We start from the raw sequence: 102,698 nt of genomic DNA, 5'->3' as shown, positions 1-102,698 counted from the left end.
AGATGGCTTAGTCACCACCACCACCACCATCATCATCATCATCATCTGTAGTACCTTATGTAAGGGTGTAGGTGGAAAAGAGCACACAGGGAGAAGTAAGGCAAGTAGAGGAGAGTTTATTGGAATATACTCCTGGGTGAACTCCCTGGTTAGGATCAGAGAGGTTGCACCGAGTCTGGTTGCAGCAGGGCTTTCGTGATCCGGGTAAAAGCGGTGTTAGTCAGTAGAAATTCTTAATTGGGCAGTTCTCAGTCAACACGCATACAAAACCACAGCTCCATTTCTGGCTTTTTTTCTTTTTGGTAGTTAGAGATAAGAGGACTTTCCTGCCTAGGCTGACTTTAATCTCAATCCTCAGACCGCAGCCTTCTGAGTAACTAAAATTACTGGTGTGAGCCACCCCCTGCCCAGCAAGATGGATTTTATTTTTGCCAGTCCTGAGACTTGAACTCAGGGCCAGCCTGAGCACTGTCCCTGAGCCTCTCGGTGCTCAAGGCTAGCATTCTACCACTTGAGCCACAGCCACTTCTGGCCTTTTCTGTTTATGTCGTACTGAGGAATCAATCCTAGGGCTTCATGCATGCTAGGCAAGCGCTCTACCATTGAGTCACACTCACAGCACCAAGAGGGATTTCTTTTTTTTGTTTTGGGTTGATCGTGGGGCTTGGATGCTGTCCCTGAGCTCTTCAACTTAAGACTACTGCCCTACCTCTGAGCCTGGATGTTGTCCCTGAACTCTACAGCTCCAGGCTACCACCCTACCCCTTGAGCCATAGCCCCACTTCCCATTTTCTAGCCATTAATTGAAGATAAGAGTCTCATGTTCTTTAGTGCCCAGGCTGGCATTGAACCACAATCCTCAGATTTCAGCTTCTTGAGTAACTAGGATTACAGGTGTGAGACACCACGCCTGGCCCCAAGAGGGATTTTTTTATTGTCTCCATTTTGCATATGCAGAAGCTGATCCTCAAGAAACAAAAAGCACCTGATATAAAATCATACAACCAGGGGCCAGGAGTTTGGCCTAGTGGTAGAGTGCTTGCCTAGCATGCACGAAGACCCGGGTTCGATTCCTTGATACCACATTCATAGCAAAAAGCCGGAAGTGGTGCTGAGGCTCAAGTGGTAGAGCTCTAGCCTTGAGAAAGTCCAAGGACAGTGCTCAGGCCCTGAGCTCAAGCCCAGGACTGGCAAAAAAAAAAAAAAAAAAAAAAAAATCATACAACCAGATCAGAGCCATTCTGTCCAGATTTACCATCAATAATTGCCGATGTCACTCAAGATGTCTGTCCAGCCCCCAGGAGAAGCATCTTTCAAAGCTGATCAGACAGGTACCTCCCTACCTGATGATGTGAGGAAATACTGGAATGAACTAGTTTCACCGTGTGAAAGCAGGAATTGGGATAGGAGAAAGGTCATGGCCAAGGGAGAGATCAGACCATGGAGCTTTTTGCCAGGTGGTGGGCCCAGCTGGCCTGGGGCTCCCCAAGCTGGGCTCAAAAGTGCTGTCCAGGGTTTGGCTTGGAACCCCTGTCTATCTTTCAATGCCCCAATCCAGGATCTTCTCAGAAGTGAGTGTGGGTACCAGGAAGTAGCATGGCAGGTGGAGCAGGCAATACAATATGGCCTGAGGAGCGAGGAGTTGTTCCTGGGACCAGAAGCAGCAAATATAAGTCTAGTCATTACTTAGATGTTTCCTCATACCACACAGGTTCCCATATAAGCCCAGGTGCATTCGTGTGTGTGTAGGGTGAATAAGCTAGAATTTGCATTTTTAACAGCATACCCTAAATGATTATGATTTGGTGGGCAGTGCAGCACACTCTGAAAAGGCTAATTCTATGTTTTGTTTTTCTAAGTTCAGAGTTTTCTAGTGGGATCTCTCACTTCCCTGGGATCCCTTGTCTACAGGGAACTGGCTTTCAGAAGTGGGCGGGGAAATGAGGGTGATCTTGGCATAGACGTGTGCCCCCTGGTGGTCAGAGATGAGAAATCAGGAGTGCAGCCATTGGTTTCTGGTCAACAACACAAATGAGTTTTTCTAGAATTCCACCCAGATAAAATTTTTTTTTTTGGGGGGGGGTCAGTTGTGGGGCTTGAATCCAGGGTGTGCGTGCTATCCCTGAACATTTTCACTCAAGGCTAGCTCTCTACCACTTTGAACCACAGCACCACTTCCGCTTCTCTGGTGCTTAATTGGAGATGAGTCTCCAGGATTTTCCTGCGTGGGCTGGCTTTGAGCCTTGATCCTCATATCTCAGCCTCCTGAGTAGCTAGCATTACAGGCATGAGTCACCAGCGCTCAACAAGCCAATCTCATTGAGATGCCACTATGAGCCAGCATTGAGCCAGCATCACTCATACCACACTTGACAGAAACCAGACTTTATGGGGTCAGAACTTTTTAAGGTGTTTTCTTTTCTTTTCTTTCTTTCTTTCTTTCTTTTTTGTGGGTCATGGAGCTTCAACTCTGGGCCTGGGTGCTGCCTCTGAGCTCTTCAGTTCAAGGCTACCACCCTACCCCTGGAGCCACAGCCCCGCTTCGTGTTTTCTAGTGATTAATTGGAAGTAAGAGTCTCAGGTTCTTTAGCACCCAGGTTAGCTTTGAATCTCAGTCCTCAACTCTCAGCCTCCTGAATAGCTACAGTTACAGGCATGAGCCACAGATCCTGGCTTAAGGTGTTTTCATCCATAGATACAAAGATTCATGCCAAGCTGAAGTTGGGCAAACCTCATATATGGTTCCTATATATGGACATAATGAAGATGTAATGACCCCTTAGAATGATACCTGGCATGTGATAGAAGCTCAAAAAAATATAGAGATACTTTGTGATTATATATGGTAAACTATACAAGGCTCCTGCCAAACTAGTTATGTGATAGAATACATCTGTAATTCCAAGTACTAAGGAGATGAGGTAGGAGGATCTCAGTCCAAAGTTAGCCAAGACAAAGCAAAAAAACAAAAACAAAAACCAAAGTCAGAGGCTTTGAGTTCAAATCTTCAGTATTATCAAAAGAAAAGAGAGACATTAGAGAATATTCAATCCATTTAGATTAATTCATCTTGAAAAGGAATAGGGGCAGTCACCCAGTGTAACTGAAGGACAATATCTGTTCTGGTTCTGAATCCTCTGATACATTACCCACAGACATCAAAAGAACTCCTCACTGTGAGTAGAAATGTGAATTTGTAAAGGTTGAAAATTCATTTGACAATGTCTGCTAAAAACTGAGCACATTTAAAACTCAAAATTCCATTCTTGGGTATATACTCTAAATAAAAGAGCATACAGGCTACGAGTTTGGCCTAGTGGTAGAGTGCTTGCTTAGCATGCACGAAGACCCGGATTCAATTCCTCATTACCATATGCATAGAAAAAAGCCAGAAGTGGTGCTGAGGCTCAAGTGGTACAACTCTAGCCTTGAGAAAGTCCAAGGACAGTGCTCAGGCCCTGAGTTCAAGTGCAAGACTGGCAAAAAAAAAAAATACACACACACACACACACACACACACACACACACACACACACACACACACTATAAGGTCTCCACGCAGTTCAGGAGAAGAGGGTTTATTGTGTGAGGAAAGAGCAGATTCCTCCCACCCAAGGTGGAGTCGGGCGAGCAAGAGAGCTTACGGTGGGAAGTGAGAGATTATATAGGGGGAGGGTATAGCCACAGCGGAAGTGGATGTGATCTCAGAGGATGGGGAAATACCTCAGACTGGGGGACCTCCCATGCCCCCAGACATGCCAGTTGCCAGGGTTACAGGTGCTGGGCAGGGATTTCCAGGGTGCAGAAGGAGAGAGCCAAGGGAAGAAGTCATTTCTTCCAGGTAGACCTAACACATACATGTCAACCAAAATCTGTACAAGACTGTTCATAATAATTCCATTTATAATAGCCCCCAAATAAAATAAGAAAAATACCAGTAATTAACAACACTAGAATGGATTGTCCTAGACAGAATATTATACAATGATGAGAATAAACAATTGAATGTTATTGATCATAGAATATTTACTATACAAGGATGAGAATAACCAGCTATATGTCAATGACATAGATAAAGCTCACCAACATAATAGGAGAAAGAAGGCAGACACTGAAGAGCATACACAGTTCAATTCTATGTATATAAAATACAGAATGAGTTTGACTCCAGGTCTCAAGCCCGTAATCCTCATTACTCAGGAGTCTGAGATCTGAGGATCTTGATTCAAAGCAAGTCCAGGCAGGAAAATCCATAAGACGCTTTTTTGTTGGTGGTGGTGATTGTGAGACTTGAACTCTAGGCCTGGGTGCTGTCCTGAGCTATTCAGCTCAAGGCTACCGCCCTACCCTTTTAGCCACAGGGCTATTTCCCACTTTCTGGTGGTTAATTGGAGATAAGAGTCTCCAGGACTTTCCTGCATGCCTGGGCTGGCTTTGAACAGCAATCCTCAGATCTCAGCCTCCTTGAGTAGCTAGGATATAGGCATGAGCCACCCCAGCTCATGAGACTCTTATCTCCAATTAGACACCAGAAAACTGGAAATGGCACTATGGTTCAAAGTGGTAGAGCAGTAGCCTTGAGCAAAAAAATTCCCAAGAGCCAGGCGAGGTGGCTCATGCCTGTAATCCTAGCTACTCAGGAGGCTAAGATCTGAGGATGAGGTTCAAAGCCAGTCCGGGCACTAAAGAACGTGATACTCTTTTCTCCAATTAATCACTAGAAAACAGGAAGTGGGGCTGTAGTTCAAGGGGTAGGGTGGTAGCAGAAGAGCACAAGGACAGGGCTCAGGCCCAAAGTTTAAGTGTCATGACCCCCAAAACAAAAACAAAAACAAAACAATTCAAGAGCAGCACCCAGACCCCAAGTTCAAGCCCTACTCCCAACAATGAAAATAAAACAAATACAGAATGGTTAAAAGGAGTTTATGCTGTTTAAATAGCAGTTACCTTTAAGGCAGAGGTTTGAGGAGGTTTCAGGGATGGGGCGAGGTTTCCAATGGTGACAAGTTGTACAAGTGTGTCGGCTTTATAAAAACTCTTGAGATGAGTGGCTCCAATCTGTAGCGTGTACGAGTATGTCTTGGGACTTGGAAAAATGTCACAGACTTTCCTGCCAGCTGGATCCAAAGCACGGTCTTACCTTCTTGAGTAACTAGGATTGTAGCTGTGAGCCACTGGTATAGTATATTATTGTTTTTTGTTTTCACCAGTGTTTAGAGCTTTTTTTTTTTTTCTTGTTCAGCTGGCTGCTCATGGCTGGCATTCTGCCCTCCCCACCTTACCCCTCCAGCCTGGCTTTCACCTGATTATTTAGAGATGGAGCCTTGAGGACCTTTCAGCCCTCGATAACCTGGAACCTTGATTCTATGATCTCAACATCCTGAGAAGCTAAGATTAGAGGCATAAGCCATTGACACTCAACTTACTTTTGTATTGTTTTTGTTGTTACATAATACAAAACACTACACAATGTATTTTTGTAAGGAGGCAGTAAAAATATACAGGGCCAAACTTGTAGTTCAGTGGTAAAGCTCACTGGTTAAATTCATGGGTCCAATCCCAGCAATGCAAATATGCAAATATATGTATAGATATGTAAATATGGTAAATATACATATGCATGTTCATATACACAAACACAGAGGGAAGAATATGTACCAACTTCTATAGAGGAAAAAAGGAGAAGCCAGACACAGCGGCTCACGCCTGTAATCCTAGCTACTCAGGAGGCTGAGATCTGAGGATCAAGCTTCAAGACCAGCTTGGGCACAAAAGGACCTGAGACTCTTATCTCCAATTAACCTCTAGAAAACAGGAAGTGGGGCTTGGCTCAAGGGTTAATGTGGTAGCCTTGAGCTGAAGAACTCAGGGTCAGTATCCAGGACTACTTCAAGCCCCATGACCCACCAAAAAAAAAAAAAAAAAAAAAATGGAGAATAAGATTGCTATTGAGGGGCCGGGAGTTTGGCCTAGTGGTAGAGTGTTTGCCTTGCATGCATGAAGAATTCCTTGGTATCACATACACAGAAAAAGCTAGAAGTAGAGTTGTGACTCAAGTATTAGTGTCTTGAGAGAAAAAGCTGAGGGAGAGAGTGCAGGTCTTGAGGCTGGCACTGAACACTGGAGTAAAAAGAAGGTCCCCAGGGGAGAAAAACAGAGCTGAAAGATCTGAACACACAGAACATTGTACTAAAGACTGCTATCTATAAGTTAAAGACAAGGCTTCAAATGAAACCACCCCCGTGGATACCTGGATCTTGGATTTTTGGCTTTGAACTTCAGCAGAAATGAAAAACAAGTCAGAATACAATGTATTTTAAAGCTGGATGAAATCTACTCTCAAAAGTGACTGACATAAGAAGGTGACATTGTTCAATAAGTCATATATCCATTTCCTCACTTATGTAAGTGTACATCACCGCTGTACATCACCTTTACAATACAATAAAATAAAATATGGCTGACAGTCGGGCACCAGTGCCTCCTGTCTGTAATTCTAGCTACTCTGAGGATCATGTTTCAAAGCCAGCCCGGGCAGGGAAGTCCATGAAACTCTAATCTCCAAATAACTACCAAAAAAGCCTAAAATGGAGCTGTGGCTCCAAGTGGTAGCGCACTCTCCTTGAGCACAAAAGCTCAGGGATAGTACCCAGGCTGTGAGTTCAAGGCTCAGAACCAGCACAGCCACAGCCCCAACACCACCCCCACATACCCCAGAGCAGAAACAAAAAACAACTGCAAAAACCTAAATACCTATGAAGTCTACAATAGCCTTGAACTCACTCTTCCTGCCTCCTCCACCTCCTGAGTGCCAGGATTACAAATGGATGCCTCCAGTCACTTACTCTATAGAAATTTCAAAAGAAGAATTAGAAAAATCATTTGATGATCTGTAACTCTCCTTTTCTACAAGATTGTGACAGAATTGGAGAGATGGGAAATAGGTAGAAGGGGAGTCTTGGAAAAATCTGTGTTATGAACCCTGTTGCCCTTCAAAGGAAGTGAAGACAAAGGAAAAGACTGAAGATGGGAGAACTTCAGCTCAAAACCCACCAGGCAAAAAGTTAGGGATACCATATCTCAAAGAACAATCAGATAGTGGTGTATACCTGTAATACCAGCTATGTGGGAATTGTGGGTAGGAGGATCACAATCCAGGCAGGCATGGGCAAAATATCAAAGACCTTATCTAAAACATAACTAAAGCAAAAAAGGGGTGGAGTCAAGGCTTCCAGGGTTAAGCACTTGGCTAGCAAGTGCCAGAGCACTTCCCTGAGGGAGGCTAGTCTAGCAACTAAAGGCCTTGAATTCCACCTCAGGACCACCAAAATGAGAGACAGACAAATAGACACAGAGAGACAGACAGAAATAGAGAGAAAAAAGAAAAGAGAGAAGAGGAGGAAATAAAGGAGAAGGAAGGAAGGAAGGAAAGAAGGAAGGAAGGAAGGAAGGAATGAAGGAAGGAAGGAAGGAAAGAAGGGCAGCAGTTGCCTGTGGTTGAGTCAAGCACAGGAGAGTAAGAACAAGCCTGCATACTAGAACTGGCCATGACAAGGTATCTGAGCGTTTCCATGGACCAGAGAGGTTCATGTCTGAGAGGGTCGTGAACGGGCTGCATAGATTTAGATTAGTAGAGTCCCTAGAGGATTGATGGGTCTTCTGCAGATAGAAATAATTCTCCTAGGGCAGGGAGTTTGGCCTAGTGGTTGAGTGCTTGCCTAGCATGCACAAAGACACAGGTTCGATTCCTCAGTACCACATATATAGAAAAAAGCCAGAAGTGGTGCTGAGGCTCAAGTGGAAGAGCTCTAGCCTTGAGAAAGTCCAAGGACAGTGCTCAGGCCCTGAGCTTAAGCCTAGGACTAGAAGAAAAGAAAAGAAATAATTATCCTAAAAAGCACTCAATTTTTTGGGGTTAGGGACCATGGGGCTTGAACTCAGCCTGGGCACTATCCCTGAGCTCTTCAGCTCAAAGCTACCACTCTACTCTTGAGCCAAACTCCACTTCCCTGTTTTCTAGAGGTTAATTGAAGATAAGGGTCTCAAGTTCTTTTGTGCTCGGGCTGGCTTTGAACCTTGAGCCTCAGATCTCAGCCTCCTGAGTAGCTAGGATTATGGGCATGAGCCATTCCCCCCAGCTAAAAAGTGCTCAATTTTTATCTGAAATCCAAATCGGAGCCAAGTTGTCTTATATCTTTCTTTTCTCTACTTAGTGGCCCTCCAAGGGACAAAGTTAGACTGGTCCAGTCTTGTGGTCTGAGCAGAGTCCAACAGGACAAGTTTTATGTAAGGACCTAGTTTTCTAACTATTTCAAGAGGAAATGAAGCCAGGCACTGGTGGTTCATGTTTGTAATGCTACCTACTAGGAAGCTGAGATCTGGGGATCACAGTTGAAAGCTAGCCCATGTAAGAAAGCCTTGAGACTTTTATCCAAATAACCACTAGAAAACTGGAAGTGGAGCTGTGGCTCCAACTGGTAGAATGCTAGTCTTGAGCAAAAGAGCCAAGATTCAAAGCCCATGACTGGATCTCCCCTCTCTTCCCCCCACAAAAAAAGAGTTGCAGAAACAGAAAACTGAATTGAACTGAAATGCTTATGATCCAGCCATGTGTGTAGGAAGCAGATATCAGACTCTGAGCCCTTAGGTCAACACCATCCCACGTCAGGCCCTTTTCAGGCGGGCCTCTATTTATGCCTGCAAGCAGAGGAGTGGATGGCTCAGAAAGGGCTCGAGAGAACTGGAGGCTCAAAATGCCTCCCAAGTGCTTGCCTTTTTAAGACTAGCCAGGCCCCAGCTCTCCTGACTATTTAAGAAGTAGAAAGGGACAGAGCATAAAAGGCTCCCTGCCCACCCCCCAGGCAGGCCCTTGTGGGGGAGAGAGGCTGGCTGACCGCTGACTGGGTCCTTTGCTTTGTACTATCCTGCTTATTCCCAAACAACAAAAGTGCTGCTCAGCCTCCTGGCTGGCCCCATTGTGTGCTCACCACAAAGTGCTGAGTCCCAGGCTGGCCCCATGACCTCACCCCCTACCCACCTGGGCCCAAAGGCAAAGCCAAAGGGTCCACACCACCTGTACATTTCTCTTGAGACCCAGCCATCCTTGGCATGTGCCCTCCTGTCAGGAAGTGTGCAATTCCAACCACCCAAGTTACATTCGGCAAGGAGTCATGTTCACCTCATGTCAGCTATCTGAATCTAACAGCTCAGCCAACTGGACAGACAGCTATTCCATAGTTTGGATAATAACTATGTGGTTCACAATCCATGCCCGCACTAGACCTGCAGAAAACTAGACTGACAAGGGCTAGGGATTAGCCTGGTAGTGGAGCACATGCGCACCACAATTCCAGAGCTGCAAAAATGAAAGGAAGATCCAGGTGCTAAGACTCACACTTGTTAGCTACGCAGGAGGCTTGCATATGAGGATTGATGTTCAAAGCCAGCCTAGGCAAGAAAGTGCAAGGGGCTCTTATCTCTAATTAACCTCCCAAAAGCTGAAAGGAGAGGTGTGGATCAAGTGATAGAGAGCCACCCTTGAGTGAAAAAGCTCAGGGACAGCATTCAGGACCTGAGTTCATGCCCAGTACCAACACCCCGCCCCCACACACAGCAGAAAGGAAGAAAGGAAGCTAGGCTAATGTGATATACTGCCAAAGTTCAATAATGAAAAATACTGGAAAGAAAAAAAATAAATGAATGTGGTCTTTCCCAAGTTCAAAGACAAGTTTTCCTAAACTCAGTGGTGCTTGCCCCTACTTGTTCTTCTGAGAATCTCGCACAAGATGGTATCTGATTTGGCACAATCAATAAAGCAGTTCATTTACTGAGCTCTCCCCTTTATCTTTTTTCTTCTGACAGCAGTGGGTGAGGTAGGAATTATCACCCTACTTCTCGCGTGAGAATCAGATAAATAAACGCACATTGAAATGGGCACTGGGTTCCCTGGCATGGCTTTCTCCTTCCAGACCCTAAGAGTACTCATCTGTAGAATGGGTATTGCAATGTTCTGCTTCATAGGGTAGTTGTGAGAATTGAAAAGAAGACACTATTTGGCTCAGTTAATGCTCTGTAAGGGGTAGATATGGTGAAAGATGAACAGGAGAGACCCAAACCCAGTTTGGGCAAAGAGATAACTGGTGATTGTTTTCATAGCCTCTTCTTCAGCAAGCTCCATCCTGACTTGCATGAAAAGAGATGGGGGCCTGGAGATCAGTGTGGGAAGATGAAACAGCAGTCCAGTGTCATACAGGAAATCCTCCAGCACTTGGTTAAAACCATACTGAGAGAGCGAGAGCAAGAGAGCAAGAGAGAGAGAGAGAGAGAGAGAGAGAGAGAGAGAGAGAGAGAGAGAGAGAGAGAGAGAGAGAGAGAGAGAGAGAGGGAGGGAGGGAGGGTGAGAGAGAGAGAGAGAGAGAGAGAGAGAGAGAGAGAGAGAGAGAGAGAGAGAGAGAGAGAGAGAGAGAGAGAGGGAGGGAGGGAGGGAGGGAGGGAAGGGGAGAAAGAGAGTGGTGGGAGAGACAGCAGACAGCACTGGGCTTGAACTCTGGGGTGTGAGTGCTGTCCAGTTCTGAGCTTTTTCACTCTAGGTTCATGTTCTACCACTTTGAGCCACTTCCAGTTTTCTGGTGGTTAATTGAAGATAAGAGTTTCACGGACTTTCCTGCCTAAGCTTTGGAACTGCAATTGTCAGATTTCAGCTTCCTGAGTACCTAGGATTACAAGTGTGAGCGACCATTGCCATGCTGTCCCTGAGGGTGTGTGTGTGTGTGTGTGTGTGTGTGTGTGTGTGTGTGTGTGTGTGCACGCCAGACCTGGGACTTGAACTTAGGGCCTGAGTACTACTGTCCTTGGGCTTTTGCAAGGCTAGAGCTCTACCACTTGAATCACAGCATCACTTTGGGCTTTTTTTTTTTTTTGGTGGGTCATGGGGCTTGAACTTGGCCTTGGCACTGTCCTTGAGCTCTTCAGCTCAAGGCTACCGTCCTACCCCTGGGCCTGGGTATTGTACCTGAGCTCTTCAACTCAAGGCTACCACGCTACACTTGAGCCAAGCCCTACTTCCATTTTCTAGAGGTTAATTGGAGATAAGAGTCTCATGTTCTCTAGTGCCCATGTTGGCTTTGAACCTTGATCCTCAGATCTGAGCCTCCTGAGTAGCTAGGATTACAGGCGTGATCCACCGCGCTATTTTATTTTATTTTATTTGTCTCAAGGAGCTTGAACTCTGGGCCTGGGCAGTGTCCCTGAGCTCTTCAGCTCAAGGCTACCAACCTACCCCTGGAACCTCAGTCCCACTTCCGATTTCCTAGTGGTTAACTGGAGATAAGAATCTTTCGGTCTTTAGTGCCTTTAGTGCCAGGGCTGGCTTTGAACCATGATCCTCAGATCTCAACCTCCTGAGTAGCTAGGATTACAGGCATGCGCCACTGTGCCCAGCTGTCCCTGAGTTGGTTTTTTTTTGGGGGGGTGAGAGGGGCTTGAACTCTGGGCCTGGTTGTCCCTGAGCTCTTCAGTTCAAGGCTACCACCCTACCCTTGAGCCACAGCCCCACTTCCCATTTTCTAGTGATTATCTGGAGATAAGAGTCTCGGGCTGGTTTTGAACTGCAATTCTCTGATGTCAGCCTCCTGAGTAGCTAGGAATACAGGCATGAGCCACCATGCCCAGATTCCCTGAGTTTTTTTTTTTTAAGAATGTATTTTCTAGGGCTGGAATGTAGCTAGTGACAAAGAAGCCCTTGCCAAGCAAGTGCAACATCCTGGGTTCAATCCCCAGTACCTCCCCCAATTTGTACAATTTGTATGTGTTAGTAAAATTCTTCATCCTCTTTTTATTTTTTGTCAGTCCTGGGGCTAGAATTCAGGGTCTGGGCTCAGTCCTTGAGCTTTCTCAAGGCTAGCATGCCACCACTTGAGCCATAACTCCACTTCCAACTTTTTGCTGGTTAATTATGAGATAGAGTTTCATGGACTTTGCTGCCCAGTCTGGCTTTGAACCTCAGCTTTCGGTTCTATGAGTATTTAAGATTATAGGCATGAGCCACTGGTATGGGGTAAAAGCCTCATTTGAATTGCTTAAATAAGACTACGTCATACCAATAATTCAGTAGAGCATAAAGCTCCCAAATAAAATGTTGCTTCAGGGCCGGGAGTTTGGCCTAGTGGTTAAAGTGCTTGCCTAGCATGCATGAAGACCCGGGTTCGATTCCTCAGTACCACATATAGAAAAAAGCCAGAAGTGGTGCTGAGGCTCAAGTGGTAGAGCTCTAGCCTTGAGAAAGTCCAAAGACAGTGCTCAGGCCCTGAGCTCAAGCCCAGGACTGGCAAAAAATAAAAAAATAAAAAATAAAAAAAATAAAAAAATAAAATAAAATGTTGCTTCAAAGCTTATGAAAAACAAGCAGGCCAATTGTAGCTGAAGTGAGAAACCATGCTCAGCAGGGGAGTTGGAGCAGGAAGAACTATACCACAATTTCCTCTGTGCTCCCAGAGTCACAAAACCCATTCATTTATTGTTCACTCGCACAAAATCTATTTATCAAGCTAGGAGCTATGCTCAGGGTTGACATTAGAGCAATAAAGAAGAATGAGGATGGGGCCGGGAGTTTGGCCCAGTGGTTAAAGTGCTTGCCTAGCATGCACGAGGACCCGGGTTCGATTCCACAGTACCACATACATAGAAAAAAAAAAGCCAGAAGTGGTGCTAAGGCTCAAGTGGTAGAGCTCTAGCCTTGAGAAAGTCCAAGGACAATGCTCAGGCCCTGAGTTCAAGCCCAGGACTGGCAAAGAAAAAAAAAAAAAAGAATGAGGAGGCCTTGCCCTCAGAAAGAATGGGAACTAGTTGAAGTCATTAAGTAATTAAGTTTATTTTCAAAAATTATTTTGATAGAAAAATATGTTCTTAAAAAAAAAGAATTATGGCCGGGAGTTTGGCCTAGTGGTAGAGTGCTTGCCTAGCATTCACGAGGACCTGGGTTCGAGTCCTCGGTACCATATACATAGAAAAAAGCCAGAAATGGTGCTGAGGCTCAAGTGGTAGAGCTCTAGCCTTGAGAAAGTCCAAGGACAGTGCTCAGGCCCTGAGTTCAAGCCCACGACTGGCAAAAAAAAAAAAAAAGAGTTACCAAGACATGAGAAAGGGTATCAATGTTTGTGAAGTAATGCACCCTCTATCTGGTGAATATAATGTAACCCTTCTATTAATTACAAAAAAAATATATGAAAAAAGAGTTTTGTTAACATATATAAGTTGTACAACAGAGGGATTAGAAAATATGTCCTTTTTTTTTTTTCTGCCAGTCCTGGCATGAACTCAGGGCCTGAGGCTCTACCACTTGAGCCACAGCACCACTTTCAGCTTCTATGTATATGATACCAAGGAATTGAACCTGTGTCTTTGTGCATTCTAGGCAAGCACTCTACCACTAAGCTAAACTCCTGGTCCCTGGAAAGATTCTTTTAAAAGTAAAAGAAGGGGCCGGGAGTTTGGCCTAGTGGTTAAAATGCTTGCCTAGCATGCATGAAGACCCGGGTTCGATTCCTCGGTACCACATACATAGAAAAAAGCCGGAAGTGGTGCTGAGGCTCAAGTGGTAGAGCTCTAGCCTTGAGAAAGTCCAAGGACAGTGCTCAGGCCCTGAGCTCAAGCCCAGGACTGGCAAAAATAAATAAATAAATAAATAAAAGTAAAAGAAGCAATTGGGAGGGGCCGGGTTTTGCCTAGCATTCAGGAAGACTGGGGTTCGATTCCTCGGTACCACATACATTAAAAAAAAAAGCCAGTAATGGTGCTGTAGCTCAAGTGGTAGAGCTCTAACCTTGAAAAAGCCCAAGGACAGTACTCAGGCCTTGAGTTCAAGGCCCAGGACTGGCAAAAAAAAGGGGGGGGGCTGGGAATGTGGCTTAGTAGTAGAGTGTTTGCCTAGCATTCTTGAAGCCTTGGGTTCAATTCCTCAGTACCATATTAACAGAAAAAATTAAGTAGTAAAGTACTATCCTTAAGCAACAGAACCTCAGTGATAGTGCCCAGGCTCTGAGTTCAAGCCCCAGGACTGAAAAAGAAAGGAAAAAAGAAAGAAAGAAAGAATACCTGACTTATATAACTGTAATTCCTTTGTACATCACCTTTATTTATATATTTATTTATTTATTGTGGGTCATGAGGCTTGATCTCAGGGCTTGGTGGCTCATGCCTGTAATCCTAGCTACTCAGGAGACTGAGATTGGAGAATCATGGTTCAAAGCCAGCCAGCCTAGACAGACAAATACAAGAAATTTTTATCTCCAATTAACCAGCAAAAAGCTGCAGATGTTGGCTGAGAGTGTGGCCTAGTGGTAGAGTGCTTGCCTAGCATGCACATGCACAAAGACCGGGGTTCAATTCCTTGGTACCACATACATAGAAAAAGCCAGAAATGATGCTGAGGCTCAAGTCGTAGAGCTCTAGCCTTGAGAAAGTCCATGGACAGTGCTCAGATCCTGAGCTCAAGACTATAGCTGGCAAAAAAAAAAAAGTTGGAGATGTGGTTCAAGTAGTAGCTTGCCAGCCTTGAGCAAGCAAGCAAGCAAACAAACAGCAACAACAACAAAAAGAAACGCCTAAAGCAAAAACACAAGGCTCTGAGTTTAAATGCCAGAATTGGAGGAAGGAGAAAGAAAAAAAGGAATTTAAAAATGTATATGTGGAAATAAGGTGTATTTTAATGTATTTGATAGGACCTCTTAAGATGTCATGACAGTCCTGGGGTGACTTCAGGACCTGGGAAAAGGACAGGGAAAAAATATTCATCGCAAAGACTCCCGGCCCTCACCAACCATCTCAGCTGAATACCACAGAGCCACCAGAGCCACGGCCTGCAACAGCCAGCCTAACCCAAGCAGTGGGCCTCTCTGTACGTCTGTAACCCTAGTTTAAACAAAGGCCTGAGGGATGCCTGCCTAGTAGGCTGTGCCACCAAAGCTCTTGGGATCAAGTGCAACAAAGGGACAGGGAAAGCAAAGTGCTGACCAGGCCATCAGCCATTAGTCATAGGACTATAAAGAGAGGGTCCACAGAGGAAGTGGCACCAGATGGAGACCAAGACTGTGCAACGGGAGCTGGGTGAGTAAGGCCTGCAGGTATCTCTACCTTTGCCATTCTTCTCCTTCCCCTGAAGAAATACATGCAGGAGAAGGCCTAGTTTTCCTGCCTAACTGGAGGAGAGTGGAGGACTCCAGGGGTGGGGGAAGGTAGCTTCCTCTTGACATGGTAAGAAGAGTCACCTATAAGGCAATAACTACTGCCCTGAAAACTATGACTGTGGCCAGGGCCAGCAAGAAAGCAGCAGACACAGGACACAGGCACAGGGACAGGAGAAAAAAATCAGCAGCTCAGAATGGAAAGAAATAAGAAGCTGGCACTGGTGGCTTACACTTGTAAGTCTTGGCTACTCAGGAGGCTAAAGTGTGAGGATTGTACTTCAGAGACAGCCTCGGTAAGAAAATCCGTGAGATTCTTACCTCCAATTAACTACAAAATAACAAACTAACTAAAACAAACAAACAAATACAAAAATCCTAGAAATGGAGCTGTGGCTCCAAGTGGTAGAATGCAAAAATAAAGGAAAAAAGGAAGGACAGAGAGCCAGGCACTTGGCTCATGCCTGTAATCCTAGCTACTCAGGAGGCTAAGATCTGAGGATCTCTATTCAAAGCCATCCTGGGTACTAAAGACCAAGAGATTCTTATCTCCAATTAATCACTAGAAAACTGGAAGTGGCGCTGTGACTCAAGGGGTAGGGCAGTACCCTTGAGCTGAAGAGCTCAGGGACAATGTCCAGGCCCAGGGGTAGGGTGGTAGCCTTGAGCTGAATTGCTCTGAGACAGTGCCCAGGCCCAGAGTCCAAGTCCCACAACCACCACCAACAACAAAAGGAAGGACAGAAAACTGGAAGTAGGAAGGAGGGAAGGAAAGAAAGATAGGGAGAGAGAAAGAGAAAAAAAAAGAAATATGAGTTCACATGCATTAATTCCTAGGCCTGATACCAGCTAGGAGAAAGGGCCATGAATATCTTTCCTGAATCAAGAAATCTGTGCACACGTGCCTGTTATTCTTCTTCCCTTTCGCTTTCTTCCCTCTTTCCTTTCTTCTATGCTTCCTTGCTTTACTCATCCTTCCATCTTTAGGTCTACCTAAGATGGTAGAGTTTCCAAAACCTTCATGTCCATCAGTAGCCACATCTGTAAAATGGGAATAAAGATGGTGTTTATCTCAAAGGCTTTTTGTGCATGTAAAACATTTGGAACAGGGCCTGAAACAGAGTGAGTTATTGTTATATGTTAGTTGTTATTATCATACTCTTTTTTTCTTCATTTTCCTTCAATAAGTCTGTTTCAATATCCCCATCCTCACATAGGCATGTCATGGTGATCTGTCAATCACCTCCAAATCCTGGGCCCAACCACAGAGGGTCTTCAGTTGGCACCTAGTCGGCAGGAACACAGATCAGTATTGTGATGAATACTAAGCAATCAAGGGAGAAGGCAAGCGGGTGGCTTCAAGCTAGCAAGGATGGAAGAGTCTCAGCAGCAGCAATCAAGGCTTCTGGCATTGCTGCCCATGTGACCAGTGGCACCAGAGGTACAGAACAGGTGGCTGCTAAGGATTTAGATCACGGCATGTACTTCAGTCAGTGCCATTACAGGCAAACTAGAAGGCGGAAGGTACATTTTCTTTTTGCCAGTCCTGGGCTTGAACTCAGGGCCTGAGCACTGTCCTTGGACTTTCTCAAGGCTAGGGCTCTACCACTTGAGCCACAGCACCACTTTCGGCTTTCTCTGTGTATGGTACCGAGGAATTGTACCCTGGTCTTCATGTGTGCTAGGTAGGTACACTACCACTAGGCCAAACTTGTGGCCCAGGAAGGTACATTTTTGTCAAGAGGTCACCATGCTTGTGCAGTGCTTTACCTGCATTATTGCTCCCAATTATTAGAATGACTGCATGCAGAAGCTTTACCAATGAAAAACTTGCAGCTTAGGAGTAAACCATAAGGTTAGGATCCCACCAAAGTCTATAGGAGTCGAAGCCTCATTTCCTTTCCTTGTTCTCTCTTGTCTCTCCTCCAACCCTACTAAGCACATCCCAGGTATGTGTTCTGTCTTTCAGAAACTCTTCCAACCACCAAGATGGCTCAGACCAACCCTATGCCAGGGTCCTTGGGACCATGGAAGGTAAGCCTGTTCTGATCACATGGAAAATGGGAGACTAGGACAAAGCAGGGGAAAGATGCTGTCATAGAGCAGACACCAGGTTTGTGCCTGCCATGAGATGAGACCTGAGCAGTAAACACTAGTGTGGAGAGTTTATTTACCCTACAAACATTATTGAAGCATCTGTCAGGATGGAAGGATGATCTGGGACCCTGTCATACATGGGAAAGTAACAGAAATTGCCTTGGTAGATTCCCCTCCACTCTGGAAAAATCATTTTTAAAATGGAAAAAAAATCAAGAGGGAAATATGCCCATGGAGAAATTAAGGGTCCCAAAATGAAGAGATTTAGGTCCAAGTCATAGGCCTCAAGTGTTGTGACTCTCACTGAAGTTGGTTACCTGGACAGAAGTGGCTGCTGTCCACACCTTCCTTGCTTCTCCACACTTCACCTTCTGCATTGGTCTCCTCTGAGGCACATTCCCAGCTTTTCAAACTGTCCTCTTGCCAGATTGAAGAGTCAAATTCTAAGGAAGTGCCAGAGGGTTGTCATAATTCTGAATACGACTGAAGCTGCAAAGAAAAAAACTCTAGGGAGTTTCTGGGACATATATGCAGGAATCTTGTTGTAATTATAGCCCACAAACACTTTGTCCACTGACCTGGCAGCATCTCTGGTACCTATTTCTATGATAAACCAAGTCCCCTCGATCTTACCCCTTAGCTGAGCATTCAGACAGTGGCATTCATTTTGGACCCTTTGGATACTGTTTATATTGATTGGATGTCTATATGAAGATTTGGGGGGCCAAGAGCATAACCTAGTAGTAGAGTGCTCACCTGGCATGCACAAAGCCCTGGGTTTGATTCCCTGGAACCATATACACAGGAAAAGCTGGAAGTGGTGCTGTGGCTCAAGTGGTAGAGTGCTAACCTAGAGCAAAAAAGGCCCAAGAACAGTGCCCAGGCCTTGAGTTCAAGCCCCAGGCCTGGCAAAAAAAAAAAGAAAGAAAGAAAAAAAGAAAGAAAAGAAAAAAAAAGTCTTCTCTCCAATTCATCACAGAGAAAGCTGGAAGGGACACTGTGGCTCAAGTAGTAGAGTGCTAGCCTTGAGTACAAAGAGGCTCAGGGACAGCACTCACGCCCAAGACTGGCGGGGAGGGGGGAAGGGGGCAGGTTGTGGACCAGCTGGTGATGGGACACACAAGGTCGATATAAATTAAGCTGTTAGCCTAGTCTCTGCTTTTCTTGCTGTAGCAGGTTCTACCTTTTTTTTTTTTTGCCAGTCCTGGGCTTGAGCTCAGGGCCTGAGCACTGTCCTTGGACTTTCTCAAGGTTAGCACTCTACCACTTCAGCCTCAGCACTACTTCCGACTTTTTTTGCTATGTATATGGGGCACTGAGGAATTGAACCCGGGTCTTTGTGCATGCTAGGCAAGCACTCTACCACTAGGCCAAACTCCCAGCCCCAGGTTCTACCTTTTTTGCCCTATCTAATCCCATTCCAGATAACCATCTATGACCAGGAGAACTTCCAGGGCAAGAGGATGGAGTTCACCAGCTCCTGCTCAAATGTTGCTGAGCGCAGTTTTGATAATGTACGATCTCTCAAGGTGGAATGTGGAGCGTGAGTATGGACCTCAGCTAAACCCCAGCCCATTTAATTCCCGGTCCCTCCAGATATATGGTTAGGGATGGAGAAAAGTTGATGTTTCCCAAACTTTAGAGAGGCCTCTGGACTGGAATAATCTCAAAATGAAATTATTTTTTTCATATGTTTATTATTGTAATTAATAGAAGGGTTACATGATATTTGCCAGATAGATGGTGCATTAATTCCCATTCAAAATGAAATTATTATATACATTAGTTAGCAACTCAAAGCTAGAAAGGGCATGAGGTTCTTGGTATGAAACCTGCGAGTTAAAAAAATGTAAATTCGGGCTGGGAGTTTGGCCTAGTGATAGAGTGCTTGCCTAGCATGCACGAAGACCCAGGTTCGAATCTCGGTACTACATACATAGAAAAAAGCCAGAAATGGTGCTTGGCTCAAGTGGTAGAGATCTAGCCTTGAGAAAGTCCAAGGACAGTGCTCAGGCCCTGAGCTAAAGCCCAAAACTGGCAAAAAAAAAAAATGCCAATTCAAGCAGGGTGCTGGTGGCTCACACCTATAATCCCGACTACTCAGGAGGCTAACATCTGGGATCTCAGTTCAAAGCCAGTACAAGCAGGAAAGTCCCTGAGACTATTTTTTTTTTCGTGTGAGGCTTGAACTCTGGGTCTGGACACTGTTCCTGAGCTCTTCAGCTCAAGGCTACCACCCTATCCCTGGAGCCACAGCTCCACTTCCCAATTTCTAGTGATTATTTGGAGATAAAATCTCTCAGTCTTTAGTGCCAGGCTGTCTTTGAGCCTTGATCTCAGCCTCCTGAGTAGCTAGGATTACACGCAGGAGCCACAATGCCTGGCTAAGTCATTGTGAGACTTTTTTTTTTTTTTTTTTTTTTTTTTTTGCCAGTCCTGGGGCTTGAACTCAGGGGCCTGGGCACTGTCCATGGGCTTTCTCAAGGGTAGAACTCTACCACTTGAGCCTCAGCACCATTTCTGGCTTTTTTCTATGTGTGTGGTACCGAGGAATTGAACCTGGGTTTTCATACATGCTAGGCAAGCACTCTACCACTAGGCCAAACTCCCGGCCCCCTGTGAGACTTTTTTTAATTTATTTTTTATTTTTTTGCCAGTCCTGGGCTTGAGCTCAGGGTCTGAGCACTGTTCTTGGACTTTCTCAAGGCTAGAGCTCTACCACTTGAGCCTCAGCACCATTTCCGGCTTTTTTCTATGTATGTGGTGCCCAGGAATCAAACCTGGGTTTTCGTGCATGCTAGGCAAGCACTCTACCACTAGGCCAAACTCCCACCCCGCCCCCCTGTGAGACTTTTATCTCCAATTAACCACCAGAAAACTAGAAGTGGCTGGGCGCAGTGGCTCACGCCTGTAATCCTAGCTACTCAGGAGGCTGAGATCTGAGGATCAAGGTTCAAAGCCAACCTAGGCACTAGAGAACATGAGACTGTTATCTCCAATTAACCTCTAGAAAACGGGAAGTGGGCCTTGGCTCAAGGGTAGGGCAGTAGCCTTGAGCTGAAAAGCTCAAGGATAGCACCCAGGACCAGGGATAGGATGGTAGCCTTGAGCTGAAGAGCTCAGGGATTGCTCTCAGGCCAAGTTCAAGCCCTATGACCCACAAAACGAAAAACAAACAAAGAAACCTTAGAAGTGGTGCTGAGGTTCAAAATGGTAGAGTTCTAGCCTTGAGAAAAAAGGCTGAGGGACAGTGCCCAGGCCCTGAGGTCAAGCCCCAAGACTGACAAACAAGCCAGGCTCGAGTGGCTCACACCTGTAATCCTAGCTACTCAGGAGTCTGTGATCTGAGGATCACAGTTTAAAATCAGCCTGGGCACTAAAGTCTGTGAGACTCTTCTCGCCAATTAATCACCAGAAAATCAGAAATGGGACTGTGGCTCAAGTGGTAGTGCTCGAGCCTTGAGCTGAAGAGCGCAAGGACAGGGCTGAGGCCGAGATTTCAAGCTCCATGACTGACAAAAATAAACAAAGAAACAAACAAAATAATTTTAATAATGACTAACTTTAATTCATAATAAATTTAGTTTGTAATTTTTAACTTACAATAAATAAGATCATTCAACTTATAAATTAATACATATAAATATAAATAAATATATTGATATATATAAAAATTCAGTGGAGGTATGTGTAATGACTATAATTGATCTGTGCATTTGGAACCCTGAGTTCAAGCCCCAAGGCTGACATATATATATATTTTGTTTTTTCCAGTGGGGTGGGGCAATGGCAATAATCAGATTTGTGCATTTGGAGCCTTCAGTCTATGTAGGATTTTTTTTTTTGCCAGTCCTGGGGCTTGAACTCAGGGCCTAAGCACTGTCCTTGGGCTTTTTCCTCAAGACTAGAGCTCTACCACTTGAGCCTCAGCACCACTTCCAGCTTTTTTCTATGTACGTGGTACCGAGGAATCAAACCTAGGTCCTCGTGCATGCTAGGTAAGCACTGTACCACTAGGCCAAACTCCCGACCCCTAAGATTCTTTCAGAATATCCACAGAACCCTCCTGTTTTTCTTGCTCATAACAAGCAGGCAGAGAGAAAACTGTAACACAGCAGGCTCTCCCTCAGGTCATATAGGCTTAATGAATGAACACAACTGTCTTTGGCAGCTGGATTGGTTATGAACATACCAGCTTCTGTGGGCAACAGTTTATTCTGGAGAGAGGAGAATACCCTCGCTGGGATGCCTGGAGTGGGAGCAACGCCTACCACATTGAGCGACTTATGTCCTTCCGCCCCATCTGCTCGGCTGTGAGTTTGAAACTTCCACTTCTGTGCATGGGGATGGGGCAAAAGGAAGTGCAAACTCTTTGGCAAGGAGGATGAAAGTACAACAGAGAAAAGTATAATGTTCTTTCTCTTGAAGTCTGTTATTAGGCAGTAGTTTTCCTAAGCTGAAAATATGGATTTTCCTATAGGTGGCAGGATGTGTGTACTGAAGAGAACAGTCAGAAGTGCTATAGGATAACTCGACTTACCATGCAGTACAAAGTAAATCTTTGGTAGTTAAATTTCAATCTGTGTAAACATTTTACTACAGAAACAGAAATGTGAAATGTACCAGACATGAAGGTGAGGAGGTGATGCAAGAAGATGGCAGTCTAGGCTGGCAGTGACAAAAGCCGGTGCAGGGGGGGAAGAAGGGAGGAAGGGAAGGAGGGAGGAGAGAGACAGAAAGAGAGACAGGGAGAGAGAGAGAGAGAAAGAGAGAGAGAGGGGGAGGGAGGGAGGGAGGGAGGGAGGGAGAGAGACAGAGAGAGGGAGGGAGGGACAGGGAGAGAGAGCACCTAACTGAAAAATAACCTCAAATCAAAAAGTGCTGGAGGCATGGCTCAAGTGGTAGAGCACTTGAGTGCTGAGAACTGCCCTGAATACTGTCCCCCACAGAGAACAACCAAAATAAGTGGGAGCAGCCAACAAACAAAACTAGACAAGTCTTCCAGTATCTTTTCACCTGCACTGCTTCACGACTGTCTTCTTGTTTGTAACACAATGCGTTATTCAACAAGGCATCATGAGGTTGCAAAGCCCTGTATTAACAAATGTAAGCTACTACAAGGAAAAAAGAACTGGGTACATAAGCATACACCAGAAATTCCAGCATTCAAGAGGCTGAGGCTTAACAATCTCAAGTTCAAGGCTAGCCTGAACTACATAGCAGAACCCTGTCTCAAAAAAAAAAAATTTTTTTTTTCCTGAGGCCAGGGCTTAAACTGAAGATGTTACACTCATTTGGCACTCTACCATTTGCACATACTCTCCAGCAGTATTTTTGGCTGGTTCAGCCATGGAGTTCAGACTTTTCTGCCCAGATGGATCTCAAAACACAACTCTCTATATCTCAGCATTCTGAATAGCTGGAAATACAGATGTGAGGCAGTGGCACCCAGCCTCAACACTTAAAAAAAAATTTTTTTTTTAAAGACAACTTCCAGAGATGTGTTGGGAATGATTCCTATTACTGGGAATGAGGACTAGGCCAAGACATTTGCCAAATACTTTCCACAATTTGTGATTGTCTCATTTTAGTTATTAATTACTTCACCTTAAAGTCACACTAAAATTCATCTGGTAGAGAAGATAACATAAGCCTGAAAGTAATTTCCTGTGACTTCATGGCAATTTTTTTTTCCAATGGCAATTTTTTTTTCCTTAAAGTATAAATGCAAAGTGTATACTTTCAACAGTTTTGAAAAATACACTCATTTAACCACATGCAGAACAATGGTATCACTATAAAATTCTGAAACTGTTTTCAAGTCAATTGCTCTTTCACTACTTTCTATTCATATACCAAGATTCTATACATCAAAAATTATATATATGTATATATATATATATATGAAGCCATAGGTAAATGTGTGTGTGTGTGTGTGTTGGAAATAATATCCAGTAAGAATTTGATAAGTATTTTTTGATTGGTCATGGGGTTGAACTCTGGGCCTGAGCACTGTCCCTGAGCTCTTCAGCTCAAGAGTGGTAGCTACTGCTCTACCCCTTGAGCCAAAGCTCTACTTCTCATTTTCTAGTGATTAACTGGAGATAAGAGTCACATGTTCTTTAGTGCCCAGGTTGGCTTTGAATAGAGATCCTCAGATCTCAGCCTCCTGAGAAGCTAGGGTTACAGGTGTAAGTCACTGCAGCTGGCATTCTTCTTATATTATTTTGTGATATATTTTTCCACATTAGTAGACCTTGTCTCAAAATATTTAATCAGGATTTTAATATTTAAACATTATTTTTTTTTTTTTTGGCCCCTTTCTCTTTCTGGCCCCGCTCGCTCCGGCCCCGCTCGCTCCGGCCCGGCTAGGCCCTCTTTCTAGCTTAGGCCCCGCTCGCTCCGGCCCCGCTTGCTTCCACCCGGCTCGCTCCAGCTTGCTCTTGGCCCCGCTCGCTCCGGCCCGGCCCTGCTCCTGGCTTGCTCCTGGCCCCGCTCGCTCCGGCCCCTTCTCGCTCTGGCCCCGCTCGCTCCCGCACGCTCCGGTCCCGCTCGCTCCGGCCACCACTCGGTTGGGCTCTGTTCACTTCAGCTCAGCTCGCTTCTTTCGCTCTCTGTCGCCGTCGCAGTCTCGTCTCTGCCACTTTTCCGGTTTTGGTTGTGTCTCGTCTCTGCCACTTCCGGCTTGGTTGTGTATGTGGGATACCGAGGAATCGAACCCGGGTCTTTGTGCATGCTAGTCAAGCACTTTAACCGCTAGGCCAAACTCCCGGGCCCTATTTAAACATTATTGAACATATTTAATATTGTTTTTCTTTTAAAATCCCAGTATTACCTGAATCTAACAGACATTACTTGCACAAAGGTGTCTTTTTATGACATTTCCACAATGGATGCAATGGATCCTGAATTACCTGAATTTTTAAAATGGCTATGTACTTCCTTGTAGACCAGAAAGTGGGTTTTGTTTGTTTTGTTTTTGCCAGTGCTAGGGCTTGAACTCAAGGCCCAAGCACTATTTTTGGACACATTTTGCTCAAAGCTAGCACTGTGCCACTTGAGCCACAGCACCACTTCCGGCTTTTTTCTATGTATGTGGTACCGAGGAATCGAACCCGGGTCTTCATGCATGCTAGGCAAGCATTTTAACCACTAGGCCAAACTCCTGGCCCCTATTTCTGGCTTTTTCTGTGTATGCAGTAATTCAACTCAGGGCTTCGTGCATGCTAGGCAAGCACTCTACCACTAGCTCAGGCTCCTGACTCAGAAAGTTTTCATCTTGAAAAATGTGCCAAGAATCAAAAGATAACCCCTACAAAACTTTCTGTATTACAGAATCATAAGGAATCTAAGATTACCCTCTTTGAGAAAGAGAATTTCATTGGACGCCAGTGGGAGATCTGTGACGACTACCCTTCTTTGCAAGCCATGGGTTGGTTCAACAATGAAGTTGGTTCTATGAAGATACAATGTGGAGCGTAAGTGAAAAAACAGAGTTCAAGTACATTTCAAATTCCTATAGGTGTAAGCTCTGTGGATATTAAAACATTAATGGTCATAGTATACCAGATGACAAATATTGAAATTGTACTGGTATGCTTATCACATTGTAGTTATTATTTGAATGTCAAGTTGTGTCAACACACGCTTTTTCTCCCTATGAAAGTTTTTATGTAGAACAGCTTGCAATGTGTTTTTCATTTTTCTTTTTTAGTGGAACTGAGGGTTGAGTTCATGACCTTGCATTTCTTAAGCATGAGCTTTACCACCTACACCTTTTTTTTTTTTTTTCTTTTTTGCCAGTCCTGGGGCCTGAACTAAGGGCCTGAGCACTATCCTTGGGCTTTCTCAAGGTTAGAGCTCTACCACTTGAGTCAAGGCACTTTTTCTGGCTTTTTCTTTTTTTTTTTTTTGCCAGTCTTGGGCTTGAGCTCAGGGCCTGAGCACTGTCCTTGGGTTTCTCAAGGCTAGAGCTCTACCACTTGAGCCTCAGTACCACTTGCGGCTTTTTTCTATGTATGTGGTATCGAGGAATTGAACCCGGGTCTTCGTGCATGCTAGGCAAGCACTCTACCACTAGACTAACCTCTTGGTCCTTGTTCCTAGATCTTTTTGATCTGCTGTTTGAGTAGTGTCTTAACATTTCTGACCAAGCCCACCTAGCTGTGTTCCTTTTTATCTGTGCGACTAACAGGTGTGCTACACCATGCTCATCTTATTGAGCCATGCTTCCAGTCTGGTACTTGCTAGTTGGAGATGGAATGTTGCACTTTTCCTGCCCATCTAGGCATCAAACTAGGGTCCTTAGATCTCAACCTCCTGCAAAGTTAGGATTACAGGTATGAACCACTAGGGACTTTTCTGCTCAGGCTGACTTCCAACAGCCATCCTCAGATCTCAGCCTTCTGAGCAGGGGATTATAGGCATGAGCTACCCATGAAACCTTCCCTTGCCTCAAATCTCACTAATTCAATCTCAAGTACCAGATAGGTGAGAGCCATCATATCCAGCCACAAGGTTAACTAGGTGTAGCCTTATTACATATATATATATATATATATATATATATACATATATATATATAATTTACGGCTGTTTTCTAGTCACAAAAACATGTTTAATGAGGCTCAGGTTTGGGGGTATTTTCACCTATTATTAGACTTTTATTTTTTTGTTTTGCCAGTCCTGTGCCTTGAACTCAGGGCCTGAACACTATCCTTGGGCTTTTTCAGGGCTAGAGCTTTACCACTCGAGCCATAGCACCACTTCTGGCTTTTTTTCTATTTATGTGGTAAAGAGGAATCGAACCTGGGTCTTCGTGCATGGTAGGCAAGCACTCAATCACTAGGCCAAACTCCCGGCCCCTATTTTAAATAATGAAATGTTTTCAATTTCCTAGCTGGGTTTGCTACCAGTACCCTGGATATCGTGGATATCAGTATATCTTGGAATGTGACCACCATGGAGGAGATTATAAACATTGGAGAGAATGGGGTTTTCATGCCCAGACTTCCCAGATCCAATCAATGCGCCGTATCCAACAGTAGTGGATTAAAAAATGCTCCAAGAGAATTCCTCCAGCATGAGACCTTGCTAAGCACTCTAGAGTTTCCTGTTCTGCTCAGACATTTCTTCCAATGTTAGTTGCTGATACCCATAATAAATGTCATTTAAAAAATAAAACCTTTGTGGACTGAATTCTCATGCTCTAGATAAAGCACTTGTATGGTAAAGATAAAACTTCGTAATTCTTCAATTCCACCTTTTATTGGATACCATGTCTCCCGATATGGTTTAGCTGGCCTCTGGAGGATGCACCACCCAGACAAATTCAATTGTTACCAGGACAATTATTTCCCATCTTAAAAGAATAAAGGGGCTGGGTGCGTGGTGGCTCACGCCTGTAATCCTAGCTACTCAGGAGGCTAAGATATGAGGATCAAAGTTCAAAGCCAGCCCAGGTACAAAAGGACCAGAGACTCCAATTAACCTCTAGAAAACAGGAAGTGAGACTTGGCTCAAGGGTAGGGTGGCAGCCTCGAGCTAAAGGACAGTGCCCAGCTCAGAATTCAAGCTCCATGAGCCACCAAAAAAAAAAAAAAAAAAAAAAAAAAAGCTACAAGTGTTGTATGTAGATCAAGGCACTAGCCTTGAGAAAGCTCAAGGACAGTGCCCAGGCCCCGAGTTGAAGCTCCAAGCAGGACTGGCCAAGAAAAAAAAACTCAATCTAAATATGGTTACCATTTACGTACCTTTTCTGTAAATTCCTTTCCATAACCATAGCAGTTATTGCTAATATTAGCAATTACATTTCTCAACATGCTTATTGCCATACTATTTCTACAAACTTAGAGATCCAGAATCTTGGCAGCTTAACATTCTAGTTGTTTAAAAGGCTAGCCTCATTTTGATTTTATATTTTAATTGGAAGAGCATAGGCTTAAAAAAAAAAAAGCCACACAGCTGCTTTCACAGCTGGTTTTTCAATGAACATAATTCTAAGCACTGTAATAGCCTGTACGAAAATCGTAATAGAACTTAAGGCTTCTAAGTGCTTCGCATAATCTGATCCTTTGGGGAAAAATCATTATTTATGTCACTATGTTACAATAAAGTTTTCAGTGAAGATTTAAATGACAACACAAGCACTTTAAAAGCTTTTAAATTTTTTTATTCAACAATGTACACTTATTGTCTTTTAATTTGATCTACAAATCTCAAGATTTTTTTTCCTGATAAAATAAGGAAATCTGAGTATGGTTGTAGACTGTAATTTATATTTTTAAAACACTGAACATTAAGACATCAATAAAGGAAGATCATGTGGCTGACACTTCCTCATAATCCATGACATCAGAACAGCTATAGCAAATATCTAAGCAGTTAGCAAAAGGGCAAATTTCTGGTCACTGTTCTTACACCTAAAAAAGAGCTATCTTTTATTCTTTTTTTTTACTGGGCAAAACAACATTGAAAAAAGTATGAGGGGGCAAAAGGGGGGGAAGTCTAACTGTGATCCACTAATTATCTTTTCCCACAAATTAAGTAGTTAGCCCAGCTCCCAAGTGCCTATGCACACAAGACAGATTATTTTGCTCCTCCAGTATAATACTAAACATAAAGTGAACTACTGGCAGATGCTTGAGTAGCCAAAGCCATTTAAGATAATGCCTTGCTACACTTTCCATCTGCCTTTTTAAGGCCTTGAATTCATTATGGGCCACCATTTGAGGCTTGACTAGTACACTTAGATACAGGAGGGTTCTGCAAAATTTCCAACATCAACATACATCAAGAGCACACTTGATGAGAGTCAACATCTTCTATACATAGGAAAAGCTATAAAATGGAAATGTTTCTTTTGTATCTAGGAGCAAGGGTAAAATACCATTAGGAAATCTACTTAAAACTTATGAGGCTCTCTTACAAAGGTCCTATAAAAAGATATACTAAGTATCTTTTAAAACATGATTTGACAAGACCTGGCCAATACATCTATACAACCTCGTAAGTATACACACATGTGAAGTAAAGCTATTTAGTACATGCAAACTGCAGCAACTGAATCAAATATGCCCAATTACTCAACCTTTTCTAATCAGTTTGGGCAACTTTTTAAATAGAATACACATTATCTTGAAAATAATCTGTGCTTTGACTTTAATCAACTGAATGATACTAATAAACATTCAGTAATTAAATTCATGCTAAAATAAAATCTAAAAGGTTGGACTACCTTTAAACTGGCTTAGACAAAAAATACCACAAAGCTCCATGTGGCATAAGTCCTTCATTTCAGTTTGAATTACTAATTCTTTTTGATAAAGGGGGGAAATTTTTCACTCAGGAAGAACATCCAATGGTTGGTAAAGCTGATAAAACTGCCCTGTTTCAAGAAAAGCCCTTAAAGAGATACAAGTCAAGCTCATTTAAACTGAACTTTTATTAAAATAGGTGCCAGTTTCCCTCTCTTCTAGTTCCACTGATGAGCTAGCCCAGAATTATAACTTTGAGCCATGTTTCTGAAGATGGTAAAGCTAAAACAGTAAAATAATAAGTCACTTTTGGTAATGATACACAAATTAAACTTCCAAAATATGTGCATAGCTTTATTCATCTACTTAGATCTAACCTCTTCACGGAGCTTCAGCAAAAGTGTGCAAAATGCATTTCTAAAACGTAATGCAAGCAAAGCTTTTCACATTTACACTGGCAGGTAATACAGAAAAACTAACAAGTCACATTAGGGAGAATTCAGATTTCTTTCTTTAATGACAAAATTGCACAGTTTATTATTTTGAGACAATTGTTGCAGACATAAATATTTAAAAATTTCTAAGCAAGGTGCTTTAACAATAAAATTTTAAGTTAGAAAGAGCCAATAATTTGGATCAAAGCTCACAAAGAATCCCAAATTAAGGTGGACTCCATCTCCCTATATTTTGCCAACAACGCCTTTAATAACACTTTATAACACTAAAGGAGACAGCAAGCTGAAACTTTTTCAAAGCACACAGAAATGGTGTTATCACATTATTTGAAGGTGCTGGGGTGGGGGAGTGAGAGTTTTTTTTACTACTGCTTACTACAGAACAGCCACTAACAGACTAAAAACAAAACAAAAAACCCCCGAAAGTCAGTCACTTCCCTAGTCTTGTAAAATATTTCCAGTTTGAGAAGATCTGTAACTTTTGGACAAAGCACCAGTTGCACAACAGAATGAGCTTTCCATACTGCATAAAAATCCGTGAGGTGGTAAGAACCATCAACTATTACAGGCATTACTACATGGCCTTTTCATTTTTTTTAAATATACATGCAAGGCACATTGATATAAAAATAGATCTCTGGCCAACAAATATACTAATGAGCAAATTAAAATTTTGGCTCTGAAATATTGGCAACATCAAAATATAACCAGGTAACTTTGGACCACAATCTTTCATATTCTTCCACCTCTTGGTGCTCTCACATTTCCGGTTCCACCTCCTTCACGTTTGGGTATGTGCTTGGGAAATGACTTTTCCTTTTGTCAAGAAACATTTCTTAATATTAATATACTTGTTTGTTACATTTTAAGTAAAAAAAAAATTCTAGAGAAGCAAAAGTTTGAAACTTTGAGGATAACTGACTGGTACAGAACAGCATTACTTCTTCCTGCACACAAAGCCTCCAGCTAAGTTGTCAACTGTTTTCTTTCTAAAAGATCAATAACCAATGTACTATTTCCTTTAGGTAAGCTTCCCAATTCTTTTTGAGGCAGAGAGGGAGTAAGAGAAACAAAGCTAAGATTTAAAATATTTTCAGTAGTAGAAGACATTTTAAGGCCAAAAAGTGTGAACAGAATTTTTATTTTCCTAAGTTATTGTCCTTCATAGACCAATACCAACTATGATTAGTTATTTGTACTAATTTCCTCCCAAAGGGCATTATAAACTTCATTCACTTTTGTTAGTGGCTGTGCTACAGAAAATGTATCAAAGCAAACTATGGTATATGTACTGTATACAGTAATGTAAAAAGTGCATCACATTCTTGATTTTCAGTTCTCATAGCAGCAGCAGGCTTAATCTAAGACAGAAAACAGTTGTTTTCATTCTAAAAATGCAACAATACCTAATGAAATGTATTCAAGATCTTGAAGGATAGTCTTCTATAAAGGACAAATGACAACAGAATAAACAAGGGCAAACTAAAGGCATTCAATCATATTTACATATTAAAACCACTTGTTAACACCAGATCATTACACCTAGCAAAAGAAATGTATTTTAATAAAGCAGACTCTATTAAAGCAGCTATCCCTTTTATGAGCCTTTGTTTAGCACCTGAGGAAAAAAGGGCTTACGGTAAGCTATGTAATTTACCTCAAATTGGTTTGTTTATCTGCAGAGTACAATTCTGATATACAGTAAAAGCAAAAACTGAGCTAGGAAAAAGAAACTGTAGCTATTAAGGCTGTAGAAAAGGGATACTGCAGAATTATAAAGTGGCTTTAAGACCAACATAACAAAATTTTATGAGTAGGGAAATCTGAATCAGCAATCCCATCATGTATACATAGCTAGTCATTTCCAACTTGTAACTGCTATTGGACATCCCAATGTAAAAGATACAAACCCTTTTTGACTCACTAGATGTTGACTACAGATGCTGGCATCCTTTAACTACTTTAAGATCTTTCTTGAGCAGCAAAATGGTGTGAAATTTAGCGAAGCAGTGTTTTTGATCGGAGTCGACAAATTTACCATTCTTTAAACCAAGTCAGGATAGTCCTGGTTTTCATACATCTTAGCTATTTTTTGTTGTTGCTTGGTTAGATACATTTTAAGATTCCCAGAAGTCCAACAATTTTTCACCATGAAACAATCCTGATGCTTTCTCAATAAAAATAACATTGATTTTATGAAGTTAATCTATGTGCCTCTGACAAACTATTTATGCTTCAAACCTCATACCCTACCCTTTCAAAACATGGACTATTTTGAGATAAGCAAATCCTTCCCTCTTTCCTTCAAAAATCTTTTATTATGGTACGGTTAATAGACACTATCTTGTCAATCGACCTTGGCGTGAATGGCATCAACATGCCTTATCATAGGAAATAATTGTGCACCATGTATGTTTTCATCCCAATAACAGTGTTATCAGTTCAGTTCTCCATGGTTATTAAGAAGGATCATGTATTATGTACACATGTCCAGGGGCACAACTATACCTGTAACCCTTGGGAATTTTATTTTTTAACCAATTTCTCTGAAGAAAGAGCTTTGCAAGAATAACTCTCATTTGATGAAAATTTTAGTTTCCTTGCCTTGTATATAACATAAAATTTCACACTAAAGAAAAATTAGAAGCAGAGTGTGGTCACAACTACCTAAATCCCAGCTTTTAAGCATTTGAGGCCAGCCTGACCCTGTCTCAAAAAAAAAAAAAAAAAAAAGCCATTAGATTCTCTGATGTGGATTAGCAAACAAGTTAAAACAGCCAAGTGTAACAATTGCTGCTATGTCATACCTTGTGAAGCATATTTTTGAATTATGGACAACTCCCATGGTTACTTTCCTAAAATTATTTTGGGAAAAAAATGCAGCACTTTTCCTTTTACAAGGTTTTTGGGAGACTGAGTGATGACTAGGTAACCAGATGTATAAGGACAGCAAAATTCTAAAATAGAAATTCTCTAAAGCTCTATTTAAAAGTAAAAGAAAGCTATGATTTCTTGGCTATCCCTTCTTAGAAAGAGAAGGGCTATTAGAGATGTAAATACACTGTGAAGAGGAAAGACTGTAAATAACTTCAGCAAGGGGGAGAATAGTGAAAAGATAAATACACCCTGTCTTTTGTGGGGAAAGGAGATTCAAGACATCTACACAAAAGTGAGTGGTATGTGACACAAAAACCCACAATCTTAGGACAAATTTAAAAAGAAATCTTCACCCATAATTAGTATCTTCATAGCTATTAAAAAAATAGGTCACAATTTCTTAGTGCCATTTTTCAAATACTACCCCCTTGTACGTATTTAAACGAACTGACTTTATTCTTGTAATGAAAACAAATGGCACAAAATAAATACAAGTTTCATTCTCTGAATACTAATGTCTTACACATTCATTTACTAATTCTGTATCTCCATCTGTCACACACACACACACACACACACACACACACACACACACACACACACACAACCTGTTTCAGTCTTTTTAACAGAGGGATGTTAAAAACCCCCTCTAGACTGTATTTGGTTTATGCTACAGTACTAATACTCTGAGTTGAAGGAAAAATTCTTTATACCAACAATTACATATTGTTATTTAAATGTGCTAAATTAATCACAGCTGAAGTTTTAAAAGCTTACACAAAAATAATCAGAAAACAGATCAACTCTTAAGATTTTTTTTTTTAATAAGTGCTCTGTAAGGAATTGTGTGAGGACCTAAGGAGAAAGATTGCAACAAGTAGAGTTAAGTATAACCAAACAGCACAAAGGAGATTTTTCCCAACGTCCTGCTTGTACCTAGGCAATAAGTCCCATTAAATCCAATGCCCCCAAAATACTGACAGTTAATATGATGGGGCACAAGGATTCCCAGAAAGTTAAGAAGCATTTCTAACTACTGTACACTTCTAACCATAGCAAGAAAAATTCAGTGGAAAAATCAAAGTGAATTGTTGCATTGTTTCATGTAGAAGTGAGACTCAAATATCCTTTGGACAGAGAAGGAATACATTCTTGTTTAGGCTTCTCTGAACATAAGAGTCCTGAGGGATATGGAAAGGTAATTAAGAGAGTGAAAGCTTTCTAAAGGTATGTAATTAACTGTTGCTTCCAAGTTAAAAAGCCCAATTAAGGGGAGAGGGGGGAAGGAAAGGTTTAGTTTCTCCTTTTTTTTTATATGTATATGCGTTCATTCAACCTCCATTATGTCACAAACCCAGAAAGTTTCTTGTAAGTTTTGAGACAGAAGAACTTTGAAGTTTCAGGCAAGCAATATGGACACTGAAAAAAGGGGAAAGGGTAGGGATCTGGCCCTAAGGCGACAAGTGGTTACACAAGGCAATTGAACACACAACAGAACTTTAAAACCTGTAAAACAAACTGGAGCATTTTTTTTCTCCTTTAATCAACGTTATTATCTTTTTAAAATTTTTTTGAAAATTTTTATTTAAAAAAAAAAACACAAAACACAGACTTATTCCACTTCAATATGTGGTATGTTGCATTTTCCAGTTTGTTCAATGCTTTAAAGCTCGAGGATGCCTCTGCTTTCAATTGTACATGGGCCTGAAGCATCCTAGCTTTTGGCAAGCAGGCAGGAGACTCAACAAAAATCAAAATAGGAACAAGGCAGACTAAATGCAGGGCACATCTGTAAACATATTATACATTTAAAAATTACAATATCAGTAAAAGTGATACAGTTTACAGGTGAAATGAAACTATCTGAAACTGGCCTACCACAAGTTTCTGAACCTGGACTGATACAATAAGTTATATATATATATATATATTATGTATAAAAAGTTTTGTTTACATCAAGTGGAATTGGCAATCCATGCTTATACTTTTTTTTTTTAAATCTAAGCAGGGCAGAAATCCAGACTAAAAAGGTATTTCTCTATGTTCAGTCCAACAACTTCTTTCATGAATTACTTGTTAAAAGTCTCAATCAACAAAACAAGAAAACTCATCCATACTACAATCGCTCAAAAACTAGACATTTCTTAAGCATAACAATAGAGCAAAAAGTAGTTACTTTCTCTCCAAATACCAAGGACCCACCTAATCAACTTATTAGAAGACTACAATTCTCTTTATATAAATGCCCTGCTATTTTAACCTGTATTTGACATACATGGATATACTAATTTCTCTGCATGTATGTGTGTGATGTGATGCTATGTCAGGCCAGAAAACTTGTTACGCTACCAACATCACCCAATCTTAAAATTGGACCCTTAGTTTCTGCATACACGCGCGCACGCACATGCACACACACACACACACAACATTTTTAGCATGCTATACACAAGCTGCAGTGCAACAGGATGGCAATGTGATGGTAAGACAGGGCTAATGCTCTTTTCTGCCCAAAAGAAAATTTCCAGAATTTCACATTATTTTCCTTTAAAATCCATTTTGCTCTAATAAAATATATTTATTAAGATATAATTAGAAGCTAATAAGCTTAGGAGTATAATTTGCATGAAAACAGCTTCTATAAGCAGGGTTGATTACACCTCCTTACTGGCTAAAAGCACAAAAAATTTTCCTGGGCTTTTTTTCTCTCATTTTAGATTTTGCTCAGAAATTAAAGAAAATTTAAAGACATGTACACAAATTTCTTAGATATTTGATGAAAAACAAGAAACTGAACATTTAGTGTTAGTGACAGAGAGCAAGTCTGGAGCACCTACAGTTGAAAAGCAGAATATATTTTTTGCTCCCAGTTATACAATTACATTAAAATATGGGCACAGGAGTACTTTTTTTCCATATCTAAGCCAATTGCTTGTTCTGCAACTTTTCTTTAAATGACACTCATGTATTGTTCAGTTGTTACCAAAGTTCAACATGTAATCAAAGCTAATGAACTATGTACCCAACCAACTATGCCAGAATTGTAGAACTTGAATGCCCTCCCCTCTCCCCGCACCCCCCAAAAAATAAAAGGAAAGAAAACATTTCCCCAACACCCCACAAGGCTGTTTAACTTCTGGCAAGACATGCAAATTATATTCACTTAAAAAAAAAAACCCCAAAAAACAAAAAAACACCCCTGCAAACTTCAAGGCATTTATCCAGCATTCTAGCAGGGCTTAAAGGAAAACCAAAAGATCAGGGAGGGTAGGGGGAAGTGTTGAATCATTCTGGGTTCCCCGTGATTAGTGTATCACTTTAGTCACAGAACAAAGACACAGAGATATTTTAAGTGGATTTGCCTTTCCAGTGGGTCACTTGTTGCCCAAAGTGATGACAGCAGGAACTTTTAGAACCACGCTTGTTAAGTCTGTATTCATTAATCACTTGCATTCACACTTAAAAAACAAAAACTAACAAAAGGAATAAAAACAAAAAACTATTCAGTACCGGAGATTAAATAACCATGTGTAGTCTCTTGAAATAAATTTGATTCCTTAAGAAGTCTAATTACTTTCAGTTGCCTTTTTTAAATAACTATATATATATATATGTATATATATATATTTGTATATATTATCCTGTGATTCTACTTATGGTTCCTCTGCTGCATTGAAGATCTAGGAGCATAAAAGCCTTGTGTCCCCCATGAACGGTGGCTCTAATGCTGCAGAAAGGTTACAAATAGGCAGTCTGGTCCTTCATTGATCTGGACTATCCATGGCTTCATTGTAAGTGATTATCCTTTTGGGATCTGGTGGGAAAATTTAAAAAAAAAAAAAAATTAAGAATGAGGTCTGGAATTCCAAAATGCCATTAATGTAAAAGCAACTAATTAACATTTAAAGTGTGTTCCCCCCCCTCTTTTTTTTTTTTTTTGCCAGTCCTGGGTTTGGGATCAGGGCCTGAGCACTGTCCTTGGACTTTCTCAAGGCTAGAGCTCTACCACGTGAGCCACAGCACCACTTCTGGCTTTTTTCTATGTATGTGGTACCGAGGAATCAAAGCCGTCTTTGTGCACGGTAGGTAAGCACTTTACCACTAGGCCAAACTCCCGGCCCTAAACTGTCTTTAATAAAACAACTTAAAGGCCATTCTTAAAAACACACAATAGAATGTCCCAATTCAATATTAATTTCTTGGCCTTACATCCATCAGCCCCAGCAATCCTCTAAACAATGAGGGCCTCTCCTGTAGATAAGAAATGACTGGGTTCATTTAATAAAAGTTTTCCTTATGTTTCTCCTGGTTGTGATAGTAAAGTTAAAAGTGAAACAAGAAAAATGTCATAAATAATCTAATACTAAAAGAAACACTTGGATTTACATTTTATTCTCTTTACAGAATGAAGACAGTTTTCCTTTTTGGGAAACAGGATACCGGCAGGAATGAAGTTGAGACAAGAGTTTCACTATGCTGCCTAGGCTGGCTCAAACTCACCATTTTCTTGCTTCAGCTTTCATGTGAGCTGAGATTCCATATCTCCAGGCTCAATTTGAATTAAAATGTTTTTTTAACTAACACAGACTGCTCAGCAGTACCAATCATTTCAAGTTAAACCAGTTTGGCACAGCTGGTTTCTCACCACAGTACCAAGTCTTCATTCTCAGCAAAAGTGAAAGTAGGAGCTGGATATGTAGTTTAGAGGTAGAGAATATGCTTAAATGTGAGAGGCACTAATTCAATTCCTTCCACCAACAAAAAGAAAACACACATGGTTCTGGGTTCAAAATATAAAGAGTATATTTGGATAAAGAACATGGAACTACCATAAATTAACTATTATTTACCTATATACTTCTTCTAGAAAGACAATATTTTATTAGATATTATTTCTACTAATCCTAAAAACTTTTACAAGCATATACACTCAACCTGACATGTGGAGTTAAAAAAAAGTTTGTACAACTATGTAATAATAATAAAGATGTATACATGCTTCAGCAAGAAATGGACCAGTAAAATTCAACAGACAATTGTAAAGGTCTGAAAGTAACAGTCATCTTAGCTTAAGAATCTAGTGCAGTTTTGATGCCCATGGCTAGGGCCTACAATCCTAACTACTCAGGAGACTTAGATCTGAAAACAGTGGTCAGAAGCCAATCCAGGCAGGAAAGTGAGACTTTTGTTTCCAATTAACCACCAAAAAACCCAGCAGTGAGCCAGGAGCTAGTGGCTCACACCTAATCTAACTACACAGGAGGGCTAAGATATGATTCTGGTTCAAAGTAAAGTCCCCAAGAGACCTTGTCTCCAATTAGGCACTACAAAACCCCAAGTGGCAGCCAGGCTCAGTAGCTCATGCTTGTTATCCTAGCTACTTGAGAAGCTAAGATCTGAAGACTGTTGTTCAAAACCAGCCCAGGCTTGCGCTCAGAGCCTGAGCACTCTCCTTGGGTTTTCTCAAGGCTAGAGCTCTACCACGTGAGCCTCAGCATCACTTCAGACTTTTTTTTTTACGTATGTGGTACTGAGGAATCGAACCCAGGTCTTCGTGCATGCTAGGCAAGTACTCTACTACTAGGCCAAACTCCCAGCCCTATGAGACTCTTATCTCCAATTAACCACTAGAAAACCAGAAGTGTTGCTGTGGCTCAAGTGGTAGAGAGGTAAGTCTTGAGCTGAAGAGCTCAGGGATACTGAGGCACTGGTTCAAGCCTCCAGACTGACACAAAAAAGTGGAAAAAAAAAAAGTTGGGCACAGGTGGCTCACACTTCTAATGTTAACTGCTCAGGAGATTGAGACCCAGAGGATCAATATTTTATGTCAGGCTTGGGAAGAAAAATCCTCCAGACTGTACCTCCAATTAACCAGCAAAAAGACTGGCTAGAGGCATGACTCCAGCTGGCAGAGTACCACCAGCTGTAAGACCAGTAAGGGCTAGGAATGTGGCTTAGTGGTAGAGTGCTTGTCTAACATGCATGAAGCCCTGGGTTTGATTCCTTAGTACCACATACACAGAAAAAACTTGAAGTAAGCTGGGGGTGGTGGCTCATACCTAGCTACTCAGGAGGCTGAGATGGGAGATCATGGTTCAAAGCCAGCCCAGGCACTAAAGTCCATGACTCTTATCTCCAATTAACCACCAAAAAACTGGAAGTGGCACCATGGCTCAAGGAACAGTTGCTCAGGTCAAGTTCAAGTCCCACTTTCAAGGGAGGGGGGAAGCTTGAAGGAGAACTGTGGCTCAAGTGGTAAAGTGTTAGCTTTGAGCAAAAGAAGCTCAGGGACAGTGCCCAGATCCTAAGTTCAAGTCCCAGGACTGCCACCAGCCCCCACCACTGCCACCCCACAAAAAGATCAATAAGCTCAAGACCGCTTCAGTTTAAGGCCCAGAACAAAGCAAAAATAGAAAGCAATGTTAAGCAATCAGATTTTAGTCCTAGATCTAATTTTATTATATAGTAAGCTCTGTGGCTTCAATATTCTAACACATAATCTCTTATACTAAAATTCTAAAACTCTAGAAATTTCATACTTGAAATCTACTTACAGATGGGTGTAGGATTCATTTTATTACAGGTTTCTGAAAGTTGGAACTCATTAGCCAGTAACTAGTTACCCAATCAAAATCTGAATTCCATTCATGTGTTCTAATATACCATCATATTTTAATATAAAGGCAACTGATTAGTAAGTACATTACCTTGTGCTTTCTTAAGGCTAGCATTCTAGCACTTGAGCCACAGCACCATTTCCAGCTTTTTTTTCTATGTATGTGGTTCCGAAGAATCGAACCCTGGTCTTTGTGCATGCTAGGCAAACACTTCTACCACTAGGTCAAACTCCCAGTCCCTGATTTTTAATTTCTTAGAAATTCCAAATGGGAGGGTCAAAAGAGGGAAAATATGTCATTCTTTATATTCCTGCGCACCTTTTCAGAGAACATATACTCTTGCTATCACTTGTATGACTGGTCAAAGTAGAAAAACTTTATTTACCCCATCATATTTAGTAGTCCTGGTATGGCAAAGCTAGTGCCTTTTAAGTAGTTACCAAATTAACACAAAATACAAAGTATATTTGTATTAAACTAAAAAATAATGAGTTTTGATTAGTATTAGCATTTCAAGTAATCTATTCTTACCTTGCTTTTGCAAATTCCAAATAGATTCCATTTCTGCAAAGAAAAAAAAAACTTTTACACACCAAGTTTCAAAGGACAAGTCTATGAGGCTATATATTTTCATTTTAAATCTAAAAAGTCTAGACTGATTACTGTTTGGCTTGAGATAGGGTTGGAAAATAGCATAATTCCATGAAGCACAAATAAAGCACTGAAAATTTTAAGTAATTACTAAGTGTCATCAAATGTGTCAAGTATTGACTGCAAAGTGGATTATCTAAAACTAGCACAATTACCAAATGCTATTTAATTTTTTTTTTGGACGGTTATGGGACTTGAACTCTGGGCCTAGGCATTGTCCCTGAGCTCTCAAGGGTACCACTCTACCCCTTGAGCCACAGCATCACTTCCAGTTTTCTAGTGGTTAATTGGAGGTAAGAATCTCATGGACTTTAGTGCCTGGGCTGGTTTGAACAGTGACCCTCATATCTCAGCTTCCTGAGTAGCTAGGATTACAAGTGTGAGCCACTGTACCAGGCAACAAATGCTATTTCTTAAAACAGCCCAATGATATCTGATTAAATTTGCTACTTAGTTCAAGCATCTAAACGCAAGTTGCACTGACCTCTAAATTATATCTATGCTTTATTATTATTATTTTTTTTTTTGCCAGTCCTGGGCTTGAGCTCAGGGCCTGAGCACTGTCCTTGGACTTTCTCAAGGCTAGAGCTCTACCACTTGAGCCTCAGCACCACTTCCGGCTTTTTTCTATGTATGTGGTACCAAGGAATCGAACCCGGGTCTTTGTGCATGCTAGGCAAGCACTTTAACCACTAGGCCAAACTCCCGGCCCTATATCTATGCTTTATTTTAACCCCTAAGGCTATAATGTTCATCCACAGCCACTTGTTAATGCTACTTCTGGCACCACTTCTGGCTTATTCTACGTATGTGGTACCAAGGAATCAAATCCAGTGTTCATGCATGCTAGGCAAGCACTCTACCACTAGGCCAAACTCCCAGTCCTATACCCTGATTTATCAGCAATCAAAAAAACAAATAAGTAAAATTGGAGTTCATTAAAATGGAATGAATACAGCTGGATATAGACTACAATATAGATTGAGAACAACAACCAAAATCTATAAGCAAAAATCATAATGTTCTTATAAGGGTACCTATCTGTAATCTCATTTACACAAAGATAAGGATCAGATCCCAGGCCAATTTAAGGTAATTTGGCTTGGATCCATTGGGCACCAATGCCTCATGCCTATAATCCCAGCTACTCAGGAGGCTGAGATCTGAGGATCATGGTTCAAAGTCACCCTGAGCCCCAAGTCTGTGCCTGAGACTCCAATTAAACATCAAAAAACCTGAAGTAATGCTGTGGCTCAATTGGTAGCCTTGAGCTAAAGAGCTCAGGGGCAGCACTCCATGATCAAACCCCCCCAAAAAAGAAAAGATTTCTTGCCTAGCCAAGTGAGAAGTGAGAGACCCTGAGTTCAGATATCAGTAGTAACAAAAAAATTTCTTCTCCTGAAGCCTAAAAAGGGAAGAGAACTATGATAATCTGTATCAAAAAAAAAAGGGGGGGAGGCGAGCAGGCAGTGGCTCACACCTGTAATCTTAGCTACTCAGGAGGCTGAGATCTGAGGATCAAGGTTCAAAGCCACCCCAGGCACAAAAGGACCTGAGACTCTTATCTCTTAATTATCCTCTAGAAATGGGGAACTGGGGAGTGGCTCAAGGGTAGAGTGGTAGCCTTGAGCTGAAGAGCTCAGGGACAATATTCAAGGGCTGAGTTCAAGTCCCAGGACCCACCCAAAAAAAAAAAAAAAAAAAAAAAAAGGAGGATGGATGGGCCAGAAGCATGTCCTAGTCGTGTAGTGCTTGCCTAGTATGCACAAAGCCCTGGGTAAATTCATCGGTACCACATACACAGAAAAAGCCCAAGGACCGTGGCCAGGCCTTGAGTTCAGTCCCCAGGACTGGCGCACACACACATTAAAAAAAAATTATAGTCAAGAAGAATATACTCTAAATATTGTTTCTAGGGGCTGGGAATAGAAGGGGGGAATAAAAGTTAAACCAGGGAGGAGGAGGCAGGGAGGGAAGGAAAGAAAGAGGGAAAGAAGTAGGGAAGGTATATTTTCTAAGAATAGCTATTAGCTTTTGGTTATCAAAAATAAACAAATATTTCATTTGTTTCGGATAGCATTCTAAAGATAAACCTTGTCTTATTTAACCTAACGGGAAAAAAACTAGTATAATCAATATCTGAAGTTTTTCATGAATTAAACATTCATATTTAGGTTTGCTTACAAGGATCAATCTATATTTAATTAAATCTTCAATTTCAACTCATCTGTATGGTAACATTCCCTTTCCCTGTCTTTGTCCTGTTTCTGGAGGGGAAGTCATCTGTTATTGCACAAATCAAACCAAATGAGCTGGGCCTTGATGGCTCACGCCTGTAGTCCTAGTTATTCAGGAAGCTGAGATCTGAGGATAGTGGTTCAAAGCCAGCTTGATCAAGAAAACCTGTGAAACGCTAGTATCTCTAAACATCAAAAAAGCTGGAAATGGGAGTTGCGCCTCAAGTAATAGAATGCTAGCCCTGAGTAAAAAATGCTTAGGACAGCACATAGGTGTACACAGACGGCATTTAGAATAAAAATTTGTTGCTGCACAGTGGCTCATGCCTGCAGTCCTACTCAGGAGGCTGAAATCTAAGGATCTTGGTTCAAAGCCAGCCCATGTACTAAAAATCTGTGAGACTCTCCAATTAATTAATCTCCAATTAACCACCAGAAAATCAGAAGTGGAGCTGTTCCTCAAGGGGGTAGGGCGGTACCCTTGAGCTGAAAAACTCGGGGACAGTGCTCAAGTCCCATAAACAAAAAGAACAAAAACTGCACTGGGGAAAAGAAAAAACAACTGCTTTGGCAGGAGCTGGGAGTTTGGCCTAGTGTTAAGATCCAGGTTCAACTCCTTGATACCACATACACAGAAAAAGCTAGAAGTGGTGCTGTGGCTCAAGTGGTAGAGTGCTAGGCTTGAGAAAGCTCGAGGACAGTGCCCTGGTCCTAAGTTCAAGGTTCAGGACTACCCCCCCCCCCCAGAAAAAAAAGTTCTGTTAAGAAAATTTTATTGTCTTCAAATATGGGCCTTACAGTAAGAATTTGACAATCACTACTGAGGGGGAAAAAAAGGATGTAATATGCAGTTAATAAACTTTAAATGGCTCATACTTGTAATCCGATTCATGCCAGCCTGGGCAGGAAAAGTCCATGAGACTGATCTCCAATTAGACACTAAAAAGCTGCTACTAGAGACTGAGGCTCTAGCAGCAGAATCTAGACTTGAGCAAAACAAAGCTCAAGGATAGTGCCCAGGCCCTGAGTTCAATCAAGCCCCAGGACCAACACTAAACCAAGCAATCAACCAATAAACAATTCCTATGAAACATACTCAAGATTAAGATCCAAAAGGGAAATAATGTCAGTTTAAATAACCCTACTAAGACTAATAAGTATCGGCAATGATAGGACAAGTATTTGTCACTTCTTAGTTTTTAACTATCCCAAAGAACCTGTGGAAGGTGCTTTCAACTATATGAAGAACGTAAGAGTATAAAACTTGTCTTTTTGCTTAACCATGCTCTACTATTAACAGACATTTACGTTAATACTGCCTTCTCAATCAAAACTTTAACCTGTCTCAAAAGAACCAAATCTTTGGTAATTTACATCCAGGTTTCACTCTTTCAATATATGCAAGTAGATGATTTTGCTAAAAACCTGTAATCCAGATCATTGCCATGCAACTTGAAATTTTAGCACATTAAAACCCTAGGGTGCCAGATGTTGGTGGTTCATATTTGTAATCTTAGCTACTCAAGAGGCTGAAGCCTGAGGCTCAAGGTTCAAAGTCAGACTGGACAGAAAATCTGTGAGACTCTTATCTCCAATTAACCAGCATAAAGCCAGAAAAGTGAGCCGGGTGCCAGCTGCTCATACCTGTAAATCCTACTCTGGAGAATTGAGGTTAACAGGGATCTCAACTTAAAATCTGCCTGGAGAAAAAAGCCAAAAAAGTAGAGCTGTGACTCAAATGGTAGACTACTAGCTTTGAGACAAAAAAAACTCAGGGACTCTGCCCAGGCCTTGAGTTCAAACCCTAGTACTAACACACATTAGCATGTACATATATACACATATCAAGTGGGGGTATAAGCTCAAGTGGTAGAGCTCCAGACTTGGAGGGAAAAAAGCCATGGATGAACGTACTGGCAGAGTTCAAGCCCCAGTAAGGATATACAGCAACAGCAGCTACAAAAATAAGCTCTAGGGCTAAGTTACCAAGTACACATGAGGCACTGGGTTCAACAATAAAAGAAACAAAACAAAACAAAACTTATTTGCACCTTTTTTTTGGGTGCTAAAAGGTTTCAACTCAGGACCTCACACCAGGCAATCTATTTTTGAGGAAAAAGTAAACTCCTGGATTAAGATGCTGCTTTTGGCTTACCACTTCACTGTATGTAGCTAGGATGACAGGGGTGCTCCATGCCTAGGCTCTTTGGTTGAGTTTGTTCTTAAGTCACAAGGATAGACACTGAATAACAGATCTTCATGTATTTTCTGGTCAGTCAGTAGGCTGGTCAGTCGTAGGGCTTTAATTCTGGGCATAGGCACTGTTCTGAGCTCTTCAGCTCAAAGCTACCGCCCTACCCCTTGAGCCACAGCGCCATTTCCAGTTTTCTAGTGACTAATTGGAGATAAGTCTCACATTTGGTGCCTGGGCTGGCTTAGAACCTTGATCCTCAGATCTCAAGTTTGTACTCAGGGCCTGTACACTGTCCTTGGGCTTTCTCAAGGCTAGAATTCTACCACTTGAGCCACAACACCACTTCTGCTTTTTTCTACGTATGTGTACTGAGGAATCGAACCTGGGTCTTCATGCATGCCAGGCAAGCACTCTACCACTAGGCCAAACTCTCGGTCTCTCAGATCTTTATTTTTGAACAAAGTGTGAGCCATCAGTATCTGGCTTTTTTGGTAGTCCCAAGGACTTCATTTAAACTTAGGTCTGGCTGGGAGTTGGTGGTACATACCTGTAATCCTACCTACTCAGAAGGCTGAGATTTGAGGACCATATCAACAAGGCACAAAAACTTCACGAGAGTTCTCTCCAATTAGCCAGTAAAAAGCCAGAAGTGGAAGTGTAGTTTGAGCCCCAAGACTGGCCAAAAAAAACAGCAAAAGGGTCTCATGTGTTAATTCTAAGCTGAAGTGTCAAATCTCAAGTTTCTGAAATAGCTAGGATTATAGGGGTGGATCATTGGCACTTAGCCTGACTTTAAAAAGCACTATGGGATTCCTCAGTACCACATATACAGAAAAAAGCCAGAAGTGGTGCTGTGGCTCAAGTGGTAGAGCTCTAGCCTTGAGAAAGCCAAGGACAGTGCTCAGGCCCTAAGTACAAGCCCAGGACTGGCAAAAGAAAAAAAAAAAAGCACTATGTAAGCCCGGCGTGGTGGCTCACACCTGTAATCCTAGCTACTCAGGAGGCTGAAATCTGAGGATCAAGGTTCAAAGCCAACCCGGGCACTAAAGAACGTGAAACTCATCTCTAATTAACCACTGGAAAACAAGAAGTAGGGCTGTGGGCCGGGAGTTTGGCCTAGTGGTAGAGTGCTTGCCTAGCATGCACGAAGATCCAGGTTCAGTTCCTCCGTACCACATACATAGAAAAAAAGCCGGAAGTGGGAAGTGGTGCTGAGGCTCAAGTGGTAGAGCTCTAGCCTTGAGAAAGTCCAAGGACAGGGCTCAGGCCCTGAGCTCAAGCCCAGGACTGGCAAAAAAAAAAAAAAAAAGTAGGGCTGTGGCTCAAGGGGTAGGGTGGGACAGCACCCAGGCAGAGTTCAAGCCCCACGACCTTTAAAAGAAAAAGGACCATGTAAATGTCATATGATGTGATTCCAGTGGTAGTAGAGCAGTTACCAAAATGGCAGGGGGGGAGGGGCGGAGGGATATCCTTCTGGGAACCAGTGTTAAAAGGGTATACTATTGACCCTTAAACAATGAGATCAGGGTCAGTACCTGCCATCAACAACTCAGAGGGTACATTTGTTTTCTTTTCCTCACTTTGGGTGCTGTGGATTAAACCCAAGATCTCTATACTATACTGCCCAACTGTACTCACAGCCTTTGTAATTTTTGACTCCCAAAAACAATACAAAGTCACAAAATGATTATATAGGGGCTGGGAGTTTGGCCTCAGGACAGAGTGTTTGACAAGCATACACAAAGACCAGGGTTTGATTCCTCAGTACCACATACATAGAAAAAGCCGAAAGTGGTGATGTAGGGCTCAAGTGGTAGCCTTGAGAAAGCCCAAAGACAGTGCTCAAGCCCTAGTACTGGCAAAAAAAAAAAAAAAAATGTACTATAATATACACTACAGTTTATTTTATAGTTATGATTAAGTCATCTTTATACTTAAATTTCTCTTGACAGTGATATGGTATACTTTTTTTTGTCAGCTCTGGGGCTTCACTCAGGGCCTGCATATTGTCCTGAAACTTTTTCAGGGCTAGTGTTCTACCCCTTGAGCCGTATCACCACTTTCAGATTTTTCTGTGTATGTGGTACGCAGGAATAGAACTCAGCAGGGCTTTGTGTATGTTAGGCAAATACACTACCACTAAGTCACACCCCTGGCCTTTTTTACATTTGCCTATTTTGTTAAGTGCTAACTTAGACAAACATTTTCATATTTTGGTAATCCTAGGCTGTATATAGCTTCCAAGTTTGTTGTTTTGTTTTGCCAGTCCTGGCTCATGAACTCAGGACCTGAACACTGTCCTTGGGTTTTCTCAAGGCTAGAGATCTACCACTTGAGCCACAGCACCACTTCCAGCTTTTGTCTTATGTATGTAGTACCAAGGAATTGAACTTGGGTCTTCATGCATGCTAGGCAAGCACTCTACTACTAGGCCAAACTCCTAGGCCTAGTTTGCAAGTTTTATTATTAAGTCTACACACACACACACATACACACACCTCTTACATAAGTGGATTCCTACACTTTACTTTCCTAAATAAACATTTTTCAGTATTTTTGTAGTTATCTGATTGTAAATACAAATTCCATATCTGTCTGCATAGATTATTCCAAGAGTATAACTGAGTTTCTACTTAGATACCAAGAAATGGCTTCTTGTCTTCTACCATAATCTATCTGAACACTGATCTGTTCAGGTGCCTGTTTATTACTAACCAACTGATCATCTAATTTCAACTTGATATGGGAGGGGAAAGGCTTTAGCCTGTTAGTAAACCAGGCTCAAGTCATAAATGACTGGGTGCCAGTGACTCATACCTATAAACTAGCTACTCCAGAGGCTGAGATCTGGGAACTGTGGTTTGAACCCAGCAAGCACACAAGTCTTTTGAAACTCTTATTTCCACAAAAGTGAAGCCATGGCTCAAATAGCAGAGTGTTATCCTTGAGCAATAAAGATCAAGGACAGTGATCAGGCCGAGTTCAAGTCCTAGGAATAATGCGCGCACACATACATACATACATACATACATACATACATACATACACACACACACACACACACACACACACACACACACATAACAGGGTGCTGGTGGCTCATGTCTCTAAGCCTAGCTTCTTTGGGAGCTGAGATCTGAAAATCCTAGTTCAAAGGCAGTCTAGCCAGGGGGAAAGTCTGACACTCCCTTATCTCCAATTAAGCAGAAAAATGCCAGAAGTGGAGCTGTGGCTCAAGTGGTAGTGTTAGCCTTGGACAAAAAGGCTCAGGGTCAGAGTCCAGGACCCTGAGCTGGAGCTCAGATTTTGAAGGGTATCAGAACTGTTCCTTGGTTGTTTACTTAGAGCTCTTAAAGACTTGACAGGATTAATAGCCCTACTTATCCCAATCATGAAATGTAAGTCTTATTCCTCTTTTGCCTCTGTGTACTAAGTCAAATTTAACAATGTATGATTTCAATTAATACCATAAAATATTAGCATTTCAAATACTTGGCATGCTTTGGTGCAAATACTAACTAGCCAAGCTACATCTACTAAATTTAAATTAACATTTTTTTTCTTTTTTTTTTTTTGCCAGTCTTGGGCTTGGGCTCAGGGCCTGAGCACTATCCTTAGACTTTCTCAAGGCTAGATAGAGCTCTACCACTTGAGCCTCAGCACCACTTCCAGCTTTTTTCTATGTATGTGGTACCGAGGAATCGAACCCGGGTCTTCGTGCATACTAGGCAAGCACTCTACCACTAGGCCAAACTCCCAGCCCCTAAATCAACATTTCATTAACCCTACTTCTATAAACTTGGATTTAAATGACTTTAGACCATTTTAACCAAAAGTTCATCTCAAAAAGATCTAGCTTTCAGGTGGGGGGAGGGAAATGGGGACCAAGACATGAGAAAGGGTATTAGTGTTTGTGAAGTAATGCACCTTCTATCTGGTGAATATAATGTAACCCTTTTATTATAATAAAAATATATATGAAAGAAAGAAAAATTTCTAGCATTCAGTCTTAAGAAAGGTTTCCCTAAACCAGGTGCGGTGGCTCAGGCCTGTAATCCTAGCTACTCAGAAGCTGAGATCTAAGGATCACTATTCATAGCCAGCCCGGGAATTAAAGTCTGAGACTCTTATCTGCAATTAATACAAAGCCAAAAGTATGCTTCCAGGGGTAGAGCGGTAGCCTTGAGCTGAAGAGCTCAGTGACAGTGCCCAGGCCCAGAGTTCAAGCCCCATGATCAAAAAACAAACAAACAAAAAAGATATACAGGGCTGAAAATGTGGCTTAGTGGTACAGTGCTTGCCTAGCATGCACGAAGTCCAGCATTCAATTTCCTTTGTACTATATACACAGAATAAGCCGGAAGCCGGAAGTGGTACTGTGGCTCAAGTGGTAGAGTGCTAGCTTTGAGAAAGCTGAAGGGCAGTGTCCAGATCTCAAGAATTAGCCTCAGGATTAGCAAAAAAAAAGTCTCCCAGACTTTCCTACCAGGGCTGGCTAAAACCTTGGATCTCAACCTGCTGAGTAGCTAGGATTACAGGTGTGAGCCACCAGGGCCCTGCAAAGTTATTACTCTTGTTGTTGTTTGCCAGTCCTGGGCTTGAGCTCAGGGCCTGAGGACTGTCCTTGGATTTTTCTCAAGGTTAGAAGTCTACCACTTGAGCCTCAGCACCACTTCTGGCTTTTTTCTAAGTATGTGGTACCAAGGAATCGAACCCAGGTCTTCATGCATGCTAGGCAAGCACTCTACCACTAGGCCAAACTCCCGACTGGCAAAGTTATTACTCTCATCTGAAATAAAGCTATCTTCCAGTGAGGATATAATTACCTTATCCATACAATTTATCTTCCCCCTTTCTTGCAGTTCAAAGTTACTAGTTAAATGAGCATATACACAGTATAAATTCAGAATATATGCACATATGTTAAGGGAGAGGGAACAATAAGTTGAAAAAGAAAATCTCTTATCTGTTAAGAACTTAGTTATGTCGGTCAAACTTTTACATAAGATACAAATAAGTCGGGGCTGGGAGTTTGGCCTAGTGGTAGAGTGCCTGCCTAGCATGCACGAAGACCTGGGTTCAATTCCTCAGTACCACATACATAGAAAAAAGCCAGAAATGGTGCTGAGGCTCAAGTGGTAGAGCTCACTAACCTTGAGAAAGTCCAAGGACAGTGCTCAGGCCCTGAACTCAAGCCCGTGACTGGCAAAAAAAAAAAATAAAAAATAAAAAAAAAAGACATGGTCTAATATTAGCCTCCCAACTTCTAGACTCAAGCAATCCTCTTACCTTAAGATTCCCAAGTAGCTAAGTTTATACACTACCACATCAGCACCAGTTCCTTTTTGACTTTGGGCTATAAAAGCAAATTCAAAGGGCCAGGAGGGTAGCCTAGTAGTAGGGTGCTAGCCTAGCATGCATGAAGTCCTAGGTTCGATTCCTCAATTCCACATACTCAGAAAAAGACAGAAGTGGTATTGTGGCTCAGATGGCAGAGCACTAGCCTTGAGTTTAAAAAAAAAAAAAAATCCAAGAGCCTGATCTCTACTATGCTGTCTAAATTACTTCCTAGTTACCATGTTTTGGACTTCTAACACACTGCTCCTACTCATATTACAACTATTAAACACTTTACTAACAAAGCAGCGTATGATCTAAAAAGCAAAATAGATAGCTATTTAAAGAAAAAAAAACAATTTTAAACTATTACAAGAGTTCAAGAGAAATAAGATCATCACTATAGGCAAGTCTCCAGATTTCACATATACAACTCTTTACTCTTTGAACCACAAGGTCAATTATACTCATCTATATATAAAAATAAGTATCTTCACATTAGAACCTTGCACATTTCTTCTCTAGTTATAAAAGACTCAGCACAAAGTCTTTGAAGCTATGTTTATCTACACTTATTCTCAACCAAGTTCTAAAATACTTAAAAGAATCTCAAAATACTGTTTGCAAACAAGCTTGTATGTATTAAATTGGCCAGTAAGCATCTTTGAATAGAAAATAAATGAGTTACCTTTAGTGTGATATACAATAGCAGCCCTCGGGTCAAAAGAACCCCAGCTATCATTCCTTTCTAGGCCTCTCTGGTATTTCTGTTCTTTGGCAGAGCCTAAGGAAGTGTTCGTAGGAGAGGCCAGCGGATTTTGATTTTCTATCTCGTAGTCCTTTGAGAGAAACACTAAAGCACCTTGACTACTGGTGTCTGCTTTTTGCAGGTCACCTATATGACTGGATTCCAAGGATAAGGCTCCACTCTCACTAGTAGTCCCAGGTTTTAGAATGCTACCCAGAACTTGAGGACTAGTCCGTTTCTCCAGCTCATAGGCTTTGGGAAACACAGGATGCTCAGTTCCTGAGGGGATTATTTCAGCACCCTGTGAAACCAAAGTGGCAGGATAGTCTCCTTGAAATGTCACCTCCATCACTTTATGATCTGATGATTTTCCAATAACAGTCTCAGGGCCAGCACTGGGCTCATTTATAAATGATAAACCCCACTGATTCTGGAAGATATCCCCCAGGTTTTGCTGATCTGTCTGAGAGGGCAGATCCACTTGTGCTGTGCTCAACAGCACAGTTTGCATATTTGAAGGGTAGATAAAAAGGCTAGACTTAATTTGTTCAACAGCTGCTGAAGTTAGACTCATGTCCTGGAGAACTGAATCAGTTCCAGAAGAGATGGGTGTACTAGCAGCAGTTGTTAGCAGTGGCTGAGCCCCTGGATACAAATTTGTATCAGTCCCTGCTAAAACAGGCCCATTAGAAAAGTTGGCAGAAGTAACAGATTTCAATGCTGACATAGGGACTTGGGATAACCGATTTGAGGACTGGGTCTGAGTTTCCCCAGTAGATGATGATGATGATGATGACGACGATGAAGATGGTGACACAGAAGAGTTCTGAATAGTTTTGTTGAGGTTTTCCTTAACTTTGCTTGCATAACTTATTTTAGGAACTATTTTAGCACTACTATTGTCCACTGGAAAAACTGGAGGTGGTTTAAATAGGGTCCACGAGTCCTCTTTGGAGGCAGCAGCTGAAGCATGCTTTCCTTTGGGCCGATCATCAAACTTTTTGCTGCTCATTCCAGGTTTAATATCTGAGCTTTTACGAAGCAGATCACCCACAGCAGGCTTTCCCCGACTGGTTCCTCCAGGCCCAGTTTCATACTTCCAAATGGGCTTTGAACCATCTACTCGATTTCCCTTTTGTTCACTATAATCAGGCTTGAACGTTTCAAGTCCCTGTTTCAAGGCTGTGACACTAGTCTCTTGTTGCATTATTTTGTCTTGCACTAAATTAAGGTTTTCACAACCCTTGGCACTATTGCGCCTAGCTTTCCTTTTTTTAGGAGTGGTATATCCACTCTCGGACCCACTACCATCATTATCTGCTCCTTTGCCCATATAACCATTAGTAATATAGCCTGAATTACTTGTTATAACACCATTTGGAATTGCTATAGCGTCACTTTTATCTATAGACTGGTTCTCTCCAGATTTATTTTCATAAGATTTCCCATTCTTTTTGTCCATGCTGTTCTTCTGAATGAAATTCTTGGTTTTAATTCCTGTTTTTCCAAAGGTACCAGCCTTCACAGTCTGCTTCAGGCTAGTGTCTACAACTTGCTGGTTGCCATTGAGGACTCTGGAAATAGGATTGGTAGCATCATCAGACCCGAGGCTCTTTAAAGGTATTTCTCTTTCTCCAGCATTACCATTTATTTCACCATAGCCTGTGGGAAGAAAAAAAAAAAGATTTTTAAATATCACAACATTTAACTTACAGTAATACCCAACATTTGAAGGCTGTTCATTACTGTGAACTAGATACTAGATATTCAATAAGCAGTAACCTGTTACTTTTTTATAACTCTACAAAAGAAATTTGTCAGCCTCACTTTAGAGATTAGACCTCAACATCTATTGCTAGGAAAAAGAGACAGAAACAGGTCATGATTCAAAGTCCTACATCAAAGCAAACATGAACTTTTCTTTTTTTGGTTGGTTGTGGGGCTTAAAACAGCCTAGGCACTTGTCACTTAGTTTTTATGTTCAAGGTTAGCACCCTGCCAATTTGAGCCACAACTCTATTTCTGGTTCTCTAGTGGTTAAATGGAGTTAAGAGTCTCATGGGGTGGGGGATGTGGGGGGGGGGAGGGAAATGGGTACCAAGACATGTGAAAGGGTATCAATGTACGTGAATTAATGCACCTTCTATCTGGCAAATATCATGTAACCCTTTTACTAATTACAATAAAAAAAAATGGGAAAAAAAAAAAGTCTCATGGACTTTCCTATCTAAGCAGGCTTTAAACAGATCCTCAGACCTTAGCCTCCTGAATAGTAAGGATTACAGGTGTGCGCCATCACTGCCTGGGGTTCAGACATGACTTTTTTTTTTTTGCTCCAAGTACTGGGGCTTGAACTCAGGGCCTGAGCACTGTCCTTGGGCTTTTCTCAAGGCTAGTGTACTCTACCTCTTGAGCCACAGCACCACATCTGGCCTTTTCTATTTATGTGGTACCAGGGAATCGAGCCCTGGTCCTCATGCATGCTAGGCAATCATTCTACTACTAGGCCAAGCTACCACTATGCCAAACCCGCCCAGACATGACTTTTTTTAGCCAGTCCTGGGACATGAAATCAGGGTTGAGATGCTGCCCTTCTACACAAGGCTAGTGGTCTACCACTTGAACAGCACCAGTTACTGCCTCTTCTTTTTTGCCAGACCTGGGGCTTGATCTCAGGCCTTGGGCACTGTCCCTGAGCTTCTTTTGCTCAAAGCTAATAACTCTACCACTTGAGCCACAGTGCCACTCCTGGCCTTTTCTGTGTCTGTGGTACTGAAGAATTGAACCCAGGGCTTCATGCATGCTAGGTAAGCACTCTACCACTAAGCTACTTTCCCAGCCAGTTTCTGTATTTAATATCTGTAAACCTAATATAATGTATCCAACAATGCCACAAAAGCCTTTAAAGAGTAGTGCTACCTTCTGTGAAAAATCCAAGTTTAGGGCCAGGAGTCTGGCCTAGTGGTACAGTGCTTGCCTAACATGCATGAAGACCCGGGTTCGAGTGGTAGAGTTCTAGCCTTGAGAAAAATCCAAGGACAGTCCTCAGGCCCTGAGCTTAAAGCCAAGACTGGCAAAAAAATAAAAAAAAAATCCAAGTTTTACTTATGTATTAAAAAAAATTAAGTACATAATTTCTATGAAACCATAAATGATCAGCTTCCATTTTATCTATAAAATCTCAAGCACCTTTTCTAATATTCATTCTGTTGAACTCTGGGCTTGGGCATCTAACATTCAGATCACTTTACCACTTCCAGCTTTTTCTCTTCATATGGTGCAGCCACATGAACTAAACTCCATTCTCAGCCCTAGACCATGTTTTTTTTTTTGTTTTTTGTTTTTTCCTTTTTTGTTGGTCGTGAGACTTGAACTTTGGGTCTGGGTGCTGTCCCTGCGCTCTTCAGCTCAAGGATACCACCCTACTCCTTGAGCCACAGCACCACTTCTGGTACTGAGGTCACAGGAACTAGGAGCATGGCCTAGTGGTAGAGTGCTTGCCTTGCACGCACCAATGACTCAGTATCACATACATAGAAAAAGCTGAAAGTGGTGCTGTGGCTCTAGTGTCAGAGTGTTACCCTTGAGGAAAAAGCCCAAGGACAGTGCTCAGGCCCTGAGATCAAGTCCCAGGACTGGCAAAAAAAACAAAAACAAAAACAAAAAAACCCAAACTACAACTCACAAACTTTAGTGCCCTGGCTGGCTTTGAATTGTGATTCTCAGATCTCAGCACCCTGAGTAGCTATAACTATAGGCTTGAGCCACTGCACCCAGATTAGACCATATTTTTAATATGTGAAAGCAAAATGTCTGTGTATCAGTATCTCTCAACGTTGCCGGAAGTGGTGCTATGGCTCAAGTGGTAGAGCTCTAGCCTTGAGGAAAGCCCAAGGATAGTGCTCAGGCTCTGAATTCAAGCCCCAGTACGGGCAAAAAAAAAAAAAAAGAGTAATAGGGATATTGAGATTCTTTTGAGCACCATTGTTTTAAAATAATTGTGTTGAAAAGAATTGTCTGGGAAGATTTATAGTTTTGTGACTCAATTTACATCAGAGAAAAGGAAAAAATACAACAGCTAAAGATATTAGAAAAATAACCCTGAGAATGGTAGTGGCTCACCTATAATCACAGCTACTTGGGAAGGAGAGATTGAGAGAATCTGAGACATAGTAACAAAAAGCAGGGGATGGTGGTACTCATTTGAGATCCTAACTATAGAAGAATTGTGACCTGTGGAATGTTTCAAGCAATAACAAAAGGCCCTATCTGAAAATAACTAAAAATGGTTGGAGGTCATGGCTCAAAGGGTAGAGCACTTAGCTAGCAAGTATGTTTGCTACATTCCCTCAGTACTACCAAAAGAGAAAGAGAATTAGTTGAGTGCCTGTCTCACTTCTAATCCTAGCTACTCAAATGTCTGAGATCCAAGGATCCAGGTTTAAAGTCAGATGGAACAACAACAAAAAAAATCCATGAGACTTTTAGTGCTCCAGGCTAGTGCTCTTATCACTTAAGCCACAGCACCAATTCTGGTTACTGGAAATGAGTCAGACTTTCCTGTTCTAGCTGGCTTCAAACCTCAATCCTCAGCCTCCTGAATAGCTAGGATTACAAGCCTGAGCCACCAGTGCCCAGCCCATAAGACTCATATCCAATTAACCACCACTACCACCAAAAAAAAAGTAGAACTGTAACTCCAGCGATAGACTACTACTATCCTTGAGCACAAAAGCTCAGGGACAGCACCCAGATGATTTCAAGCCTTACCTCCCCACAAAAAACACAATACAATCATTCTTCTTGCAATAGGACAGCACAAAATTTGTACCACAAAAGAATGTATTTTATAAAATGTTCTTAAAATTCTGCTGGACATGGTGGCTCAGGCCTGTAATCATAGCTATTCAGGAGGCTGTGATCTGACGATCAAGGTTCAAGTCAGCCCAGTCACAAAAGGACCTGAGACTCTTATCTCCAATTAACCTCTAGAAAACGAGAAGTAGGGCTTGGCTCAAGGGTAGGGTGATAGCTTTGAGCTGAAGAGCTCAGGTACAGTGCCCAGGCTGAGTTCAAGCCCCATGACCCACTCCCCCCCCCCAAAAAAAAAATGGGGAGGGGGGATCTGAGCATTGTCCTTGGACTTTCTAAAGGCTTTGCTCTACCACTTGAGCCATAACACTATTTCCAGCTTTTTCTATGCATATGGTACTGAGGAATCGAACCTAGATCTACATGAATGCTATGCAAGCACTCTACCACTAGACCAAACTCCTGGCCCTTAATCTTTTTTTCCCCCTTTTAGAAAGGCAGAATATGCCTATATCGAACCTTCTCAATGTTTTCTGTTTGTTAGTCCTGGGAGTTGACCTCAAGGCCTGGGTGCTGTGCCTGAACTATTTTGCTTGCTACTACTTTGGGCCTCAGCTTCACTTCTGGTTTCCTAGTGATTGTCTCATGGCCTTTCTTGCCCGAGCTGGCTCTGAACTTAAACTTCCTGAGTAGCTAGGATTGCGGGTGTGAGCTACCTATGCCCAAGGCTCACCTCAGTGTTTTTAACAGTCCTGTATGTGACTACTGTTGTGCAACTCTAGACCAAAGATCTATCCTGTTTAATATGCTAACAGGTTAACAGGTTAAATAGTTGTTTATACCCTCTGGCTCATTACTCATCATTTTCATATCTTAATTATAGGAGAGCCATCAGTCTTAAACACTCACAAAAAAAAGAATACAAATTAGTTGAATCAAAGAATTCTAAGTAAACTAGAATAAGCTCAGGTAAGGTGTGGTGGCCTACATCGGTAATTCCAACAATCTCAGGGGCTGAGACAGGAGGATCCTAAACTGAAACCAAGTCAGCATAGTGAGCAGTGTTTGTCCAGCATGCACAAGACCCTGGGTTAAATTCCTAGTATGAGAAGGGAAAAACTCCCCAAACTTTGAACTACCATACTCCAACTCCCAAGTTTTAGGGACAAATGGAAAAAATCTCCTGCTGAGGCCAAGTTCAAGCCCTAGGACTGGCAAAAACAAAGATCTGCAAGAGCAGGCATTTGGGCTGGGAGAGTGGCCTAGTGGTAGAGTGCTTGCCTAGCACGCATGAAAAATTCAAGTTCAATTCCTCAGTACCACATACTTAGGAAAAGCTGGAAGTGGTGCTATGGTCCAAGTGGTAGAGCTCTAGCCTTGAGAATGCCCACTGACAGTGCTCAGGCCCTGAGTCCAAGCCCCAGGAGTAGCATAAAAAAAATCTCACTAAACTTTTTTTTTCCATGACAACTAGAGATAACCTTTTAAGGCATAAGTACTCACTAAGAATGTAAACACTGTAGCATTACTAGTACCTTTATTAAGTTAGGTGCCATGATAATCTTACTTCAGCAAAACTTTAGTCCTGACAGATCTAGCTTTGGATTAGAAACTGAAATTACTCAACCCATTTGGCTCCTGCGCCCTCTTCTGGGAAAAAAACAAAAACAAAGGCAGTTCCTCTGGAGTTTTGAGTAATATAATGGGTCTTCAAAAGCTCACCCAACATAGTACAGATATTTCAAAAATATTCTCAAGTTTTTAGCTAACATTGTACACAATGGAACTGCATAACCAAACTGCCCATTAAAAACTGTTCCAACCAAATTGTTTACATTCTCTTGTAATGGATAAACACAGTTTCCCCTCAGTTTTGTTTTCTTCTTTATTCCCGAGTTAGTATTTTGAAGGGTGCCACCTTGAATACTTCAGAAGTTGTTTCTACATGTAGTGGAATCCTACAGGAATATAATAAGACAATTTCTAAATCTGAACAGTAATACATTCCAAACAATGGTAATAAGGCAATGCTTTCTCATTTTTTAAAAATCTAACATTAATGAGCCAGGAGTTTGGCCTAGTGGTAGAGTGCTTGCCTAGCATGCAAGAAGACCCGGGTTCGATTCCTTGGTACCACATACATAGAAAAAAAGCTGGAAGTGGTGCTGAGGCTCAAGTGCTACAGCTCTAGCCTTGAGAAAGTCCCAGGACAGTGCTCAGGCCCTGAGCTCAAGCCCAGGTCTGGCCAAAAAAAAAAAAAAAAATCTAACATTAAAATTACTAAGTCCTTATATTTAAACATTTCACAGGACTTCATACCATCAGTCCTTTATCATCCCAAAATGACAAATTAGGCATTCCAATTTCAGTCAAGTTATATTGTGTCATAAAAAAGCTTTTCTCCTGGCATGCTGGATTTCAACATTTCTTACATTTCCTTCATTTTCATTTATGAAGAAAACGTGCTTTAAAACTTAAGTGGGTATAAACTTCAGTTTATTCTCAAGTACTTCCTCATGATTTGTACCTTCAATATTTATTGCAAGTACTAATTTGGGGATTAATACAGTTCAAAATGCAAAAGCCACCTTTAATCTCTAACATGGGGGGGAAGGCTTGTCCCAGACAAAATGCTGCAGTGATTCCAATCTCTTGGATAAGCCACTTCACCCTTAAGGCCAAGAAAAAGGGGGGGGGGGTGGGGGAGAAAGAACTCCCAGTCCAATCAAACGCTTGTTTAATCGTCCCCCACAAAGAAACAACCCCAGCTCAGAAGGTCGTTGTTGAGTGGGGAGACGGATGCAGGTTTTTTTGGGGGGGGCGAGAGGGCTTCCCATTTTGAAGAAAATGTGGTGCCGGGCGGAAAAGGCCCAAGCCTCCGAGGCGGAGTCGTGAACGAACCTGGCAGGAGACGAGGTTCCTGTGGCAGAGAAACTCGTGACCAGGGAGCTGGGTTCCCACTGGGTACCCCACCCGGCCACAGGCACCGCCTCAACCCAAAATGAATCCCCTCACCGACCCCCCATCAGCCCCCTTGCCCTGGGGGTCGCTGGCCGAGGCCGCCGCCGGAGCCTCCCTACCCCCACCCCGCAACTCGGCCCCGCTTCGAGGCCGGCTCCCCGCCCCGACCGCCGGCGTCTCCCGCCGCACCCGGGAGCGGGAAACGCGGCCGGCAGCGCGCGGGGCCGGGCGCAGGCCTCTCCCCTCGTGGCCGCTTCCCTCCCCCACCTCAACCGCCCCCGCCCCTCACCCCAGGGACCCGCCCGGGGCCGCGCGGCCGCCACCGGGTTACACAACCCGGCGGGGGGAGGGGCGGCGGCGGGACTGGGGGCGGCAGCGCCCCCGCAATGCGTGTCGGGCTGAGATGGGGGGGTTGGAGAGTGAAGTGGGGGGGACACGAGGGTTCGGGGGTCACCGGCTCCGCCCCGCCGCCGGGTAGCCCTCGACACTCTTCCTTCCCCCTCCCCCCACACCCCGCTCAGCGGGCCGGAGTCGGTGACAGAAATCGGCTTCCAACATGGCGGACAGGAAGCGGCCCCGCGAGGAGGAGAGAACATTCCAGCCGCGCCGGCTCCGGGGGGAGCGGGCCCGGGGCGCCGGCCTGAGGCGGCGGCTCGGGGACCAGCCTGAGGGTCTGGCGTCCCCACCACCACCACGCCCGCCACAAAGGCATCTCGGGCTGGAGATCATTAGAGACGAGGGGTCCCGGCCGCCCCCCCACACCTCCTCGGATGGGGGAACCCCAAGGCCACAGGTGGGCCTGGGGTGGCGGTGCGGGGGGACGCGTCCTCGGCTCGGCCCACCGACCCCACGCCCCGGCGCCTGCCCGCGGGGCTCGCGACACCGCCCGAGCCGGGGCTCGCTAGGCCTGCCGGAGTTAGACACCTCGAGGGATTTTTTTTGGGGGGGGGGAGGGTGAATAGGTTCACCCCGAAATGAGGGCAATTCCAAGGCGGCAGAAGACGAACGGGGAAGGGCCATTAAGATTCGACTTCGGAGGCCGAGCCTGCGGGTTTCCCTCCGGCCGGGGTGGGGGCCGGGAAGGTCACGCCGGCCTGGCTGGGCCTCTCCCATGCTGAGGGGAAGGAGAGGCGCTGCAACCCCCAAGGCCGGGCCTGAACCGGAGGCGGGGTGGGAAGATGGGGGGGGGGTGGCCCCGGGTCCGCGCGAGGTATACAAGCGCGGGCCCCGTCCATGCTTTTCCACAGAAAACCCCCACCCCCATCTCCTCAGCGGCCCTCCCCAGCCCCTTCCCCCACCCGTCCTCCCTCCCAGACCTGTTTTCTTCTTCGGCGTTTCCTGGTGCTGCTGGAGGGAGTGTTTCTGCTCATGTTTCAGCGGCTTTGGCTGGGCCTTGGGGCTGCCCTCGGCCCCATGCTGCAGGTACTGGTGAGGCTGCTGGTGATGGTGGTGGTGGTGGTGGTTGTGGTTGTAGAAATAATAATGGTGGTGGTGGTGCGACTGCTGTGGTTGCTGCTGCTGGGGGTGATGGTGAGAATGGTGGTGGCTGTGATGGTGCTGAGGCTGTGGCTGGCCGGGCTTCTCCTCCATTGAAAAGCGGCTGGGACTCCCTGGCTTGAGGATGGGCGAGCTGCTGCACCGTCAGGATCTGAGACTACTTCTCCGGGCTCTCTCAGTATATCTGAGCGCGTCTCGCCAGAGCACTGGTTAACCGAGCGATTCTGTGCGATTGACAGCCGGACTCCGGCAATCAGGAGGCACGCTGCGCCGCAAGCCCCGCCCCCAGCCCAAATCTTTCCTTCCCCTCCGCCGCTGCCTCCTGGCCAACGCCACTTACCCTATGCAACCTCACTGGGCCGGGCCTTCAACGTCAGCATTATGGCTCTCTCTCCGGGCGCCTTCTCTCCTTCAACACGCAGTTTGCCAACAGCACTTTCTACACTCTTCGCCGGCAAGCTAGCTTCTGTCGAGTGTAGCAGATTCCACGGGCGCTAAGGAGCCGTCTTGTTGGCTTTTTTTTTTTTTTAAATCCTTTTCCGGGTTTCCCTTTAGCCCTGAAACCTCTAAAAGGGGCGGCGATTAAAAAAAAAAAAGGAAATAAATACATTTTTAAGACTACAAGAGCTTCACAATTCAGTAGAACATTTTGTATGCTGGATTCATTTTGCTTTGTATTCATATGCTAATCTCTTCCTTTCCACGAAGGGATTATTGGGTGCCACAATGGGGTATCTGTGTAATTTTCTAAAAGGGCACAAAGGGTTTAAATCATTGTTTCTTTGTAGTTGGAGGCAAGGGAGAGAGGGAGGAATGAAAATCTACACTGAGGTTTTTTTTTTTTTTAATTAAACTCTGCAGGTGAGGTCAACTGTGGAACCAAAATAGGTTTTAGAATGTGAAGAGTTTGAAGGGTGAAGGAAAGGGAGAAAGAACACTTTAAAAGTTTTGAAGTTTATTTTCCACTTACAAATCGTTGAAATTTAAACAAATATTCTTGCATTTGATAGTATTAATTTACTTTATCGCATTACAGTCTGATTTTTTTTTAGTTTTTATTTTATTAAAAAAGTGATATACAGAGGAATTGCAAGTTTCAAAAGTCAGGAAATGAATACTTTTCCTTTTGAGAGTCTCATTGCTTTTTAAAGCAAATGTAAATGTCCTAGTCGTGGTTATGAAGGAAAGAAGAAAGGTTGTACTGAAGGACATGATACTCCTGTGATAAAACATTCTTTCCTGAGCTAGATATATGATTTGCTTTGTTATTTATTATTGCATTATTATTGTTTAATGTAATATATATATTTTCTCTACATAATGCGAGAGGAGCTTTTTAAAAATGACAAAATAGAAATATTTTTTTTACCATTTTGAGATTTTTAAATATGAAGTTACAGGACATTAAGTAGGTTCGTATTTCTGTGTATCCATTATCACTGTGCAGCTTCAGAACTTTTTCCACCTTAAAAAACTCAAACCTTCACATCACTTAAAGAATGACTCTTCTTGGGGGACGGGAGTTTGGCCTAGTGGTGGAGTGCTTGCCTAGCATGCACGAAGACCCTGGTTCGATTCCTTGGTACCCCACATACATAGCAAGAGGCCGGAAGTGGTGCTGAGGCTCAAGTGGTAGAGCTCTAGCCTTGAGAAAGTCCAAGGACAGTGCTCAGGCCCTGAGCTCAAGCCCAGGACTGGCAAAAAAAAAAAAAAAAAAAAAAAAGAAAGAATGACTCCCCTGCCTTCCCCTCCATCCCATTTTCTCTAGATACTTCATGTAAGTAAAATCTTATAGTAATAGTATGATTTTTTTTTTTAACCAGTCTTGGGGCTGAACTCAGGGCCTGAGCACTGTCCTTGGTCTTTCTCAAGGCTAGCAGTCTACCACTTGAACCACAGCACCACTTCTAGTTTTTCCTGGGTCTATGGTCTCTAGGAATAGAACCTGGGTCTTCATGTATGCTAGGCAAGCACTCTACGACTAGGCCAAACTCCTGTCCAGTATATGAATTTTTGACTGCCTGTTTTACTTAATGTCTTCGAAGTTAATTTGTGCACCGCTCATAGAATTTCTTTTTTTTTTTTTTTTTTTTTGCCAGTCCTGGTCTTGAGCTCAGGGCCTGAGCACTGTCCTTGGGCTTTCTCAAGGCTAGAGCTCTACCACTTGAGCCTCAGCACTATTTCTGGCTTTTTTCTATGTATGTGATACCGAGGAATTGAACCCGGGTCTTCGTGCATACTAGGCAAGCACTTTACCACTAGGCCAAACTCCCAGCCCCAGAATTTCTTTTTTTTATGCACTGTACTCATTATAAGACTGCTGTTGATACATACACTTATGGAAATGAAATTCATTTTTCTCAAGAATTTCTTTGTTTTAACTAAAAATATTCCATTTATACCATATTTTAATTATCTGATTATTTGATAATAAACATATAGGTAGCTTCCTCAATATATATTTTGCAATGTTTGAACTGCGACTTCAATTCATACAGTAGGAAAACTTAAAAGAACAAAGAAACTTAAAAACAAAAATATTTGTGCTCGGCCAAGGGTGGTGGCACATGCCTGTAATCTCAGCTGTGTACAGGTAGAGACTGGGTGGATTTCAGTTCAAATCTGGCCCAGAGTGGAAGAGTTCATCTTAATCAATAAAGCTATATTTGGTAGTTCATAGCTGTCATCCCAGCTAAACTGAATGTGATTCAGGGCCTCCTTGGAATAAACAGGAGATTCTACTTGAAAAATAAAGTAAAAAGGGCAAAGCATAGGGTCCTGAGATCATATTCCAGTACCAAGAAATAAGGGGGGTGGGGAAGGAAATAAAACAGTTAAATACTCACCTCTACTTCTTTCCTTTCCTTTGACTTGACTTTTCTAAAGTAGTTACATAAAATATTTTTGAGATTTTTCATACATTTGAAATATTCCAGTATAATAAGAACCTTAATCCCAAACCTCCATGAAAAGAAAATAATTGAGGGCCAGGAGTTTGGCCTAGTGGTTGAGTGCTTGCCTAGCATGCACGAAGACCCGGATTTGATTTCCTCATACCACATACGTAGAAAAAAGCCAGAAGTGGTGCTGAGGCTCAAGTAGTAGAGTTCTGTCCTTGAGAAAGTCCAAGGACAGTGCTCAGGCCCTGAGCTCAAGCCCAGGACTGGCATAAATAAATAAATAAATAAATAATTGAATCTAAACATGTCAGCTTATTTATTTATTTATTTATTTATTTATTTTTACAAAACATAATCTACATTACATAGAAAATACAAGGGGGCCGGAAGTTTGGCATAGTGGTAGAGTGCTTGCCTAGTATACACGAAGACCCGGGTTCCATTCCTCAGTACCACATACATAGAAAAAAGCCAGAAATGGTGCTGAGGCTCAAGTAGTAGAGCTCTAGCCTTGAGAAAGTCCAAGGACAGTGCTCAGGCCCTGAGCTCAAGCCCAGGACTGGCAAAAAAAAAAAAAAAAGCTGGAAGTGGAAGTGGTGCTCAAGCCTTGAGAAAGCCCAAGGATAGTGGTCAGGCCTTGAGTTCAAGCCCCAGGACTGGCGCACACACACAAATTTGCCTATAATGCACAAACCACCAAATTTGTCATAGAGATTGAACTATATCCAGATGTAGCTGGATAGAAAGGACTTTCTTAACTGCTAGGGGCACAGCTCATGGTTAAAGTACGTGCTGTACTTAACATTCACAAGGCCATGAGTTTCATCATAATACCAAAAGACAGCAGGAAAGCATTTCTAACACTATCAAAATATGATATATATTGCTAAAATTTTAATAAAACTCTAAAAATAATTTAAGCTCTATCAAAACCACTATGAATGCAGATGCAGGTGACTCATGCCTGTAATCCTAACAACTCAGGAGGCTGAACTCTGAGAATCCAGCTTAGGTAGAAAAGGCTTTGACCCTTTATTTTTTTTTTATCATGGGGCTTGAACTCAGCCTGAGCACTGTCCCTGAGCTCTGCAGCTCAATTCTTCTGCCCTACCCCTGGGCCTGGGCATTGTCCCTGAGCTCTTTAGTTCCAGGCTACCATCCTACCTTTGAGCCAAGCCCCAATTCTCATTTTTTAGAGGTTAATTGGATATAACACTCTTAACTCCAATAAACTACTCGTAAAAACACTAGAAGTGGAGCTGTAGTTCAATGAGGGAGTGCTAGCCTTGAGCACAAAGATGCTCAGGGACAGTGCCTAGGCCCTAAGTTTAAGCCCCAGGCCTGGCAAAAACAAAAAACAAAACCACCATGAAGATGTATCTAATATTAAGAGGCAAATAAACTGTGAAGCTAATGAATATACAACAAAATCCTGAATTGCACAGCCAAAGAATTATGTATCTTTCCATTTGGTAAAAATATATAAAAATTATATTATTTCCTTTTTAATGAAAACTATCTAAAACTTGAATCCACCCTATAAAAATAGTAATCTTAGTCAAATTATATCTATTCATGTAAATATTAAATTCCAAAAGTATGAGAGAACTTGAAAATGAGAACAACAAAATATATTCATTAAAAATATTTTCATTTATTTAGTTACAAATACTTACTGTAGCTGGGTATGGTGGCTCACATCTGTAATCCTAAAAAAAAAAAAACAAATACTTATTGAGCTTATTTTATTTCATTTTATTTTTGTGGGTCGTGGGGCTAGGCGCTGTCCTTGAGCTCTTCAGCTCAAGGCTACTGCCCCCTTGAGCCAAGTCCTGCTTCCCGTTTTCTAGTGATTAATTGGAAATAAGCGTCTCATAGTCTTTTTTTTTTTTTTTTTTTTTTTTTTGCCAGTCCTGGGCTTAAGCTCAGGGCCTGAGGACAGTTCTTGGATTTTTCTCAAGGCTAGAATTCTACCACTTGAGCCTCAGCACCACTTCTGGCTTTTTCTAAGTATGTGGTACCAAGGAATTGAACCCGGGTCTTCGTGCATGCTAGGCAAGCACTCTACCACTAGGCCAAACTCCCAGCCCAAGTCTCATAGTCTTTTGTGCCCAGGCTGGCTTTGAACCTTGATCCTCAGATCTCAGCCTCCTGAGTAGCTAGGATTACAGGTGTAAGCCACCACTGCCCTGGACTTTTTTTTTGAAACTGTCTTCCTTTGTAGCTGAGGCTGCTCTTAATTTAGCTATGTAGTACAGGCTAGTTTGGAACTTATCCTCCTGCCTCAGTCTTATAAGGATTACAAGTATATACTACTATGACTGGCTTAAATTTCTGCTCCCTCCAACAGTCTATCATCATATTCTCTACTCTTTCTTTCCAGACCACCCCTTTATTTTATTATAATGAAACCATTAACAGTAGGAAATGTACTGAAATTTTCTACTTTTTCAACTGTAACAATTTATTATAACTTTACAGAAATTTAATCATAAACAGTATTATATAGTTTTATATAAATGGAAACTGGCTCTCTGATGATAGCTCCAGTTTCAAAATGAGGCAAAGCACTGATAACATACACTGGTATCAACAGGAAAAAAATTTCATTCATATATATTTCTTTTAGATCTTAAAATTTTTGCCTGGAGAAACTACCTTCAAAATTTTTCAAAGAAATTGAACAGAGGTATGGATAAATTAGGTTAGTCTTTTATTTTATTTTTTGCCAGTCCTGGGGAGTGAACTCAGGGCCTGGGCACTGTCCTTGGGCTATCCTTAAGGCTAGAGCTCTACCACTTGAGCCCAACTACCACTTCCAGCTTTTCTATATATGTGGTACTGAGGAATCAAACCTGGGTCTTTGTGCATGCTGAGCAAGCACTCTACCACTAGGCCAAACTCCCGGCCCTAGGTTAGTCTTTTAATAACTAAGATATGGTGACTTTTCTGAATATAATTCTTTGAAATGACATTTGCTATTATGGAAAAAGTATTATGAAAAGAATGAAAAAAGAAGTGGTGGAAAATGACTGAACACATTTTGTAGTTAGAACTGTGATAAAGTCCTTATTCTGCTTAGCTTTGTACCTGGTTTGAAAAAATTATTTAACTTCTCTATGTTTTTTTTTTCACTTGTGAAAAATAGGGGCAATATTAGAACCTAATTTGTTAAGTTTATTGAGATTTAAATAAGATAATATAAATAAATTATAGTAAAATTTAAATATTAGCAATACTAAATTACATATGTGTATTGCATATGTGTATGTGTGTGTGTGTGTATACACACATATAATGATTTGAATTTTTTTCCTTTGAGATAGAAGTCTTTCTATGCTGCCTACACTGGCCTTATACTTCCAGGTTCAAGTGCTTTCACCTCAGTCTGAAAAGTGTTGGAACTAGCTGGGTACCTCATACCTGTAATACTAACTACTCATGAGACTGAGATCTAAGAATCACAATTTATAGGCAGCCCAGATAAAGAAGTCCATGGGTCTCTATCTGCAGTTAACCACCAGAAAACCAGAAGTAGAGTTGTGGCTCAAGTGGTACAGCACTAGCTTCAAGCAAAAAAACTTTGGGAACAATGCCCAGGTCCTGAGTTTTGATATTAACTGTCCCAAAAAGTTTCATGTTTTAGTGCTTGCCTAGCATGCATGAAGACCAGGTTTGATTCCTTGGTACCACATACATAGAAAAAAGCCGGAAGTGGTGCTGAGGCTCAAGTGGTAGAGCTCTAGTCTTGAGAAAACCCAAGGACAGTGCTCAGGCCCTGAGCCCAAGTCCAGGACTGGCAAAAAAAAAAAAAAGTTTCATGTTTTACAGACTTGGTCATCAGCCTGGATGCCATTGAGAGGTGGTAGAACATGGGAAAGGGAGTTAAGTCATTGAGGGCGTACACTTAGAAGGGGATACCAGGATGCCTGTACTCCACCTTGTTCTTTCCTTCTCTCTGCTTCCTACCTGCCCCTGAAGCAAGCAGCTTGGCTCTATTAATGCTGCTCTCAGTGATGTTTTTCCTTACCAGAAGCCCAAAGCAGCACAAATAACCAATCATGAACTGCAAATGTAAGCTAAAATAAACATTCTATTTTTTTTTGTTCAAATCACGTTTTATCACAGTAATGGAAATCTCCCTCATACAATATAGAATGCTGTACTTTCAGATATTGAACTAAGGAACTGAGCTTTAGAGAATGTAAATCAGCAAGTTAACCAAGAATAGAATATTTTCCCGAGTTTTAAAAGGACAAACAGCCGAGCATGGTGGCTCAGACCTGTAATCCTAGCTACTCAGGAGGCTGAGATCTGAGGATCAAGGTTCAGAGCCAGCCCAGGCACAAAAGGACCTGAGACTCTTATCTCCAATTAACCTCTAGAAAACGGGAAGTGGGACTTGGCTCAAGGGTAGGGTGGTAGCCTTGAGTTGAAGAGCTCAGGGACAACGCCCAGGCTGAGTTCAAGCCCCATGACCCACACATACAAAAAAAAAAGGACAAATATTGGCAACTGAAACTCAAGAGTACATTCAGTCTTAATATTCCACTCTGAGTAGCAGGTTTAAATTGATTTTTGTTTTCTTCTTTATTTTCATTCATTGTTAAATATTATCACATTTTTATTTTTTTATTAAGTAGTTGTGGGAAAAGGTTTCAATTCTAAGAGTCAGGTTATAAATACAATTTCCCTTCCATCATTCTTCCTCATCTTTCCCCATCCCAGTTACGTGGTTTAATTTTTGTATTGCGTACATTGAATATAATGACTGCATTTGCTCACTCTTCCTCCTCCTATTTCATTGTCCCTTCTCTCCTTGCTTCCTGGTATTCATTTTGATGGTTTGTTAGTTGTTCAGAGGAGTTATGCCAATTTGCTTGTTTTTATATGCGTAGACTCCTGTATATGTTTTCATAAATGTTTGTGTTTTAGGTCTAACTTCCAAGTATGAGAGAAACATTTGCTGTTTTGTCTCTCTGAGCCTGACTTACTTCACATAACACTTTTTTTCCAGATCCATCTACTTCCTTGCATGTGATCTAATTGTCTGATAGATGAGTAAAATTCAATGGTATGTATACATCAAATTTTCTTGAGCCATTCATCCATTGTAGGTCATCTGGCCATTTATCACTTTTATAATAGAAGAAAAAAATAAAAGAATGGGGGAGGCCAAGAGTTTAGCCTAGCAATAGAGTGCTTGCCTAGCTTGCAGGAAGACCCAGGTTTGATTTCTCGGTACCATACATAGAAAAAAGCCAGAAATGGTGCTGTGGCTCAAGTGGTAGAGCTCTAGCTTTGAGAAAGCCCAAGGACAGTGCCCAGGCCCTGAGGATAAGGCCCAGGACTGACAAAAAAAATAACAGAAGAAAAAAAATTAAAAGAATGGAACCTGGCGGAGCAGGTGCACAGTAGAGCACTTGCTTAACATGCATGACTGTCTATTTCCCATTTCTGGACTCTTGTCTACCTTAGACATAAAGTCTTGAAGTTATTATTTTGCCTCTTTTCTCTATGAGAAATAATCATATAAAATAAAACAGTTATTCTCACTTTCCCCCCTCCAAAATAGGCTTTGAGCTCCATGCTTTCTTTGTACTTGCTAACCGCTTTAGCCATGATCTCAGCCTCCCTCATAGTTGGGATAATGGTATATGCCACTGCATCCACCTATTGGCTGATATGGGCTTTTGAGAACTTTTTTACCTGGGCTGGCCTTGAACTGACATTCTCCCAATCTTAGCTTATAAGTAGATGTAATTACTAGTGTGAGCTTCCAGACAGGTGAGCCTCAGACTTTTTGGCAATTAAGACATTGAAATGGAACAGGGTTTGGTATGTCACATCTGCAATTCCAGCTGCTGGGTTTCTGAGGCAGGAGGATTGAGAGTTCAAAGACAGCTCGGGAGGGAAAAGGTCTCAAGACCCCATCACAACTAATAAGAAACTGGCTGAAGTAGCACACCTTTTTTATCCCAGCAATATGGAAAGTGTGAATAAGAGTATCATGGTCCAGGCACCAAAAAGCCCAAAGAGGAACTGTGGCTGAAGTAGTAGAGAGCTGACTTCAAACTATAGTCCTCAGCCCTCAGCCTCCTGAGTAGCTAAGATCACAAGCATGAGCTACTGAGACTGGCTTTTTTTTTTTCCTTTTCCTTTTCCTTTTTCTTTTCTTTTCTTTTTTTTTTTTTTTTTGCCACTCCTGGGCTTGAGCTCAGGGCTTGAGCACTGTTCTTGGACTTTCTCAAGGCTAGCACTCTACCACTTGAGCCTCAGCACCACTTCCAGCTTTTTGCTGTGTATGTGGGGTACCGAGGAATCGAACCCGGGTCTTCGTGTGTGCTAGGCAAGCCCTCTATCACTAGGCCAAACTCCCGGCTCCCCCTGCTTTTCCTTTTTCTGTTTGGTTGATCATGGGGCTTGAACTCAGGGCCTGGGCACTGTCCCGGAGCTTTTCTGCTCTAGGCTAGTACTCTACCATTTTGAGGCACAGCTCCACTGGTTTTCTGGTGATTAGAGATGAGTTTACACTTTCCTGCCTGGGCTGGCTTTGACCCTCAGTCCTCAGATCTCATCCTCCTAAATAGCTAGGATTACAGGCATGAGCCACCAGCACCCAGCCGTTCTGTTTTTTCTCGTTTGTTTGTTTGTTTGTTTGTATCACTAATCTAAGACTAATCACACAGAGCCATTTATCTCCATCAGCCAAAACAGCTGTGGTATGGATGTTAGTGAAAACAATATTTTCTCCCCATGCTCAGCAAAATTTCATACTGAATTTTACAGAAATTTCATAAGGAATTAAAGTCATAAATTGTAGGAGGAGTGGAGGGAGGGAAATGGGGACAAAAAACATGAGAGGGGGTATCAATGTGTGAGAAGTAACGCACCTGCTACCTGGCAAATGTATCTGTAACTCCTCTATACATTACCCCGACAATAAAAAAAATCATAAAGTATAGGAAAGATGAATTGCATAAAAGTGATTGATCCTGGGAGGTTTTTCCTAGGCAAGATGAAGCTGTCTTTAAACTTCTGAGATAACTATACAGATGTTTTGTTTTGCACTCTTTCAAATCATTCTACAAAAATAGTATCTGCTGCCTATGCTAGCCAGAAGTACAAAAGTTGTTTATGAAGGCATAATTAACGCTTTCAGAGGTCCTCATTTCCATGAAGAGAGGAGGCAAAATGATCAAATAAACCTGGTATAGTAATTTGGCGTAATAGAAAAGAGGGATTGCATTGATCATTCTATTCAATCTTCTACAGTATGACAGTATCCAAAGTTAGTGTCTTCCAGCTACAATTCAGAACTGCTTTGCAGTTCCAACTTCCCAACCAACAGGCCTCATTTCTGTCCCTTAAGTAGACAGTCTTTAGGCTAGCTTGAAAGTACTCAGTTATAATAGCATTCAAGCAACTGGAAAAACCTTACATTTCCTTAGAGTCTATTTTTGAACAGTTCGAAGAACTTCCACGTTTTTTTTTCCTCTTTCCTTGTCAAACTATGACGTAAGATGATTGGTGATTAGAGAGCCTAAAGTTCAAATAATCTGTTCAAAGCCAAAATAAAATTATATGTCACAATCAAACTCCATTTTCTCAACTTGTATTATACCACATAGCTTCCCAAGGGATTTGAGACCTTTTTATGCAAAACATTTAAAATGACATATAATTATAAGTCTTGGCCATTTTTTTCTAATCTTAACACAGAGAAATGTATGTTGATAGTTTTTAAAATAAGAAGTCTTGGGGCCGGGAGTTTGGCCTAGTGGTAGCGTGCTTGCCTAGCATGCACGAAGACCCGGGTTCAATTCCTCGGCACCACATACATAGAAAAAAGCCGGAAGTGGTGCTGAGGCTCAAGTGGTAGAGCTCTAGCCTTGAGAAAGTCCAAGGACAGTGCTCAGGCCCTGAGCTCAAGCCCAGGACTGGCAAAAAATAAATAAATAAAATAAAAATAAGAAGTCTTTGTGAGGACGAACTTCTAAATTGACTCAAAGGAAATAAATGCTCAAAGGAATAAAAATAGAGTGACTTTTCATGCGCCAGAAACTGTGAGGAATTCCTGCTAGTTAGAATGTAGAAGGGCCCAACAGAAGAGTCAATTTAAGATTCCACTTCCAAAGTGGGTGCTGAGGGCTCATACTTGTAATCCCAGCTACTCACGAGGCTGTGATCTGAAGACTGCAGTTTGAAGTCAGCCTGGGCAAGAAAATCTATGAGACTCTTATCTCCAAATAACTAACAAAAGAGCTGGAAGTGGAGCTGTGGCTCAAATGGTTAAAGTGAAGAAGAACAAGAAAGAGGAGATGGAGGAGGTGGAGAAAGAGAAGAAGAAGAGGAGGAGGAGGAGGAGGAAGAAAGCGCTTAGGGATAGTGTCCAGACCCTAAGTTCACACACACGAGATTCCACTTTCATAAACCCTTTAGCACTCCAGTAGAATCTCATGAACATCTCATTCATGTCTGAAGACTAGGGGAAAGCAAGTAGAAAGGTGAGGATATACTCAAATTTCATTCAGTATTTAATAGAACCTATTACACCTACATATTAACCAAGGCTGAACTAGCATGGACCATTCTGTTATGGTGCACAGAGAAGAATCATGCGACTATGAAAACATGCTATAGGAATAAGGATCCCTAGAGGAATGAGGTTCCCTTGAAAAGACAGAACAAAAGTGAGTACTAGAACAGATGGAAAAGATTCAATCAATTGAAAAAAGTTTTTAGTTCCCCAATACTCAAAATAGTGCCTAGCACACAATAATTGCTTAATAAATGCTTGTTGAATGATTAGGTTAAGAATCCAAAAGGAGAAACAAGGTAGGAATGAACATAATAATTGAATAGTATTCCTAAGCCAAATGAATGGAAGTAAATCAAATTCTACTCTACTTATGTGATATGGGGGGTAGGGTGGTATATTGGGGTTTAAATCCAGGACTTCTTTTTCCCCCCATTCCTGGGTCTTAAGCTCTGTGCTTGGGAATTGTCCTTGAACTTTCTCATGGCTAACCCTCTACCACTTGAGCCACAGCACCACTTTTTCTGTGTATGTGGTACCATGGAATCGAACCCAAGGCTTTGTGCATGCTAGGAAAGCATTCTAGGCCCCAAGGACCTCTTTTTTGCTAGACAGATACTTTACCACTTGAGCCTTTCTCCAGCCCTAAGTAACATGTTTTGGCCTATCTGTTTCTGGCAGTACTAGGATTTGAACTCAGGGGCGCCAGCTTGCAGGGCAACAGCTTTATCACCTGATCTACACACCCAGCCCAAGTCAAGTGACATTTTTCAAAAAATGTTCAAAGCTAAGGAAAAAAAAGCTTTTAAGACCCATGTAGGAAATGCTTGCTTCAGCAGTATGTACACTAAAATTGGAAGAGGACAGGAAAGATTAGCATGGCTTTGCACAAGGATGACATACAAATTAATAAAACATTCCATATATCTTCATGTTATATACCTACACAACTTATCTTTATATACATATGTATCTATATATACAGTTCTATTTTTTTCAACTTACAAATAAAAATATTTTAAAAGCCAAAATAAGCATATAAATAAAAAGAATCTAGCTGAAAAATAAAGAACTCAAGCTGACCTAAGGATCCTACAATTGTGAAAGTCAATAAAATATATCCAGAGTTAAGAGTGTATCCAAGTGCAGACTGCTTGCATAGCCTATATAAGACAATAGGTTCAATCTACAACACAACAAATATAGTAACAAAAATAAAGCTTTGGAGCTGGGAGTGTGGCCCAGTGGTAGAGTGCTTGCCTGCGTGCATGAAGCCCTAGGTTTGATCCTCCATACTACATACACAGAAAAACAAAAGCAAAAACAGAAGTGGCACTGTGGCTCAAGTGGTAGAGTGCTTGCCTTGAGTGAAAGAAGCTCAGGGACAACACCCAGCCCTCTCCCCCCGAAAAAAAGAAAAAGAAAATTTTTTAAAAAGAAAAGAAATATAGCAGTAGTTCAAGTGGTACAATGCTAGCCTTGAGTACAAAAGCTCAGGAGCAACACCTAGGCCCTGAGTTCAAGCCCACACAAATTCTGAAAAAATGAAGTTATTGGGGCCAGGAGTTTGGTCTTAGTGGTAGAGTACTTGCCTAGCCTGCACAAAGACCTGGGTTCAATTCCTCAGTACTACATACATAGAAAAAAGCCGGAAGTGGTGCTGAGGCTCAAGTGGTAGAGCTCTAGCCTTGAGAAAGTCCAAGGACAGTGCTCAGGCCCTGAGCTCAAGCCCAGGACTGCCAAAAAAATGAGAATAAAAAGATTAAAAATAAAGTTGTTAAAGTGGGACTGTGGCCCAGGGGGTAGGGTGATAGCCTTGAGCTGAAGAGCTCAGGGACAGCGCCCAGGCCCAGAGTTCAAGCCCCATGAAAGACCAAAAAAATAAAAAACAAAAAACAAAGTCATTAAACAAAATACTACAGAATTTGTAGGCTACCACCAATAGAAAGAAGGGCCGGGGGACTGGGAGTTTGGCCTAGTGGTTAAAGTGCTTGCCTAGCATGCATGAAGACCCGGGTTCGATTCCTCAGTACCACATATAGAAAAAAGCCGGAAGTGGTGCTGAGGCTCAAGTGGTAGAGCTCTAGCCTTGAGAAAGTCCAAGGACAGGGCTCAGGCCCTGAGCTCAAGTCCAGGACTGGCAAAAAAAAAAAAAAAAAAAAAAAAAGAAAGAAGGGCCAGGAGCATGGCCTAGTGGTAGAATGCTTGCATGGCATGCATGTAGCCCTGGGTTTGATTACTTGGTACTACAGAAAAAGCCAGAAGTGATGCAAGTGGTAGAGTGCTAGCCTTGAGAAGATCCAAGGATGGTGTCCAGGCACTGAGTTCAAGCCCCAGAACTGGCCAAAAAAAAAAAAAAGAGTAGAATGAATATGTTATAACCATTCAAAAGCAATACCCATTCTTAGATGTTTAAAAATGCACAAAACTATAAAAACAGCAGTGTCTTTCATATACCTTCAGTTTAGTTTTAGCAAAACAAAACAAATGTTTTTTCCATTGGATGATGAATGCCTTGGAATGAGTCCAGGATAATATTGAATTATTCACGCTGAATAGTGAATGCCTGGAGTTACTCCAGAATAATATGAAATCAGCTTTATTTCAGTAAGAACTTTTAAGCCTACAGTCCTATAAATTGAATCAGTCTTGGTATTATGTATCTGTTTCCAGAGCTAGTCTCCAAATACACAGATAGTAGGATTGGCACTACAAGGCTAGATGTACTAGACAAATGCTACTTGGTGGTAAGGTAGACCTTGGAGGAAGAAAGGGTGCTAAAATCCAGTGTCGAGGACAAGATCATCCAACTCCAGCAACATACTAGAGTAAATAAGACCCAACTATTAAAATATTACAGTTCATACCATCCAGTTTTACTCCAACCTACCCTTTAGCTGGATAGGGTGTGCCAAACAATGCTCCATTCATCCATGCATTCCTTCAATCAATATTTATTTAAGAGCCTATTACGGTCGCTCTCTCACTCACATCTTAGAGACGGCCCTGACCGGTCAGTATGATTCTCAATGCTAGGCGCGGAATAAAACTCTGTTTAGCTTCCGCTTTTGTGTCAGACTCATTCCTTTGATCATGGACCCTAACATTGGGGGACTGGACCCTAACATTTGGGGGCTTGTCCGGGATCAAAAGACAAGGACTGAGCCAGCATCAGAATTTTGAACAAAACCTCTGGAGGCAGGTCACATCTCCAGAATCAGAAAATGAGGAGAAAGGGGAGCCTGACATGGGAAACTCGAACCCCCCGACTCTTTATCTTCCCAAAGTCTTGTGTTTGGTGCATATGAGGAGATGAGCCAAGCGGCATCCATGGCGGATCTTCCCCTAGACTTGGTCTTGCCACATTTTAAAGGTTCTAAAGAGAAAATTTGGGGTTTACTTAAAGGTCTCTGTTTCTCTGCCCTTGTTTTATGGTTCCCTGAGGTGATTTGTCTGGTCCTGTGTCATTCTTGAAATCTGTACCAGTCCTAATGGGTTCTTGTTTTCTGTGTCTTTGTCGCTATCCATTTTGACCTTCCTGGGGAATAAATCTCTGGCCAGATCTGGCTCCTCCCACTCAGCTGCAAATGAGGCAAACAGAGGTCAGGTGAGGCAGCTGAGTGCCTAGTCTAGTTTCCCTTTTCCTAATAACCTGGCTGAAGTGACAATCTGGAGACAATTGGTGGCAGGACACAGGCATCAGTTCTGGTTCCTCCAGGTTTAAATTTGGTTCTGTAAACTGTTACGTGAGACGGCCTAGTCAAAATTGGGAAAATGACTAGCCATGCTCTAGGTGAGCTAAATTTGGTGCTGGAAGACTCCCCACCAAATAGTAATTTCAACTAAGTTGTTTTGAACCTGGTTCTGATCTGCAAGAGTAAGATTGGCAAAACTCTCTTGACACTAAAGCTTCCGAAAATGATCGGCCAACATTAATTTAGCGCACTTTAAGAGTATGAATGTGTGTGAATGAATGTGAGTAAACATGTTCAAGGTTAAATTGTCAGCATGCTGTTTAAAACAATGGGTGAGTTTATACTTGAAACACAATTGGGTAAATCTCTAAGTCTAAACTTCAAGAAAATGATTAGGTTTGAATGTTTCCAATGTCTCAAAGGATTATTGCATTGTTTTAAAGAGGAACTACTTAAAAATTTGGTATTGTAATGCATAGCGCTGTTTTCATTGTAAACATTGTATCTTGTTTAGTCCAGAGGCATTAGGGAATTTGGAATTTATTTCCTTGAGTTAAAATTTGGAGATAAGTATCAGAAATTTAAATGTGAATTTGTTTATCAATGTCAGGAACTTTTCCTGCCTGTCTTTTAAAACTGCCAAGAGAAAGGACAGGAAAATTTAGGATAGTCCTATGAGACCATCTTTGGGGGTGAGAGGTAAACTGGCAAAGGTGCAGCTCTGGGTTCCCAAGGTGGAAAAGGCCCTAAGGGAGGGTCCACGCATGGTAAAAGAAGATAAGCGGCACAAAGGCTGTTCATCTAAACCTGGTCAGGTGGACTGAGGGGACCATCTTCGTCCTTTTTTTCCTTGTAAACTGACACTGGAAATCTGATAGTAAAATATGGGTGATGTGATTAGTATTTCTTAAACTGCCCCCTAAAATGTATTAAATTGGGGAAAGGGGTTTTAAAGGAATGTTTAAAGGTTTATCTCCTTATGATTTAGTTTCATGCTACTTTGCAATTGGATGTATTTTAGAAAAAGAAGGAAATTAAGTCTGGGTTTTTGGTGCACTGATGATGTTTGTAGTTCTTGCATTAAGGAAAAACTTATTTGAGTTTAAACTGTTATTGGAGTTCCAGGCAGTAATGTAAAACTGCAGGAAAAAAAAAAGCCTCTTTTAAAAGGAGGCCTGGAGGCAAAGGAAGTGCCTTGAGCCCTAGGAGACCTGGAGGCAAACTTGAGCCCTAGAAGGCATAGAGGCAATGGGAGTGCCTTGAGCCCTTAAAGGTTTTTCAAATGCAAATAAAAGCTAAAGTGTTAAATGTTAAAAAGAAGAAGAAGAAGAAGAAGAAGAAGAAGCAGCAGCAGCAGCAGCAGCAGCAGCCTATTACATGTGCAGTACTGGGTTAAGCACTGGGTTTCCAGAGAAGAACAAAACAATGGAGTTCCTGCTTTCATAGAACTGGGAGCCTTATGGAGAAGATACATCATAGACAAACATATATTTGCCAGAGGTGATGAGGACTGTGGAGGAAAGTACAGAATGCTATGCCAGAATATGGGGAAGAGTTAGGATGGGAGGCAGTTGGTTAAACATTATCTCCCAAGTGGTATTTTATTGTTATTCTAAAAGGTAAGAATTAGAGAAAGGGGCTGGAGGAAAAGCTGTGGTAGAACACTTGTCTACCATGTATAAGAGAAAATTGAAGCTGGGAGCAGTGGCCCACGCCAGTAATCCTAGCTACTCAGGAGGCTGAGATCTGAGGATCAAGGTTCAAAGTCAGCCCGGGCACACACACACACACACACAAATCTCCAATTAACCTAGTTTTACCTAGTGGTAGAGTGCTTGCCTAGCATGAGTGAAGACCCAGGTTCAGTTTCTCAGTACCACATATGTAGAAAAAGTCAGAAGTGGGGGCCGGGAGTTTGCCCTAGTGGTAGAGTGCTTGGCTAGCATGCACGAAGACCCAGGTTTGATTCCTTGGTACCACATACACAGAAAAAAAACTGGAAGTGGTGCTGAGGCTCAAGTGGTAGAGCTCTAACCTTGGGGAAAACGCAAGGACAGTGCACGGGCTCTGAGTTCAAGTCCTAGGACTGGCAAAAGAAAAAAAAAGGAAAGAAAAAAGAAAGAAAGAAAATGAAAGGAGAGAACTAGAACCATTCATTTGCAATTGTCATTCCAGAAGGCTAATTATGATCATGAGCTAGGTCATCTATTTTTGTGAAAGTAAACTGTTATTTGCAAGGAAATGGTCTATTTGAAGCTTTCTCAAGGGAAATCCAGTGGCTTAGCCTCAGAGTTGTTATGAACTTTTGAGATTCATAGCTTTCACTTAAATATGCTCCATGTGGTACCTAAACTGCCCAAATCAAATTCACAAGAATATATCTAGTGAGTTTCATCATCATTACCACTCTATACAGCTCTAACCCTCAGGTGCTACACACTAGGTGACACTTAATGTAACAGTTCACTCAGGCTCCACAGCATTTTTTTGTGTGTATGTATGTTGGGGGGGGGTGGGTCTTGGGGCTTGAACTCTGGGCCTGGACACTGTCCCTGAGCTCTTTAGCTTCAGGCTACTGCCCTACCCCTGGGCCTGGGCGCTGTCCCTGAGCCAGCTCAAGGCTGTTTTCTTTTTTTTTTTTTTTTTGCCATTCCTGGGCTTGAACTCAGGGTCTGAGCCCTGTCCTTGGACTTTCTCAAGGCTAGAGCTCTACCACTTGAGTCTCAGCACCATTTCTGGCTTTTTTCTATGCGTGTGGTACCAAGGAATAGAACCTGGGTCTTTGTGCATGCTAGGCAAGCACTCTACCACTAGGCCAAACTCCCCACCCTCAAGGCTATTTTCTACTGATTAATTGGCAATAAGAGCCTCATAGTAATCTTTTGTGCCGGGGCTAGCTTTGAACCAAAATCCTCAGATCTCAGCCTCCTGAGTAGCTAGGATTACAGGCATGAGCCACCATGGGCAGCCCTACAACAATTTTAAACAATGTAGTTAATTCCCATTTTTTTTTTGCCAGTCCTGGGCTTGGGCTCAGGGCCTGAGCACTGTCCTTGGACTTTCTCAAGGCTAGAGCTCTACCACTTGAGCCTCTGCACCACTTCCAGCTTTTTGCTATGTATGTAGTACCGAGGAATTGAACCCGAGTCTTCATGCATGCTAGGCAAGCACTCTACCACTAGGCCAAACTCCCAGCCAGTCAATTCCAATTTTTAGTAGTACTTAGGTTTCATAAAGTTCCTATGAACACTGAAGTAATGAATATGAAATCATTTCTCTCAGGGGACATAGAGGTTTATTTTCCTGAGAGCCTCTGATTACAATAATTCATCAACTGGTCAAAGACATCATATATATTTAATATATGTAGTTGATTTTTTAACATTGATCCACAGTAGTATAACTCATACCTGAACAAAACATATCTAGCATATGTTTTTTCTCCATTACAGTTTCTTGTTCTGAAAAACAATAGGCAGGCAGGGTGCTGATAGCTTATGCCTGTAATTCTTAGCTACTCAGGAGGTTGCAATGTGAGGACTGAGGTTAGAAGTCAGTCCAATGGGGAAGTCTGTGAAACCGTTACCTTCAACTGAACCAGCAAAAAAACAAGAATGGGAGATGTGGCCTGGAGTGAAAAGGCTAAGGGACAATACCTAGGCCCTGAGTTCTCGCCGCAAGACCAGCACTAGTTATATACAGAAATCAGAAAGTAAACAGAGGCATATATTACTGATATTATCCCCAAATAATGAAATGTTTCATTGAAATTTTTGTAACATATCAAGCAAAGCAGTTGAGATGATGGTAAACATCAAGTCAAAGGCATTTAGCCCAGTGTGTGCAATGCCATTTGATTTCTAGAAACTTAGTATATGAACTAAATTTTAGCTCTGTGTCTTTTTCCAGGAGACTGAACTGCTTCTACAGTCATGAAAATAAGGTATGTGTTAGTTTAGCTAGGCAAATAACTACTTTTCTTTTAGAATTTAAAAAAAAAACTATCATAAAACCATCTGTGAACTAAAAATTTGTCTTGGCTATCTTTCTTAGGTTGTTTTACTACCATGGAATACAACCTATTCAAGTTTTCCATTGACCCAATAATATTCTTTGTAGGTAGCTACAAAGAATTGTTGCATGTAGTATCCTTAGATTATTATTTCATCAGTCTTTCTATTATTTTAATTTGTTATACTTTTGATTTTAGGCAGTACTGGGTCTGACCTCAGGGCCTGTCTCTTACTAAGCAAATGCTTTACCACTTGAGCCACAGTCTCAGTCCTTTCATTTTTCAGTATTTTGTTTCTCTTTTTGTCTTATGGGGTTTGAATGCAAAACTTTGCACATGCTAGGCTGGTATTCTGTCACTTAAGCAATGCTTTGAGTCCTACTTTTTGCTTCATCTTTTGAAAATAGAAGCCAGGTACTTGTGGCTCATTCTTATAATCCTAGCTACCCTGGAGGTTGAGATTTGAGAATCACAGTTCAAAGCCAGCCCTAGCAGAAAAGTCGGTGAGACTTTTTTTTGTGAGTCATGGGGCTTGAACTGGCCTGGACACTGTCTCTCAGCTCTTCAGCTCAAGGCTACTGCCCTACCCCCGGGCCTGGGCATTATAGGTGTGAGCCACTGCTCCAAGCTCTGTGAGACTTTTTATCTACATTTAACCACCGGAAAACCAGAAATGGTGCTGTGGCTTAAAGTGGCAGATCACTAACCTTGGAAAGCACCTGAGCCCTGAGTTCAAGCCCCACAACCCACCAAAAAGAAAATAGAGCCTAGTGAACTTTTCTGCCTCAACTAGCCTGTATTATGATATTCTGGAGTCTCTTAAGAAGCTAGAGTTTCAGGCATAAGTTCCAAGCATATGTTTTTCAGATGGAATCTCAGGCTTTTTCCCTGGCCTACCTCAGACCTCAATTCTCCTATCTCTGCCTCTCAAGTATCTGGAATTAGAAGCATGTAGCACCATGACCAGCTTTATTTATTATTATTATTATTATTATTATTATTATTATTATTATTATTATTATTATTTTGTGGGTCATGGGGCTTGTACTCGGCCTGGGCACTGTCTCTGAGCTCTTCAGCTCAAGGCTGCCACCCTACCCTTAAGCCAAGTCCCACTTCCCATTTTCTAGAGGTAAATTGGAGATAAGTCTCAGGTCCTTTTGTGCCTGGGCTGGCTTTGAATCTTGATCCTCAGATCTCAGCCTCCTAAGTAGCTAGGATTACAGGTGTGAGCCACCATGCCCGGCTTATTATTATTATTATTATTTTACATAGATCTAACTAGGGGCTAGGAGTTTGGCCTAGTGGTAGAGTGCTTGCCTAGCATGCACGAAGACCCAGGTTTGATTCCTCAGTACCACATACAAAGAAAAAAGCCGGAAGTGGTACTGAGGATCAAGTGGTAGAGCTCTAGCCTTGAGAAAGTCCAAGGACAGGGCTCAGGTCCTGAGTTCAAGCCCAGGAATGGCAAAAAAACAAAATTTAAAAAAAGATCTAACTAAAAAAGTCTGCAGGGGGGGCTGGGAGTTTGGCCTACTGGTAGAGTGCTTGCCTAGCACGCACAAAGACCCGGGTTCAATTCCTCTGAACTCCACATGCATAGCAAAAAGCTGGAAGTGGTGCTGAGGCTCAAGTGGTAGAGCTCTAGCCTTGAGAAAGTCCAAGGACAGTGCTCAAGCCCTGAGCCCAAGCCCAGGACTGGCAAAAAAAAAAAAGTCTGTAGGGGCAGGGAATGTGGCTGGTGATAGAGTGCTTGCTTAGCATACATAAAGGCCTGTGTTCAATTTCTTGGTACCACATAAGCATAAAATTAATAAAATAAAGGAAAAAATAACCATTTATATATATATATATAATTTTTTTTTTTTTTGGTTTGTGGTGGGGTTTGAACTCTGGGCCTGGATGCTGTCCCTGAGCTCTTCAACTCTAGGCTACCACTCTACCCCTTGAGCCACAGCACCACTTCCAGTTTCCTGGTGATTAATTGGAGATAAGAATCTCATGGACTGTAATGCTTGGACTGGGTTTGAACCTTGATCTTCAGATCTCAGCCTCCTCATTAGCTAGGATTATAGACATGAGCCACTGCGCTCAGCTCCCATTAATTTTTTTTAAAGAACATATTTCTAAAAAAATTAAAACATGCATAGCTCACTCTGACCTTGAACTTGAGATCCTTCTGCTTCAGTTTCCTGTGTTGGGATTATAAGAATGCATCACTCTCTCAGCTTTTTTGTATATGTGTATAAGAGAGAGAGAGAGAGAGAAAGAGAGAGAGAGAGAGAGAGTGTGTGTGTGTGTGTGTGTGTGTGTGTGTGTGTGTGTGTGTGTGTGTGTGTACCAGGGCTTGAATTCAGAGTAGTATACACTACTCTGCTTTTTTTGTTCATAATGATGATACTCTACTATGCTCACAGGGCTCCTTATAGATTTTTTTTTTTATTTTGTTGGTTTTTTTTTGCCAGTCCTGGGCTTGAGCTCACGGCCTGAGCACTGTTCTTGGACTTTCTCAAGGTTAGAGCTCTACCACTTGAGCCTCAGCACCACTTCCGGCTTTTTTCTATGTATGTGGTACCAAGGAATCGAACCCGGGTCTTCATGCATGGTAGGCAAGCACTTTAACCACTAGGCCAAACTCCCGGCCCTAGATTTTTTTTTTTTTAAAGATTACTAGTCAGTTATGTTGTAGAATATTGCTCAATTTGGGTTTGTATGATTCTCTATCATCATTTTTGGATGATTACTACAGGAGTGGTGTATTTTTCTCATTGCATTTTATTGGGTGATAAAATATCTCAAATTACACTAGGCACTGATGACTCACACCTGTAATACTAGCTACTCAGGAGGCTGAGATCTGAAGATTGTTGTTCAGAATCAGCCCAGAAAGACAGATCTGAGAAACTTTTATCTCTAATAAAACAGGCCCTGAACCCAAGGCCAAAACTGGTTAAAAACAAAAACAAAACACAGGGTTCAAGCTCAACAACCTACAAAAAAAAAAAAAAAAAAGGAGGTCGGGGAGCTAGGAGCATGGCCTAGTGGTAGAGTGCTTGCCTAGCACGCATGAAGCCCTGGGTTTGATTCCTCCATACCACATACACAGAAAAAGCCAGAAGTGATAGAGTGCTAGCCTTGAGAAGACCCAAGTACAGTGCCCAGGCCCTTAGTTAAAACCCCAGGACTGGCCAAAATAAATAAATAAATAAAATAACTCAAAATTATTTCCATTCTTTTCTTTATTAAAGAGCATCAGCATTTCAATTCCAAAATCAGATGAATTTATATTCAAATATCAGACTGTAGCATATTGGCTATGTAATCTTGAGCAAAACTCTCAAACTCTCTGAAATTGGCATTCTATTTTTGGAGTGCTGGAGCTCATAATCTTTGGAATAAGAAAATCTAACCTTGAATCCAGCTTCTATTTCCTTTTACCTATGTAGCTTTAAGCAAGCTCTTTAAACCTTTCCAGCCCTCAGTAAAATATAGAAGATTGTTATGAGAAATGCCTGTCAAGTTCTTAGCACAGTGTCCTAGCACAGGTCATACATCCAATTGTTAAGTCAATGTGTTATTTTATTTTTGCTGATACAGGATTTGAACATGAGGTCTTGTGCTTACTCCACTTGCTTACTCAGCTGACACTCTACCAGATGTCCAGACTGTTTTTCTGCTGGTATTTTGTAGGTAGAGTCTCGTAGTCTTTTCTGCCAGGACTTACATCTGCTGTATCTCAACTTCCCGAGTAGCTAGAATTACAGGTGTGAGGCACCAGCACTTGGCTTTTATGTTCTTTTTACTGTTTTGAAATAAGAATAGTAAATACTACCAGTTATTATAATCCTAGCTACTCAGGAGGCTGAGATCTAAGAGTCACAGGTCAAAGCTAGCCAAGGCATAAAAGTCCATAAGACTTTTATCTCCAATTAAGCACCAGAAAACTGGAAGTGGCACTGTGGCTCAAAGTGGTAGAACACTAGCTTTGAGCTGATTTGCCCTGAACAGCACCCAGGCCCAAGAGTTGAAGCCCTACAACAAAAACAAAAACCACAACAACAAAAAAATGAATAGTAAATATCTGTAGTAAAAGTAGTTATGAGGATTTAGGAGAGATTAGAGTATGACAGTGTCTAGCACAAAATAGGTCCTTAGTGGGCCGTGAGTTTGGCCTAGTGGTAGAGTGCTTGCCTAGCATGCATGAAGACCCGGGTTCAATTCCTCAGTACCACATACATAGAAAAAAAAGCTGGAAGTGGTGCTGAGGCTCAAGTGGTAGAACTCTAGCCTTAAGAAAGTCCAAGGACAGGGTTTATGCCCTGAGCTCAAGCCCAGGACTGGCAAAAAAAAAAAAAAAAGGGTCCTTAGTAAGTATTAGTGATGATTGGCTCAAAGAGTTATTGTACAGATACAGTGGAAAAAATAGTCTGATACAATGATTGTTCTCTCTTAAAACGGATAATTCTTTCCTTGGTTTTCAGAAAATTTCAACTGTGCTGTTTATAATCTGCAAGCCAGTTTTTGTTTTATTTTAAAGCTATTCTATACTTCTCTTAATCCCTATTTTTAGCATTTATTTATATCAGAGGATGTCACAGAAGGCAGAAACAAGATATTTCAACTCAGATCATACTTCGTAAAGGTCCTTTGATCCTAATGTGCACCTACGATAGGAGTCCATCTATTTCTTTCCAGAATTTGACTGGAAAAGAGAAAAGGAAATACAGGTGGAAATAAATACTCTAAAATTTTCTTTAAGATTGACAACAAGGGGGTCGGAGTTGTACTTGCCTGGCTTACATTCCTCAGTACCATATACACAGAAAAATCCAGAAGTGATGGTGTGGCTCAAGTGGCAAAGTGTTCATTAGCCTTGTGCAAAAGTGCTCAAGGACAGTGCCCTGAATTCAAGCTCCAGGACTGGCAAAAAAACAAAAACAAAAATGATTGACAACAAGGACTACATTAGATAGGAAAAGACTGGTTTAAAGGCCATGGTAGCAGGGCACTAGAGATTCATGCCTGTCATTCTCACTATTCAGGAGGCTAAGATCTGAGGATCCTAACTCAAAGCCAGCCTAAGGAGGAAAGTCTGTGAAACTCTTATCTCCAAAAAGCCAAAAGTGAGTTGTGGCTCAAATGGTAGAATGTTAGCCTTGAACAAAACAACAACACCCTCAGGGACAGTGCCCACCCACTGAGTTCAACCCCAAACCCCACGACTGGCTTGTGCGCATGCCCAGGCAGACAGGCAGGCACTTGCACGCGCGCACACACACACACACACCGTGCAGGGAATGATAGGGACAGTAGAAGGAACAGCATCCGATTGCTATGGCAACTAGGATTTTGCAAATAAATACTTCAGCATAGCTTGTTTCTTAAACTGACCTAATCTTTTCCATTTTTTGATCCTTCTGCTTCCTCATCTTCTCTTTATTATTTATTAGTATATATTCATTTCTATCATAACTTAGAAGAAAAGGAAAGTAGCTCTCCCCCCTCTTTTTTAAAAAGCATTTTCCTTTCCAATAAAATAAAATATCAACTGACAACATATCATTTGGTACTGGCACAGGAAATATAGCTATTATACATCAGGAACCCTGTGCCTTTGTGGGTATTGTTGTATTGCGCTCCTAGGAGGTATTGTAGGCCAGGAAACCCTCCCCCAACCCTCAAAAAACCCTGACAATGAAAATAATACTAGTCTACTAGCCATTTGCTGAGTCACCGGATTTCTTTAAATTTCCCTTTCCCTGTGTGCATGAGGGAAATGCTGTTCTAAATTATAGGAAATATGGGCAAGATTTGGGTCATTTGTATTCTTATTCAACTGACCCAGTTTGGATCCAGTCTCCTTTTCCAGACTATGCTCTCACTGGTCTCCTGTGTATTAGCCAAACACGTCTGCTTGTTCCTGGCATACATACTTCAGTGTCTTGGCTCTTGCCATTTTCTGCCTGGAATGCCCTCTACCCGTCTCTCCATTTCATTTTTATCAGAGTTTCATTTATATATTTAAAAGCACACATCATTTCTTTCACGGATTCCATGGCTGGTAGAGATCTTGCTTTTATCATTTTTTGTATCTGTAGTTGTTTATGTACATCTTGCATTCCCCCTTGTACCTCAGAACTGATCAAGCCTTCTGAGAGCAGAGACCATGTGTTCTCCTTGCTTCCTCACAGCATTCCAAAATGTAAATGGCAGCCAGGAGTGTGGCCTAGTGGTAGAATGATTGCCTAGCATGCACAAAGCCCTGGGCTGGATTCCTTGGTACTACATACACAGAAAATGCTGGAAGTGGTGCTGTGGTTAAAGTGGCAGAGTGGTAGGCTTGAGAAAGCCCAAGGACATTCATGCCCTGAGTTCAAGCCCCAGGACTGGCAAAAAAAGTCGCATTTTTACATTATAGATATAGTTGTAGAGTTCTCTTTTTCCTGGCTATAGACAAAAGTAAAAGAAACACATTATCTCCATTGTTCATAGACTTGGGTCTGTTGTGTTTTTTTGTTGGCAGTGACAACCACTCAGTTGCCCAAACTAGAAAACTGAAAGTTGTCTTCAATCTCTCTCCATCTCTCACTGCTACCACTAATAGGCAACTTCCTCCATGGATCCTTGTTATCTATTTCATATCCTATTGTACTCAAGAGATTCTTTGTGCTTTTTGCCTAGTAGAAGATTCTGAAAATGGTGCTTTTTTTTTTTTTTGCCAGTCCTAGCATTTGAACACATGTCCTGGGGCCTGAGTTCAGGCCCTGACATAGGTGTGTACACATGTGTGTGTGCACGCACACACAAATAGTTTTCACCCCCCTCTTTTAAAATCTTGATTATTGCATGGAATTGTATTTTACAAATGTTGCATATTTTTTTTTTTGATTGTGGGACCTGAACTCTGGGCCTGGGCATTGTTCCTGAGCTCTTCAGCTCAATGCTATCACTCTACCCTTGAGCCGCAGCACCACTTCCAGTTTTCTAGTGGTTAATTGGAGATAAGAATCTCACAGTTTTAGGGCCTGGGCTGGCTTTGAACCTCGATCCTCAGATCTCAGCCTCCTGAGTAGCTAGGATTCCAGGTGTGAGCCCCCAGCTATGGATGTATTTTGGAATAATTACACCTAACACATCTTGACACTTGGTCCTAGATTCTCCCCCTGCCCAGTCCTGGGCTTGAACTCAGGGCCTGAGCACTGTCCTTGGGTTTTCTCAAGGCTAGAACCCTACCACTTGAACCACAGCACTACTTCCAGCTTTTTCTGTGCTTGTGGTACCGAGGAATCGAACCTGGATCTTCATGCATTCTAGGCCAAACTCCTGGCCCCAGTCCTAGATTATTTTATCTTCTCGTGTGTGTGTGTGTGTGTGTGTGTGTGTGTGTGTGTGTGTGTGTGTGTGTATGCTGGTACTGAGGCTTGGACTCAGAGCCTCCATTCTCATTTGGCTTTTTCTGGGCAAGGCTGGCACTTTGGACCTTGAGCCACAATTCCACTTTTGGTGATTAATGCTTTTGACATTAATTGGAGATAAGAGTCTCACAGACTGTTCCACCTGGACTGGCTTTGAATTGCAGTCTTTAGATCTCAGCCTCCTGAGTAATTGCTATTATAAACATGAGCTACCAATGCCCAGCTTTCCCTTGCAACATTCATTTTCTGCCAAGCAAGATCTTCTTTTAGCGTTCCCCTTTTAATAGTATGTGACACCACCCACCTTCACTCAATTGCTAACAGTGAGCATCATCCTTGATTCTTTCTCTCCTTCCATCAGCTAGCACCATTGGCTTATGTATTTGTCCATTCTCTCTTCCTGCCATATTTATTCAAGGGACCATAATTCTTGTTTAAACTATTTTAATGGCATCCAAACTTCTTCTTCCTCCTCCTCCTCCTCCTCCTCCTCCTCCTCCTCCTCCTCCTCCTCCTCCTCCTTCTTCTTCTTCTTCTTCTTCTTCTTCTTCTTCTTCTGCTTTTTCTCCAGTCTCGGGCTTGAGCTCAGGGCCTGAGCACTGTCCTTGAATTTTCTCAAGGCTAGAGCTCTACCACTTGAGCCTCAGCACCATTTCTGGCTTTTTTCTATGTATGTGGTACCGAGGAATCCAACCTGGGTCTTCGTGCATGCTGGGCAAGCACTCTACCACTAGGCCAAACTCCTGGTCCTCCATTCTTCTACTTCTTCCTCTCTACTGTCCATCTTTCCACAGTAACTACAATCACCTTTTTAAAAATCATAAATCTAATCATAGCATTCCCCAGCTAAAATTAACTTATGAGTTTTCCTTTGTGCTTATGATAGAATCAAGATTCCTTATTATTGGGCCAGGATTTTGGCCTAGTGGTAAAAGTGCTTGCCTACCGTGCACGGAGTCCAAGGTTCAATTCCTTTGCAAAAAAAAAAAAAAAAAAAAAAAGATTGCTTATGATCTCCTGCAAAACCCTGAATTATCTGGTGCATGCTTACTTCTCTAACCTATCATTTCACTCTCTTTAGAGGACCTTTTTTTGTTGCTTTTGGAAATGCAGCAAGAGGATTCTTATGTTAGGGTAGTCCTTGGGTTATGAGTCTGAAAAAAGCAGAGTTGCTTTTTTGACAGAAACTCCAAGTGCTAATCACTTTTTCAACCTCTTTTGAAGGAAGTGGGCACAGCATCAAATTTTGCCAAGCACATGTATTTGCTTGTGTTTTAATCAGGAACTAGAGATCCAAGGAAGGAACAACTGGTTGGATAGATTTCTAGAGTAAGAGGGAATTCCCGGGGACCAAGGCAGTAGTGAAAACTGTGTTGTTTGAGAGCATGTTGCAAGAGTATTGGTAGTCTAAGCTGTCCATTTTATGTATTTATTTATTTTGGTGCTAGTACTGGGACTTGAACTCAGAGCCTGGGCACTGTCCCTTAGCATTTTTTTTTTCTTCTCAAGGCTAGGATTTTTACCACTTGATCCATAGCTCACGTCAGCTTTTTGGTGGTTAATTGACAATAAAAGTCTCACTGACTTTTCTGCCCAGGCTGGCTTTACTCTATGATCCTCAGATCTTAGCCTCCTGACTACTACAATTACAGGTCTGAGTGACTAGTGCAGATGTTTTTTTTAAGCCTTCTTATATTTTATTTATTAGATATGCACCAGGGCTGTGGCTCAGGCATGGAATGCTTGTTTATCATGAACAAAGCAATATATTACATCCCTAGGATCATGAAAACAAACATTCATTTTTTTTTTACCAGTCTTGGGCATAAGCTCAGGGTCAGAGGACTGTTTTTGGATTTTTCCCAAGGCTAGAACTCTACCACTTGAGCCTCAGCACCACTTCTGGCTTTTCCTAAGTATGTGGTACCAAGGAATCCAACCCGGGTCTTCGTGCATGCTAGGCAAGCACTCTACCACTAGACCAAACTCCCGGCCCACATTCATTTTTTTAATAGTCCTGGGACTTGAATTCAGAGTACCACTGAGCTTCTTTTGCTCAAAGCTAGCACTCTACCACTTGAGCCACAGTGCCACTTCTGACTTTTCTGGGTATGTGATGCTGAGGAATCCAACTCAAGGCTTCATACATGCTAGGCAAGCATTCTACCACTAAGCTACATTTCCATCCATCCCAAACATTTATTTTTCACTAAGTTTTTAGGTTTTATCCTAAAAGTGAGAAAGGGAGGATGATAGGGGCTTAGTAAGAAACAAGGGGCACCAGGTGCCAGTGTCTCAGACCTATAATCCTAGCTAGGATTCAGAAGGTTGAAAGAAAAAAAAGATGAGCAGATGTGCAGTAGAGAAGATTTCTCTCTCATATAAGATTGTTCATGAGGGGCTGGGAATGTGGCTTAGTGATACAGTGCTTGCCTAGCATTCATGAAGCCCTGGGTTTGATTTCTCAGTACCACATAAACAAAAAAAGCTGGAAATGGCACTCTGGCTCAAGTGGTAGAGTGATAGCCTTGAGCCAAAAGAAGTTCAGGGACAGTGCCCAGGCTCTGAGTTCAAGCCCCAGAACTGGAAGATTGTTCAGGAGACTTCAGAGTGGTTATCACAGTTCTGCTTGGTAAAGTTAGCAAACACTCTGAAATGAAATGGAATGGTAGATTCCAAATGAGGAAGTAGGAATTTTAGGTAGGAACTTACTTGAACATTAGAAGCAAAGGTTGGCCTTCCTAAGACAACTTTTCAAGTGTAGTAGGCTTTGTAAGCATGGAAGCTAAAAGAGAGAGGGAGATCAGCATTGTAGAGATGTGGGTTATTAGCATTAAGACAAGCCATCTTTAATTAAGCATATGCTTCTACTTTGCAGTATACAGATATTTACATGCATCATCTCATCTAATCATCAAACCTCTCTGAGACATAGTTGTTCAAGGGCAGCTTTGGTTTCCCAGAGATATGCAAACCTGTCTCAATACAATAACAAAAAGAATGACTGAGAAAAAAGAGTAGCTGAGAATCATAAAACCAAGTTGTTATTTGCCCTTTTTTTATGGTTTGATATTGCTACTAATGGTACAAGCAATGGCAGGTAAAACTGCTGGTCTCTTAACAGAATACACAAGGGAGCCACAAACATTAAATACTACTTTTATTGTATACTTCACTCCCACATACAGTATGTATATATATATATATATATATATATATATATATATATATATACAAGAGAGAGAGAGAGAGAGAGAGAGAGAGAGAGAGAGGGTTTGAGTTCTAAGAACATCTTTTATGAAAAGGCATTTTGGACATTGTTACAACTTGTCCATCTTTTTTTTTTTTTTTTTTTGCCAGTCCTGGGCTTGAGCTCAGGGCCTGAGCACTGTCTTTGGACTTTCTCAAGGCTAGAGCTCTACCACTTGAGCCTCAGCACCACTTCCGGCTTTTTTTCTATGTATGTGGTACCGAGGAATCAAACCCAGGTCTTCACGCATGCTAGGCAAGCACTTTAACCACTAGGCCAAACTCCCAGCCCCAATTGTTACAGCTTGTACACATGGCTTTGTTTTGTTTTATTTCTGGTAATACTGGAGTTTGAACTTGAAGCCTTATGCTTCCTAGGCAGGCACTCTATCATTAAGCCACATCTTTAGATCCTTTTTTTTTTTTGCCAGCCCTGGGGACTGAACTCAGGGACTGAGCACTGTCCTTGGACCTTCCTCAAGGCCAGTACTCTCCCACTTGAGCCACAGTACCACTTCTAGCTGGTACCAAGTAATCGAACCTGGGTCTTCATGCATGCTAGACAAGTATTGTACCACTGGGCCAAACTTCCAGCCCAGATCCTTTTCTTATGCTAGAGTTTTACTTCTTGCCTGGCCCATGCCTGGACTTTGAGATCTGCCTATTTTATCCTTCATGTCATAGCTAGGATGACAGGTGTTTGTCACCATACCCAGCTTCCTCAACTGAGATGGAAATCTTCTTTCCTTTTTTCTTTTTGCTTGGGCTAGCCTGGAAGTAGCTAGTCCAAGTTGGTAGGATTACAAGCCTGGGCTACCAGCACCTGGGTACAACACTTTTTTGTTTGTTTCATTCTGTTTATGCAACTATCAGGGCTTGAATTCAGGACCTTGATCTCTTAATTGGTTAAGAGCTGGTTGATTGGATTTGGAACTCATGGATTTGTCTGTCCTACCTGGCTTCAAACCTCAATTTCCAGATCTCAGCCTCCTAAATAGCTAGAGTTATAGGCATGAGCCACCAGTGTGTTTTCAGTTACATTTTGCTAAGACAAAATGGGACTTAGAAAGCATTGTTATAGCCCAGCTCGGTGGCTCACACCTATAATCCTAGCTACTCAAGAGGCTGAGATCTGAGGATCAAGGTTCAAAGCCAGCCCTGGCACAAAAGGACCTGAGACTCTTATCTCCAACTAACTCCTAGAAAATGGCAAGTGGGGCTTGGCTCAATGGGAGGGTGGTAGCCTTGAGCTGAAGAGCTCAGGAACAATGCCCAAGCCAAGTTCAAGCCCTGGGACCCACAAAAAAAAAAGCACTCTTGTGATTATTATTATTATTATTATTATTATTATTATTATTGCCGGTCCTGAGGCTTGAACTCAGGGCTTAAACAGTCCTCAAGGCTAGCGCCCTACCACTTGAGCCACAGCACCACACCACTTCCAGCTTTTCTATGTATGTGGTACTGAGGAATTGAAACCAGGTCTTCATGCATGCTAGGCAAGCATTCTACCACTACCACTAAGCCAGACTCCTGGCCGTTAGAAATCACTCTTGCTGTATGCATATCAAAGACTAACTGAGCAGGAAGATTTGTGGGGGGGAGAGCACAGCTTGGTGGTAGTGTGTACAGTGTCAGCTTGGTAGTATACAGTCAGCAAGAGGCCCTGTGTTCAATCCCCAGCAACACAACAAACAAATCATATTTTTATGACTCATCAAACTATGATCTAAGCCTACCAATTTTCTCATTAACCACCATTTTATTTGAAACAATGACTAATGAATTATTGCTCTTCATATTTAGCATTTGGCTAAAATGTTCCCCAAAGAGATGAATAAAGGAAGATTGCACTGTAAAGAAAATAACTGAGAATGTTTCTTGCCAGTGACAGCCTTTGGTTTTCAAACAAAAATCAGAATTTTAGAATACTTGTATCCACTATTGTGAGCATGACAGTTTCCCAAAAGTTAAGACTTTCCTGAGAATAAAGGTGACATTCTGATATTATATAATGAGGGCTGGGGTTGTAACTCAGAGGTAGAGTATGTGCTTAGCATGCACAATGTTCTGGGTTCAATCACTCACAGACACAGATACACACATGTATAAAAGCATAATCACAATAATAATTTTTTTCCAAACTGGTATCATAGTGTACATCTATAATCCTAACTACTCAAAGAGGCAAAGTCTTCTACCTCAACAAATAAGCTGGGCATCGCGGTATACTTATAAACCCAGCAATATGGGTGGCATAGATAGGCAAATCATAGTTTGAGGCTAGTCCCAGGCAAATCCTAGAGACTCTACCTAAAAAAAATACTGAAGCAGGGGCCAAGAATTTGGCCTAATGGTAGAGTGTTTGCCTAGCATGCATGAAGACCAGGGTTTGATTCCTAGGTACCACATACGTGGAAAAAGCTGGAAGTGGTTCTGTGGCTCAAGTGGTAGAGCTCTAGCCTTGAGGAAAGCCCAAGGACAGTGCTCAAGCCCTGGACTGGCAAAAAAAAAAAAAACTAAAGCAGGGCTGGGAGCATAGCCTAGTGGTAGAGTGCTCACCTAGCCTGCACGAAGCCCAGGTTTAGATTCCTCAGCACCACATACATAGAAAAAGTGGGAAATGGTGCTGTGGCTCAAATGGTAGAACTCTAGCTTTGAGAAAGCCCAAAGACAGCGCTCAGACCCTGAGTTCAAGCCCCAGGACTGGCAAAAAAAAAAAATACAATCAATTAATTCATTTCAGGATATCTAGATTTCATCCATTTTAAGGTCTTAGGCCTTTTTTTATTTTATTTTATTTTTTTGTTTTTTTGCCAGTCCTGGGCTTGAGCTCAGGGCCTGAGCACTGTCCTTGGACTTTCTTGAGGCTACCACTTGAGCCTCAGCACAACTTCCGGCTTTTTTCTATGTATGTGGTACCAAGGAATCGAACCCGGGTCTTCATGCATGCTAGGCAAGCACTTTAAACACTAGGCCAAACTCCCGGCCCCGCCTTTTTTAATTTTAATGAAAATTCTAGAGTGGCAATTCCAAACCAACAATGTTTAAAAAGCAAATTGCTTTGGTTTATGTGAATTGTAAAGTATCAGTATTTATAATATTAGAAATTAAAATACAATTATGACATGTCAGCATGAAAAATACATTTTTATAAAAAACCCTTTTATTTCTAAAGCAATAGAAAAGTAATGAGAATATAAATGTTGTACATTTTTTTGCAAATTTCTTCAACATATGCTTTAAATACATTGTTATATGCACCCATCTGAGAATTGCAGTTCAAAGCCAGCACAGGCAGGAAAGTCACTGAGACTGATCTCTAATTAAACAACAACAAAAAAAGCCAGAGATAGAGATGTGGCTCAAGTGATAGAGTCCTAGCCTTGAGCACAAAAGCTCAGGGACAGGGCCCAAGCCCCAAGTACATGTCCCATGACTGGCACGTGAACATGCTTTTACACACACACACACACACACACACACACACACACACACACACACACACACCATTAGCCTAGCCAGGCACCAGGCAGTTCACTCCTGTGATCCTACCTAGTGGCTCTTAAGTCTAGCACTCTACCACTTGAGCCATAGCACCACTTCTGGTTTTGGGGGGCGGGGCGGTTGTTGTTGTTTTTGCCAGTCCTGGGGACTGAGCTCAGGGCCTGAGCACTGTCCTTGAGCCTTCTCAAGGCTAGAACCCTACCACTGAGCCACATCACCACTTCCAGCCTTTTCTATATATGTGGTACTTAGGAAACACACCCAGGTATTTGTGCATGCTAGGCAAGCACTTTACCACTAGGCCACACTGACTGCATTTTTTTTTTCGTGAAAATTTTAAATAAAAACTTTTGTGTGGGTTGGTCCTGGGCCTGAACTCAAGGCCTGGGCTCTGTTCCTGAGCTTTTTATTGCTCAAGGCTATCATTCTACCAGTTGAGCCAGAGCTCTACTTCTGGCTTTTTGGTAGTTAATTGGAGATAAGAGTTTCACAAACTTTCCTGTCCAGGCTGATTTTTTTTTAATTCTTTTTTTTTTTTTTTTTTTTTGCCAGTCTTGGGCCTTGAAATCAGGGCCTGAGCACTGTCTTTGGACTTTTCTCAAAGGTAGAGCTCTACCACTTGAGCCACAGCACCACTTCCAGCCTTTTTCTATGTACGTGGTACTGAGGAATCAAACCTGGGTCTTCGTGCATGCTAGGCAAGCACTCTACCACTAGGCCAAACCTCTGGCTCTGCCCAGGCTGACTTTAAACCATGATTTTCAGATCTCAGCCTCCTGAGTAGTTAGGATTGTAGCTAGGTGTGAGCCAGTGGTGCCCATATATAAATAAAAATTTAAAAAGAAGTGTTGAGTGCTGGGAGTATGGCCTAGTGGTAGAGTGCTTGCCTAGCATGCACAAAGCCTTGGGTTCAATTCCTCCGTACCACATACACAGAAACAATCAGAAGTGGTTCCGGGGCTCAAGGAGTAGAGCTTTAGTCTTGAAAAAGCCCAAAGACAGTGCCCAGGCCCTGATATTAAGAAAGAAAGAAAGAGAGAAAGAAAAAGAAAGAAAGAAAGAAAGAAAGAAAGAAAGAAAGAAAGAAAGAAAGAAAGAAAGAAATTAAGAGGGGGAGTGGGGATGGAAATGGGGATGAAAACATGAGAAGGGGTATTAATGTTTGTGAAGAAATGCACCTTCTATTTGGTGAAAATAATGTAACCCTTCTATTAATTACAAATTTTTTATTGTAATTAGTAAAAGGGTTACATGATATTTGCCAGATAGAAGGTGCATTAATTCACATACATTGATACCCTTTCTAATTATAATTTTTTTAAGCCAAAAAAGAAAGAAAGAAAAAGGGCCGGGAGTTTGGCCTATTGGTAGAGTGCTTGCCAGCATGCACAAAGACCTGGGTTCAATTCCTCACTACCATATACATAGAAAAAAGCTGGAAGTAGTTCTGAGGCTCAAATGATAGAGTTCTAACCTTGAGGAAAGTCCAAGAACAGTGCTCAAACCCCAAACTGGCAAAAATAAATAAATAAATAAATAATAAAAAATAAAGAAAGTTTGAATGGCAGATTCTTTTTTTTTTTCTTTTCTGTGCTGGTTCTAGCACTTGAACTCTATACCTTGTACTCTTGGTCGATGTTCTTGCTCCTGGCTGGTATTTCACTATTTGAGCCACACTTTCAGTGTGGCCATTGGCTGGTTGGTTGGAAATGGAACTCTATAGACTTTTACATGTGGACTGGTTTTAATTTGCAGTCCTCTAGGTCTCAGCTTCCTGAGTAGCTAGGATTACAGGAATGAGCCACCAGCACATGGCTATATTCTGACAAGGCATTGGAGTACAAAATTCTGAATCTTATTTTTTTTCTTTCTTTTTCTTCTTTTTGCCAGTCCTGAGAACTGAACTTAGAGTTTAAGCACTGTCCTTGGGCTTTCCTCAAGGCTAGTGCTCTCCCACTTGAGCCACAACACCACTTCTGGCTTTTCTGTTATGTGGTACAGAGGAATCGAACCCAGGTCTTTGTGCATGCGTACATGCTAGGCAAGCACTCTACTACTAGGCTAAACTCCTACCCCCAATTCGGAACATTATTTTTATTATTATTATTATTATTATTATTATTATTTTGGTCGGTTATGGGGCTTGAACTCTGGGCCTGGGCATTGTCCCTGAGCTCTTCAGCTTAAGACTACTGCCCTACCCCTTGAACCACAGTCCTACTTCCCATTTTCTAGTGCTTAACTGGAGATAAGAGTCTCACATTCTTTAGTGCTCTGGCTGGCTTTGAACGGAAATCCTCAGATCTCAGCTTCCTCAGTAGCTAGGATTACAAGGGTAACCACCTACCACGCCCAGCTAGGATTTGAACTCCTAAGGGTTGTTTTAAATTCATGAATAATAATGTTCAGTCCGGTGAGGGGGCTCATGCCTGTAATCCTAGTTACTCAGCAGGCTGAAGATTGCAGTTAAAAGCCAGCCCAGGCACTAAAGACTCTGAGATTCTTATCTCCAATTAAACACTAGAAAACCAGAAGTAGCCCTGTGGCTTAAGGGACAGGGCAGTAGTCTTGAGCTGAAGAGCTCAGGGACAGCACCCAGGCTGAGTTCCATCCCCACGACCCCCCCAAAAAAAAAGAAAAAACAAAAAACAAAAAAAACACATGTGGAAGTAGATCTATGGCTCAAGTGGTAGAATGATAGCCTTGGGCAAAAAAGCTCAGTTCAGGCTCAGTTCAAACCCCATGTCACATTAACATCCCCCCAACAACAACAACAATAACTGTAGTTCCTATCAACTAGTCCTACCATACATTTTGCATCCCAGTTCTCTTACCCTGGTCCATTTTGAGTCATGTGCTCAAGCAGATCTCCTCACCATCTCCCGAGAACTATAACAAAATCTTTAACAATAACAAGCACTAACCTCACTGAGTAATCACTGTACTGAGTAAATGCTGCCGCCTCACTGCATGACCTTACTTAGTCTTTATTGGGTAGCTGTGCTACTATTTTTATCAACTTTGTTTTACAAGGATGGGAAAATGGAAGATAGCAGAGCCAAAATAACTTAGCTGGATCATAGTAGAAGCAGGATTTGATTTCACTTAAGCTTATTATGTTTTTTCTCCCACAGCTTTATTTAGATAGAATTTACTATTCAATGATTTTTAAGTAAATTTATTGTCATGTAACCAGCACCAGAACTTGGGTTTTTGCTAAGTTTCCCTCATCTACTGAAAGATTTCCTGGGCTCATTTGCAGTCAATTCCTGCACCCTCCCATAGCCCTGGACAACTGCTGATCAGCCTTCTGTCTCTATAGAGTAGCCTTTCGTGGACATATATAAATGGAATCCTGCATTGCATGTAAATGGAATCTTTTGTACTTGTTTTTCTGTTTTACTTAGCATGATTTTTTTTTTTGTGGTGGGAGGGCAGTCATGGGACTTGAACCCTGGGTCTGGGCACTGTCCTTGAGCTCTTCAGCTCAAGGCACCACCCTACCCCTGGAGCCACAGCCCCACTTCGGGTTTTTCTAGAGGTTAATTGGAGATGAGTCTCACGATCTTTAGTGCTGGGGCTGGTGTTGAACCTCAATTCTCAGATCTCAGCCTCCTAAGTAGTTAGGATTGCAGGCCTGAGCCACCTTGCCTGGCTTAGTATGATTTTTTGTTTTTGCCAGTCCTGGGCTTGAACTCAGGGCCTGAACACTGTCCTCGGACTTTCTCAAGGCTAGAGCTCTACCACTTGAGCCTCAGCACCACTTCCAGCTTTTTTTTTTTTTCTATGTATGTGGTACCGAGGAATTGAACCTAGATCTTCGTGCATGCTAGGCAAGCACTCTACCATAGGCCAAACTTCCGGCCCCCCAGTATGATTTTTTTTTAAAGTTCATCCATGTTCCATATTGTGTCATTCTTTGTGAAGGCTGTACAGAATTCCACTGTCTGACTGTATTTCATGTTCAAAGTTTATCCTTGTTTGTACCATGTTTATGTTTGATGTATATTTGGATTGTTTCCCTTTCCCTTTTCTATTTACTATGAATAGTTATCTGTGTATGTTGTTTTGTTTTTGAGAAAGAGCTTTGCTATATAGCTCAGGCCTTGACCTGCTAATCCTCCTGCTTTCACTTCCCAAGACTTAGCATTGCACATATATACCACCACACATTCATCTACATATATATTTGTATTATTCTGGAATAACTACTTGGGAATAAAATTGCTGAATCAAATGGTAAGCTTATGACGCACTTTTCAAGACACTCAAATTCTTTTCTAAAGTAACTTTCTCACTTTATCTTCCAACAATCTACATTCACCTCAAACTTGGCATTATTTTTAAATTACTATTAACAATACTAACAATATCCTATCTTACTGAGTCTAATAGTCTCAGATAAGCAATGGTGTTCAGCATCTTTTTTTTTGGCCAGTCCTGGGGCTTGAACTCAGGGCCGGAGCACTGTCCTTAGACACTTTTTGCTCAAGGCTAACACGTTGCCACTGAGCCACAAAGCCACTTCTGGCTTTTTCTGTGTATGTGGCACCAAGGAATTGAACCTAGGGCTCCATGCACACTAGGTGAGCATTCTACCACTAGGCCACACTCCTGGCCCGGAGTTGAGTATGTTTTCCTGCATTTTTGTTTGTTTATGGTGTTGGAGATTGAATCTGGTGTTTACACATGGGAGGCAAATGTTCTGCCCCTGAGCCCTATTCCTTTCCTCGAATTTGTTGGCATTCCTATATCCTCCTCCTCCTCCTCCTTCTTCTCCTCTTCTTCCTCCTCCTCCTCCCCCTCCTCCTCTTCTTCCTCCTTATCCTCCTTCTCCTTCTTCATGCTGGCCCTTGGTCTTGAACTCAAGACTGAGACACAATTCCTAAGTTCTTTTGCTCAAGGCTAGTGCTGTACCACTTGAGCCCCAGCTCCACTTCTAGCTTTTTGGTGGTTAACTAAAGATGAGTCTTATACACTTCCTTGTCTAAGCTGGTTTTGAACCTCATGCCTCAGTTTTGATATATGTTTGCTAGATCTGTTTTGTTGTGATTGCCTGTAAACATTGGTGCTGTTTTGCAATTCTGGAGATGAAACCTTGTGCTCACACTCTACTAATTTAACACTCTACCAATGAATTATACAGATTTGTATACTGTCAGAAATTTTTGTTGTGTTTTGTGCCAGTCTTGGAGCTTTAACTGAGGGCCTGGGCATTGTCCCCATGCTTTTGTGTGCTCAAGGATAGTGCTCTGCCACTTTGAGATGGCTTTTTTTTTTTTTGCCAGTCCTGGGCTTGGGCTTAGGGCCTGAGCACTGTCCCTGGATTTTCTCAGGCTAGGGCTCTACCATTTGAGCCACAGCACCACTTCTGGCTTTTTGCTACTTATGTGGTACTGAGGAATTGAACTTGGGTCTTTGTGCATGCTAGGCAAGCACTATACCACTAGGCCAAACTCCCGGCCAGATGGTTTTTTGGTAGTTAATTAGAGGTGAGAAACTTATGGACTTTCCTTTTTTTTCTTTTTTTTGCCAGTCCTGGGCTTAAACTCAGGGCCTGAGCACAGTCCTTGGGCTAGAACTTACCACTTGAGCCCACCGCACCATTTCTGGCTTTTTTCTATTTATGTGGTTCCAAGGAATCAAACCCAGATCTTTGTGATGCTAGGCAAGGACTCTACCAAACTCCGGCCCATGGACTTTCCTTTTCCTGTGCTAACTTCAAACCTTGATCCTCAAATCTTAGCCTCCTGAGTAGCTATGATTACAGGCATGAGCCACAGGTGCCCAGCATTCCCGTAGCACTGATGAGAACCTATGTGTTTGCTGTGAATATGAAACAGGTTCCCATGTTGAATACTTGGTTTCTAGCTGGTGGTGCTGTTTTAAAAGATGGTGAAAACTTTAGGGGTGGTGCCTAGCTGCAAGAAGTAGGTTCTGGGGGTATGCCTTTGAAGGCTAGACCCAGTCTCCAGTCCCTTCCTCTCTCTCTGCTTTCTGTCTGCTTTACGGTGAGCAACCTCTTCCACAAGCTCTTCCCACCATGATGTTCAACCTCATCTTGGGTCCAAAGGAATGGAACCACTAAACCATGGACTGAAACTATGATCCAAAATATTCATAATCCCTCCCTTTAAATTAATTGTTCTTTCAGATATTTTGGGCACAGCTACAGAAAGCTAACACACTGACTACAATTAATGTCTTTTAAGCAGTGTTTCCCAGATATATCCAAATCGCTCTTGCCTTTCTCCTTTTGATTGTACCTTTCCTAACCTAAATAGCCTTGTTCTTTTATGGTCTCAAATTTATACTTTTACAATCCCAGCTCCAGACTTGCAACCCCTATAAAACTAATCCCAGCCCAACCTTTTACACTTCCTATCTTTCACAGTATCCTGTATATAGCAAGAACTCAATAAATGTCTGTTAAATTTACAAATGGACTTTATTGCAGTTAAAACTTAAAAATCTTACTACATTTCTGGTCAAACAGATCATCAACATGTATGTCTTTGAGACTCATTCTGTGGAAGATACAAAAACAAGGAAAAATAAAGTTAGAAGTAATAAAGGAAGGAAGGAAGGGAGTGATGGATGAATAGAGAGAAAGAAGGAAGAAAGGAAAGAAGAAATGGGCATAGCTCAAGTAAGTGGTAAAGTTCAACACACACACACACACACACACACACACACACACACACACCACTGCATCTGGCTCTACCACTCTGAGTCTCACCACAACTTCCGGTGTTTTGGTGGTTAATTGAAGAGTCTCATGGACTTTCCCTCCTGAGCTGGCTTTGAATTGATCCTCAGATACCAGTCTCCTGATATCTGGCACCTGGCTGGTAATAGAGGCATTGGTGTTTCATGCCTGTAATCCTAGCTACTCAGGAGGCTGAGATCTGAGGATCATGGTTTGAAGCTAGCCCATGTAGGAAAGTCCATGAAACTCTTATCTCCAATTAAGCACCAAATAAACTGGAGCTGTGACTCAAGTGCTAGAGCATTAGCCTTGAGCTTAAAAGCTCAGGACAGAAACTAGGCCCTGAGTTCAAGTCCCAGGATTGGCAAAAAGAAGGAGAAGGAGAAGGAGAAGAAGAAGAGAAGGAGAAGAAGAAGAGGGAAAAGAAGAAGAGGAAAAAGAAGAAGAAGAGGAAAAAGAGGAGGAGGAGGAGGGAGGAGGGAGAAGGGAAAAGGAGAAGGAGAAAGAGATGGAAGGAGGAGAAGGAGAAAGAGAAGGAAGGAGAAGGAAGAAGAAAATAGATCTTTATGTCTGGGAGTATAGCTCGGTGGTGAAAGCCTTACCTAGCACATGTTAGGAGGAGCACTGGGTTACAGCCTCAGTACTGGGAAAAATATATACATAAAATCTACTGATGACAAGGAAACAACTAATCTCTTATACTTAATGAATTGCCCTGCAGGGTAAGAGACCGGCACAAATAACAAAAAAAAAAAATGAAAACTGTATGTAAGGGTATTATGAAAGGCTCTGAGAAAGTATGTAGAGAATGGGTTAATTGTAAGTTCTTACAGAAAAACAAAAGGGGAAATGTGCCTGCCCCTGCTTTAAGGACAAGATGACAAGGCATGGGAAATTGATAGAGGGCATTGATCGCAGAATAATGTGAATAATGAGTTGGAGGTATAATAAAATGTTGAGTTATTTCATGTCACTCAAATATAAGGCATTTAAGGAAAGTGCAGAAAACAAAAATGGTTTAAAAATCCCTCCCCAAAAGTAAAGAAAATGAATAGTGATTTCTAGTAAAATTTTATAATTGGTTTTTTTTTGCCAGTCCTGAGGTTTGAACTCAGGGCCTGAACACTATCCTTGGGCTTTCTCAAGGCTAAAGCTCTACCACTTGAGCCACAGCACCACTACCAGCTTTTTCTAGATATGTGGTACCGAGGAATCGAACCTCGGTCTTCGTGCATGCTGGGCAAGCACTCTACCACTAGACCAAACTCCAAGCCCCATATAATTATTTTTATTTTGAGGAGACAGTCACACTAAGTAGTCCAATTTGGTTCTCAAACTTACAATCTTCCCTCTCAGCCTCCTGCATGGTGGGATTACAGGTGTATACCTTTGCTTTTGGCTTTTTCTTTTCTTTCTTCTTCTTTTTTTTTTAACCAGTCCTGGGTTTAAGCTCAGGGCCTGAGCACTGTCCTTGGACTTTTCAAGGCTAGAGCTCTACCACTTGAGCCTCAGCACCACTTCCGGCTTTTTTCTATGTATGTGGTACCAAGGAATCGAACCCAGGTCTTCGTTCATGCTAGGCAAGCACTCTACCACTAGGCCAAACTCCCCGCCCATCTCTTGGCTTTTTCTGTGTATGTGTGTGTGTGTGTGTGTGTGTGTGTGTGTGTGTGTGTGTGTGTGTGCGCTGCGCGCGTGCGTGCATGCGTGCGCATATTAATGCAAAGCTAGGTCTGAGGGATGACTGGTATGCTAATTTGCTCATCATCTTTTTAGACAGAGATTAGAGGTAAAGCTTGGAAACAGCCATTTTGTACAATGAGAAGTTTGCTAGAAAGAATGATACTAACTTCCCTTGAGGAGCATTTACTGTGTGCTAGACATTTTGCTACGTGCATGATGCTTGATATTCATTGAACTAAGCCTCTATGGTCCCTGCCCTCATATTACCTATAGTCACGTAGGAGGAGCAGAGAACAGACAAGCATGTTTTTAAAAAATGTAAATTGTCATTGATTTAAATCTTCTGGAGAAGTAGCACTGTGAGAAAGACTTGTTAAGGATGATAGCCAGGCTGGATAGGTGGAAAGGCCTCTAAGGGGCCCTGGAAAGCTATGATGATCTTAACAAGAACTGGGAGAAAAACTTTTGCTAAAACCCATAGCTTTCCAGGGCCCCCTTAGAGGCCTTTCCACCTATCCAGCCTGGCTATCATCCTTAACAAGTCTTCTACACAGTGCTACTTCTCCAGACAGATTTAAATCAAAGACAATTTACCATTTTTCTAAAAACATGATGTCTGTTCTCTTGCTCACTCCTAAGTAGACTATATAAAAAAAGCCAGAAGTGGAACTGTGACTCAAAAGATAGAGCATAGCCTTTAACAAAAATACTAGGGGGAGAGCCAGGAGCAGGGCTTAGTGTTAAGAGTGCTTGCCTAGCATGCATGAAGTCCTGGGTTTGATTCCTTAGTACCACAAACAGAAAAAGCCAGAAGTGGTGCTGTGGCTCAAGTGGTAGAGTACTTGCCTTGAGAAAGCTCAAGGACAGTGCCCAAGCCCTGAGTTCAATCCCCAAGACTGGCAAATAAATAAATAGGACTAAAAAAAAAAAACCCACAAAAAAACCCCCTTTGCTTACAGTTTCAGTCGGTTTAATTAAACATATTTGAAAAGATTAGCCAGCCTAGTCCATATACAATATTAATGTAGTATATTTGAATTTTGAGTTCTAACAAAAAAGCGTAAACACTCTAAAATATACCACTTATACTGTCCATTTTTGATAGGAGAGGTAGCATCTCTGATACTGGGGCTTAAACTCAGGGCCTAGGGATCTTGCTTGGCTTTCACCACTTAGGCCACTTCTGGCTTTTTTTTTCCTAGTTAACTGGCAAGAAAAGTCTTGAGGATTTGCCTACTTGGCCTCACAAAACCATGAGTTCTCAGATCTCCTGATTAGCTAGGCTTTCAGGTATATACCATTGACACACAGCTTAGCTCAGTTTTGTGCAAGTTAAATGAAAATGTTAAAACATTTAATCCAGTGTCTTGAAGTTACTTGTTAGCATCCCCTCCATATCAAGTCCTTAGCCGTTTCTACATCACTTCCCAGAGCAGCTTGTATCTGGTCTCAGCTGAATGACCCCCCCCACACACACACCACTCAAACCTGAGCTTCACTTTGCCCTTCACAAAGAACTGAGGGCCCCTGCCAATTCCTCCAGGATTAGTTGGCATTCCCTCTCTCTGCCCAGACGTAGCTGCACATGTAGAGTACCTCCCATCTCTAGCCCCAGTGTTACGAGGATGCCTCTGGATAGAGGCTGGCACTATATTGCTCCTTCTCCCTTGGGGATCTGGACCCTGTGATAAACCTCCTTCTCCTGTATGTGACCATGTCTGCATGGTCTTCTGGGATGGCTGCTTTCAGCACTCACTGACGCATTTCTTGTAGCAAGATAGAATCGAAATAACATAATCACAAAGTTATATGCTACTATGTCAAAATTACTTTACCACATTACCTCCATTATTTCTTTGAGGTAGTCCTCAAACTTTATTTTGAGGACACTGAGGTTTAGGGACATTCAGTAATAGAGCTATACAAATACCCAGTTATCACAATCATTCTCAGGAGTGTGATTTGATACACGTATAGATGTGCACACAAATGCATACCCATTGTTACCTGCCTGGAAATTCCTGGAACCTCTACCTCAGATCCCTAATGTGAGAAGAGCACAGTGGCTTTGG

At 42.0% G+C, this 102,698-nt stretch overlaps 2 protein-coding genes, 1 long non-coding RNA gene and 1 other non-coding gene across 4 annotated transcripts; 3 read left to right on the top strand and 1 right to left on the bottom strand.

Moving 5' to 3' along the window:
• The first annotated feature begins 15,071 nt into the window (after positions 1 to 15,071).
• Positions 15,072 to 26,323, top strand: Cryba1 (crystallin beta A1). Its single transcript, XM_090351659.1, has 6 exons — positions 15,072 to 15,102; positions 17,149 to 17,213; positions 18,701 to 18,819; positions 21,448 to 21,589; positions 24,612 to 24,754; positions 26,176 to 26,323. Exons 1-6 carry the CDS (start codon positions 15,072 to 15,074, stop codon positions 26,321 to 26,323), a joined length of 648 nt encoding a protein of 215 aa, XP_090207785.1.
• An 8,374-nt stretch (positions 26,324 to 34,697) lies between these two features.
• Positions 34,698 to 59,156, bottom strand: Nufip2 (nuclear FMR1 interacting protein 2). The gene is made up of 4 exons (XM_090350551.1): positions 58,737 to 59,156; positions 49,588 to 51,309; positions 39,012 to 39,044; positions 34,698 to 35,677 (listed from the first exon to the last, which is right to left on the bottom strand). The coding sequence occupies exons 1-4, from the start codon at positions 59,008 to 59,010 to the stop codon at positions 35,625 to 35,627; spliced, it is 2,082 nt and encodes a 693-aa protein (XP_090206677.1). The 5' UTR covers positions 59,011 to 59,156; the 3' UTR covers positions 34,698 to 35,624.
• On the top strand, positions 57,880 to 59,522 carry LOC150051539 (uncharacterized). The gene is made up of 2 exons (XR_016538335.1): positions 57,880 to 58,213; positions 58,668 to 59,522. It is a non-coding gene; the product is annotated as an uncharacterized LOC150051539 (long non-coding RNA).
• An 11,657-nt stretch (positions 59,523 to 71,179) lies between these two features.
• Positions 71,180 to 71,285, top strand: LOC150051538 (U6 spliceosomal RNA). The gene has a single exon (XR_016538523.1). It is a non-coding gene; the product is annotated as a U6 spliceosomal RNA (small nuclear RNA).
• Positions 71,286 to 102,698: the final 31,413 nt, after the last annotated feature.

Source organism: Megascapheus bottae, chromosome 17, assembly GCF_031878675.1.
Source record: "Megascapheus bottae isolate mThoBot1 chromosome 17, mThoBot2.hap1, whole genome shotgun sequence".
Classification (NCBI taxonomy): Eukaryota; Metazoa; Chordata; class Mammalia; order Rodentia; family Geomyidae; genus Megascapheus; species Megascapheus bottae.
The sequence above is the reverse complement of the archived record's forward strand: the minus strand, read 5'-3'. Positions and strand labels throughout refer to the sequence as shown.

What these genes read in the sequence shown, in the direction of transcription:
- Cryba1 (XM_090351659.1), top strand. Translation starts at nt 15,072, where the DNA reads ATGGAGACCAAGACTGTGCAACGGGAGCTGG. An exon ending in GACTGTGCAACGGGAGCTGG is followed by an intron (nt 15,103 to 17,148) that starts GTGAGTAAGGCC and finishes TCTGTCTTTCAG; the next exon opens with AAACTCTTCCAACCACCAAG. An exon ending in CTCAAGGTGGAATGTGGAGC is followed by an intron (nt 18,820 to 21,447) that starts GTGAGTATGGAC and finishes TGTCTTTGGCAG; the next exon opens with CTGGATTGGTTATGAACATA.
- Nufip2 (XM_090350551.1), bottom strand. Translation starts at nt 59,010, where the DNA reads ATGGAGGAGAAGCCCGGCCAGCCACAGCCTCAGCACCATCACAGCCAC. An exon ending in TATTGTATATCACACTAAAG is followed by an intron (nt 39,045 to 49,587) that starts GTAACTCATTTA and finishes TTTTCTTTGCAG; the next exon opens with AAATGGAATCTATTTGGAAT. An exon ending in TTGGAATTTGCAAAAGCAAG is followed by an intron (nt 35,678 to 39,011) that starts GTAAGAATAGAT and finishes TTTTCCCACCAG; the next exon opens with ATCCCAAAAGGATAATCACT.